Genomic DNA, 144,179 nt, shown 5'->3' with positions numbered 1-144,179 from the left:
TGTGTGTGAGTCTTGTTAGATAATAACAGCAAACATACAATAGAATAAAGGAAGTCATATTAACCAATCAGATAACTGCTCTTCCCTGTGTATGTGTGTGTTAACCCAGTGTGTAAAGGTTAATTCACGGGTTGGAGCAGCTATCATTACATGTTAACGAGCATCTTCAGTTGATAATAAATCTCTTTGTGGTCTGGTTAAGGCCCTTGTGGTTTGTGCTAGCAGCGCCTCTCTCTCTGTCATGTTCACACCCTTCTCTCTCTTTCTCTCTCTCTTTCTCTCCACCCTCTCTTTTTATCTCTTTCTCTCTTTCCACCCTTTCTCTTTCTTCCTCTCTCTCTCTCCATCCTTTTTCTCTTTCTCTCTCTCCACCCTTTCTCTTTCTCTCTCTCTCCATCCTTTTTCTCTCTCTCTCTCTCCATCCCTTTTCTCTCTCTCGCTCTCTCCACCCTTTCTTTCTCTATCTTTCTCTCCACCCTTTCTCGCTCTCTCTCTTTCTCTCCACCCTTCTCTCTTTCTCTTGCTCTCGCTCACTCTCCCTCTCTCTACCCTTTCTCACTCGTACTCTCTCACTTTCTCTCTCCACGCTTTCTCTCGCTCTCGTTCTCGCTCTCGTTCTCGCTCTCACTCCCCCCCCTCTCTCTCTCTCTCTCTCTCTCTCTCTCTCTCTCTCTCTCGCTCTCTCTCTCTGTCTCTCTCTCTCTCTTTCTCTGTCTGTCTCTCTCTCTCTCTCTCTCTCTCTCTCTCTGTCTCTCTCTCTCTCTCTCTCTCTCTCTCTCTCTCTCTCTCTCTCTCTCTCTCTCTGTCTCTGTCTCTCTCTCTCTGCTTAATATTTTCTCTCTCTCTGTCTGTTTCTAGCAGGGTGTGTTAATAGAAAAATAACTAATGTCAAGCTGTTACCACAGCCTCCTTGTGATAGAAGTAGATATACCAGCTTGTACACAAAGACACAGACGTACACACACCATCTTGTGCACACATAAAGAAGCCGACATACACATACAAGCGTTTATGCGCACACACCCACACAAAGACATATGCACGCAACACGAAGACGCACACGCCTCGGCAAACACACACACACACACACACACACACACACACACACACACACACACACACACACACACACACACACATAGACATATGCACGCAACACGAAGACGCACACGCCTCGGCAAACACACACACACACACACACACGCACACACACACACACACACACACACACACACACACAAAGACATATGCACGCAACACGAAGACGCACACGCCTCGGCAAACACACACACACACACACACACACACACACACACACACACACACACACACACACACACACACACACACACACACACACACACACACACACACACACACACACACACACATATAAAACAAAAGAAACACCGTTGCTGCATAAATCTGATTGATTTATTGGTGGGACTAACAAACAATAGGCTTACGTTTCTGATGAAGTTGATTCATGCCAAAACTAGTTTTGTTTGTCCCTCAATAAATCTAGTTTTCCTTCATTATCCTGGATAGTCACCAGTTGAATTATCCTGGATAGTCACCAGTTGAATTATCCTGGATAGTCACCAGTTGAATTATCCTGGATAGTCACCAGTTGAATTATCCTGGATAGTCACCAGTTGAATTATCCTGGGGTAAGGAATGATTTGGGAATTTTCAAGTCCCTCAGTCGAGCACTGGATCCCTCTTTTTTTCATATTAAGCTAAATATGTGTGTCAGTGTGTGTCTATTAGGCCCTTGGTTCAGGAGGAACTGGAGGGACGGAGGGAGAGGGAGAGGGAGAGGGAGAGGGAGAGGGAGGGAGAGGGAGGGAGAAGGAGAGAGGAAGAGACAGACAGAGAGAGACCTTGGAGGCTATTGTGTTGTTGCTAGAGGCAACTCAGACGATCGGTCCCAATGGCACCCTATTCCCCACATACAGTAGTGCACTACTTTTGACCAGGGCCAGGGCTGTACTATGTAGGGAATAGGGTGCATTGTGGGAATCACCTTCAAAGCTATCTGTTGTTCATATCTGTTGGCTGATAGCTGGCTCCTTGACAGGAAGTGTTAATGTAATGTAATGTATGCACTTGTGCAGGCTGGGATGATCCTAGACAACGGTGTAAAGACGACACAGGCCAACGACAAGGACAAGAGACCCTTCCTTTCTCTAGTGGGAGCAAGGTCAGTGTCTCACCACACACACACACACACACACACACACACAGGTTGGTAGTGGATGCAGAGAGACTGGGTGAGGGGGAGTAGTTTAGATTTTTTTTATTTAACCTTAATTTAACTAGGCAAATCAGTTAAGAACAAATTCTTATTTACAATGACAGCCTACCCTGGCCAAACCCTAACCCACACCACGCTGGGCCAATTGTGCGCTGCCCTGTGGGACTCCTAATCACGGCTGGTTGTGATACAGCCTTGAATCAAACCAGGGTCTGTAGTGACGCCTCTAGCACTGAGATGCAGTGCCTTAGACCACTGCGTCACTCGGGAGCTAGTTAGCAGACCTCTTTCAGATACATATGTCAAAGACTTTCAAATACATTGTTTGCCTATAACAATGCAATCAATTGAATCGTCCTAAAAGTCCAAGTGCACCTCAAGCAGAGTATTTGACCCCAGTCTGCAGACCCAGTCCCCCAGGCTTCATACAGCACGTTGGTTAACATCTGAACAGTGAATAATGCATAGCAGAGATGTCTGCATGAATGACCGGGAGGTTTGAAATACTTCAAAACTAGTTTATTTGTTGATACACTGTGTGTTCTGTTTACCCCACATTACTAATCACATTATATGACTTTATTACGCTTCATTTTTTTGTTATAGTTTAGTTATTTGATTTAGTTCTGAATTAGAGCGGCGACTGCCTGGGATTCTAAGCTGTTTAAAGGAACAATGGGTAGTTATGGGCAGGGCAGACCAGTGGAGCTGATTTTTCGCTCTCTCTCTTCTCTCTCTCTCTCTCTCTCGCTCTCAATCTCTCTCGCTCTCACTCTCTTTCTCACTCTCTTTCTCTCTCTTTCTCACTCTCTTTCTCTCTCTCTCTCAATCTCTCTCTTCTCTCTTCTCTCTTCTCTCTGCTCTCTGCTCTCTGCTCTCGCTCTCGCTCTCGCTCTCTCCCTCTCTCTCTCTCCCTCTCTCTCTCTCTCTCTCTCTCTCTCTCTCTCTCCCCCTCTCTCTCTCTCACTCTCTCTCTCTCTCTCTCTCTCTCTCTCTCTCTCTTCTCTCTCTCTCTAGATATGGACCCCACCAGGATGCGGATCCCTTCAAGCCCCGTGTCCCAGCTCTCATCCACCATTTTGTGGCCTACAAGAACCAGGACCACGGAGCCTGGCTGAGGGGAGGAGATGTCTGGCTGGATGACTGCCAGTGAGTAGACGGAGGGAAGGAGCGAGCGGTAGAGGTGGGAGGGAGGGATTGAGTGATAGGTGGATTGTAACAAATACATATTTAGCTGTAACCTACCTTAACAAATATACACAATCACGCCTCTGAAAAATGGCTACATTTTGACTAGCTTGTATTTCTCTAACCTCCCTCTCAGTCCTATGGTGCTGCCACCCCAATTATCATGCTTACCTCTAGGCTTCTACTGCCAGGTCTAGCACTCAACACAGCAGTAACTGTCAGAAACATCCCCTAGCATTTACACTGAATCCTCTATTGTTTTTCTCACCTTCAGTCTGTTGCTGCTTTGCATCCTTGCCAACATTTCCAATGTCAACCCTTATCCTTGGAGTTTTAGACAAACAGTGTGTGAATAGCCACACACACACACATACACACACACACTGTTGACATGCGGAAACAGATAATGTCTGTGTAATATTCTCATTCTAATATTCCGTCTACTATGTGATTGGCTCCAACAACTGTTTCTCTCTCTCCCTCAGATTTGCTGATAATGGAATTGGCCTAACACTGGCTAGGTAAGACATTAATGTTAATAACATTGTGTGTGTGTGTGTGTGTGTGTGTGTGTGTGTGTGTGTGTGTGTGTGCGTACCTTCGTGCGGCGTGCATGTGTGGTTCATGTTTGTATTTACGGGTGACTGCAGAAGACCCCGTTGCAGTAATTGGAAAACACCTTATATGGTCGTCTGCTTATGATGCAGTGGGAAAGAAAGACTTTGGGAGTGTGAAAGTGGCATCTCTAGGTATATGGGCCTGGGCATGGTTTGTAGCTGGTTTCAGAAACCAGGTCACACTCTCAGAGAGAGACACAGTGGCACAGACTCACACTCTTTTACACTCTCTCTTGGCCACACAAACTCTCTGACAGTCACTCACATACTTACACACACACACACACACACACACACACACACACACACACACACACACACACACACACGCACACACACATTTGTTTTACTGTCCTTGTGGAGACCAAACAATTGATTCCCATTCAAAATCCTATTTCGCTAACCCCTAACCCTTAACCTAACCTTAACCCTAAACTTAACCCTAATTCTAACCCTACCCCTAATTTTAACCCTAAACCTAACCCCTAAGCCTAAAACAGACATTTTCCTTGTGGGGCATTTTCCTTGTTTTAATTTAGTAAAACCAAAAACACACACAAAAGTGTTAACTTTGGCATCTATTTTAGATTTGGTTTTATGTTTAATCTTAAAATACCTTTTAGTCACATTTTAGTCAGTTCATCCTTCGTTAGTTTTAGTTATTATCAGTCGACTAAAACTCTGGACAGTTTTAGTTATTATCAGTCGACTAAAACTCTGGACAGTTTTAGTCACAGCCATTTTAGTCACATAATAGAAAAAATTATCTATTAAATAATGAATATTTAAGCTACTTCTAACTTCCATCATGTACTCATTCAGATAGCCTTGTCCAACTAGACCTACGATCCCCTCGTATACCTTAGCTGGCAACATTTATATTGTGACAGATTGTAACCAATGCCTGACATAATTAATCATATAGGATATAAAGCCTTGGCTAGATGTTCAATCATTTACGGCTCTGATTTTCTCCACATCATAACCGTCAAGGGGGGTAAATAAAAACCTTTTATTTAAAAAGGGGAGAATTTGACCTCTCCAAAGACGTCAGAACTGTAACTGTACTCCTAACATTCATGAAATAGCATCTGTTTTCCCCATAGGAAAACAGCCACCCCAAGAACGGTACCAGAGCGGCAACACAGATTCATGACTAACAATATAGACTGATGTGATCAGAGTAAAAATAGCCTACATGAAAGTAAGAGAGAGTAAGCATTATTGTTTCTAGTTGAGTTTGGTTACAAGGCCAGTGTCCTGGCTTCGCATCAGATTGACGAGCAACTGATGTGACCACTGGGAGCTGTGTGAGAGAGCCGGGCAGATCAGCTCAATCCGTCCACACAACTGAAGAATATTCTGCATGCTTCTGATTAGAAAACACAGATGAACAGGAGCTTGATGTCAAATGAAATGTCCACTAGTCTCACGTGGAATTCTCGTCTCGTTACATTTTAGTCAACAAAAATGAAAAGGATTTTTCGATGAAATGAACACACACACACAAACTCTTTCTCTCTCTCACTTTCTCTCTGTCTTTCCCTATCTGTGTAGTGGTGGTACATTCCCTGATGACGATGGTTCTCGTCAGGAGGTGAAGAACAGTCTGTTTGTTGGGGAGAGTGAGAACAGGGGCATGCCCATTCCTGACAACCGTATCTGGGGTCCCGGGGGACCCGACCTCAATGGGAGGACCCTGCCTCGAGGAGTGTGAGTGTTGGCTCACACACACACGCACACGCACACGCACACACACACACACACACACACACACACACACACACACACACACACACACACACACACACACACACACTCCCTATTCTCTCCTCTTCTGTCTGTTAATTTCTTGTTCTCTTATCTCCCTTCCCCTCCTCCCCTCTTCTTGTCCTTCTCCTCCTCCTCCTCCTTGTCCTTCTCCTCCTCCTCCTTGTCCTTCTCCTTCTCCTTCTCCTTCTCCTTCTCCTTCTCCTTCTCCTTCTCCTCCTTCTCCCCCTTCTCCTCCTCCTTCTCCTTCTCCTTCTCCTTCTCCTCCTCTCCTTCTCCTTCTCCTTCTCCTTCTCCTTCTCCTTCTCCTTCTCCTTCTCCTCCTCCCCCTTCTCCTTCTCCTTCTCCTTCTCCTTCTCCTTCTCCTTCTCCTTCTCCTTCTCCTTCTCCTTCTCCTTCTCCTTCTCCCCCTTCTCCTTCTCCCCCTTCTCCTTCTCCTTCTCCTTCTCCTTCTCCTTCTCCTTCTCCTTCTCCTTCTCCTTCTCCTTCTCCTCCTCCTTCTCCTTCTCCTTCTCCTTCTCCCCCTTCTCCTTCTCCCCCTTCTCCTTCTCCTTCTCCTTCTCCTTCTCCTTCTCCTTCTCCTTCTCCTTCTCCTTCTCCTTCTCCTTCTCCTTCTCCTTCTCCTCCTCTCCTTTCCTCGTATCGCCTCTCCTCATTCACATTTTACCCTGAAATGAACCCCTTCAACTGTTCCCTTTTCAGCGTGTTGCGTGCATGGCCAGACAGAAAGTATGATTAAAAGTATGATGTCTCAACTTGTGCATATCTGACATTCTTTTATTGTCTGGGTGAAAGAAACCCGTCATCCATCATCTGTCTCAGTTCTACATGATATGCTGTATGGAGAAAAAAATTATCATTTGCAACCACATGTGAACTTTTGCATAGTGTTACAAAATGGTCCCAAGATGCAGTCGTTATCCAATATCCGATAGATAGCACAGAGCCTTGTCTGTGTGCTGAAAGAGATGACGATGTCCCCTCCGGCACACTTGGGAACATCGCAAAGCACCCATGATCTTGTCTACGTCCCAAATAGCATCCCTACCTGGTGCCCTACTTTTGACCAGGGTCTGTCTGTCCGTCAAGTTCTCTCTCATTCTCTCTAACTCGTCTCCCTCCCTCTGGTCTTTCTGACTCTCTGTATGTCTGTGCTGCAGTGACTTCCCTATCCGCGGCATGCAGATCTACGACGGGCCCATCAACGTGCAGAACTGCACCTTCAGAAAATACATTGCCCTGGACGGTCGACACACCAGCGCCTTCGGCTTCAGACTCAACAACTCCTGGCAGAGCTGCCCTAACAACAACGTCACCGACATCACCTTCGACGACGTGCCTGTGAGTGAGGGAGTGAGTGAGTGAGGGAGTGAGTGAGGGAGTGAGTGAGTGAGTGAGTGAGTGTGTGAGTGTGTGAGGGGGGGGGGGTGTATCACGCTGATTAGCATTTACCTGTACACATGATGGGAGTTGGGGTGTATTGTGTGTGTGTGTGTGTGTGTTTGCCCTAAAGCGTAGCTGCAGATTTTGGGCATGAGCTGTCAAGATGGATTATGGGTAATGCAGTGCCATAAGCACGGTCTTACAGGGGAGACATGCTGCTCTTTCTCACCTCCATGACACTCCTTCCGCTCTCCCCCTCTTCTCTCCACCCCCTCACCCTTCTCCCCCTTCCTCCCCATCTCCTCTCCTTCCCCTCTCCCCCTCTCTTCTCTCCACCCCCTCACCCCTTCCTCCCCATCTCCTCTCCTTCCCCTCTCCATCTCCTCTCCTTCCCCTCTCCCCCTCTCTTCTCTCCACCCCCTCACCCCTTCTCCCCCTTCCTTCCCATCTCCTCTCTTTCCCCTCTCCCCCTCTCTTCTCTCCACCCCCTCACCCCTTCTTCCCCATCGCCTCTCCTTCCCCTCTCCCCCTCTCTTCTCTCCACCCCCTCACCCCTTCCTCCCCATCTACCCCCTGCTCTTCTTATCAGATAACGTCCCGGGTGTTTTTCGGTGAGCCCGGCCCATGGTTTAACAAGATGCAAATGGACGGTGACAAGACCACGATATTCCACGACGTGGACGGCTCGGTCAGTGAGTACCCTGGAGCCTTCCTGGTCAAAGAGGACAACTGGTTACTGAGACACCCTGACTGTATTGACGTGCCTGACTGGAGGGCTGCCATCTGTAGTGGGCATTATGCACAGGTTGGTATGCATACACCATGCAGGCTGAAGGAAGCATGCATGTACACACACACACACACACACACCGTATCTTATACAAACACATACACACATGGGTACACAGTATGTACTCACACATTCTTTAAAATATAGTGTGGGTTAAGTTTCCTCTCAAAGCTAACACACTAGGTTTTTGTGCAGTGTGACCTCGTTTCCCCCTCATTTCACTCACTTTCTAATGTCTTCCAGATTAGTGAACATGTTCCTAGTCACACACACTTGTGTGTTTGTGTGTGTACTTGTGTCTGTATGCGTTTGTGAATTAATGTGTGTGTGTGTGTGTGGTCCCTCAGATCTACATACAGACACGTAACCCTGCCAGTCTGAACATGCAGATGGTAAAGGATGAGTACCCTGACAGACCCCTGACACTAGAGGGCGCTCTGGGCAAGAAGAAGCACTACCAGCAGTTCCAGCCCGTGGTCACCCTGGGTAAGGGCTACACTGTACACTGGGACCAGGCTGCTCCTGCAGAGATCACTGTGTGGCTCATCAACTTCAACAGGTTGGTAGTGGACTCAGAGACACACACACACACACACACACACACACACACACACACACACACACAGAAACAGAGAGAGAGACTACACAGGTTGGTAGTGGACTCAGAGACACACACACACACACACACACACACACACACACACACACACACACACACACACACACACACACACACACACAGAAACAGAAACAGAGAGAGAGACTACGCAGGTTGGTAGTGGACTCAGAGAGATATAGACACACACCTGCAGACACACACACACACACACACACAGACAGACAGAGAGAGAGACTACACAGGTTGGTAGTGGAAGCAGAGAGACACACACAGACACACACACACACATGCACCCTTCACCACACACACTATTCACTTCCTTCTCCCAGCATTGTTTCAGCATCTGATCCAAAAAACTGTCCACATCATGGCACCACATCTTATGAGTCAACAATAACCCCAGTAACCCAAAGCCCCATCTCCTGACCATGTGGTCATATTAATAAAACCCATATCATCAAGTCACACCCTTGCCTTCCACGAACCCTATAACCCAAGGGACAGTGTGATACAGTAGTTTATGGTGGCTGTTTGTCTTAGCATATGACATCACCCCTGCCCAGCAAATATTCTTAATATCATTGGCAGTCATTTGAATAGCAGAGGCATTGTAGTCATTTCAAGCGTGCTAGCTACTCCCTGGCCTGAGATTACCCCGAAAGGACTCGGAGGGAGGAACATATACTGTATTGTGGGATATGGGCATTCCCATTGGTTACATGCTGCTCTGGCGCCATCTATTGTTTGTGGAATGGAACTTCAAGTTCAACCATAAACTCTGCATGACATTTCACATTTGAAATCAAATCAAATTTGATTTGTCACATGCACCAAATACAACAGGTGTTGTTACCTTACTGTAACCTTACAGTGAAATGCTTACAAGCCCTTAACCAACAATGTACTTATAAGAAAAACAAGTGTTAAGAAATATTTACTAAAATAAACTTTAGTAAAAAATAAGAAAATAGAAAGATAACAAATCATTTAATTAAGAGCAACTATAACATAACAGTAGTGTGGCTATGTACAGGGGGGTACTGGTACAGAGTCAATGTGCGGGGGGGGGGGGGGCACAGGTTAGTCGAGGTAATTGAGGTAATATGTAGTAAAAGTATAGTGCAAATAGTCTGGTTAAGCATTTGATTAGCTGTTCAGGAGTCTTATGGCTTGGGGGTAGAAGCTGATAAGAATCCTTTTGGACCTAGACTTGATGCTCTGGTACCGCTTGCCGTGCGGTAGCAGAGAGAGCAGTCTATGACTGGGGTGGCTGGAGTCTTTGAGGGCCTTCCTCTGACATCGCCTGGTATAGATGTCCTGGATGGCAAGAAGCTTGTCCTCAGTGATGTACTGGGCCGTACGGACTATCATCTGTGGTGCCTTGAGCGTCATTTAGCAGACGCTCTTATCCAATACTTTTTTCGTACTGGTCCCCCTTGGGAATCGAACCCAGTTGCTGAAAATGCCATGCTCTACCAACTGAGCTACACAGAACTGCAGAGTCGTATTCACTAGTTTCTAGTTTCACTATCACCAAACGGAAGAAAGCTGACAAACAGAGAGAGACTAACCTGAACTTGTCCAATAAAGAACGGTGTGTTTACTAATTAATATGACCGGTGAGTGGGAGTAGTTGTTTAGCCCATCTCAGTGCTGGGCTGCCTCCTGTAACATGTCCTTTTTGATATCGTTGATTAACTGTGTGTCTGTCTGTGTGTCTGTCTGTGTGTCTGTCTGTGTGTGTCTGTCTGTGTGTCTGTCTGTGTGTGTCTGTCTGTGTGTCTGTCTGTGTGTCTGTCTGTGTGTCTGTCTGTGTGTATGTCTGTCTGTGTGTCTGTCTGTGTGTCTGTCTGTGTGTCTGTCTGTCTGTGTGTCTGTCTGTCTGTGTGTCTGTCTGTGTGTGTGTCTGTGTGTCTGTCTGTGTGTCTGTCTGTGTGTGTCTGTCTGTGTGTCTGTCTGTGTGTCTGTCTGTGTGTCTGTCTGTGTGTCTGTCTGTGTGTCTGTCTGTGTGTCTGTCTGTCTGTGTGTCTGTCTGTGTGTGTGTTCCAGGAACGACTGGATCAACGTAGGCTTATGCTACCCGCCAGGCACCACCTTCACGATCATCTCGGACATCCACAACCGGCTGACCAAGCAGACAAGGAAGACCGGTGTGTTCATGAGGACCACACAGAGAGACAAGATCAACCAGTCTCACCTGTCCCGAGGCTATTACTACTGGGAGGAAGATACCGGGTGAGGAGGGTGGGAGGCAGGGAGGGAGGGGGGAGAGAAGAGAGAGGGTAAAGAGGGAGGGAGAGACGGGAGAGAGAGGGTGAGGAGGGAGAGATCAGGGGGAGAGAGGAGAATGTGTAGTAGATGAGTACAGTAGGTAGTCTCCCCTGTCTCCCTACCAGCCTGCTGTTTCTCCCAGTGAATCCTTATTAACTCTTAGTCTCCTCTGTCTCCCTCTCAGCCTGCTGTTTCTCCCAGTGAATCCTTATTAACTCTTAGTCTCCTCCCCTGTCTCCCTCTCAGCCTGCTGTTCCTCCGAGTGAAGGCCCACAATGAGAAGGAGGACTTTGCCTTCTGTTCAGTGAAGGGTTGTGAGAGGGTTAAAATCACAGCCGTTATCCCTAAGGGCAGCGGCCCCAGTGACTGCATGACACAGGCCTACCCCCTGCACGCAGAGATGCCCATCGTAGATGTGCCCATGCCAAGGAAACTGCCCAGCGCCAAGCTGGTGAGGACAGCGCTCAGTCTGTTGGTCACAAGTGGCACTGTGCATCGTTTTCTAAAATATTTAATCAAACACTTATTTAAACTGTTTATTACTGATTCATAGTATTCATAGTACTAGTACATAGTATTCTAATAACACTAGTTCCTATTATTCATAGTATATTCACTGTGTTTGAAACCCTTTACAACCTCTCTATATAGTGTTACAGATACAGTCATTCAAAGAAAGAGAAGAAAGAGTCTTGGCATCTCATCAATAAATCTCTGCAGCAGTGTTGTGGACAGGATTGACATTTCTATACCAGTATCGGTCACTTCAGATCTCTCTCTCACTCTCGCTCTCTCTCTTTCCTCTCCTCTCTCTCTCTCTCTCTCTCTCTCTCGCTCTCTCTCTCTCTCTCTCTCTCTCTCCTCTACAGCGCACCACAGACCACTTCCTGGAGGTCAAGCTGGAGTCCTACAACACACGCTTCTTCCACATCAAGGAGGACTTTGCCTACACAGAGGTGTGTTTGTGTGTGTGTTTGCTTTCTCTGTGTGTAAAAAGTTATTCAATAATGTCATGATTGGTTGATTGGATGTTGTGGTTGCCGGGCAGGTTAATGGCAGGAAGTTGTACCAGCCAGATGATGGGGTGCAGCTGACGGTGATGGACGGCCATGACGGGACACTGGTGGAGAGCAAAGGCTTCAGAAACTCCATACTGCAGGGTGTACCTGCCCAGATAGAGAGCTATGTTAACAACCTGACAGACCAGTAAGAACACACACATACTAACTTTTCATGTTAGAATGGGAAGACACTGAGTTGAACAAAGTTAACTCTCTCTTCTCCCTGCCTCCTCTTCTCCATCCCTCATCTCTCTTTCACTTCTGTCTCTTTCTCCCTCACTCTCTCTTTCTCTCTCTAGCTCTATCGTCATAATAACGTCTAAGGGTCGCCTGGTAACCCGAGGCCCCTGGACCAGAATACTGGAACTCCTCGGGGCTGACAAGACCCTCAAGTTAAGAGGTAACTAACTAACTACTGTAGCTCCTTAGAGGTGACCAAACCCTCATGTTGAGAGGTAACTAACTAACTAACTACTGTAGCTCCTTAGAGGTGACCAAACCCTCATGTTGAGAGGTAACTAACTAACTACTGTAGCTCCTTAGAGGTGACCAAACCCTCATGTTGAGAGGTAACTAACTAACTAACTACTGTAGCTCCTTAGTGCTGACCAAACCCTCATGTTCAGAGGTAACTAACTAACTACTGTAGCTCCTTAGAGGTGACCAAACCCTCATGTTGAGAGGTAACTAACTAACTAACCAACTAACTACTGTAGCTCCTTAGAGGTGACCAAACCCTCATGTTGAGATGTAACTAACTAACTACTGTAGCTCCTTAGAGGTGACCAAACCCTCAAGTTGAGAGGTAACTAACTAACTAACTACTGTAGCTCCTTAGAGGTGACCAAACCCTCAAGTTGAGAGGTAACTAACTAACTAACTACTGTAGCTCCTTAGAGGTGACCAAACCCTCATGTTGAGGAGTAACTAACTAACTAACTACTGTAGCTCCTTAGAGGTGACCAAACTCTCATGTTGAGAGGTAACTAACTAACTAACTACTGTAGCTCCTTAGAGGTGACCAAACTCTCATGTTGAGAGGTAACTAACTAACTAACTACTGTAGCTCCTTAGAGGTGACCAAACCCTCATGTTGAGAGGTAACTAACTAACTACTGTAGCTCCTTAGAGGTGACCAAACCCTCATGTTGAGAGGTAACTAACTAACTACTGTAGCTCCTTAGAGGTGACCAAACCCTCATGTTGAGAGGTAACTAACTAACTACTGTAGCTCCTTAGAGGTGACCAAACCCTCATGTTGAGGAGTAACTAACTACTGTAGCTCCTTAGAGCTGACCAAACCCTCATGTTGAGGAGTAACAGGTCTGGCCTGGCTCAACAATGATTTATTTATTGGAATTAAAAGTCTCTATCTGAAAAAAAGGATTCTGAGATGATTCGTTTTATAGTTCCCGAACCCTCATTGGTTTGAGTTTTGTGAGCAATTTTGAACTTGCTTTTTAACTTAACAATGTGAATCAGGGTGTTTAGGAGAGGGCTGTGTTAATAACTCAGTTTTGAGAAAAATGCAGATAGAACCATTATAATCCCAAATTCTCGATTTCTAGGAATAGTTCCTATCGGAGATTTCAACCAACACACAGTAGAGGGTGCTATTGGTATACTGTTGTGATTCAGAAACTAATGTTTTGTAAACCGTGTTGAATGTTAAACTGGTGCTGTTTGCTTATCAAATACAGTCAGCCAACTTTTATTAAAGGTGTACTCATTGATTCAAAATGATCTGGCTTGTAATGATGGTCAGTGTTTAGTGTTCAGGGCTGACAGTGTTTCACATACAATCTCTCATAAATGCTGATTCATAGTAAGTAGCCTATGTAATAAAGTATGGTCTTCCTGATTCATAATGATGACTCAGCTATTTCTCTGTCTCTCTCTCTCTCTGTGTGTGTGTGTGTGTGTGTGTGTGTGTGTGTGTGTGTGTGTGTGTGTGTGTGTGTGTGTGTGTGTGTGTGTGTGTGTGCATGCCAGAGCAGCAGGGTCCTTCCTCTCCTCCCTCCATACTTAACCCCTCTCCCCTTCAAGTCACTTGACACAACCCACGTTTTGGAATTCAGAAATCCTTCTCCAAATTCTGATTCTAATTTTAGATCACACAGTACATTGTACTAAATAGATTCTACACCCCTAGACATCCCGGAGCAGGCTGCGGGACACATTTTTCTCACTGTGGGGTGTAATTCCAGAGACGACAAATGGTCTATTTGTGTAGAAATCATTCCTGGATGGGGTGAGACGCCTCAGTGGTATGCACAGTGTTGGAGAATGGAGGAGGAGGACTGCCAGCTAGCTCGCTATGTCTTTCTTTCTCCCTCCTCTTTCCCCTGTTTCTTCCCCCTCTCCCTTTTCCCGCTCTGTCCTTCTAGGAATGTTTTGGGGGTGATTTTTGTGTTATTTGTTGTTTGTTTCTTGTATTTATTATGGAGAGAGAAATAGTTGTGTATACTCAGAATGTGAGCAGCTGACATTGAGCCAGCCTTTCTTGATTTCTCTGTGTTTCAGACAAGCTAACGTTTGTAGGCTTCAAGGGCACTTTTCGACCTGACTGGGTCCGTATGGAGGTGAATGAGGAGAGAGCTAAGATCCATCAAGTCCTCCCTATCCCTGTGGTCAAGAAGATTAAGCTATGAAGGAGAGAGGAGAGGAGGAACCAGGTGTAGTGGGGGGCACACACAAGACTACACCTCCCACACAACACACACACACTGCCCCTAGGGCTGGAGTAGGTGAAAGTTGTTCCTATAACTACTGGTCCAAGATCAGATGTTTTTCACCACTAAAGATTAATTAAGGTAATCTGATCCTAGATCTGTGGTTAGGGACGGTTTCAGCCCGGTGCTACAGAGTGTGGGCCGGCCAATCAAACGCATGCGTTTTTCTGTCACCTATCAACTTTCCCGCCATGCAGGTCTCTGTTTATGTGACAATGTTGACTATGTGAGTGATTCGACTGTATTGTTCGTTTGACTATACTTGACTTTTAAAACGCGAGAAGAGAGAAAAAATTACCAACAAATATTCCTTGTTTTTCATTCTACTCAGATTTCCTAAATGTTTGCACCTGTGTTTTCCAGTGGGAAGTTAACGTTGCTTAACACAATAGAACAAAAATGTAGACCAATGAAGTAGAAGTGAGAGAGAGATTATGTGACTTTTAAAGTAGAACCAAAAGGTCAATTACAGGTTAAAGGCCCAGTGTGGTCAAAAACGTGATTTTACAGTATTTTATATATATTTCCACACTGAGGTTGGAATAATACTGTGAAATGATGATAATGCCCTTTTAGTGTGAGAGCTGTTTGAAAAGACCACCTGAAATGTCAGCCTGTTTTGGTGGGATGGAGTTTTGGCCTGCCTGGTGACATCACCATTAGTTAATAGACCAGTAACGAAGAGAGTTACAAACCAGTTACAAACCTCTCTGCCAATTACAGCTAGACCACCCCCAGCCAGTCCTAGCTAAATCCTTGCTTCAGAAATTGCTCTTTGTTAAGAAGCTATTTGTATTACTTTTTGACCATTTTAATTCAAAACAATCACTTAAGGTAGTTAATTGTTACCCAGAAATGATTTGATATTGAGGTAAAAACAACTGCATTGGGCCTTTTTAAGATGAACATAAAAAACTTTTAGGTACATTATGAGATATATATATTTACCCTTCTGCTGGATAAAAAGCAGGTGCAGACATTTAGTCCATCTGTCCGGAAGATTCCATTCCAGAGAAGCTGTTTCCCTGTGTTTTATGTGAGGGCTCTAGATCGCTTACTTGATATTGTGTAATGTTTGGTTTCATATAACTGTTCATGTCAACGTTTGTGGTCCATCGGTCTGTTTTATTAAACATACCAGTATGTAAAGAAACCCCAAAATGATCCTGAATATATCCAAGGACATTTTTTGGTCACTTCTAAAGTGCTATCTGGTCTTAGACAATACTCCCAAATCAAAACTTTAAATGTTATTTAAGCAATTTATATATTGATTATAAATTGGCGATTTTTCTTCAAATCTGGCAAGAATCAGATAAACGTTTCCCTTTGCCCGAAATAGCTGGTCTTTTTTCGGACGTGATAGTTGTTAGTGTTTTGTATGTTTAAATGTGTTTTTAAAAATTCCACAGATTGATAACAGAGATATATTTTATACTTATTTATTGTACAGACATAATTGAACAAAATCTACAAGGGACATATTTTGAGTTGTATTGTATTCGTGTCCTGAATTGTATGTAAGAATAATAATACTATAACATTTAAAACAATCCTACTAAACACTGCTATGGCATAATATCATCCTAGTTACCGCGCTGTTTTGTTTTAACCCTACACTAAATGGATGTGATGTATTATACATGACTTGGGCTTGTAAAGTAATTCAATCTCATGACTTAAAATCTTTGAATGACTTTTGTACATAAATAAATGAATAAGTGAATTTATAAGCCTGTGTGTGTGAACCCCAATAAAGACTTTCTGCACAGAAACACCAGTTAACATTGCAGTAATACATTTCTCATGCTCTACTACCTGTTATCCAATTATTGTTTGAACCAAGAAACACATCAGTTCCACATTTCAACCATTAGCCTACACATTCAAACAGACACTTTGGTTTGGGGTTGTCCCAAATGGCACCCTATTCCCAATGAGCCCTGGTCAAAAGTAGCGCACTAGGTAACAGGGTGCTATTTGGGATGCTATCCTAGCAGCATTATTGGAGAAGTTAATGGGGTCTGCAGGTTGAAATTACTATCAGCAAGGGGCAATGCTTGGCTCCAGCCCCGTTGGTTCTCATGTGCTGGTTCCTTTGTGTGTGTGTGAGCACAGCGTAAAGGGTGTGGCTCCCAGGCCCATTATAAATCATTGTGGAATGCTGAGCTATGCTCACATGCTGAGAGAGAGAGAGAGAGAGCGCTAGAGAGGACTAGTTAAGTGGAGGCCTCCAGCTCTGGACCTCAGTAACCCTCTAAAACTGTAAAACACAAGGCTGGTGCTCTGTTGGCTTACATAAAGGAAACAACCAGACGCTCTATTCAATCCGTTGCGCTGAAGATCTGCTTTATAGTGCGATTGACAATTATAAGGCCATTTTCCCGCGGTGGCGGAGACTGCATTAAAGGTAAATGCTGCTTATGTCCACTCAATGGGAACCAACCTTTACATTTTAACGTGGATCTTCTTTAACGAGCTATATTCCATGATAGGGACTGAATCCAGCCCAAGTATTATATCAGAACAAAACAAACAAAGTTTTGGTTATAGCAGGTTAATGCTGAACTGATTGAATCCAGCCTAAGTATTATATCAGAACAATACAAACAGAACATTTCTTGGTTATAGCAGGTTAATGCTGAACTGATTGAATCTAGGCTTAACACCATTATTTCCAGTCCACCTGCGTTTAGACATGCCAGACGGGATATACAGAACATGACAATACAAATCCCAACACAGTTGAAGTCTGTAGGGACAGGCAGATAGTCATGTAGAGTCCACCACGTTATGGGGCTGAGTCTGTAGGGACAGGCAGATAGTCATGTAGAGTCCACCACGTTATGGGGCTATGAGTCTGTAGGGACAGGCAGAATCATGTTGAGTCCACCACGTTATGGGGCTATGAGTCTGTAGGGACAGGCAGTCATGTAGTCCACCACGTTATGGCGCTATCTGCCTGTCCCTACAGACTGATAGCCCAATAACACAGTGGACTCAACTTGAGTCTGTAGGGACAGGCAGATAGCCCCATAACGCAGTGGACTCAACATTTGTTGCTCCTTCCAAGACTAATTTGTTCACCCCCCCCTTCAGGGATTTGTCAGACAGCCACGCCAGAATAAGAAGTGTGAGAAATGGAAAGATGGGGAGGAAAATAGGTAAATAGTAAAAGAGAATGAGCAGAGGGAATGTCTCCGTTCACACATATTACTCCCCCAAAAAGCAACCCATTAACTTAACAGGACAAAGAAAATCATTTGATTCTGTCATTTATTGAAAATCCATGTACAACGTGACCACTGCAATTGTATGCTACAAGTCAATACTGAACTCAACTGTATTATTGAAGGTGAATACAAGAAATCAACAATCAAAAATAATCACGTGTGTGCGTCCCAAATAGAACTCATTACCTGTGTAGTGCAGTACTAAATCAGTGGTTTTGGCACAGGTAGGAAGGTAGGAGTTTGTGCTCAAATCATTTCCTGTATTACTTATGTTTTATTGGAATAACGAAATACAATGCCTCTAAATGTACTGGAAAACAATGACAAAAAGTAATATTGAAGCACTGGTTGGATTCATAAATTGTTTCAAAATAAAAAATGTCACATTGTAAAAGAGACAAGTCATCGACAAGCCATATAAACATGTTGACCTTCACTCAGTGACAGGTGTGTAAAATAAACCAGAAACCTCAAAGCTACACTTTAACATCTGCTCTGAGGTCAGTCATTGACCCTGACTTTAATAGGTTTGAAAGAGTACACAGTGCCACAAAACTGTCTTGTGCTGAGTCACCGTTGAACCTCTCTCCAAGTCCCTTCCCCTAGCCTCTTACCACTTCAGTGTCTGCAGATCTGTAGCAGCTCCATAAAGCCTGATTGAAAGGCTAGGTAGTAGTCAGACACATTTTTCTTCTGCCCATTGGCCTCAGATCTGCAAATACTAAAGTAAAAGAAGCTAGGTGGTGCTGCTGGTCTAGGTGATTGTTCTGCCAATCCCATCTCTCTCTCCATCATCAGCCAATCACAGTTCAACCTTGTCTTTACTCGCTCTGTTGCCGTCCAGGTCGGGTTTCTTGCCCTCCGACTTCTTCTTGCCCTTCTTTTTGGTGTTCACTTCATTCTGCTGCTTGGCGCTGTCATCTTTCTTGGCGGCCTTCCCGGGGAACACCTGGCCTTCCACGGTGACCTCGGCGCAGCGCTCCTGGGCCACCAGGAAGTCCTTGACCTCCCACGCGAAGCTGCCATCTCGCAGCATGAAGATGACCCGGTTGGAGCCCACCACGAACCTACAGTACAAGGGGAGAGGAGGGACAACATGGGACATTAGTCAAAGTCTAAAGTCTGGGAATAAAGAAACCTGCAAAAACAACATTTATTTTTTACAATAATGAACTAATCTACTGTCAACATTTTGTTTGGTTACATAGAGTATTAGTGTACTATGTTCAGGGTTGCAAAGGGTTGGAAACTTTACTGGGAATATCCATGGGAAGTTTGCTTAAATTCATCACAAAAGTTAGCTTATAACAGTGAACCTTTTTTGTGGGATACATAAGGCAATTCTAGGTTTTGTAGCATATTTTGGTTAAACTATCCTCAATTCAATGGAATTACAACCCTCTGCATACACAGTGCATTCTCCCATCACATGTACAGCTGATTCTCAAGATCTTGCAAACTAATGACATGCTATTATGCCCACACTACTAGACTGTCTGACCCAAGGACTACAGTTGAAATCTGATGTTTACATTCACCTTAGTTTAATGTACACTGCTCAAAAAAATAATGGGAGCACTAAAATAACACATCCTAGATCTGAATGAATGAAATATTCTTAATAAATACTTTTTTTTTTACATAGTTGAATGTGCTGACAACAAAATCACACAAAAATGATCAATGGAAATCAAATTTATCAACCCATGGAGGTCTGGATTTGGAATCACACTCAAAATTAAAGTGGAAAACCACACTACAGGCTGATCCAACATTGATGTAATGTCCTTAAAACAAGTCAAAATGAGGCTCAGTAGTGTGTGTGGCCTCCCACGTGCCTGTATGAACTCCCTACAATGCCTGGGCATGCTCCTGATGAGGTGGCGGATGGTCTCCTTAGGGATCTCCTCCCAGACCTGGACTAAAGCATCCGCCAACTCCTGGACAGTCTGTGGTGCAACGTGGCGTTGGTGGATGGAGCGAGACATGATGTCTCAGATGTGCTCAATTGGATTCAGGTCTGGGGACCGGGCGGGCCAGTCCATAGCATCAATGCCTTCCTCTTGCAGGAACTGCTGACACACTCCAGCCACATGAGGTCTAGCATTGTCTTGCATTAGGAGGAACCCAGGGCCAACCGCACCAGCATATGGTCTCACAAGGGGTCTGAGGATCTCATCTCGGTACCTAATGGCAGTCAGGCTACCTCTGGTGAGCAAAGTGAGCAAAGAAATGCCACCCCACACCATGACTGACCCACCGCCAAACCGGTCATGCTGGAGGATGTTGCAGGCAGCAGAACGTTCTCCACGGCGTCTCCAGACTGTCACGTGCTCAGTGTGAACCTGTTTTCATCTGTGAAGAGCACAGGGCGCCAGTGGCGAATTTGCCAATCTTGGTGTTCTCTGGCAAATGAAAAACGTCCTGCACGGTGTTGGGCTGTAAGCACAACCCCCACCTGTAGACGTCGGGCCCTCATTACCACCTTCATGGAGTCTGTTTCTGACCGTTTGAGCAGACACATGCACATTTGTGGCCTGCTGGAGGTCATTTTGAAGGGCTCTGGATGTGCTCCTCCTGCTCCTCCTTGCACAAAGGTGGAGGTAGCAGTCCTGCTGCTGGGTTGTTGCCCTCCTACGGCCTCCTCCACGTCTCCTGATGTACTGGCCTGTCTCCTGGTAGCGCCTCCATGCTCTGGACACTACGCTGACAGACACAGCAAACCTTCTTGCCACAGCTCGCAGTGACGTGCCATCCTGGATGAGCTGCACTACCTGAGCCACTTGTGTGGGTTGTAGACTCCGTCTCATGCTACCACTAGAGTGAAAGCACCACCAGCATTCAAAAAAGTGACCAAAACATCAGCCAGGAAGCATAGGAACTGAGAAGTGGTCTGTGGTCCCCACCTGCAGAACCACTCCTTTATTGGGGGTGTCTTGCTAATTGCCTATAATTTCCACCTGTTGTCTATTCCATTTGCACAACAGCATGTGACATTTATTGTCAATCAGTGTTGCTTCCTAAGTGGACAGTTTGATTTCACAGAAGTGTGATTGACTTGGAGTTACATTGTGCTGTTTAAGTGTTCCCTTTATTTTGAGCAGTGTATTTGGCTCAGTTTTTCACAATTCCTGACATTTAATCCAAGTAAGAATTCCCTGTCTTAAGTCAGTTAGGATCACCACTTTATTTTAAGAATATGAAATGTCTGAATAATAGTAGCGAATTATTTAGTTCAGCTTTTATTTCTTTCATCACATTCCCAGTGGGTCAGAAGTTTACATACACTCAATTAGTATTTGGTAGCATTGCCTTTAAATAGTTTAACTTGGGTCAAACGTTTTGGGTAGCCTTCCACAATAATTTGGGTGAATTTTGGCCCATTCCTCCTGATAGAGCTGGTGTAACTGAGTCAGGTTTGTAGGCCTCCTTGCTCGCACACGCTTTTTCTATAGGATTGAGGTCAGGGCTTTGTGATGGCCACTCCAATACCTTGACTTTGATGTCCTTAAGCCATTTTGTAACAACTTTGGAAGTATGCTTGGGGTCATAGTCCATTTGGAAGACCCATTTGCGACCAAGCTTTAACTTCCTGACTGACGTCTTGAGATGTTGCTTCAATATATCCACATTATATTCCGTGATGCCATCTATTTTGTGAAGTGCAATAGTCACTCCTGCAGCAAAGCACCCCCACAACATGATGCTGCCACCCCTGTGCTTCACGTTTGGGATGGTGTTCTTTGGCTTGCAAGCCTCCCCTCTTTTTCTCCAAACATAAATGGCCAAACAGTTCTATTTTTGTTTCATCAGACAAGAGGACATTTCTCCAAAAAGTACGATCTTTGTCCCCATGTGAAGTTGCAAACCGTAGTCTGGCTTTTTTAAGATGGTTTTGGAGCAGTGGCTTCTTCCTCGCTGTGTGGCCTTTCAGGTTATGCCGATATAGGACTCATTTTTACTGTGGATATAGATACGTTTGTACCTGTTTCGTCCAACATCTTCACAAGGTCCTTTGCGGTTGTTCTGGGATTGATTTGCACTTTTCGCACCAAAGTACGTTCATCTCTAGAAGACAGACATCTCTGAGCGGTATGATGGCTGCGTAGTCCCATGGTGTTTATACTTGTTTATCTGTACAAACAATAGTACGCGTGGTACCTTCAGGCATTTGGAAATTGCTCCCAAGGATGAACCAGACTTGTGGAGGTCTACAATTTTTTTCTGAGGTCTTGGCTGATTTCTATTGATTTCCCCATGATGTCAAGCAAAGAGGCACCGAGTTTGAAGGTAGGCCTTGAAACACATCCACAGGTACACCTCCAGTCAAATTATGTCAATTAGCCTATCAGAAACTTCTAAAGCCATGACATTATGGAATTTTCCAAGCTGTTTTAAGGCACAGTCAACTTAGTGTATGTAAACTTCTGACCCACTGGAATTGTGATACAGTGAATTATAAATTATCTGTCTGTAAACAATTGTTGGAAAAATTACTTGTGTCATGCACAAAGCAGATTGCCAAAACTATAGTTTGTTAACAAGAAATGTGTGGAGTGGTTCATAAATTAGTTTTAATGACTCCAACCTAAGTGTATGGAAACTTCTGACTTCAACTGTACATGCTTTCTGGTAAGTTGATTACATTGCTGGGTGTGGTGAATATATTTTATATGACATACATTAGTTTTTGTTAACTTGTAAATAGTAGCCTACAGAAAAGTGTTTAAATCATTTCCAACTTGTTAACAATTTCTGCTAGTTCATTTTTGCCACCATGTGGGTTTTAGCTTGCTTGAGCCTGCTAACTGAGGAGTGTTAATTCACCAGTTTCCATACATTTCATTTTAAAACATTTATCTTACAAAAGGAGTTGTTTAATCTAACTGCTTAACTATTTATCTGTACATGGAATTGTATTTGTTTATTTTTTTCCTCTTTTTTTCCTAATATTTACAGGAAAATGCCACGGGCACTATCTGATGTGTGGAGACATTTCACTGCAGCTCCTGATTAAACTAATCAATTGATTAGTTTAAATCAGGTGTGATGGCACTAAAATGGGACGAAACTAGCAGTCAATGATGGCAGTCTCTCCAGGAGCAGAACTAAGGCTCACTGCTTTTTAACATTAGAGCCTACCTCTGGATGTCAAAGTGGACTATTTGGTTGTAAACTAGCACACCTGATTTAATTAGTCGTCACTGGCTTGGTGATTAGTTGACCATTAGAATCAGGTGTGCTAGCTCTAGAATATACCAAATACATGCCAGGGGCCTAGAGGTGGAAAGGAGGGCACCAGGCATATCAGTATGGCCTCTCCCACTGTGGAAGGGAGAAGAAGAAGCAGCAGCTTCATGAACTGCTATGAAGCACAGCCAGGTGAGAGGATTAGCCTTCCACACATGGTGACTTGATGGAACCAACCGGAGCGACGCGCAGTGATGGCAGCGAGTGTTGAGGATGCAGCGATGAAGGAAATGGAGAGAAGGTTGGAGAAGCTACAGATGCACTAGAATGTGATCAATATGGGTGATCATTCTGATGATATGGAGCGGGAGGATGAGGTTCAAGGACCTGAATGGTCTGTAGTGGAAAGTAATAGGAAAAAGAGACCATGCTACTGCAGTGCAGAGAGCATGAAGAGGGTGAAGGTAGGGAACAAGAGTAATGATGTGTCGAAGTGGAAAGTTGTGGTGGTGTTTGATGTGACACCCTATCCCATTAACCAATGCCGTAAAGAAAGAGGTGAAGTCAAACTAGTCCGATTCATTGGAAATGATAGACTGCTAACATTCTATGCAAGCCATGCTTAGCAGGGGAACACTCTGATAATGGAAACTCTACATTGGAAGTTTCCATGGCTGAGCAGCCACACACAATTCCAAGCGTTAGCTGGAGTGGTGTAAAGCTTGTTGTCATTGGACTCTGGAGCAGTGGACACGTGTTCTCTGGAGTGATGAATCACGCTTCACCATCTGGCAGTCCGACAGACGAATCTGGGTTTGGCGGATGCCAGGAGAACGCTACCTGACCGAATGCATAGTGCCAACTGTAAAGTTTGGTGGATAAAGAATGGTCTGGGGCTGTTTTTCATGGTTCAGACTAGGCCCCTTAGTTCCAGGGAACTCTTAACGCTATAGCATACAATGACATTCTAGACAATTCTGTGCTTCCAACTTTGTGGCAACAGTTTGGGGAAGGCCCTTTGCTGTTTCAGCATGACAATACCCCCATGCATAAAGCGAGGTCCATATAGAAATGGTTTGTCGAAATCAGTGTGGATCATATATATATATATATATATATATTGTAAAAATAAATAGAGATAGGGCTGGACAATATGGCCTAAAAATCCTACTGTGCTGTGTCAAAGGACACTGATAGTAAATCAAGCTGACTTCATAGCATTCATTGGAAAAGTTGTCAACCCCAACTCAGATTGTGGAAAGCAGAAATGCCAGGTTGAAGATTATTGTGGATATGACAACAGAGCTAACGTGGGTAACAGACGTTAGTCAACATGATTTTTGAAATGCTAAATAATCTTAAAGATGGATTATCTCAGCATGACAGAGAAAGTTTGAAGAGCTTGGGAGGGTTTGTTATAAGTTAGTAGGGATTTATTTGTTTATATATAAAAATGTTCTTAGTAGTACAGACTTAGGCCAACTGTGAAATAGCGCCCACTCCAGCACAGCAGGTTTGCAGGCCATTATACAATAGGAAAGGTTTGAGAAATGCTGCATTAGACTAAAGTATAGGCCTACCTCTGAATGTCAAAATTGGCATTGAAGAGGCTGCTCTGCCACAGACTGGTCACCTCCTCAGTTTCCTTCTCCGTAGGCTCTCCCTCCACCGTGGCAAACACCATCAGAGTTTTTCCCTTCTTCGACATCTTCAGCAGCTCCTCAGGCTTGGAAGCATCCACCTTGGAAAAGTCGATAGGCGGGGGGGACCGTCTGTGCTCAGGGAGGTCGCCCTCCTCGATGTCATCGTCTTTCTGAAAGAAGTGGGGAGAAAGAGATATGACTGAGTTCTAGCTATTACACAATGAATGATATCATTGACTACAAGTACTTCAGTAATGCAACAGCAAAGCTATTCATTCAAATAGGAACAGAATAGTAAATTGGCTATCCTAATTAGCTAGTTAGCTAGATAGACAAAGAAAGTTTGGTGTGGAGAGCATTGCTTGCTGTTTGGGGTTTTAGGCTGGGTTTCTGTATAGCACTGTGACATCTGCTGATACATTTGATGGATAAATACCCAGCTGCAAATAATATATCACGTGAAACAGGATGAGTTCCTGGTTAGCTAGCTAGTTCACTCATTAGCTAACTTAGCAGGTCAAGGTTAGCTAGTTACGTTATATAATACAATGGACTATAGCTATGATGCTGCATGACAGCTATACCTTATCAGGAAGGAGCAATAGTTTGGGGCTAGTAGCTATCTAGCAAGCTACGAAGATCATTGTGATCATACGGGGATTATGTTGGGCACGTTAGTTAGCTAGCTTTCTGATTAGCCATTTAGTTAGCCGAGTTGCTAGCCAGCTGTCTGAGTAACTGAAAAGCAGCTATTAACCGAATTAAAAACGTGTTGTTTACCTCCCATTCTTCCAAAAGCCGTGCCATATCAGCATCATTGTAATCCCGGATATCTTTCTTCTTCTTGGGCTTGTTATTTTGACCGTCCGTTGCTAAAATACATATCAAATACGTACAGAGCAAAAGCACAGCACATCCCCACCTGAAGTCCGCCGCCATGCTTACAGATGGTGAACGGTGATTGGCTGAGAGTCTTTCTTCGGAGGACGTGACGAAGGAAAGGGGAATTGGTTACAATAAAATCACGTAAATAAACCCTGGATTGCTACTGCTATAGAGGGGTTGGTTGTTTAGCAACAAAACCGACGTGTGCTCAGCTATGGGGCAAAATAGACGGGATTGGCTTAGATTGTTGAAACATGTAATCTATATTTAGTCAATGTTTATTGAAAACATAAATGCATTTGCACAATGATCACTTGTTGTCTCAGTAGCTATGCGTGGGTAAAATCACTGGGAAAGCCAAGCCAGATATAAAAAAAAAAAACGTATTACAACCTATGTTGTGATAATTGTGTTGTTTACTCTATAAATCCTGTTAGTTCATATGCCTTGCCGCTGTGATATATAAGCCTAAGGCCGAGACAATAACAACGGACAACGGCAGAATAAATTCAACTACACCTTTGTTTCGTCACACAACCGGAGAGCAACCTCTGTCCTGTGAAGTCCACAAACATATTGCATCTAACAAACTAACATGATTTACAGCATGGTCAAGCAAGTTACAGTTTCCAACATTTTCGGACTACTAAACAACTACTGATTTAGAACCACAGAGAGTTATTGCAAGTCGCAAAGAAAAAAGGAGCTGCCTCCACTATTCCAGCAACATTTCAACTTCAACATTTCAACATCATCAAATCACCTCTGTAATCTAATACAGTGACAACTAAAAGATACCAAAAACAATGTAGTCCAATCAACGTAATCTGAATATGATGTGGCTGTCCATGGTTCTGGTGTTTGTGTGTGTGTGTGTGTGTGTGTGTTCGTGCAAGTAGAAAAAACATGTTGATTTACCCTACTTGTAGAGAAACGGCAATACCATCCTCCTCTCTTTTATGTTGATGAAACGGTCTATGACTGTCATATACACACTTGTAGTTTTTGTTGTCCTAGGCTTCCTGGCTGAAATGCTTTCTCACCTAACTTGCTTCAATGGACAATGATGAGCCAGCTAGTTAACATTAGCCTACTACATCTAGCTACATATTGAACTTCCATCCTCTCAGGCCAGGGGCACAATGTATGCATTTATGGTTGGATCAGAATCGGCATTATAATCATTGGCCAGTATGGAGAATTAAGTAAAACCACAAGTCCAAATCGATATCTCCATCCATTGCTAATTTAGGAAAGGGACAATTTTAGCTAGATAGCTAGCCACCAGAGGACAACAACACAATGAGATTCAACAATTCAAATGATTTCAGTCAAGGATGTTTTGCTCTTGATGTGTTGTGATTGGTGTGAAGCCAAATCCAAACTGTCTTCCCTTTTTTTGGTGCGCCAGGACCATTCACAGTTGAGCTCACTCAGTTTATCTCAATGCTGATTGGCTATTATTTAATAATTTTTTTATCAAGGGAGGCCAAATGCTCGCTGGCTTCTCTTGCATTCAATTCTACGGGCAGCAACAATGTCATACTCTTTTTGACTAGACAGCCTCAGATAGATGGGCTACACATACAGAGACGGAGAGGCGCTGTTTCGCTCACTCAGATGCTTTCTCTGGTGAGATAAATTGTGCCTCTTGCAAATTGAAGGAGAATTATATATTTTTTATTGGTAATTTTTGGGGGGAAGCCTGGCTTCCCTTGTAATCCATTAATATATGCCACTGTTGTCTATCAAATACATCGGTTCAGTTGTTGATTAGCTAGCCTGCACATTTTTGCCATATTAGCATTGGCATGAAATTAGTCAATGCTAATATGGCAACACCTCACAAGACATGATATAAAGAACAAGATCAAACTAGCTTAAACAAGTCACTTCCGATTCCCAACATGGCAGTTTCTTGTCATTGTTGGTAGCTATCTGGACATGCAGAATCACAACAAATCATGGACTTCTGCCCAATTGAAGCATGAGCATGGTTTTTGTGACGTTGTCAGCTAATCCATCTATACATTGGCCATTGAGAGGCTTCGAAGCCGCTGGTCGGCCATATTGGCACTCCTCAGTAAAAGCAGTCCTCCATAGGAATGAATGGAATGCCACAGTATTTCAATGAAATGTTTCAAGAACAAAATTACATGTATTTATGTATTTTTTTTGGGGGGGGGGGGCTTAATTTACTTATTTAAATTAAATATTTACATTTAAAAAGTATATATTTACAGTGACAACAGTGCCCTGTGCTGTTTTCTCAGTCCAACTTGCACACAAAATATCAAGACACAGCCATAAGTATTGAAAATATCAACAAAAGTCAAACCAAATATAATTCAATTTCTATGGGTCCAACCCACTATTGTTAATGCTTGGGCACCCCATGATTGTGTCATTGTATGATTCGAACCCTTCAGCTTACAACTTCACTCTTCACTGGATGGATGCCTGTTCTTTTAAATGTTCCTGTAGTGTGCAGGCTATAAAGGAAAGGAAAGGGGGAGACCTAGTCAGTTGTACAACTGAATGCATTCAACTGAAATGTCTTCCGCATTTAACCACACCCCTCTATAGCACAGTACATGGGGTCAGTAGTGCTTCAGCAGAGATCTGGCCAGTCCACATAAACTGAAACATTTCCTCTCCGGCCTACTCCACCCAATGGCACCGTGCCCTGTGCAGCTGTGTGTGAGAGAGACTGACAATGCACAACCTGTGGCCTTAGCAGCAGAAGCTAGGTTGTCTGCTTCCAAGACACACAATACACACACACAGTCACACACACGTACACAGACACAGTGTCACACACGTGCATAAACACACGCACACAGGCACACACACACACGTACATGGACAGTCTCACACGCACGCACAAACACACACACACACAGCTCTGCTCAGATGGGCTGGGGGTTGAGTGGGATACCGTTAGTGACTTGAATACTGTATTTCCTTATTTAGCCTCCCTGTAGTAAAGTAAACTACCTCCTCAGTCAAAAAGGGCCACACTTATTGTCTGATAGTGAGACCATAGTGTAGCATAGAATTAAATATTGATATATGCGTTTAAAGATTTCATGTTGAATTATGATTAGTATACACAGAAAACTATAGGACTCTGGGGAAGAGTGAATCACACACATGTATTGTATTCCTTGTTTGTTATCTGACTCTAGGACTCTGGAAAGTATGCTGTGAATAGAATAGAATACGACTTGCTGAGTCATACCGTACTCCATGGTTTTGGTTCTTTTGAATCATTCACAATCATACTAGAGCTAATATATCCAACACTATGTTTACAAACAGTACAGATATTCTACTTCTCTGTGACTCACAGCTCTTGTAACTGCAGTGAACAGACAGTACACAACCATTCAAGTCTACTGGTTAGAGTTCGTTAGGTATTAGTCCCTCTCTCCATTCTCCTATTGGTTCCCTCACATCCCAGCTTTCCCCTCTATGTCTTCTGTGAGTGGACAATGTCAGTGATGTCACTACCATTAACAGAGAGAAGAGTCAGATTTCACTGACCATAGTAAATACTGTGGCTCTTGGACTATTCAGAGCACAGCATAAGGCAGCAGTAGGGTTTATATATTTTTTAAATCCATTAGCACAATGTGCATAGTAAATAACATTAAACCTATATATGTACTATCATGTATTTCTACAATGCACGAAACCAGCGTGATGAGATATCAGCTATATCAAGAATGACAACAACAAGAAAACATTCAATTCATATTGTTTTTACATCAAAAAAATATAGAATAGTCATAGCCTTCAGCGTGATAAACATATTATATTAATTCCCAAATGTAGGTCTGTAAATAATAAGATTGACGTGACAAAAATATCTAACTTTCCTTCAGTTAATTTCAGTTAATTGTCTCATTGAAGTATATAGAAATATATTTCTCAGGAGATGCTGCGATGCCAACCCTGCTCAAACTGTACTGGATACTATTTCATAGTTTTCAAGGAATAAAGAACTTTGTCAAGTATTCAAAGGCCCAAAATGTTCTGGAGATATGATGACGAGATTTGTAAGAGTGGTGCCATTTGGGTTGTATCACAAATGGTACCTTATTCTGGATATAGTGCGCTATAGGCCCTGGTCAAAAGTAGATCAATATATAGGGAATAGTGTGTCATTTGGGACACCTGGGCCATTTGGCCCTAAGAAAGGTGGTCGGTAAAACAATTTTTTAAACTCAAATTAAATAGGCCAACAAACTCTTCAAAAAGTGCAATAATCCATGGCTATGATATGCTTCTGTTATGGTACAGAACATGAGTTCTGCATTCTCTTTCTCTTATTTCCAGATAGTCTCAATACAATTTAATACATTTTTATAGTACATTCTCTCAGAATTGTCAAAGACTCCAGCCACCCTAGTCATAGACTGTTCTCCCTACTACCGCACGGCAAGCGGTACCGGAGCGCCAAGTCTAGAACCAAAAGGCTCCTCAACAGCTTCTACCCCCAAGCCATAAGGGGCGGCAGGTAGCCTAGTGGTTAGAGCATTGGGCCAATAACCGAAAGGTTGCTAGATTGCTAGATTGAATCCCTGAGGTGACAAGGTAAAAATCAGTCGTTCTTCCCCTGAACAAGTCAGTTAACCCACTGTTCTTAGGCATTCATTGTAAATAAGAATGTGTTCTTAACTGACTTGCCTAGTTAAATAAAGGTTAAATAAAAAAATACAAATAAGACTCCTGAACAGCTAATCAAAGGGCTACCCAGACCTCTCTTTTATGCTGCTGCTACTCTGTTTATAATCAATGCATAGTCACTTTAGTCACTCTACCTACATGTACATATTACCTCAATTACCTCAACCAACCGGTGCCCACACACATTGACTCTGTACCGATACCCCCTGTATATAGCCTCCACATTGACTCTGTACCGGTACCCCCTGCATATAGCCTCCACATTGACTCTGTACTGATACCCCCTGTATATAGCATCCACATTGACTCTGTACCGATACCCCCTGTATATAGCCTCCACATTGACTCTGTACCGATACCCCCTGTATATAGCCTCCACATTGACTCTGTACCGATACCCCCTGTATATAGCCTCCACATTGACTCTGTACCGATACCCCCTGTATATAGCCTCCACATTGACTCTGTACCGATACCCCCTGTATATAGCCTCCACATTGACTCTGTACCGATACCCCCTGTATATAGCCTCCACATTGACTCTGTACCGATACCCCCTGTATATAGCCTCCACATTGACTCTGTACCGATACCCCCTGTATATAGCCTCCCTTGTTATTTTACTGCTGCTGTTTAATTATTTGTTACTTTCCTTTTCTATTTTTGACTTAACACTTATTTTTATTTAGTTTTCTTAACTTCTTAAAGCATTGTTAGAAGTAAGCATTTCACTCTAAGTTCTACACCTGTTGTATTCGGCACATGTGACAAATAAAAATTGATTTGATACATTGTTGCCCTTAGCCTAATGTCATTGGTTGTGAGTTAAATAAGACTGGCTGATTCTTTGTAATAAATTGGCTATTGCCAATTGTTTATAGATGCACTACATGAGCTGTGTTGAAGCCACCATGCTTCAAAATCTTGGCACACCCCTACCATTGTAAAAAATACATAGAAAGTTATAGAAGGCATTTATTAATGTCTGCATTCATTTTTTTGCCACATTTCTTAAATTACACACACCTTAATGCATACTTTTCAATTATATTATGTGAGCTAAACATACATAGATGTATTTTTATTTTTTTAATCCTTCAAGTGTAATTTTTTGAGATTGCTAATGTTACGGTCCCCACTACAACATCAACAATACTTAAATACACGTAATTTCTACTTGAAATACTGTAGAATTCCATTCTTTCCTATGGAGGACCGTACTGGGAAGTGCCAATATGGCCGAACAGAGCCTTCAAAGCCTCTCAATGGCCAATACATAGCATCAGCAATCCAGGGTTTATATACATCATGGTTATTATTAATAGCTCAATCTCACCATGTGGAAACGTATCCTATGCTTCGTGAAGAGCGGAAACACGAAACAAATAATTAAAGTCCAAATGAGCGCACTGTAAAGACGCGACTCATTCTAATAGAATCCAACAGCTGTGTTATAGCAGTCAATATGAGCAGTGTAAAATAAGTTTGGATTTGTATAAGTAAGAACGGCGCGGTCTCGGAGTATCACACGTTTTGATTGATTTTGAGAAGGGAAATTAAGGTAACCAAATAAATGAAATACGGGGCGGACTGTCGGTCATTTTGGAGAACTGCGTTTTGGGTGTAACTTTGCCCTTATACCGGTAGTCGAATGCACCCACGTCGGGGCCTTGGGAAGGGCTGGCTCATGGCAGAGGGAGCAGTCTGCCCTAAAATCCGGACCATAAAACTCACGAGGAAAGCCAACAACTATCCTGGACAACTGTGGAATCGTATTGGACCATTTGATGAACGCGCGCCGGGATTTTTTGCTCTATATTGACGAGCCAGATAGACCGTAAACACAGTTTTAAAGTTACATATTATTTCAGCGGAAGGCTATCATTTTTGCCTCGCTGCCTGCGTTGCTACTTCGCTACAATCAAGCCGTTTTAGTGCGACCACACCCTCTCTGCTTCCTGATACTAGGCAATACAGAATATGTAGCGGGAGAGAGCACAACTGACTTTCAGTTTGGAATCCCCAACACTCATTTTTCAGTGATGTCTTGTTGTCGACCGACATGTTAGTTGTGAAAGATTGTTTCAGATGTGTTCAGGAGGTTAGGTCATCATTTCAACAGGGACACGACTGCTATGGATATCAAAACCGAAACCCGACACAGGATACTCCGGACAAGACATTCACGCCCTGCGTTTTGCTAAGAAGTGCTTATGGACAATAGATATGCCTATGGAATCGAACCTGCCGGACGAACAAGTGTCTATCACGGGACTGTGTATGAAAAAGAAGAGGTTGAAAGTCGCGGGAGGGCCAGTGCAATTGGCCTGTTGCGTTTTTGGAGCCTTCTGTTTGGAAAGACTCATGTAATGATGATGCAGGAAAGGCAGAGGGAGCGAGGAGTGGTCGAACGGAACTGTCTGGGTGGTACTCTCCTTGTAACTGTAATGAGCCAGCCTCCCGGTCAAACTAGGGTGGTCAAATTTAGTGGGAACTCTTCAACGGACAATACGGTTCACATACACCCTGCCTTCAAGCAAGCAGGTATTTTAAAATCCTATCGTGTTCTCGAGTAAATTTAATCAGAAAAAAGGACACGTCTTAAAATTGTAGTTAAAATATTATCAGATCGATAATATTTTTGGATTTTATTAAATTCATAACTTTTAATATTATCTTTGTACAGTCAGCACTTAGCCTGAAGTATAGGCACCTTGGTGGCACTGCAGTTTTGTGTGTGATTTTATTACAATAACCTGTGAATTTTTCGTTTAGCGAAAACCTGGGACGACAATTGATATTAGCAGGTGGTTGAAGTTTTTTTCCAGGGCATTTTATTTAATATGTAAACATGACAACGAATAAGTTATAAACACTGAGTAAATGAAAAGTTATAATTTGAAGGGATTCTCGTCACAAAAAAATGTAAAGGAAGGAACTCTCATTGAAGAGTAAGTGTTTAGAATAGTTCATTTTATAGATCATAGCTCAAAACCAAGTTACTAATTTAACCCCAACAGAATTCCTATCCGTACTTTGTATGAGAATAATGAGCTGGAGTACCATGACTTAGAACTTCTATTTTGATCTCAGCAAATGTTTACTTTGAGAATACAATGCCCTGTGCTTTTTTGCAATCTCACATTGCCACATACAGTGGACTACATGTACTCTGAAGGACTATAAGGAATATTCTCTGGCCAGTTCAAACTCACAGTTTTACACTTATAGGGGTGTGGGTCATCGTTAATAACAATGTCTTAAACTACGCTTTCTGACCATGGAGTGTGTGACGACGTAAAACACGTTTCTCATTGAAATCCCCCCACAAATCGAGCAGCTTGACCCCCCTACTATGGCTAGTAGTGGCTCAGGGAGGTCAGCTAGCGAGGGTTCCAGCAGCACACAGAGCAGCAGCTTGCAGCAGAGGAAGAAGCTCTCGTCCATCTGTGACACGTGTAAGGGCAAGATGCAGCTGGTTGCCGACCTCCTCCTGCTCTGCAGCGAGACACGGCCCGTGGTCACCGCGGATGGCGTGGCGGTGGCCGAGACCTTCGAGCAGTGCCGCGACACGGTCATCGCCCGCACGAAGGAACTCTCCATCCTCACCCACGACATCCAGTCGCAGCTCAACATGGGCCGCTTCGTCGAGGTGGGAGACCGCTTACTAGAGATGGGGGACCTGGTGGTGTCGTTGACCGAGTGTTCGGCGCACGCTGCATACCTAGCAGTGGTGGAGACCTCGGGTTCTCAGCCGTGTCTGCCAGGGCTGGTGGACCGCTACAAAGTGACACGGTGCCGCCACGAGGTGGAGCAGAGCTGTGGCATCCTCCGGGTCACGCCGCTGCCAGACCTCACGCCCCAGCTTCTACTGGAGCTATCTCAGAACATCTCCTGCAACCTCAAGACCCTGACAGATGCCTCGGGCCTGGCCAGCGAGAGGTCCAAGGACCGCTTCGCCAAAGAACAGTTCAAGCTCAGCGTCAAGAGCATTAGCACGAGCGGCACGGCCCTCTTGGCCTGTGTCCGGGAAGTCAAGACGCAGCCCAGCGAGCTGACACGCAACCGCTGCGTCCTGTTCAGCGCGGCGCTGGTCCAAGCGGTAAATGCATTGGTCGGGTTTGCTACGGAACCACAGTTTTTAGGCCGGGCGGCGAGCGTGTCACCCGAGGGGAAGGGTGTGCAGACGGCAGTTCTGGGCGGCGCCATGAGCGTGGTGTCAGCGTGCGTCCTTCTCACTCAGGGCCTCCGGGACGTCTCCCAGCATCCAGAGAGCAGCACCAAGATGGCGGACTACAGGGAGCGCTTGCGCAACTCGGCCTGCGCGGTGTCGGACGGCTGCACGCTGCTCTCACAGGCGCTAAGGGAGAGGTCTTCACCCAGGACTCTACCGCCAGTCAATTCCCATTCTGTGAATTAGTTTAATAAAGAAATGTAAATAAACCCATTCTAAAAGTGATCGTGGATGAGAAAATCCCATCTCTATCTCCTTGTTTTGGCATACCAAAGAGACGCTCGGATTGGCCCTGTTCGTTTAGGGTCGGGAGGTTGAGTGAGTGCAGAGAGAGAACACAAAGGAAGGAGTCTGGATCTGGTTCTACGATTGAGATAGGTGTGCTGTGTTTGGACTTTTACTGAGCTTAAAGTAACAACATCGGAAAACAAGGTTTTGGTTGCGCTGGATGTGACCAGAACTTCACCATAAGAAACTGACAACTTAAACTCAGTCTCCAATCTACATACACCTGTTGACCTTCTCTTTGCCAAAAACAAACATACAATGATCTTAAAACCTGATCAAGTTTACCTCAGTTTTCAGCTATTGGTGAAAACGCCAGATATGAAATGATGGATGTAGCCTGCCGTGTGTGTGTGTGACCTATCACCTATGACCTATGGACCCCCAGGTGACCTCTAGTAGAAGTACATGTGCTCTAGTGAGAGTAGGAAGTAAGAAGAAGACTGTTCTTCATCGCTTGTGTTTTTCAATGTGTGAAATTCTTAAAATGGGTAAAAGCTGCTGTGAGTGTGTACCATAGGTTTTACACTATCTACCAGACTTACCATAGTATTGTTAATGTGGTTGTTTTTTTTGGATCATGCATGTATAAATTAGTATTTATTTCAACTATTAAAAAAGGTTGTTTCTCATAAGCGCTGCTCTCAGATCAGTCTTTGTGTCAGCATACCGTTAATATAAATGATTCTGTGTTATAACAACCAATACTTCACTATGTGATGTAGACAGTCACATTTAACCCTAAATGCTCCACAAATCACTTATAATCTATGTTTATATTGTATAAAGGCTGTCTTAAGGGTTTGCCACATTTGGCAGAGCACTAGATGTGAGGCCCTGTAGTATCACCCTGGTATTGTATGACATTTGCTTGTACATTATTTATGAGCTCTCCATGTAGACCTCTTAATGGTTTATGAGGGCTTCATTTACCCTCACAAGATGGACCTTGTTTAAAACGTGACCATAAAGACAGTGTGTAGCTACCATGATTTAACAAGGTGAAACACAGTAGTAGGAAGACTGACTCTCTCTCTCTCTCTCTCTCTCTCTGTGTCGATCTCTCTCATGTGTTTGAAATATTGTGATGATTGATTGATTGATAGCTAGATTTTATCATCATTATTTGTTCTGAAATCTGATTTGATATGATGAAAGAATATGGGCCCATTAACATGATGTATATGTTGTCTGTAGTAACATGAAGGAACAGGTGCTAGTGGGGACTATTACAGATGATGATTAATAACAGCCTTTATTGCCTGAAAGAAAACACACGCTCTACTCTGACGGAAATTAGCCATGTAAATTAATTCAGGTTGCCATGTCAGCCAGATATTGTAATTATATCACATAGCCTTTAACACAGGGTTTCAAAGTACAATACAGCAGTTTGTTGTGGTTTGTTTAATTCACTATAAGGTGGTGTAACCCCGGGCCTGTATTCACAAAGCCTCTCAGGGTATGAGTGCTGATCTAGAATCAGTTTAGTTTCATTCACTATGAGGTGGTGTAACCCCGGGCCTGTATTCATAAAGCCTTTCAGGGTAGGAGTGCTGATCTAGAATCAGTTTAGTTTCATTCACTATGATGTGGTGCAGGCCCGGGCCTGTATTCATAAAGCCTCTCAGGGTAGGCGTGCTGATCTAGAATCAGTTTAGTTTAATTCACTATGAGGTGGTGCAGGCCCAGGCCTGTATTCATAAAGCCTCTCAGGGTAGGCGTGCTGATCTAGAATCAGTTTAGTTTCATTCACTATGAGGTGGTGCAGGCCCAGGCCTGTATCCATAAAGCCTCTCAGGGTAGGAGTGCTGATCTAGAATCAGTTTAGTTTCATTTACTATGAGGTGGTGCAGGCCCAGGCCTGTATTCCTAAAGCCTCTCAGGGTAGGAGTGCTGATCTAGAATCAGTTTAGTTTCATTCACTATGAGGTGGTGCAGGCCCAGGCCTGTATTCATAAAGCCTCTCAGGGTAGGAGTGCTGATCTAGAATCAGTTTATTTTCATTCACTATGAGGTGGTTCAGGCCCGGGCCTGTATTCATAAAGCCTTTTAGGGTAGGAGTGCTGATCTAGAATCAGTTTAGTCAGTTTAAACCTCTCTCATCATCACCCAGTGCCTGGGCTTACCTCCGCTGTACCCGCACCCCACCATACCCCTGTCTGCGCATTATGCCCTGAATATATTCTACCATGCCCAGAAATCTGCTCCTTTTATTCTCTGTCCCCAACGCTCTAGGCGACCAGTTTTGATAGCCTTTAGCCGCACCCTCATACTACTCCTCCTCTGTTCCGCGGGTGATGTGGAGGTAAACCCAGGCCCTGCATGTCCCCAGGCACCCTCATTTGTTGACTTCTGTGATCGAAAAAGCCTTGGTTTCATGCATGTCAACATCAGAAGCCTCCTCCCTAAGTTTGTTTTACTCACTGCTTTAGCACACTCTGCTAACCCTGATGTCCTTGCCGTGTCTGAATCCTGGCTCAGGAAGGCCACCAAAAATTCTGAGATTTCCATACCCAACTATAACATTTTCCGTCAAGATAGAACTGCCAAAGGGGGAGGAGTTGCAGTCTACTGCAGAGATAGCCTGCAAAGTAATGTCATACTTTCCAGGTCCATACCCAAACAGTTGGAACTACTAATTTTAAAAGTTACTCTCTCCAGAAATAAGTCTCTCACTGTTGCCGCCTGCTACCGACCCCCCTCAGCTCCCAGCTGTGCCCTGGACACCATTTGTGAATTGATCGCCCCCCATCTAGCTTCAGAGTTTGTTCTGTTAGGTGACCTAAACTGGGATATGCTTAACACCCCGGCAGTCCTACAATCTAAGCTAGATGCCCTCAATCTCACACAAATCATCAAGGAACCCACCAGGTACAACCCTAAATCTGTAAACATAGACGTCATCCTGACCAACTGGCCCTCCAAATACACCTCCGCTGTCTTCAACCAGGATCTCAGCGATCACTGCCTCATTGCCTGTATCCGCTACGGAGCCGCAGTCAAACGACCACTCTCATCACTGTCAAACGCTCCCTAAAACACTTCTGTGAGCAGGCCTTTCTAATCGACCTGGCCCGGGTATCCTGGAAGGACATTGACCTCATCCCGTCAGTTGAGGATGCCTGGTCATTCTTTAAAAGTAACTTCCTCACCATTTTAGATAAGCATGCTCCGTTAAAAAAATGCAGAACTAAGAACAGATATAGCCCTTGGTTCACTCCAGACCTGACTGCCCTCGACCAGCACAAAAACATCCTGTGGCGGACTGCAATAGCATCGAATAGTCCCCGCGATATGCAACTGTTCAGGGAAGTCAGGAACCAATACATGCAGTCAGTCAGGAAAGCTAAGGCCAGCTTCTTCAGGCAGAAATTTGCATCCTGTAGCTCCAACTCCAAAAAATTCTGGGACACTGTGAAGTCCATGGAGAACAAGAGCACCTCCTCCCAGCTGCCCACTGCACTGAGGCTAGGTAACACGGTCACCACCGATAAATCCATGATTATCGAAAACTTCAACAAGCATTTCTCAACGGCTGGCCATGCCTTCCGCCTGGCTACTCCAACCTCGGCCAACAGCTCCGCCCCCCCCGCAGCTACTCGCCCAAGCCTCTCCAGGTTCTCCTTTACCCAAATCCAGATAGCAGATGTTCTGAAAGAGCTGCAAAACCTGGACCCGTACAAATCAGCTGGGCTTGACAATCTGGACCCTCTATTTCTGAAACTATCCGCCGCCATTGTCGCAACCCCTATTACCAGCCTGTTCAACCTCTCTTTCATATCGTCTGAGATCCCCAAGGATTGGAAAACTGCCGCAGTCATCCCCCTCTTCAAAGGGGGAGACACCCTGGACCCAAACTGTTACAGACCTATATCCATCCTGCCCTGCCTATCTAAGGTCTTCGAAAGCCAAGTCAACAAACAGGTCACTGACCATCTCGAATCCCACCGTACCTTCTCCGCTGTGCAATCTGGTTTCCGAGCTGATCACGGGTGCACCTCAGCCACGCTCAAGGTACTAAACGATATCATAACCGCCATCGATAAAAGACAGTACTGTGCAGCCGTCTTCATCGACCTTGCCAAGGCTTTCGACTCTGTCAATCACCATATTCTTATCGGCAGACTCAGTAGCCTCGGTTTTTCTGATGACTGCCTTGCCTGGTTCACCAACTACTTTGCAGACAGAGTTCAGTGTGAAAATCGGAGGGCATGCTGTCCGGTCCTCTGGCAGTCTCTATGGGGGTGCCACAGGGTTCAATTCTCGGGCCGACTCTTTTCTCTGTATATATCAATGATGTTGCTCTTGCTGCGGGCGATTCCCTGATCCACCTCTACGCAGACGACACCATTCTATATACTTCCGGGCCGTCCTTGGACACTGTGCTATCTAACCTCCAAACGAGCTTCAATGCCATACAACACTCCTTCCGTGGCCTCCAACTGCTCTTAAACGCTAGTAAAACCAAATGCATGCTTTTCAACCGTTCGCTGCCTACACCAGCACGCCTGACTAGCATCACCACCCTGGATGGTTCCGACCTTGAATATGTGGACATCTATAAGTACCTAGGTGTCTGGCTAGACTGTAAACTCTCCTTCCAGACTCATATCAAACATCTCCAATCGAAAATCAAATCTAGAGTCGGCTTTCTATTCCGCAACAAAGCCTCCTTCACTCACGCCGCCAAACTTACCCTAGTAAAACTGACTATCCTACTGATCCTCGACTTCGGCGATGTCATCTACAAAATTGCTTCCAACACTCTACTCAGCAAACTGGATGCAGTTTATCACAGTGCCATCCGTTTTGTCACTAAAGCACCTTATACCACCCACCACTGCGACCTGTATGCTCTAGTCGGCTGGCCCTCGCTACATATTCGTCGCCAGACCCACTGGCTCCAGGTCATCTACAAGTCCATGCTAGGTAAAGCTCCGCCTTATCTCAGTTCACTGGTCACGATGGCAACACCCACCCGTAACACGCGCTCCAGCAGGTGTATCTCACTGATCATCCCTAAAGCCAACACCTCATTTGGCCGCCTTTCGTTACAGTTCTCTGCTGCCTGTGACTAGAACGAATTGCAAAAATCGCTGAAGTTGGAGACTTTTATCTCCCTCACCAACTTCAAACATCTGCTATCTGAGCAGCTAACCAATCACTGCAGCTGTACATAGTCTATCGGTAAATAGCCCACCCATTTTTACCTACCTCATCCCCATACTGTTTTTATTTATTTACTTTTCTGCTCTTTTGCACACCAGTATCTCTACCTGTACATGACCATCTGATCATTTATCACTCCAGTGTTAATCTGCAAAATTGTAATTATTCGCCTACCTCCTCATGCCTTTTGCACACAATGTATATAGACTCTCCTTTTTTTCTACTGTGTTATTGACTTGTTAATTGTTTACTCCATGTGTAACTCTGTGTTGTCTGTTCACACTGCTATGCTTTATCTTGGCCAGGTCGCAGTTGCAAATGAGAACTTGTTCTCAACTAGCCTACCTGGTTAAATAAAAGTGAAATATTTTTTTTATTTTTTAGTTTCATTCACTATGAGGTGGTGCAGGCTCAGGCCTGTATTCATAAAGCCTCTCAGGGTTGGAGTGCTGATCTAGAATCAGTTTAGTTTCATTCACTATGAGGTGGTGCAGGCTCAGGCCTGTATTCATAAAGCCTCTCAGGGTAGGAGTGCTGATCTAGAATCAGTTTAGTTTCATTCACTATGAGGTGGTGCAGGCCCAGGCCTGTATTCATAAAGCCATTCAGGGTCGGAGTGCTGATCTAGAATCAGTTTTACATCATAATGAGTAAGATTTAATGGAAAGAGGGGACCTGATCCTAGATCAACACTCTACCCTGCTGCTTTATGAATACAGGTCCTGATACTGAACATTAATAACTGACCAGTCATAGACTGAACAACTTTGCAAGACAGAGTGACGGCCCTGCTAGTATCACTTGGATGAAAGACAACAGGTATAATATAGGATTTATTCTTATTCTTAGTGTGTTTTAGCATTAACACATAATATGATAACATTTATAATACACTTTTTATGTGGCAATTGGTCTACTGAGATAAACCAATGCATAATCGGGTTATAACATGCTAATGTCTCACAACACATCAACGTGTTAGTACGTCATACTGTTGGCGTCACACTGTTGGCTTCGAGTGTTAACTACCGTTCAGTGTGTTTTAGTTTTCATCTAACTCAAGGTTGTGTCAGCTTCCTTTGAAAATGTCCTCAAGAGGCCCCGTCCAGTCTTCCTACGCACGCAAGTACGAATACACACACTGAGCAGGCTAGACCCTGATCTGTTCCGTTTGTTATCGTAGCGCTTCACCATAAGCACATCCCTCTCGCTAGAGGGACTCCCAATCATGGCCAGTTGTGATACAGCCTGGAATCGAACCAGGGTCTGTAGTGACGGCTCTAGCACTGAGATGCAGTGCCTTAGAGCGCTGCGCCACTCGGGAGCCCATGTCCATGTGTGTGTTTGATGTCTGTGTGTCCCTATCTCACCTTCGCCACCACACATATGGAAAAAGCATCCTCTTTGACCCAGCCTAAACTTTGTCCCCTCACACGCATGCACACACGCACGCACGCACGCACACACACACACACACACACACACATACACACACACACACACACACACACACACACACACACACACACACACACACACAATCCACAGGCCCACCACACTCACTCCTCTCTCTGAGACAAAGCCCCCATAAACTGGTGCTATTGACCGACGTTTAGCTCTCAAATCCCGCTTTAATGAAAAGGTTATGATGTAGGGACGAGCAGCGTTCGGCATCTGAGGATGGGTCTTAACTGAATCCCCGTCCTAACTCACACCAGCCCGACTGACTGCAGGTCAATCTGTCATTCAGTGGTTTTATCCAGTGGTATTGATCATAGTGTTCAGTGGTATTCTGTGTTGTTTCTAATCTGAGAGATGTTTTGACTACTATTTCTCACACAGTTGTATGAGAGTAGGATTGCTGATTTAGGATCGGTTTTGCCATTTAGATAACAGATGGACATTAGGTGCCTGATCCTAGATCAGCACTCCTAATCTGAGTCATTCCTAATTTGTATATGGCCCATGATCTCTATATTTTGAAAGAACAGAAGTAGATCACGTTTGTGTTGAGGTTGACACAATGGTCGTTGTCAAATTCCTGTACATTTCTGACTTCTGTTTCAAATCTGGGTGTAACGAAGTATTTTCGACCAGTTAACAACAGGTTATAATCTGGGTGTAACAACGTAATCTTGACCAGTTTACAACAGGTTATAATCTGGGTGTAACAACGTAATCTTGACCAGTTTACAACAGGTTATAATCTGGGTGTAACAACGTAATCTTGACCAGTTTACAACAGGTTATAATCTGGGTGTAACAAAGTATTTTCGACCAGTTTACAACAGGTTATAATCTGGGTGTAACAACGTAATTTCGACCAGTTTACAACAGGTTATAATCTGGGTGTAACGACGTAATCTTGACCAGTTAACAACAGGTTATAATCTGGGTGTAACAACGTAATATTGACCAGTTTACAACAGGTTAATCTGGGTGTAACAACGTAATCTTGACCAGTTTACAACAGGTTATAATCTGGGTGTAACAACGTAATCTTGACCAGTTTACAACAGGTTAATCTGGGTGTAACAACGTAATCTTGACCAGTTTACAACAGGTTATAATCTGGGTGTAACAAAGTCTTTTCGACCATTTTACAACAGGTTATAATCTGGGTGTAACAACGTAATTTGACCAGTTTACAACAGGTTATAATCTGGGTGTAACGAAGTAATTTTGACCAGTTTACAACAGGTTATAATCTGGGTGTAACAAAGTAATCTTGACCAGTTTACAACAGGTTAATCTGGGTGTAACAAAATCATCTTGACCAATTTACAACAGGTTATAATCTGGGTGTAACGATGTAATCTTGACCAGTTTACAACAGGTTAATCTGGGTGTAACAAAGTAATTTCGACCAGTTTTTCCAGTTGGGAGTGTACATGGCTGAAATGACTAACTGTCATTCACACTACCAGCTCTCACAGTCTCACATCAGATTTAGACGTTCATCCATGTTTCTCAAATGTCAAATTTCAAAGTAGTTCCAAACGTCAAATATCTAAAACTTTTAGGTTACATTTCGGCATTAACTCCAAATTCTTAAATTTAGGCATTAACTCCAAATGGTTAAGATCGGGGTTAAGGTTTGGGATTGGCTTAAAAATAAAAAAAATGGAAAAAAAACAACACATTGCTGGATTGCAACCATTGTAATCAGTGGCAGTTGTTTACACCAATTCCCCATCCCTGTCCATAATGCCCTAGCAAAACCCAAATCTACTTTAAGGTAAAAGCCCTCACTGTTGCCCCTAGTGGCCGTTTTCCTCGTCATCTCCCGACGTCCTCAGACATGGATGGACATCAAATAATGACTTTTGTCACAGGTGACCTGGCTACATTCACAACAGTGCCCAATTATTTCAAACACTGCAGCACTGTATCACTGTCACGGCGTGAGCACTGTTCATTTCCTAAGTGACCTAGTATTCTACAGCCTTCCTGTCTGTGTCCTGGCAGGAAGGGGGAGAAAGGTATTTGTGTGTGTGTGCGTGTGTGTGTGTGTGTGTGCGTGCGTGTCTGTGTGTGCGTGCGTGTGTGTGTGTGCGTGCGTGCGTGCGTGTGTGCGTGCGTGTGTGCGTGCGTGTGTGTGTGTGTGCGTGTGTGTCTGTGTGTGTGTGCGTGCGTGCGTGTCTGTGTGTGCGTGCGTGTGTACGTGCGTGCGCGCGCGCGCGTGTGTGTGTGTTTGTGTGTGTGTGTGTGTGTGTTTGTGTGTGTGTGCGTGTGTGTGTGTGTATGTGGAGATTCCCTAGAAACACACTACTTCAATACAGGTACGACCGGAAGTGACTTTTTCGTAGCAGGTTAGGAGAACTTGAAATCATATCAAATGTTATTAGTCACATGCGCCGAATACAACAACCTAACAGTGAAATGCTTACTTACGAGCCACTAACCACAAATGCAGTTTAAAAAAAAATACGGATAAGAATAAGAAATAAAAGTAACAAGTAATTTAAGAGCAGCAGTAAAATAACAATAGCGAGACTTTATACAGTGGTGTACCGTTACAGAGTCAATGTGCAGGGAAACCGGTTAAGTTGAGTTGGGCATGTAAAACGTCTGCCATCTTAAACTTACACAGCAGGTTAGGAGAATTAGGTTATGGTTAGGAAAAGGGTTGGGGTTAGCATCTAGCGAAAAAATGCTCCCCTTACCTGCTACGAAAAGTCAGTTCTGGTCTAGGGTTAAAATTAGGATAAGAGGTTAGATTTAGGGTTAGGGAAAATAGGATTTTGAATTGGAATCAATTGTTGGTCCCAAAAATGTTATGGTTATGTTTAGGGTTAGGGGTTAAGGTTAAGGTTAGGTTCAGGGGTTAGAGAAAATAGGATTTTGAATGGGAATCAATTGTTGGTCCTCACAAGTATAGCAAGACATAGCTGTGTGTGTGTTGGTGAAGCCCCCAAAACTGTTAGTCCACAACAGGAAATCAATAGCCCCGGCTATCAGGAGACGCTTCCTTTCCTTCACAGCACTAAATGTCAGAGGCATAATTTTCGAGCAAGGGTTTCGCCCCATTTCCTGCCTGGGGAGGGTAGGCTTTGCCTATCCCAGTCCCCAGCCAGTCCCCAAGAGCCGACAGCAAGCAGCTCCCATCCCGGCCTTACCCAGTGCTGACATCATCAGAGTTTGTCTGTAAATGACTGGGAGATAGACCGCTGCTTTCCCTGAGAGAAGGCAAGGCTGTTGCTGTTGTGTTGTGGCTGTTCAGAGTTCAACCACAGAGCAGACTCACTCACACATAGACATTCACTTGCACTGTTAGGAGAGACACAATCAGATGTAAAGGTTATTAGTATTTTATGTCATGGTTTTGACCTTGGATGGATGAATGAATGAATAAATTAATGAATGAATGAATGAACAATCACATTAATGAATGAGCAAATGAATAAATGGATGTATAGATGAATGAATGACTGAGAGAACCAACAACTGAATGAATGAATTGTGGTGAGCCGTGAAGACTTCTTCCCACTACGTAGCTGCAGGACATTGTGCCATTCAGGCCTGGCACACCTGCAGCTGTTGAAACGTTTGTGCCAGTTTGCCAGTGCAAAAATAATCTGAGGAGCAGAGAAGACGCATTGCTGTGTTGCTGAGCCTCCCCAGAAATGATTTATTCAAGCCTTTGTTGAATTAGAGTCGAGAGTTTGATAACCTTTATTTTGATAATCTTTATGTTACATAGTTTACCTCTTGAAGAGGAATCTTTGTTGTGGTGAGTTGTCACCTTTTGAAGATTATCATCATGGTACAAGATGAATAAAGTGAGCGTCTGTTGGACCCTAAACCCTTTCTACGGTCCAGTGAGCACCACCAACACCACCGACTTACCTGATCAGGTGGCAGTATTACCATGGGGCTAACACCACTTGTCTAACTGTTCACAACAGATCCCATTACATGTGGAGGTGACAGAGAGCTAGCGGATTCATTTACAGTATTAGCCATGTTGTATCCAAGATGGCCGAAAAATACAATGTAAACTGCCAACAGTTTTGTTCTGTGTTCTCAAAGACTCAGATCTAGGATCAGCTTCCCCTCCCCAATCCTAGCCTTAACCATTGGTGGAGAAGTGTCTTAGAACTAAGAGGGGTGAATGTGTTATGAAGCTGAGTGGTGAGGATTTCATTGTGCTAACCTGTTAACCTCTTTCAGTACAGGGACTACTGAATATATGTAGGGGGTTATATTGAGGGAAGTATGGGTGGTGATCAGAAGAGAGGAAATTTATTTTTAAAGAGTGAAACCTGGAGGTACTACCAGAACATGTCAAATAAGAACATATATCTTTGTTTTCTGTTGCAAAAAGTGTTGCTACCATGTGCACTACTGAACATGACCCTGGTGACCTGTCACATCTCCATTCCATTATTATGGTCAGGCATGATGAAACATCTCCTTCAAGCCTTATTTAGACAGGAGGGGGATTCTGCCTCTGTAGATTCTGTCCCTGTGGTTGCTCATTACCTAGAGAGTGTATGATCAGCGGGCCAAAGCAGCAGCTGGTTCTTGGGTGCACACACACACACACACACACACACACACACACACACACACACACACACACACACACACACACACACACACACACACACACACACACACACACACACACACACACACACACACACACACACACACACACACACAGCTAGGGTGAGTGAAAGCCTACCCCCTGGGACACATGATACCCCACCCAAAATGTCTAAATACTTCCCCCATTCAGCCCACATACCCACTCAACTCAACCTTCAAGTCATATGCTTTTGTTCTGTGGACCCCTCCTCTCTATCTCTCTTTTCTGGTGTCTCTCTATCTCTATTTTCTGTTTCTCTCTGGTCTCCCTCTTTCACTGACTTCTATCTTTCTTTCTAGTCTCTCTCTCCCCCCCATCTCTCCTTATTTGTGATGATGTCTTCATCCTCCTACACGGCTAGTTACACATCAAAGGCCTGGGAGTGTTTAAGGCAGAAGTCTAAGTGATGCCAACTGTGATCATGTGAAACAGTTGTCTGATCGTTAAAGGTTGTCAGTATACAGAGAACCGTCATTTTATGGTCAGGAGGATCAAGCCTGTAGAAACCAACTACAATCCATAATCAAATGGTTCTAATCTACAGTGCCTTGCGAAAGTATTCGGCCCCCTTGAACTTTGCGACCTTTTGCCACATTTCAGGCTTCAAACATAAAGATATAAAACTGTATTTTTTGTGAAGAATCAACAACAAGTGGGACACAATCATGAAGTGGAATGACATTTATTGGATATTTCAAACTTTTTTAACAAATCAAAAACTGAAAAATTGGGCGTGCAAAATTATTCAGCCCCTTTACTTTCAGTGAGGCAAACTCTCTCCAGAAGTTCAATTAGGATCTCTGAATGATCCAATGTTGACCTAAATGACTAATGATGATAAATACAATCCACCTGTGTGTAATCAAGTCTCCGTATAAATGCACCTGCGCTGTGATTGTCTCAGAGGTCCGTCAAAAGCGCAGAGAGCATCATGAAGAACAAGGAACACACCAGGCAGGTCCGAGATACTGTTGTGAAGAAGTTTAAAGCCGGATTTGGATACAAAAATATTTCCCAAGCTTTAAACATCCCAAGGAGCACTGTGCAAGCGATAATATTGAAATGGAAGGAGTATCAGACCACTGCAAATCTACCAAGACCTGGCCGTCCCTCTAAACTTTCAGCTCATACAAGGAGAAGACTGATCAGAGATGCAGCCAAGAGGCCCATGATCACTCTGGATGAACTGCAGAGATCTACAGCTGAGGTGGGAGACTCTGTCCATAGGACAACAATCAGTCGAATATTGCACAAATCTGGCCTTTATGGAAGAGTGGCAAGAAGAAAGCCATTTCTTAAAGATATCCATAAAAAGTGTTGTTTAAAGTTTGCCACAAGCCACCTGGGAGACACACCAAACATGTGGAAGAAGGTGCTCTGCTCAGGTGAAACCAAAATTGAACTTTTTGGCAACAATGCAAGACGTTATGTTTGTCGTAAAAGCAACACAGCTGAACACACCATCCCCACTGTCAAACATGGTGGTGGCAGCATCATGGTTTGGGCCTGCTTTTTTTCAGCAGGGACAGGGAAGATGGTTAAAATTGATGGGAAGATGGATGGAGCCAAATACAGGACCATTCTGGAAGAAAACCTGATGGAGTCTGCAAAAGACCTGAGACTGGGACGGAGATTTGTCTTCCAACAAGACAATGATCCAAAACATAAAGCAAAATCTACAATGGAATGGTTCAAAAATAAACATATCCAGGTGTTAGAATGGCCAAGTCAAAGTCCAGACCTGAATCCAATCAAGAATCTGTGGAAAGAACTGAAAACTGCTGTTCACAAATGCTCTCCATCCAACCTCACTGAGCTCGAGCTGTTTTGCAAGGAGGAATGGGAAAGAATTTCAGTCTCTCGATGTGCAAAACTGATAGAGACATACCCCAAGCGACTTACAGCTGTAATCGCAGCAAAAGGTGGCGCTACAAAGTATTAACTTAAGGGGGCTGAATAATTTTGCACGCCCAATTTTTCAGTTTTTGATTTGTTAAAAAAGTTTGAAATATCCAATAAATGTCGTTCCACTTCATGATTGTGTCCCACTTGTTGTTGATTCTTCACAAAAAAATACAGTTTTATATCTTTATGTTTGAAGCCTGAAATGTGGCAAAAGGTCGCAAAGTTCAAGGGGGCCGAATACTTTCGCAAGGCACTGTATATTGAACTAAATACTTTCACTGAAAAGCTAACATTACATATATGTATACTGTACATGTATTTGTATACATACTATATAAATAACTTGATAAAAGATACATTAGCCATATTGATTTCCCTACACATAGAGATGTTAGGCATGATACAATAACAAATGCCTCCGTTTTGATTATGCACTGAAACAATAATACCTACAATGCAGCCAGAGGCTTTTATCCAAAGCATCTTACAGTACTACTTGCATACAGTTTGGTATGGGTGGCCACAGCAGGATACACATCCACAACCCTAGTGATGCAGGTGCTCTACCATGCCCTACCAGCTGAGCCATTCAGGACCACAGATAATAACTGAACTGAGTAGATTTCATGTGAAGACATTAATCGACCCCTAATGTTCTTCTCCTGCCCTGACCTCTGACTTTGAGGTGTTATTACAGGTGATGTTAAGTGACCATCCCATCGTTGTTCTCTGAACTCTGACCCTGACAGCTGCTCTCTGCACTTTAAGGGAGAACACCCTTGGAAACTTGGCTGTCTCTCAAGTCCATTTTTAATTCCTGTCCTGCCCCTCCCTTCCTCTGCCGTTGTCTCGTTATGAGGGGGAGAGTTTGACCTCTGAACTCTTCTGAACAAGGTCTAGCCCTACCGAGGTATGGTTGTGTTGCTGTTGAGAAATGGGACAGTGGTGTCTTTGTGTGGCTCTGAATACATCATTAACTCACACACCCCTGTTAGGTGACTGGACACTGGATGGCTCTGTTTGAGCCACAATGGTTGATGTTTCAACAGTGTACTCAGAGGGGTTGCACATACACACACACACACACACACACACACACACACACACACACACACACACACACACACACACACACACACACACACACACACACACACACACACACACACACACACACATGGCCGTTTCCCACCCTTCCCGTGTCCTGTCCCCAGCCGGGGCGACCCCACCCTGCTCACTATTGTCTGACTGAGGACCCACAGGACACACACACACACACACACACACACACACACACACACACACACACACACACACACACACACACACACACACACACACACACACACACACACACACACACACACACACACACACACACACACACACACAAACACACACAGCAGGATAGCTTGATGCTTGACCTCCCTGATTCCATTGTTTTAAGTAAACTTATTAAAAGCCACCTGTGAGTCTGTCTGTATGGAGTTTCCCACAGATCATGTCCCCTACCACCTGTCAAATCCCCTGCTACCAAGCCAGGGCTCACCAGTAGTTTGTCTGGTAAATTCCTCTTGTGTAGAGATCAGTCCTATAGCCAGGGCCCACCAGTAGTTTGTCTGGTAAATTCCTCTTGTGTAGAGATCAGTCCTCTAGCCAGGGCCCACCAGTAGTTTGTCTGGTAAATTCCTCTTGTGTAGAGACCAGTCCTCTAGCCAGGGCTTACCAGTAGTTTGTCTGGTAAATTCCTCTTGTCTAGAGACCAGTCCTCTAGCCAGGGCCCACCAGTAGTTTGTCTGGTAAATTCTTCTTGTCTAGAGACCAGTCCTCTAACTCAAGGGTGGGTGATCCCCAGTCATCAGAGGGTGAGATTATAGGCTATAGGCTAGCTCATCAAAGGTTCAGTAAAAACATTGGTTGAGTAAAAGGTTGTCAGTTTCAAAGAAACTAAGGTTAGGGGAAAGTTGACCTGAAGGCAGAATATTAAAGACATTTCAGTGGTGAGTTTCAGAAAGCCTCTTAGCTAACATGTTACTTTATTTTATTGACGAAACAGACTAAGAAACGGACTAGCAATAGGGCAGTTCAGGCAAATGCCCAGTTGCGGCGGGCCAGTGTGTAAAAATACAGGATTTCTGGTTCCAGTCCACCCCTGCCCAGACCCACACAAATGTGGATCCTTAGATGTACAATGTACTGTTATTAATTCTGTTCCTATCTGAAACATGAAGGGTGGGTGATGATATAGTCATCAGAGCATGACTTAGAGAATGGCTTGTGTACCAAATAGTATCCTATTCTCTAAATAGTGCACTTGTTTTGACCAGAGCTCTGTGGGCTAAGTAGTGCACTATGAAGGGAATAGGGAGCCATTTGGAACACAGTGGAGTGTAGCTCAGGAAATGTATGGTAAATTGTATTTCTTAACCGTGAACAGTCTTACTGTATTATTCAATGGAGTTTCACTTGAACCAGTGACTTTGCTTGTAGGGAAGCAGAGTTCTGCCTGTTCCATAAAGTTTCACACCTCTCAGCAGAGAGAATTCAGAGATCATTATTTTGACATATCCAAGTAACGCCCTGTCAAAGACATTCAATTCCTGTCTGGCTATGGGCATGTTTTGCAAACTGTACGACATTGAAAGTTTGTAATAAATGTCCACAAAGATATGACTTTGAGACGAGTGTGCTAAATATGAGCTGTGTGTGTGTGTGTGTGTGTGTGTGTGTGTGTGTGTGTGTGTGTGTGTGTGTGTGTGTGTGTGTGTGTGTGTGTGTGTGTGTGTGTGTGTGTGTGTGTGTGTGTGTGTGTGAAGGAGGCTAATGTGAACCAGCAGTAACCCTCTCCTCTGGGAACATTCTCAGAGTGTGATGTAATCTCTTCCCATGCCGAGTCTCAACCCTCCTCTCTGTCTCAGACACAAACTAAATATTGTCACCTATAACTCAGTAATATGACTCGGTAATCTAACTCAGTAATCTAACTCAGTAATATAACTCAGTAATATAACTCAGTAATATGACTCAGTAGTATGACTCAGTAATATGACTCAGTAATATGACTCAGTAATATGACTCAGTAATATAACTCAGTAATATAACTCAGTAATATGACTCAGTAGTATGACTCAGTAATATAACTCAGTAATATAACTCAGTAATATAACTCAGTCATATAACTCAGTAATATAAATCAGTAGCTCAGTAATATAACTCTGTAATATAACTCAGTAATATAACTCAGTAATATAACTCAGTAATATAACCTCTATGTTGACAGTATCTGAATAACTTTACCTATGTTCACATAACTGAACATTATTATCATTATCATACCATTGATATGAGAACGGAGTAACGATATCTATACAATCCCATAATAACTGAATTTCATTACTTGTGTGTTTGTGTATTTGGGTTTATATTTCAGGCCTGCAATGTCAACAGATTCTCAGCAGTTGTTTTGGAGGAAGGGAGACCCTACACCTGCATGTTCAGTAGACAGCTTTAGACATTTACAGAAGATATACTAGACAACCAAAATAAATCAGACTCACAGCAAATCAACAGTCAACAAGCATCTCTTCACAGGCAATTATCACTTCAGGGATACACCCACCAAGTACAGAGCTACATAAGCTGAGAGGACAAAACATTAGGAACACCGTCCTAATATTGAGTTCAAATCAAATCAAACTTTATTAGTCACATGATCCGAATACAACAAGTGTAGACCTTACCGTGAAATGCTTACTGACAAGAACTTAACCAACAATGCAGTCCAAAAGAGTTAAGAAAATATTTACCAAATAAACTAAAGTAAAAAATAATAAAAAGTAACACAATAAAATAACAACAACGAGGCTATATACAGGGGTACCGGCACCGAGTCAATGTGCGGGGGTACAGGTTAGTAGAGGTAATATGTACATACATGTAGGTAGGGGTAAAGGGACTATGCATAGATAATAAACAGCGAGTAGCAGCAGTGTAACAATGAATAGGGGGGGTCAATGTAAATAGTCCTGGTGGCCATTTGATTAATTGTTCAGCAGTCTTATGGCTTGGGGGTAGAAGCTGTTGAGGAGCCTTTTGGTCCTAGACTTGGTGCTCTGGTACCACTTGCCGTGCGGTAGCAGAGAGAACAGTCTATGACTTGGGTGACTGGAGTCTTTGACAATTTTGGGGGTTTTCCTCTGACACCACCTAGTATATAGGTCCTGGATGGCAGGAAGCTTGGCCCCAGTGATGTACTGGGAATGTACGCACTACCCTCTGTAGCGCCTTACGGTCAGATGCCAAGCAGTTGCCATACCAGACGGTGATGCGATTGGTCAGGATGATCTCTATGGCACAGCTGTAGAACTTTTTAAGGATCTGGGGACCCATGCCGAATCTTTTCAGTCTCCTGAGAGGGAATAGGCTTTGCCGTGCCCTTTTCAGGACTGCATTGGTGTGTTTAGACCATGATAGTTCATTGGTGATGTGGACACTAAGGAACTTGAAACTCTCAACCCGCTCCACTACAGCCCCATCAATGTTAATGGGGGCCTGTTCGGCCCGTCTTTTCCTGTAGTCCACAATCAGCTCCTTTGTTGTCCTGGCACCACACTGCCAGGTCTCTGACCTCCCCCCTACAGGCTGTCTCATCATTGTCGGTAATCAGGCCTACCACCGTTGTGTCGTCAGCAAACTTAATGATGGTGTTGGAGTCGTGTTTGGCCACGAAGCTGTGGGTGAACAGGGAGTACAGGAGGGGACTAAGAACGCACCCCTGAGGGGCCCCTGTGTTGAGGATCAGTGTAGCAGACGTGCTGTTGCCTAACCTTACCACCTTGGGGCGGCACATCACTAAGTCCAGGATACAGTTGCAGAGGGAGGTGTTTAGTCCCAGGGTCCTTAACTTAGTGATGAGCTTTGTGGAAACTTTGATGTTGAACGCTGAGCTGTAGTTGTTCCTTTTGTCCAGGTGGGAAAGAGCATTGTGGAGTGCGATTGAGATTGCGTCATCTGTTGGGGCGGTATGCGAATTGGATTAGGTCTAGGGTATCCGGGATGATGCTGTTGATGTGAGCCATGACCATCCTTTCAAAGAACTTCTTGGTTACCGACTTGAGTGCTACATGTCGGTAATAATTTAGGCAGACTACCTGCTCTTCCTTGGGCACAGGGACTATGGTGGTCTGCTTGAAAAATGTAGGTATTACAGACTCGGTCAGGGAGAGGTTGAAAATGTCAGTGAAAACACTTGCCAGTTGGCATGCTTTGAGTACACATCCTGGTTATCCGTCTGGCCCCGCCGACTTTGTGAATGTTGCCCTGTTTCAAGGTCTTGCTCACATCAACTACCGAGAGTGTTATCACACAGTCGTCCGGAACAGCTGGTACTCTCATGAATGCTTCAGTGTTGCTTGCCTCGAAGCGAGCATAAAATACATTTTGCTCGTCTGGTAGGCTCGCGTCACTGGGCAGCTCGCGGCTGGGTTTCTCTTTGTAGTCCATAATAATTTTCAAGCCCTGCCACATCCAACGTGCCTCAGAGCCGGTGTAGTAGGATTCAATCATATTCCTGTATTGACGCATTGCATGTTTGATGGTTCGTCTGAGGGCATAGCGGGATTTCTTATAAGCGTCCGGATTAGTGTCTTGCTCCTTGAAAGCGGCAGCTCTTTAGCTCGATGCGAATGTTGCCTGTAATCCATGGCTTCTGGTTGGGATATGTACGTACGGTCACTGTGGGGACGACGTCGTCGATGCACTTATCAATGAAGACGATGACTGAGGTTGTATACTCCTCAATGCCATTGGATGAATCCTGGAACATATTCCAGTCTGTTCTAGCAAAACAGTCCTGTAGCGTAGCATCTGCATCATCTGACCACTTTCGTATTGCAAATAACTGGTAATTCCTGATTTAGTTTTTGCTTGTAAGCAGGAATCAGGAGGATAGAATTATGGTCAGATTAGTCAAATGGAGGGCGAGGAGAGCTTTGTATGCACATCTGTGGAGAATGTGGAGAAAGGTGGTCTAGAGAATCTTCTCCTCTGGTTGCACATGTGACATTCTGGTAGAAATGAGGTAAAACAGATTTAAGTTTGCCTGTATTAAAGTCACCGGGCCACTAGGAACGCCGCTTCTGGATGAGCATTTTCTTGTTTGCTTATGGCCTTAAACAGTTGGTTGAGAGTGGTCTTAGTGCCAACATCGGTTCGTGGTGGTAAATAGACGGCTAAGAATAATATAGATGAGAACTCTCTTGGTAGATAGTGTGGTCTATAGCTTATCATAAGGTACTCTACCTCAGGAAATACCTCGAAACTTCTTTAATATTAGACATCGCGCACCAGTTGTTATTGACAAATAGATACACACCCCCGCCCCTCATCTTACCAGATGTAGCTTCTCTGTCCTGCCGATGCATGGAAAATCCTACCAGCTCTACATTATCCGTGTCGTCGTTCAGCCACAACTCGGTGAAACATAAGACATTACAGTTTTTAATGACCCATTGGTAGGATAGTCTGGATCAGATATCATCCATTTTGTTTTTCAATGATTGCACATTGGCCAATAGAACAGATGGTAGTGGACGTTTACTCACTCGCCTACGAACACTCAGAAGGCATCCCGACCTCCATTCCCCTTTGTATCTGTCTTTTCTTCACGCAAATTACGGGTATTTGGTCCTGTTCCCTAGAAAGCAGTATACCCTTCACGTCGGACTCGTTAAAGAAAAAATCTTTGTCCAGTTCGCGGTGAGTAATTGCTGTTCTGGTGTCCAGAAGTGATTTTCGGTCATAAGAGACGGTAGCAGCAACATTATGTACAAAATAAGTAAAAAAATAACTTATAAACAACGCAAAAAAAGTAACAAAATAGCACAGTGGTTCGGAGCCTGTAAAACGGCAGCCACCCCCTCCGGCGCCATTCTCTTCACACAGGTCAACAATCATTATTAAGCCTTGACACAATTGAGACATGGATTGTGTGCCATGGGCAAGACAAAAGATCTTCACCCCCTTTTGCCCTCAAAACAGCCTCAACTCTACAAGGTGCCGGAAACATTCCACAGGGATGCTGGCCCATGTTGGCCCTAGTGCTGACTGTGTGTCAAGTTGGCTGGATGTTCTTGATACACACGGGAAACTGTTGAGTGTGAAAAACCCAGCAGTGTTGCTGTTCTTGACACACTCAAATCAGTGCACCTAGCACCTACTACCATACCCTGTTCAAAGGCACTTAGATATTTTGTCTTGCCCATGGCACACATACACAATCCATGTCTCAATTGTCTCAAGGCTTAAAAACCCTTCTTTGACCTGTCTCCTCCCCTTCAACTACACTGATTGAAGTGGATTTATCAAGTGACATAAATAAGGATCATAGCTTTCACCTGGATTCACCCAGTCAGTCTACGTCACGGAAGGAGCAATTCCTAATGTTTTGTACACTCAGTATCTAATGTGACTGAGAGTTGAAAGACCAGAGAGAAAATGTCATTATTGTAATCTAATTGACTGTGGTATTAGCTGCGTTGGCAACACTGTACCTTTAACAAGCATGTTGAGAGAGAGAGAGAGAGAGAGAGAGAGAGAGAGAGAGAGAGAGAGAGAGAGAGAGGCTGATCGTGTTATTGTTTAAAAATGTGTTTAAATGCTAGTTAAACTAAATGCATGCTCTTCAACCGATCGCTGTCCGTCCGGCTTTCATCACTACTCTGGACGGTTCTGATTTAGAATATGTGGACAACTACAAATACCTAGGTGTCTGGACAGACTGTAAACTCTCCTTCCAGGCTCACATTAAGCATCTCCAATCCAAAATTACATCTAGAATCAGCTTCCTATTTCACAACAAAGCCTCCTTCACTCATGCTGCCAAACATACCATCGTAAAACTGACTATCCTACCAATCCTCGACTTCGGGTGATTTACCAAATAGCCTCCAACACTCTACTCAGCAAACTGGATGCAGTCTATCACAGTGCCATCTGTTTTGTCACCAAAGCCCCATATACCACCCACCACTGCGACCTGTATGCTCTCGTCGGCTGGCCCTCACTACATGTTCGATGCCAGGCCCACTAGCTCCAGGTCATCTATAAGTCTTTGCTAGGTAAAGCTTCACCTTATCTCAACTCACTGGTTACCATAACAACACCCACCCGTAGCGCGGTCAAGCAGTTTTATCTCACTGGTCATCCCCAAAGCCAACACCTCTTTGGCCGCCTTTCCTTCCAGTTCTCTGCTGCCAATGACCGGAATGAATTGCAAAAACCGCTGAAGTTAGAGACATTTCTCCCCCACTAACTTTAAGCATCAGCTATCTGAGCAGCTTACCGATCACTGCTGTACACAGCCCATCTGTAAATAGCCCATCCAACTACCTACAGTGCCTTGCGAAAGTATTCAGCCCCCTTGAACTTTGCGACCTTTTGCCACATTTCAGGCTTCAAACATAAAGATATAAAACTGTATTTGTTTGTGAAGAATCAACAACAAGTGGGACACAATCATGAAGTGGAACGACATTTATTGGATATTTCAAACTTTTTTAACAAATCAAAAACTGAAAAATTGGGCGTGCAAAATTATTCAGCCCCCTTAAGTTAATACTTTGTAGCGCCACCTTTTGCTGTGATTACAGCTGTAAGTCGCTTGGGGTATGTCTCTATCAGTTTTGCACATCGAGAGACTGAATTTTTTTCCCATTCCTCCTTGCAAAACAGCTCGAGCTCAGTGAGGTTGGATGGAGAGCATTTGTGAACAGCAGTTTTCAGTTCTTTCCGCAGATTCTCGATTGGATTCAGGTCTGGACTTTGACTTGGCCATTCTAACACCTGGATATGTTTATTTTTGAACCATTCCATTGTAGATTTTGCGTTATGTTTTGGATCATTGTCTTGTTGGAAGACAAATCTCCGTCCCAGTCTCAGGTCTTTTGCAGACTCCATCAGGTTTTCTTCCAGAATGGTCCTGTATTTGGCTCCATCCATCTTCCCATCAATTTCAACCATCTTCCCTGTCCCTGCTGAAGAAAAGCAGGCCCAAACCATGATGCTGCCACCACCATGTTTGACAGTGGGGATGGTGTGTTCAGCTGTGTTGCTTTTACGCCAAACATAACGTTTTGCATTGTTGCCAAAAAGTTCAATTTTGGTTTCATCTGACCAGAGCACCTTCTTCCACATGTTTGGTGTGTCTCCCAGGTGGCTTGTGGCAAACTTTAAACAACACTTTTTATGGATATCTTTAAGAAATGGCTTTCTTCTTGCCACTCTTCCATAAAGGCCAGATTTGTGCAATATACGACTGATTGTTGTCCTATGGAGTCTCCCACCTCAGCTGTAGATCTCTGCAGTTCACCCAGAGTGATCATGGGCCTCTTGGCTGCATCTCTGATCAGTCTTCTCCTTGTATGAGCTGAAAGTTTAGAGGGACAGCCAGGTCTTGGTAGATTTGCAGTGGTCTGATACTCCTTCCATTTCAATATTATCGCTTGCACAGTGCTCCTTGGGATGTTTAAAGCTTGGGAAATCGTTTTGTATCCAAATCCGGCTTTAAACTTCTTCACAACAGTATCTCGGACCTGCCTGGTGTGTTCCTTGTTCTTCATGATGCTCTCTGCGCTTTTAACGGACCTCTGAGACTATCACAGTGCAGCTGCATTTATACGGAGACTTGATTACACACAGGTGGATTGTATTTATCATCATTAGTCATTTAGGTCAACATTGGATCATTCAGAGATCCTCACTGAACTTCTTGAGAGAGTTTGCTGCACTGAAAGTAAAGGGGCTGAATAATTTTGCACGCCCAATTTTTCAGTTTTTGATTTGTTAAAAAAGTTTGAAATATCCAATAAATGTCGTTCCACTTCATGATTTTGTCCCACTTGTTGTTGATTCTTCACAAAAAAATACAGTTTTATATATTTATGTTTGAAGCCTGAAATGTGGCAAAAGGTCGCAAAGTTCAAGGGGGCCGAATACTTTCGCAAGGCACTGTACCTCATCCCCATATTGTTTTTATTTACTTTTTTCTTCTTCTCTTTTTCACACCAGTATTTCTACTTCCACATCATCTACCAGTGTTAATTTGCTCAATTGTAATTATTTCGCTACTATGGCCTATTTATTGCCTTATCTCCCTTTTCCTACCTCATTTGTACACACTGTATATAGACTTTTTCTATTGTGTTATTGACTGTATGTTTGTTTATTTCATGTGTAACTCTGTGTTGTTGTTTGTGTCGCACTGCTTTACTTTATCTTGGCCAGGTCGCAGTTGTAAATGAGAACTTGTTCTTATCTGGCATACCTGGTTAAAGGTGAAATAAAATAAAATAAAAAAAATCTTTGATAATTTGAATCAGCTGTGTAGTGTTACGGCAAAACTCAGGACCGAGTTTGGGAAATGCTGCTATAGTGTGTGTGTTCTGTTAGTGGTGGTTTGGAGCAACCTCAGATCAGGCCGGATACAGCAGGAACTGTGGCTTTGTGTGTGTGTGTGTGTGTGTGTGTGTGTGTGTGTGTGTGTTTGTAGGAAACGGCCACACCTCAGAGGGAGAAAGACAAAACATCCTCTGTAAACAGCCTGCATGGTAGCAGGAAGGCTAGTATATTCAATGTACAGCAACTCAACGGAAGGATTTTGAAAGCTTTCTATTCATAAAACGAACTCAAGATCAATAAAACATCAATGATTCAGCCACCGGAAAAGTTACTGTCTTCTCGAATTGTCACATTAAAATCAGGTGAAACGTGTGTGTGTGTTTGTGTGCGTGTCTCTCTGTGTGAAACTGTACCTACAAATACAACTGTTTGCAGATGATTTCACAGAGTGGAATGACTAGAGTAGACTATACGCAGTGTTTCCCAACTCCAGTCCTCCAGTACCCCCAACAGTACATTTCTTTGATTCATCAAGCCCTTGACAAGTTGAATCTGGTGTTTTTGTCCTGGGCAAAACCAAAAATGGGTGCTGTTGGGGATACTCCAGGACCAGAGTTGGGAAACACTGGACTATACTAATAATAATACATTACATTTGTATAGCACTTTTCATTACAGTGTTATCGCAAAGCTCAATTATATATACAATTAAAATAACATACATTTAGAATTAAGGCAGGTCAAATAGCAATAGTGGGCTTGGTGCCAAATCCATTTTAGATTGGGACTAGGACTATGAAAAAAAACAGTCTGTAGAAGTTGGTTTTAAGGCCTGTTTTAAAGGTTCTTAGGTATGGAGGGGCTCTCAGATGCTCAGGGAGAAGAACCACAGAACAGAAGGCTCGGTCTCCCATAGTTCGGAGACATGTCTTGGGGACTTGAAGCAGTAAGGGAGTGGTTTGAGTGGAGAGTGCGAGGTGGCTTGCTGATTGAGATGAGGTCGCTGATGTAGGTGGGGCTCAATCCATTCAAGGCTTTAAATACAAGAAAGATAATTTTGAAGTCAATGCTGTAGTTAGACAGTAGCCAGTGGAGTTGGGCCAGGATCGAGGTGATGTGGTCTGACTTCTTCTGACCCTGGCAGCACTGTTCTGGATTAGTTGGAGCCTCTGTAGAGATTTGCCTGTCAGACCCACAAACAGCTCATTACTGTAGTCGATCCGAGAGAAGATGAAGGCATGGATGGGTTTCTCTGCATCTGGCTGCAGGAATGATGGTATGACTCGGGCAATGTTTTTAAGATGAAAAAAATATGACGTTTTATGTGGGCATCGAAGGACAGAGAAGGATCAAACTTGATTCCTAGGTTGGAGATGACAGAGGACAGGTTGATGACCTGGTCATTGATAGTAGGGCAGATGTTTCCAGCACTGGTGACCTGCTTAGGTGTCTCAATGAGCATAGCTCCCGTCTTGCTACTGTTCAACTGGAAGAAGTTCTCTATCATTCATGCCCTGATGTGCTCTAGGTAGCTGATGATTTGTCCTGGGGCAGAGATGGTGTCTGGTTTTGTGTTAATATACACTGCATGGCCAAACATATGTGGACACCTGCTTGTCGAACATCTCATTCCAAAATAATGAGAATTAATATGGAGTTGGTCCCCACTTTGCTGCTGGTCCCCACTTTGCAGCCTCCACTCTTCTGGGAAGGCTTTCCACTAGATGTTGGAACATTGCTGTGGGGACTTGGTTGCATTCAACCACAAGAGCATTAGTGAGGTCAGGCATTGATGTTGGGCGATTAGGCCTGGCTCGCAGTCAGCGTTCCAATTCATCCCAAAAGTGTTCGATGGGGTTGAGGTCAGGGCTCTGTGCAAGCCAGTCAAGTTCTTCCACACCAATCTCGACAACCCATTTCTTTATGGACCTCGCATTGTGCAAGTGGGCATTGTAATGCTGAAATAGACAAGGGCCTTCCCCAAACTGTTGCCACAAAGTTGGAAGCACAGAATCATCTAGAATGTCATTGTATGCTGTAGCGTTAAGATTTCCCTTCACTTGAACTAAGGGGCCTAGCCTGAACCATGAAAAATCCAGACCATTATTCATGATCCACCAAACTTTACAGTTGGCATTATGCATTGGGGCAGAAGCATTCTCCTGGCATATGTAAAACTCAGATTAGTCCGTTGGACTGTCAGATGGTGAAACCTGATTCATCACTCCAGAGAACGCATTTCACTGCTCCAGAGTCCAATGGCGGCGAGCTTTACACCAGTCCAGCTTGGCATTGCGCATGTTGATCTGTTTTGTGTGCCGCTGCTAGGCCATGGAAATCCATTTCATGAAGCTCCCGACAAACAGTTGTTGTGCTGACATTGCTTCCAGAGGCAGTTTGGAACTCGATAGTGAGTGTTTCAACTGAGGACAGACGATTTTTACGCGCTATGCACTTCCGCACTCGGCAGGCCCGTTCTGTGAGCTTGTCATGAGCTTATCGGAACTAGAAACACAAGCATTTCGCTACCCTCGCATTAACATCTGCTAACCATGTGTATGTGACAAATATAATTTGATTTGATTTGTGTGGCCTACCACTTCGCGGCTGAGCCGTTGTTGCTTCTAGATGTTCACAATAACAGCACTTACAGTTGACTGGGGCAGCTCTAGCAGGGCAGAAATTTGACGAACTGACTTGTTGGAAAGATGACATCCTATGACGGTGCCATGTTGAAAGTCACTGAGCTCATCGGTATGGGCCATTCTACTGACAATGTTTGACTATGGAGATTGCATGGTGGTGTGCTCGATTTTATACACCTGTCAGCAACAGGTGTGACTGAAATAGCCACATCCACACATTTTAGGGTATCGTCAATGTAGCAGTAGAAGTTGATGTTATAATCACTGAGGATTTGGCCGAGAGGGAGCACATAAATTAAAAACAGGATAGGCCCCAGCACTGACCCCTGTGGGATGCCACATGTGACTGCAGATTCCTCTGACCTGGACTCTCCAACAGTGATATATTGCTTCCTATTGGAGAGGTAGGAGCTGTTTCAGAGCTGTTCAAGCGACAGCAGTGTGTTCTCTGAGACGTTGCTGGAGGATGATGTGTTCTATGGAGTCTAAAGCAGAACTGAGATCTAAGAGGAGGAGGATGAAGGGAGATCCAGAACCAGCAGCTATCAGTATGTCGGTGGTAACATTAACCAGAGTTGTTTCGGTGCTGTGCAAGGACCAGAAGCCAGACTGGAAAACCTTATTAGATGACAGATGCGAATTAAACTGGTTTGAAAATACTTTCTCCAGTACTTTAACAGGAAGGGGATGTTGAACTACAACCTCACCCTTGTAGGGTGGTGTACTACAGACACAACAGCACCATCTGCTGGAGAGGATAGAAAAGGTAATGTTCCTTATAGGGCAGATAACCTTTCTAGTACCCTTTTCGCATTAAAGGACCGACCAGACCAGAATCGTACTGTGCTGACGCTGATATTTTCTTTTCACATTGTTCTTTCCAGCACAGTTCCTGCATCTGTAGTGGATGCTTAACCAGGAGAGTGCAGTTCAGCTTGGTTCGGCTCTGCTCAGCTCAATAGAGTGGAAAAGGTATAGAACACCAGGCAACACGAGAGCATTGGCCAACTAGAAAAGGGAAATAGATTTGTCTCAAGCAACTCCAGTCAATATTTGACATCCATTCATGTGCTTACATCTATTACATTCTTTGTTCCCCTGTTTTGTTCACCTGCCTGAGGACATTTTAAATAACTCTAGCACAATGTATCACGTTTCTTATGAGATGTATGTTGTCCCTGTCAAATAAACCTTACGAAGAAATAAATCATGAACGAAGTGGTAGTAGGGGGTTGATTTTACAGTGAAATGGTCTTAGAGAGGAAGTCAGGGATTAGATTTGAACTAGGCTCATATGTACAGTACCAGTCAAAAGTTTGGACACACCTACTCATTTAAGGGTTTTCTTTATTTGCACTATTTTCTATATTGTAGAATAATAGTAAAGACTTCAAAACTATGAAATAACAAATATGGAATCATGTATTTACCGAAAAAGTGTTAAACAAATCAAAATATATTCTATACTTGAGATTTTTCAAAGTAACCACCTTTTTCCTTGATGACAGCTTTGCACACACTTGGCATTCTCTCAACCAGCTTCATGAGGTAGTTACCTGAAATGAAATTTCAATTAACACGTGTGCCTTGTTAAAAGTTAATTTGTGGAATTTCTTTCCTTCTTAATGCGTTTGAGCCAATCAGTTGTGTTGTGACAAGGTAGGGTTGGTACACAAAAGATATTTGGTAAAATACCAATTCCATATTATTTCAAGAACAGCTCAAATAAACAAAGAGAAACGACTTTAAGACATGAAGGTCGGTCAACCCTTGAATGAGTAGGTATGATGAAACTGGCTCTCATGAGGACGGCCACAGAAAAGGAAGACCCAGAGTTCCCTCTGCTGCAGAGGATAAGTTCAAGTTACCAGCTTCAGCAATTGCAGCCCAAATAAATGCTTCACGGAGTTCAAGTAACAGACACATCTCAAAGCCTTGCTTTGGCCAAGAAACATGAGCAATGGACATTAGACCGGTGGAAATACGTCCTTTGTTCTGATGAGTCCAAATTTGAGATTTTTGGTTCCAACCGCCGTGTCTTTGTGAGACTCATATGTGAACGGATGATCTCCGCATCTGTGGTTTCCACTGTGAAGCATGGAGGAGGAGGTGTGATGGTGCGGGGGTGCTTTGCTGGTGACACTGTCAGTGATTTATTTAGAATTCAAGGCACACGTAACCAGCATGGCTACCACAGCATTCCGCAGCGATACTCCATCCCATCTGGTTTGCGGGTAGTGGGACTATAATTTGTTTTTAAACAGGACAATGACCCAACACACCTCCAGGCTGTGTAAGGGCTATTTGACTAAGATGGAGAGTGATGAAGTGTTGCATCAGATGACCTGGCCTCCACAATCACCCGACCTCAATCCAAATGAGATGGATTGGGATGAGTTGGACCGCAGAGTGAAGGAATAGCAGCCAACAAGTGCTCAGCTAATGTTGGAACTCATTCAAGACTGTTGGAGAAAATAGTAAAAATAACAAAAAACCCTTGAATGAGTGGGTGTGTCCAAACTTTTCACTTGTACTGAAATTGTATTGGGCTGCCCAATTGTATAGGCAACCCAATTCTAACATATTTTCCATTATATGGTATTTTGACCAATAACATCAGATCTTTTCACCGCAGATATTTTTCAGAGCTGATCTGATTGGTCAAAAGACCAACTAGTGGATTTTTTGTTGTTGTCTAAACGTAGCCTTTGCTCCCGAGTGGCGCAGCGGTCTAAGGCACTGCATCTCAGTGCTATAGGCGTCACTACAGACCTTGGTTTGACACCGGGCTGTTTCACACCCGGCTGTGATCGGGAGTCCCATAGGACGGCTAACAATTGGCCCAGCGTCATCCGAGTTAAGGGAGGGTTTGGCCGGGGTAGGCCGTCATTGTAAAATAAGAATTTGTTCTTAACTGACTTGACTAGTTAAATAAAGGTAAAAAAAATCAAATATAAAATCTAATACGCCTTGGTGTGGAAAAGCAAGTTGGATGTAGTGAGGGGTCACTTCTAACACTAGAGGGCAATAAAAGCTTACATTTCATTTCGGCAATCTGTTATCAATATCAAGCCCACTGACATATAGAATAAGAACAAAATGATATGTTTGTTTAGAAACTACAAATAGTTGTGCCAAAGAACTCCTATTGAAGTAACTGAAATGTTAATGTGGTGCGTTGTTTTTGTGATTCCTACCTCCTTATTGCATGTTATTTCATTTCTGTAAGGACCACAGCATCCCTGAATGTTGGAATAGTGAGACAACTGAAATGAATGTTCATTTTACATCTGCTCAGTGTATCTATAAACATGTGACTGAAATACTTCCTTAACTAACTCAGTCAATAACCTTGGCTCAGGCTCCCTACTTTTCTGAATGCTCTCCACCTCTCTCTCTCTCTCTCTCTCTCTCTCTCTCTCTCAATTCAATTTAATTCAATTCAAGGGCTTTATTGGCATGGGAAACATGTGTTAACATTGCCAAAGCAAGTGAGGTAGATAATATATGAAGTGAATATATAAAGTGAAATAAACAATAAAAATTAACAGTAAAAATCACACATACAGAAGTTTCAAAACTCTCTCTCTCTCTCTCTCTCTCTCTCTCTCTCTCTCTCTCTGGAACCATTAGCCATCACCAAGGGAGGAGGGTTAGGTTTAACCGTCCTTTAGGGTTAGGGTTAACAGTCCTTTAGGGTTAACAGTCCTTTAGGGTTAACAGTCCTTTAGGGTTATGTTTAACAGTCCTTTAGGGTTAGGGTTAACAGTCGTTTAGGGTTAGGTTTAACAGTCCTTTAGGGTTAGGGTTAACAGTCCTTTAGGGTTAGGGTTAACAGTCCTTTAGGGCTAGGGTTAACAGTCCTTTAGGGTTAACAGTCATTTAGGGTTAGGGTTAACAGTCCTTTAGGGTTAGGTTTAACAGTCCTTTAGGGTTATGTTTAACAGTCCTTTAGGGTTAGGTTTAACCGTCCTTTAGGGTTAGGGTTAACAGTCCTTTAGGGTTAACAGTCCTTTAGGGTTAACAGTCCTTTAGGGTTATGTTTAACAGTCCTTTAGGGTTAGGGTTAACAGTCATTTAGGGTTAGGTTTAACAGTCCTTTAGGGTTAGGGTTAACAGTCCTTTAGGGTTAACAGTCCTTTAGGGTTAACAGTCCTTTAGGGTTATGTTTAACAGTCCTTTAGGGTTAGGGTTAACAGTCCTTTAGGGTTAGGGTTAACCGTCCTTTAGGGCTAGGGTTAACAGTCCTTTAGGGTTAACAGCCATTTAGGGTTAGGGTTAACAGTCCATTAGGGTTAGGTTTAAGAGTCCTTTAGGGTTATGTTTAACAGTCCTTTAGGTTTAACAGTCCTTTAGGGTTAGGGTTAACAGTCCTTTAGGGTTAGGTTTAACAGTCCTTTAGGGTTAGGGGTAACAGTCCTTTAGGGTTAGGTTTAACAGTCCTTTAGGGTTAGGGTTAACAGTCCTTTAGGGTTAGGTTTAACAGTCCTTTAGGGTTAGGGTTAACAGTCCTTTAGGGTTATGTTTAACAGTCCTTTAGGGTTAGGTTTAACAGTCCTTTAGGGCTAGGGTTAACAGTCCTTTAGGGTTAGGTTTAACAGTCCTTTAGGGTTAGGGTTAACAGTCCTTTAGGGTTAACAGTCCTTTATGGTTAGGTTTAACAGTCCTTTAGGGTTAACAGTCCTTTAGGGTTAGGTTTAACAGTCCTTTAGGGTTAGGGTTAACAGTCATTTAGGGTTAGGTTTAACAGTCCTTTAGGGTTATGTTTAACAGTCCTTTAGGGTTAGGGTTAACAGTCCTTTAGGGTTAACAGTCGTTTAGGGTTAGGTTTAACAGTCCTTTAGGGTTAACAGTCCTTTAGGGTTAGGTTTAACAGTCCTTTATGGTTAGGGTTAACAGTCCTTTAAGGTTAGGTTTAACAGTCCTTTAGGGTTAGGTTTAACAGTCCTTTAGGGTTAGGGTTAACAGTCCTTTAGGGTTAGGTTTAACAGTCCTTTAGGGTTAGGTTTAACAGTCCTTTAGGGTTAGGTTTAACAGTCCTTTAGGGTTAGGTTTAACAGTCCTTTAGGGTTAGGGTTAACAGTCCATTAGGGTTAGGTTTAACAGTCCTTTAGGGCTAGGGTTAACAGTCCTTTAGGGTTAACAGTCATTTAGGGTTAGGGTTAACAGTCCTTTAGGGTTAGGGTTAGCAGTCATTTAGGGCTAGGGTTAACAGTCCTTTAGGGTTAGGGTTAACAGTCCTTTAGGGTTAGGGTTAACAGTCCTTTAGGGTTAGGGTTAACAGTCCTTTAGGGTTAGGTTTAACAGTCCTTTAGGGTTAAGGTTAACAGTCCTTTAGGGTTAGGGTTAACAGTCCTTTAGGGTTAGTGTTAACAGTCCTTTAGGGTTAGGTTTAACAGTCCTTTAGGGTTAGGGTTAACAGTCCTTTAGGGTTAGTGTTAACAGTCCTTTAGGGTTAGGTTTAACAGTCCTTTAGGGTTAGGGTTAACAGTCCTTTAGGGTTAACAGTCCTTTAGGGTTAGGTTTAACAGTCCTTTAGGGTTAGGGTTAGCAGTCATTTAGGGCTAGGGTTAACAGTCCTTTAGGGTTAGGGTTAACAGTCCTTTAGGGTTAACAGTCGTTTAGGGTTAGGTTTAACAGTCCTTTAGGGTTAACAGTCCTTTAGGGTTAGGTTTAACAGTCCTTTATGGTTAGGGTTAACAGTCCTTTAAGGTTAGGTTTAACAGTCCTTTAGGGTTAGGTTTAACAGTCCTTTAGGGTTAGGGTTAACAGTCCTTTAGGGTTAGGTTTAACAGTCCTTTAGGGTTAGGTTTAACAGTCCTTTAGGGTTAGGTTTAACAGTCCTTTAGGGTTAGGTTTAACAGTCCTTTAGGGTTAGGGTTAACAGTCCATTAGGGTTAGGTTTAACAGTCCTTTAGGGCTAGGGTTAACAGTCCTTTAGGGTTAACAGTCATTTAGGGTTAGGGTTAACAGTCCTTTAGGGTTAGGGTTAGCAGTCATTTAGGGCTAGGGTTAACAGTCCTTTAGGGTTAGGGTTAACAGTCCTTTAGGGTTAGGGTTAACAGTCCTTTAGGGTTAGGGTTAACAGTCCTTTAGGGTTAGGGTTAACAGTCCTTTAGGGTTAGTGTTAACAGTCCTTTAGGGTTAGGTTTAACAGTCCTTTAGGGTTAGGGTTAACAGTCCTTTAGGGTTAGTGTTAACAGTCCTTTAGGGTTAGGTTTAACAGTCCTTTAGGGTTAGGGTTAACAGTCCTTTAGGGTTAACAGTCCTTTAGGGTTAGGTTTAACAGTCCTTTAGGGTTAGGGTTAGCAGTCATTTAGGGCTAGGGTTAACAGTCCTTTAGGGTTAGGGTTAACAGTCCTTTAGGGTTAACAGTCCTTTAGGGTTAGGTTTAACAGTCCTTTAGGGTTAGGGTTAACAGTCCTTTAGGGTTAACAGTCCATTAGGATTAGGTTTAACAGTCCTTTAGGGTTAGGGTTTACAGTCCTTTAGGGTTAGGGTTAACAGTCCTTTAGGGTTAGGGTTAACAGTCCTTTAGGGTTAACAGTCCTTTAGGGTTAGGGTTAACAGTCCTTTAGGGTGAGGGTTAACAGTCCTTTAGGGTTAGGGTTAACAGTATTTTAGGGTTAGGGTTAACAGTCCTTTAGGATTAAGGTTAACAGTATTTTAGGGTTAGGGTTAACAGTCCTTTAGGGTTAGGGTTAACAGTCCTTTAGGGTTAGGGTTAACAGTTCTTCAGGTTTAGGGTTAACTGTATTTTAGGGTTAGGATTAACAGTATTTTAGAGTCAACAGTCCTTTAGGATTAAGGTTAACAGTATTGTAGGGTTAGGGTCAACAGTCCTTTAGGGTTAACAGTCCTTTAGGGTTAACAGTCCTATAGGGTTAGGATTAACAGTCTTTTAGGGTTAGGTTTAACAGTCCTTTAGGGTTAACAGTCCTTTAGGGTCAGGGTTAACAGTACTTTAGGGTTAGGGTTAGCAGTCCTTTAGGATTAGGGTTAACAGTCCTTTAGGGTTAACAGTCCTTAGGATTAGGGTTAACAGTCCTTTAGGGTTAGGTTTAACAGTATTTTAGGGTTAACAGACCTTTAGTGACCCTTCACTTCTACTTGATACAACCAGTAGCAGGGAGAGAGGCTTCACAACCTGACCTGTGTGTTGGTTTTGGGATCCTTGTGCCCAATGATTCATACACACCGTTCCCTCAATTGGTTGCTTTTAGAACCTGCATATTCCTCGTCACAGAGAAACCCTCTGTGTCTGTGTGTGTGCATGTGTGTGTATGAGTGTGTGTGCACGTGTGAGAGTGTGTGAGACTGCGGACTGCGAGTTAGACTTTATTCATTCATTCTAGCAGACTGCCTGTCTGTTCATGAGCTCATTGGGGTCAGGTTTATTCATGCAGAGATGCTTGTGAAGGTCTGGTCTACACTGACCCTGAGTAAAATATACAGTAGCCTACAGTATTTAGCAATCTGTGGGTCCCCTGCCCTAAAACATATGAAACAACAGTCCATTCATAGGTCACAAATATATTTGTGTACAATTATAAAAATATATTTACCTGTTAGTTAGAGAAACTACTTCTTATATCATCATTACTGACTGTTTTAGAACAGCATATCTTTAACTGTTTTGATCAGTACTATTAGAACTGTATGTCTTTAACTGTTTTGATCAGTACTATTAGAACTGCATGTCTTTAACTGTTTTGATCAGTACTATTAGAACTGTATGTCTTTAACTGTTTTGATCAGTACTATTAGAACTGTATGTCTTTAACGGTTTTGATCAGTACTATTAGAACTGTATGTCTTTAACGGTTTTGATCAGTACTATTAGAACTGCATGTCTTTAACTGTTTTGATCAGTACTATTAGAACTGCATGTCTTTAACGGTTTTGATCAGTACTATTAGAACTGTATGTCTTTAACTGTTTTGATCAGTACTATTAGAACTGCATGTCTTTAACTGTTTTGATCAGTACTATTAGAACTGCATGTCTTTAACGGTTTTGATCAGTACTATTAGAACTGTATGTCTTTAACGGTTTTGATCAGTACTATTAGAACTGTATGTCTTTAACGGTTTTGATCAGTACTATTAGAACTGCATGTCTTTAACTGTTTTGATCAGTACTATTAGAACTGCATGTCTTTAACTGTTTTGATCAGTACTATTAGAACTGTATGTCTTTAACTGTTTTGATCAGTACTGTTAGAACTGCATGTCTTTAACTGTTTTGATCAGTACTATTAGAACTGCATGTCTTTAACTGTTTTGATCAGTACTATTAGAACTGCATGTCTTTAACTGTTTTGATCAGTACTATTAGAACTGTATGTCTTTAACTGTTTTGATCAGTACTATTAGAACTACATGTCTTTAACTGTTTTGATCAGTACTATTAGAACTGCATGTCTTTAACTGTTTTGATCAGTACTATTAGAACTGTATGTCTTTAACTGTTTTGATCAGTACTATTAGAACTGCATGTCTTTAACTGTTTGGATCAGTACTATTAGAACTGTATGTCTTTAACTGTTTTGATCAGTACTATTAGAACTGCATGTCTTTAACTGTTTTGATCAGTATTGAAATCCTGACTAGAACCCAAAAAATTGATCATATTACTCCTGTGCTTGCCTCCCTACACTGGCTTCCTGTTAAGGCAAGGGCTGATTTCAAGATTTTACTGCTAACCTACAAAGCATTACATGGGCTTGCTCCTACCTATCTTTCTGATTTGGTCCTGCCGTACATACCTACACGTACGCTTCGCTCACAAGACGCAGTTTTAGAACTGTATGTCTTTAACTGTTTTGATCAGTACTGTTAGAACTGTATGTCTTTAACTGTTTTGATCAGTACTATTAGAACTGTATGTCTTTAACTGTTTTGATGTCTTGAAACTGTTTTGATTTCTGCCTGTGATTATTATTATTTGACCATGCCGGTCATTTATGAACATTTGAACATCTTGGCTATGTTATGTTATAATCTCCAACCGGCACAGCCAGAAGAGGACTGGCCACCCCCCATAGCCTGGTTCCTCTCTAGGTTTCTTCCTAGGTTTTGGCCTTTCTAGGGAGTTTTTCCTAGCCACCGTGCTTCTACATCTGCATTGCTTGCTGTTTGGGGTTTTAGGCTGGGTTTCTGTACAGCACTTTGAGATATCAGCTGATGTACGAAGGGCTATATAAATAAATTTGATTTGATTTGATCAGTACTATTAGAACTGTATGTCTTTAACTGTTTTGATCAGTACTATTAGAACTGCATGTCTTTAACTGTTTTGATCAGTACTGTTAGAACTGTATGTCTTTAACTGTTTTGATCAGTACTATTAGAACTGCATGTCTTTAACTGTTTTGATCAGTACTGTTAGAACTGTATGTCTTTAACTGTTTTGATCAGTACTATTAGAACTGTATGTCTTTAACTGTTTTGATCAGTACTATTAGAACTACATGTCTTTAACTGTTTTGATCAGTACTATTAGAACTGTATGTCTTTAACTGTTTTGATCAGTACTATTAGAACTGCATGTCTTTAACTGTTTTGATCAGTATTGAAATCCTGACTAGAACCCAAAAAATTGATCATATTACTCCTGTGCTTGCCTCCCTACACTGGCTTCCTGTTAAGGCAAGGGCTGATTTCAAGATTTTACTGCTAACCTACAAAGCATTACATGGGCTTGCTCCTACCTATCTTTCTGATTTGGTCCTGCCGTACATACCTACACGTACGCTTCGCTCACAAGACGCAGTTTTAGAACTGTATGTCTTTAACTGTTTTGATCAGTACTGTTAGAACTGTATGTCTTTAACTGTTTTGATCAGTACTATTAGAACTGTATGTCTTTAACTGTTTTGATGTCTTGAAACTGTTTTGATTTCTGCCTGTGATTATTATTATTTGACCATGCCGGTCATTTATGAACATTTGAACATCTTGGCTATGTTATGTTATAATCTCCAACCGGCACAGCCAGAAGAGGACTGGCCACCCCCCATAGCCTGGTTCCTCTCTAGGTTTCTTCCTAGGTTTTGGCCTTTCTAGGGAGTTTTTCCTAGCCACCGTGCTTCTACATCTGCATTGCTTGCTGTTTGGGGTTTTAGGCTGGGTTTCTGTACAGCACTTTGAGATATCAGCTGATGTACGAAGGGCTATATAAATAAATTTGATTTGATTTGATCAGTACTATTAGAACTGTATGTCTTTAACTGTTTTGATCAGTACTATTAGAACTGCATGTCTTTAACTGTTTTGATCAGTACTGTTAGAACTGTATGTCTATAACTGTTTTGATCAGTACTATTAGAACTGCATGTCTTTAACTGTTTTGATCAGTACTATTAGAACTGTATGTCTTTAACTGTTTTGATCAGTACTATTAGAACTGCATGTCTTTAACTGTTTGGATCAGTACTATTAGAACTGTATGTCTTTAACTGTTTTGATCAGTACTATTAGAACTGCATGTCTTTAACTGTTTTGATCAGTACTATTAGAACTGCATGTCTTTAACTGTTTGGATCAGTACTATTAGAACTGTATGTCTTTAACTGTTTTGATCAGTACTATTAGAACTGCATGTCTTTAACTGTTTTGATCAGTACTATTAGAACTGTATGTCTTTAACTGTTTTGATCAGTACTATTAGAACTGTATGTCTTTAACTGTTTTGATCAGTACTATTAGAACTACATGTCTTTAACTGTTTTGATCAGTACTATTAGAACTGTATGTCTTTAACTGTTTTGATCAGTACTATTAGAACTGTATGTCTTTAACTGTTTTGATCAGTACTATTAGAACTGTATGTCTTTAACTGTTTTGATCAGTACTATTAGAACTACATGTCTTTAACTGTTTTGATCAGTACTATTAGAACTGCATGTCTTTAACTGTTTTGATCAGTACTATTAGAACTGTATGTCTTTAACTGTTTTGATCAGTACTATTAGAACTGCATGTCTTTAACTGTTTGGATCAGTACTATTAGAACTGCATGTCTTTAACTGTTTTGATCAGTACTATTAGAACTGCATGTCTTTAACTGTTTTGATCAGTATTAGAATCCTGACTAGAACCCCAAAAATGTATCATATTACTCCTGTGCTTGCCTCCCTACACTGGCTTCCTGTTAAGGCAAGGGCTGATTTCAAGGTTTTACTGCTAACCTACAAAGCATTACATGGGCTTGCTCCTACCTATCTTTCTGATTTGGTCCTGCCGTACATACCTACACGTACGCTTCGCTCACAAGACGCAGTTTTAGAACTGCATGTCTTTAACTGTTTTGATCAGTACTGTTAGAACTGTATGTCTTTAACTGTTTTGATCAGTACTGTTAGAACTGTATGTCTTTAACTGTTTTGATGTCTTGAAACTGTTTTGATTTCTGCCTGTGATTATTATTATTTGACCATGCCGGTCATTTATGAACATTTGAACATCTTGGCTATGTTATGTTATAATCTCCAACCGGCACAGCCAGAAGAGGACTGGCCACCCCCCATAGCCTGGTTCCTCTCTAGGTTTCTTCCTAGGTTTTGGCCTTTCTAGGGAGTTTTTCCTAGCCACCGTGCTTCTACATCTGCATTGCTTGCTGTTTGGGGTTTTAGGCTGGGTTTCTGTACAGCACTTTGAGATATCAGCTGATGTACGAAGGGCTATATAAATAAATTTGATTTGATTTGATCAGTACTATTAGAACTGTATGTCTTTAACTGTTTTGATCAGTACTATTAGAACTGCATGTCTTTAACTGTTTTGATCAGTACTGTTAGAACTGTATGTCTTTAACTGTTTTGATCAGTACTATTAGAACTGCATGTCTTTAACTGTTTTGATCAGTACTATTAGAACTGTATGTCTTTAACTGTTTTGATCAGTACTATTAGAACTGCATGTCTTTAACTGTTTGGATCAGTACTATTAGAACTGTATGTCTTTAACTGTTTTGATCAGTACTATTAGAACTGCATGTCTTTAACTGTTTTGATCAGTACTATTAGAACTGCATGTCTTTAACTGTTTGGATCAGTACTATTAGAACTGTATGTCTTTAACTGTTTTGATCAGTACTATTAGAACTGCATGTCTTTAACTGTTTTGATCAGTACTATTAGAACTGTATGTCTTTAACTGTTTTGATCAGTACTATTAGAACTACATGTCTTTAACTGTTTTGATCAGTACTATTAGAACTGTATGTCTTTAACTGTTTTGATCAGTACTATTAGAACTGTATGTCTTTAACTGTTTTGATCAGTACTATTAGAACTGTATGTCTTTAACTGTTTTGATCAGTACTATTAGAACTACATGTCTTTAACTGTTTTGATCAGTACTATTAGAACTGCATGTCTTTAACTGTTTTGATCAGTACTATTAGAACTGTATGTCTTTAACTGTTTTGATCAGTACTATTAGAACTGCATGTCTTTAACTGTTTGGATCAGTACTATTAGAACTGCATGTCTTTAACTGTTTTGATCAGTACTATTAGAACTGCATGTCTTTAACTGTTTTGATCAGTATTAGAATCCTGACTAGAACCCCAAAAATGTATCATATTACTCCTGTGCTTGCCTCCCTACACTGGCTTCCTGTTAAGGCAAGGGCTGATTTCAAGGTTTTACTGCTAACCTACAAAGCATTACATGGGCTTGCTCCTACCTATCTTTCTGATTTGGTCCTGCCGTACATACCTACACGTACGCTTCGCTCACAAGACGCAGTTTTAGAACTGCATGTCTTTAACTGTTTTGATTTCTGCCTGTGATTATTATTATTTGACCATGCTGGTCATTTATGAACATTTGAACATCTTGGCTATGTTCTGTTATAATCTCCAACCGGCACAGCCAGAAGAGCCTGGTTTCTCCAACCGGCCACCCCCCATAGCTTGGTTCCTCTCTAGGTTTCTTCTTAAGTTTTGGCCTTTCTAGGGAGTTTTTCCTAGCCACCGTGCTTCTACACCTGCATTGCTTTGCTGTTTGGGGTTTTAGGCTGGGTTTCTGTACAGCACTTTGAGATATCAGCTGATGTACGAAGGGCTATATAAATACATTTGATTTGATTTGATTTGATCAGTACTGTTAGAACTGTATGTCTTTAACTGTTTTGATCAGTATTATTAGAACAGTGTACATCTTTCCCTCACCAGGATGACTCTATAACTTTCCCTCTGTAGGACTTTTCTGAGCATACGTTTCTCTAACCAGATCTACTCTATGCATATCTTTCCCTAACTAGAACTATACTTTATAAAGTGGTTCCTGAAAGGAACATGTTGGCTATAGAGCGTCTATTCATCCTTAGAGACATATAAAGTATACCCAAACAGACACTGGCTGACCCAACTACACACACACACAACCACACACACAATCCCCTCCCCAAACACACCCACACACAGTCGGTGAAGACTGCAGCATTGTGCGACACAGAGTAGGTGTGAGGTCAGACAGTACTAAGTGCTCCCTCTCTGGATTTGGCTCACAGGAAAAGACCAATGATTTGGAGGACTGGAGCTCTGAGACAAGCTCTTGTGTCCTCTAGTCAGCTGGGAAAAGGAGGGAGGGCAGACGAGGAGGGAGAGAAGGGAGGGAGGCTAGGAGGGAGGGCGGTAGTTACAAATGCCCAATCTAACTCACTAAACCTCTGACCATGCTTTTAGAGAAATGTCAGATCTGCTCTGTGGAGGAGAGAAGTATTAAACAGAGGTAAACAGCAGCTTAAGGTAAAACTCCTTAGGCACAGATCTAGGATCAACTCTGATATCTAACAAAAACTGACCTCAGATCAGTGTCTAGAAGCAATGTCTTCCTACTTTGAGATCTCATCTGTCTCAGCATCTTTCTCTGGATTACTGGACAACTATAACTAACCCTGGGTTTGCCGGTGTTAACCCTTAGACAACTATTACTAACCTTGGGTTCGTTGGTGTTAACCCCTGGACAACTCTAACTAACCCTGGGTTCGCTGGTGTTAACCCCTGGACAGCATGGCTGCTGTGGGAAAGAGATGATGATTGACTATGGTGAGTTTTTACCTCTCACGTTGTATACAAGGGTTGAATTGGAATATATTGATACTCTTCCCAAAATGTGTCTTTTTCCATAATGATTTTTATGAATCAATTTCTATGAAATTCTTTGTTATTTACCGTACTAAGGTGGTGTAAACGTTTTCCCATTACCCAAAAGACAGATGTTGTCTGTTTTACAAAGAATATTAACAGAGAATACTGTCCATATCATATCGTAATTCACACAGCAATATCATATTGGTAATGTGTGATTCTTTAAGTTATGACTTAAGTCTATGTAATGAAGATACACAGGAAGAGCCTTGAATCTATTCCCCCGGGAGAGTTTGAATCTATTCCTCAGGAAGAGTTTGGAATATATTACTCAGGAAGAGTTTGAATCTATTCCTCAGGAAGAGTTTGGAATATATTACTCAGGAAGAGTTTGGAATCTATTACTCAGGAAGAGTTTGGAATCTTTTCCTGGGATCCATAAAATACTTTGGATGATATTTTGCAACTATCAAAATTGGTTGCAGAGCAGTTCAATGGTGCACTTGTTGGCCTTGAGAGATGGATGTGTGTATACAATCATGCACACGCACACACGCACACACACAGAAGCACGCACACAGGCACACACACAGTCTTGTACCGCTAACCTTGTTGGGACACATAATTCAGTCCCATTCAAAATCCTATTTTCCCTAACGCCTAACCCTAAACCTAACCCTTACCCGTACTCTTAACCCAACCCCAACCCCAAAACTTAACCTTAACCCTAACCCTAAACCTAGCTCCTAACCCAGTTCGTCAGATTTATGTTTGTTTACTATTCTTGTGGACACACACACACACACACACACACACACACACACACACACACACACACACACACACACACACACACACACACACACACACACACACACACACACACTGAGTAGACCAATTATGTAACACTGTGTGTACAGCAGCTCGAAGACATATTTAAAAACACAAATAGCCAAGTGAATACAGGGGTGGATGGGCAAGGTTTCCTCTTGGCTAACACACAGGGACACATGACATTTTTGGCCGAAGAATGCTAGCCCATGCTAGCCACAGACTGGACACTGGTTATACACTGCATACTTAGCATTCCACATAAACACACAACACAACTTAAATTGACAGTTATCCAGACTGCATTTTAAGGAAAACTCCACCCAAAACTATATTTTGGTATTTGTTTCATTAGTCCATTGTTGATATTGTCCCAAAATGTCAGCAATAATGTTTTCAAGATATATAACTTTCAAAATCTTATCTTGAAAACTGTATTTCTGACATGCAAAACACTTTGGGACTATATTAACAATGGACTAATGAAAGAAATACCAAAATATAGTTTTTGGGTGGAATTGTGCTTTAAGTAAACATCCAGAAATGATGACATTAAAGGGCTATCTAGGATTCCTACAACATCACAGTTTTAATAGTTGATCTGAGCTCATGGCATGTACTGGTTATATTCTTCAACAATCAATGGCTATTTATCATTCATTTAAAAGTCAAAAAATGGATGTGACAATCCTAGATTGGCCCTTTAAATGTGGAGTTCATTCTAATCCAACCAAATCCAGCGACAGGATCGGAATACATTCATTATCCATGATTGAGTGACTTGACAGAAGACACTGTAAAGTTATGAAAATGAAACAATGTTATGTCCTTTAACCAAAGCTGCCCTCAGAAGGAAAAAAGACCTCATGTAAATACGGAACAACACACACTTTGTTTGCCTCCCTCGTCTGCAGAGGTCCCCCCCTCCCCCCCTTCTCTCTGAATCAGGTCCTATTGCACTCAGTAATGACAGCTCACCGCTGCAGCTTATGGACAGAATATGTGTTTTCTGTGAGAGCACTGGCATTCACGCATTCACGACTAGTGAGCGCGCACGCACACACACACACACACACACACACACACACACACACACACACACACACACACACACACACACACACACACACACACACACACACACACACACAGCTTCATATACAGCCCTCTCTTTCTCGCTCTCTCTCTTCCCCATCCAAAGTTCTGAAAACAGTGTTACTGCTGTGTCCCATTACATCAATAGACTTTATTTGTGTCAGAGGAAATTCCGAGTCACTCTGTAGTGCTGCTGTTCCATTGCTGGAAGAAGTGAACGTTTCTCCCTTAAGTCCTTTAAACAAGTGACCTTATACCAGAGGATTATACAAAACAGACCTATAAATACACATAGTCACCAACTCTGTGCCTGGCAAGGGCCTAGAAATATAATGACTGGCATGGGTTCACTCAATATGGCCACCGGTCCACCCATCATGGTACATTGACTTTAATGAGAAAGGCTCTTCTAGTTATTCTATTTCTATGGGCCTAATAGCACCAAGTACTGGAGTATAGAACCGACTGAAAACCTGGCCAGTAGATGCTGAGTACCTAGATACTATGATTAGATGTGTATATAGCTTTTTCCTAAATGCATTTCTGTCAATGTGCTTAACAATAACCTGGGCCTGACCCCTAAAAATATGATAGCAGTAGCAGCAGCAGTACAGGGGCTGCTATGGACAACCTCCCTTAGACTAACTACCTTGAGAGGAAACCAAGATCTAAAGAAGGAGCCCATCCTCCTCTTGTTTGGCAGGTAAACGTTAAGATAAAATTCTTACCAATTATGCTCATTATTATTATTTTTTTTTGTGTTTACACTTCACATACTAGTTTGTTATTAAGGCACATGAAAGATCACAATAAATAATTTCTGTAAAACATTTTTTTTTTATGAAAACCCTTTTTTTTTTTTACTTTCAAATGACTGTCCTGTAAAGTAGTAATGTCAGGCATGCCAACCTAGACCAGAGTCAATGTCGGCCCAGGCATGTCACTGCTGACACATCTACCCTGTAGACCTATTCTTTCACTTTGGTAAAGCCAATTGTCTGAAATCAAATAATGGAAAAGCCATTCATATCTACCTAGTGCACTAACTAATACCCTACCCTGAGTAGAAGTAAAGTCAACAGTCTAGAAGAGGAAAGTTGACCTTGAGCTTAAGCTGTGTCAGCATCAGTGTGTGTGTGTGTGTGTGTGTGTGTGTGTGTGTGTGTGTTAGTTTGTTGCGTGTGCGCGTGCGTGTACATGTGGGGTTTACTGTGCTCACAAACCAACATGGGGAGAGAGAGAGAGAGAGAGACAGAGAGACAGAGATAGAGAGGGGGGAAGAGAGAGACAGAGATAGAGAAGGGGGGAAGAGAGAGACAGAGATAGAGAAGGGGAGGTGAGACAGAGGAGGGAGAGAGACAGAGAGAGACAGAGACAGAGAAGGGGGGAAGAGAGAGAGAAGGGGGAGGAGAGAGAGAGAGACAGAGAGACAGAGATAGAGAAGGGGGGAAGAGAGAGACAGAGATAGAGAGAGACAGAGAGACAGAGATAAAGAAGGGGGGAAGAGAGAGACAGAGATAGAGAGAGACAGAGAAACAGAGATAGAGAAGGGGGGAAGAGAGAGACAGAGATAGAGAAGGGGGGAAGAGAGAGAGAAGGGGGAGGAGAAAGAGAGAGAGACAGCGAGACAGAGATAGAGAAGGGGGAAGAGAGAGACAGAGAGACAGAGATAGAGAAGGGGGAAGAGAGAGACAGAGATAGAGAAGGGGGGAAGAGAGAGACAGAGATAGAGAAGGGGAGAGAGAGAGAAGGGGGAGGAGAGAGAGAGAGAGAGACAGAGATAGAGAAGGGGAGGTGAGACAGAGGAGGGAGAGATATAAAAGGGGAGGAGAGACAGAGGAGGGAGAGAGACAGAGAGAGACAGAGGAGGGGAGGGGAGAGAGAGAGAGAAGGGGGAGGAGAGAGAGAGAGAAAGGGAGGAGAGACAGAGGAGGGAGAAGAGAGAGAGAGTGTGAGATATAGAGAAAGGGAGGAGAGACAGAGAAGAGAGAGAGAAAGATACGTGGGGATGAGAGGTAGAGGGGTCTCGGGCAGCAGTGAACAGTAAACAGAGAAAGATAGAGAGGGAGACCTTCAACAAACCTTCAACATGATGCAGATCTGTGTCTCCAGTCTATCTACTGTATCTGATCTGAGGGATTATTAGCCAGCCTGAAGCATTTACAGCAAACACACTAAATGGGACTGTGTACATGCAAGTGTGTGTGTGTGTGTGTGTGTGTGTGTGTGTGTGTGTGTGTGTGTGTGTGTGTGTGTGTGTGTGTGTGTGTGTGTGTGTGTGTGTGTGTGTGTGTGTGTGTGTGTGTGTGTGCTGCTTGCCTCATTATTACAATAATGACAAACATCCTTCCATTATCAGAGCTCCCAATTCTCTTTAAAAAAACAACAACTTGTGTGGCACATGGGGTTTCCACTTAACCTCCCGTCTGTTATTGGAAGACCTTTCTGTTACATCACAACATAGTGTTGTATCAACCACCATACAGAGAGGTGTTTGTCAGCATGTGGAGTCACAGCTCCTGTGGAAGTCAGCTCTTGTGGACCTTGGCCAGGGATCACAGAGAGCAGGGAAGCAACCTAAGACATGTGGCTGGGACATGGTTGTGTGTGTGTGTGTGTGTGTGTGTGTGTGTGTGTGTGTGTGTGTGTGTGTGTGTGTGTGTGTGTGTGTGTGTGTGTGTGTGTGTGTGTGTGTGTGTGTGTGTGTGTGTGTGTGTGTGTGTGGAGGGGGAAACGAAGACCCAGACTCAGCATGAGAGAGACCTGTCAGTCAGTCAGGATTTCTTATAACATGTTATGTCATTGATATGACAGTCTTAAGTAACCCTTATGACACAGGGTTCATAAAGTCTTACCTTTCCATCTGTTTGTTAATACATTTTTTTACTTGTCATATTTTATTTATATTCTTGGGCATTATTTACAGGCATTATTGACAGACATTATTGACAGACATTATTTACAGGCATTATTGACAGACATTATTTACAGGCATTATTGACAGGCATTATTGACAGGCATTATTGACATACATTATTTACAGGCATTATTGACAGACATTATTTACAGGCATTATTTACAGGCATTATTGACAGACATTATTTACAGGCATTATTGACAGACATTATTTACAGGCATTATTGACAGGCATTATTGACAGGCATTATTGACAGACATTATTTACAGGCGTTATTTACAGGCATTATTGACAGGCATTATTTACAGGCATTATTGACAGACATTATTTACAGGCATTATTGACAGGCATTATTGACAGACATTATTTACAGGCATTATGTACAGGCATTATTGACAGACATTATTTACAGGCATTATTGACAGACATTATTTACAGGCATTATTTACAGGCATTATTGACAGACATTATTTACAGGCGTTATTTACAGGCATTATTGACCGGCATTGTTAACAGACATTATTTACAGGCATTATTGCAGAGAATTGCTCTCTCTCCAGATGACTCCATGGAATGATTTTACATTCCAAGCTGTCTGGTTTCTTTCATTATTGCAGTTGGTCCATGAATGAAGTGTTTTGTAAATGATCTAGTTGACTGGGCTGGGAACATCGAGTACCCAATGTTATTTTGAGGCGGCACTGATAGCCGTTTACTGGGCTGGGAACATCGAGTACCCAATGTTATTTTGAAGTGACACTGATAGCCGTTTACTGGGCTGGGAACATCGAGTACCCAATGTTATTTTGAAGTGACACTGATAGCCGTTTACTGGGCTGGGAACATCGAGTACCCAATGTTATTTTGAGGCGGCACTGATAGCCGTTTACTGGGCTGGGAACATTGAGTACCCAATGTTATTTTGAAGTGACACTGATAGCCGTTTACTGGGCTGGGAACATCGAGTACCCAATGTTATTTTGAAGTGACACTGATAGCCGTTTACTGGGCTGGGAACATCGAGTACCCAATGTTATTTTGAAGTGACACTGATAGCCGTTTACTGGGCTGGGAACATCGAGTACCCAATGCTATTTTGAAGTGACACTGATAGCTGTTTACTGGGCTGGGAACATCGAGTACCCAATGTTATTTTGAAGTGACACTGATAGCCGTTTACTGGGCTGGGAACATCGAGTACCCAATGTTATTTTGAGGCGGCACTGATAGCCATTTTTATTGGTTGTGTGACACCATCAGAACAACAACCAACCAATCATGCGTACTTTCATGTCTCCCGACGAATGAGGGGATTCTACTTATGCCCTGGGCCTGCCCTGGGGTGAACCGGGTTAGCGTTGATTACATTCGTTCTGGAACCAGGATCACTCCTGGACATGAGCCAGGTGCCCCGTTTTGGCCGACCGCAAAGTTGTCTCGAAACAAAAGTGGCGAAGGTTAAGCAGGTGGAGTGATGAGTAGAGTTTTTACATGCAGACAGACGGGTTTGCTTTTGATAAAAAGGCTTTATCTGCTTCCCAATGAAAACTAGTTACAAAAAATCTAACATAGATTTGATGGAAAAAATATGTTTCTGAACGATGCATCATGCTGCCTTGTTGACAACATGACCGAGCAGCGCAGATTACGGTTGGATTTAAGAAGGGAGCTCCTTCCTCATCGCTTTTCCCCATTCACGTCACAGGCCATAGCCCGGCGGACTTAATCGAACTCCCTCAAAGAATGCTGAATAATGTTGATTGATTTTTGAAGAGGCAATGCTTTCAAAAGAGTCACACATGCTCAACAACCTTTCTCACCCCCCTCAAACATATACAACTACAATCATTTGTCATGGGATGCCCTTCTCTGGCTGTAAACCGGTGGTAGAGACGTGAGATTACAGTTTATGTCAGGATTTCACATGACAGTCAACAGCAAACAACACAATGAAGAGAAAGGGTCTGTTTATGACAGTCAACAGCAAACAACACAATGAAGAGAAAGGGTCTGTTTATGACAGTCAACAGCAAACAACACAATGAAGAGAAAGGGTCTGTTTATGACAGTCAACAGCAAACAACACAATGAAGAGAAAGGGTCTGTTTATGACAGTCAAAAGCAAACAACATAATATAGAGAAAGTGTCTGTACATGACAGTCAACAGCAGAGAAAGAGTCTGTACATAACAGTCAACAGCAAACAACACAATACAGAGAAAGGGTCTGTTTATGGCAGTCAACAGCAAACAACACAATACAGAGCAAAGCATGACAGTGGGGTTGTATTACTGTTGGTAAAGTAAATAAGTAAGTAAGCAGCCCATAGGGCAGGAGCATAGATATCCCTTAACCTAAAATATATGTTCATAAATACAGTTGATACAGGTTTTACATTTTCTGTAGAAATAGCCTCTAAAATATATAAAAACAGACCACAACTGTCTCAGAGGGGTTGGGTTAAATGAGGAAGTCAGATTTCAGTTGAATACATTCTGACTAGGTATCCACCAATCCCTTTCAATGTTTGTTTTCTTGGAAAGCTGTTGTAATACACTTTGTTATAATATGATAAAGTGTCAGTACTTGTTGCATTTACAACTTCAACTATCATCAACTGATTTCAGCCAGGGTATGGCTGAGGACTGACAGCATTTACAACTTGTCTCAGTACTACCGTCAACTGATTTCAGCCAGGGTATGGCTGAGGACTGACAGCATTTACAACTTGTCTCAGTACTATCATCAACTGATTTCAGCCAGGGTGTGGCTGAGGACTGACAGCATTTACAACTTGTCTCAGTACTACCATCACCTGATTTCAGCCAGGGTATGGCTGAGGACTGACAGCATTTACAACTTGTCTCAGTACTACCATCAACTGATTTCAGCCAGGGTATGGCTGAGGACTGACAGCATTTACAACTTGTCTCAGTACTATCATCAACTGATTTCAGCCAGGGTGTGGCTGAGGACTGACAGCATTTACAACTTGTCTCAGTACTATCATCAACTGATTTCAGCCAGGGTGTGGCTGAGGACTGACAGCATTTACAACTTGTCTCAGTACTACCATCAACTGATTTCAGTCAGGGTATGGCTGAGGACTGACAGCATTTACAACTTGTCTCAGTACTATCATCAACTGATTTCAGCCAGGGTATGGCTGAGGACTGACAGCATTTACAACTTGTCTCAGTACTACCATCAACTGATTTCAGCCAGGGTATGGCTGAGGACTGACAGCATTTACAACTTGTCTCAGTACTATCATCAACTGATTTCAGCCAGGGTGTGGCTGAGGACTGACAGCATTTACAACTTGTCTCAGTACTACCATCACCTGATTTCAGCCAGGGTATGGCTGAGGACTGACAGCATTTACAACTTGTCTCAGTACTATCATCAACTGATTTCAGCCAGGGTATGGCTGAGGACTGACAGCATTTACAACTTGTCTCAGTACTACCATCAACTGATTTCAGCCAGGGTATGGCTGAGGACTGACAGCATTTACAACTTGTCTCAGTACTATCATCAACTGATTTCAGCCAGGGTTTGGCTGAGGACTGACAGCATTTACAACTTGTCTCAGTACTACCATCAACTGATTTCAGCCAGGGTATTGCTGAGGACTGACAGCATTTACAACTTGTCTCAGTACAACCATCAACTGATTTCAGCCAGGGTGTGGCTGAGGACTGACAGCATTTACAACTTGTCTCAGTACTACCATCAACTGATTTCAGCCAGGGTGTGGCTGAGGACTGACAGCATTTACAACTTGTCTCAGTACTATCATCAACTGATTTCAGCCAGGGTGTGGCTGAGGACTGACAGCATTTACAACTTGTCTCAGTACTACCATCAACTGATTTCAGCCAGGGTATGGCTGAGGACTGACAGCATTGTCTGTATGGAATGTTGGCATATTGGTAGTTACATTGAACAATTATTGGAATCATTCCACTTAAACTGACTGGCTAGCTAATAAACATACTGTGCAGAAAATCTTAAAATATTTGTTTTACACAATGTCATATCTCAGTACACAATGTATGTAGTCTGCTGTATGTAGCCTGCTGTATGTAGCCTGCTGTATGTAGCCTTCTGTATGTAGCCTGCTGTATGTAGCCTGCTGTATGTAGCCTTCTGTATGTTGCCTGCTCTATGTAGCCTGCTGTATGTAACCTGCTGTATGTAGCCTGCTGTATGTAGCCTTCTGTATGTTGCCTGCTGTATGTAGCCTGCTGTATGAGGCCTTCTGTATGTAGCCTGCTGTATGTAGCCTGCTGTATGTAGCCTGCTGTATGTAGCCTTCTGTATGTTGTCTGCTGTATGTAGCCTGCTGTATGCAGTCTTCTGTATGTAGCCTTCTGTATGTTGCCTGCTGTATGTAGCCTGCTGTATGTAGCCTTCTGTATGTTGCCTGCTGTATGTAGCCTGCTGTATGTAGCCTGCTGTATGTAACCTGCTGTATGTAGCCTGCTGTAAGTAGCCTTCTGTATGTTGCCTGCTGTATGTAGCCTGCTGTATGTAACCTGCTGTATGTAGCCTGCTGTATGTAGCCTTCTGTATGTTGCCTGCTGAATGTAGCCTGCTGTATGAGGCCTTCTGTATGTTGCCTGCTGTATGTAGCCTGCTGTATGTAGCCTGCTGTATTTAGCCCGCTGTATGTAGACTGCTGTATACTTAGATAAGTGTTTCTGACTTGAGTGAAACAAAGATCCATTTAAAGCAACATCTATAATGCATATGCAGGGTCATCATATAGCTCTGTTATAGTGAGAGAGAAGCAGTTAGTCAGGAGACCTTCACTTCTACTATTAGTGTGACAGACACACCAACTTCCAACTACTACTACTGGACTATACTTCTAATACTAATAATATGCTCTACTATTATACTACTGGACTATAATTCTAAAACTAATAATACTCTCTACTATTATACTATGGGACTATACTTCTAATACTAATAATACGCTCTACTATTATTACTACTGGACTATAATTCTAACACTAAAAGTACTCTCTACTATTATACTATGGGACTATACTTCTAATACTAATAATACTCTCCACTAGTATTACTACCGGACTATAATTCTATAAAAACATAAAACAGCCCTATTTGGTAAAAGACCAAGTCCATATTATGGCAAGAACAGCTCGAATAAACAAAGAGAAACGACAGGTCATCATTACGACGGTTCATTAGAAAATAGAAAAAATTAAGAAAAACCCTTGATGAGTAGCTGTGTCCAAACTTTTGACTGATACTGTACATGTAACTACACTCTTAGAAAGAGGTGCTATCTAGAACCTTAAAGGGTTCTTCGACTGTCCCCAGAGGACAACCCTTTGAAGAACTATTTTTGGTTCCAGAGGGTTCTACCTGAAACCCAAAAGGGTTCTACCTGGAACAAAAAAGGGTACTCCTATGGGGACAGCCGAAGAACCCTTTTGGAACAATTTTTTTCTAAGAGTGTGTAAGGGCGTTCGTCTGTAGGAGGAAGAGAAGCGGACCAAAGCGCAGCGTGGTGGTTATTCATGTTTTAATAAATCACTACACATGAACAAACTAACAAAAACAAGAAATGTGAAAACGCAAAACAGTCCTATCCTGTGACAACAAACACAGTGACAGGAACAAATCACCCACAAACACACAGTGAAACCCAGGCTACCTAAGTATGATTCTCAATCAGAGACAACTAATGACACCTGCCTCTGATTGAGAACCATACTAGGCCGAAAACATAGAAATGCCCCAAAACATAGAAAAACAAACATAGACTGCCCACCCAACTCACGCCCTGACCATACTAAATAAATACAAAACAACAGAAATAGAGGTCAGAACGTGACAGTACCCCCCCCCAAAGGTGCGGACTCCGGCCGCAAAACCTTGACCTATAGGGGAGGGTCTGGGTGGGCGTCTGTCCGCGGTGGCGGCTCTGGCGCGGGACGCGGACCCCACTTCACCATTGTCTTAGTCCGCCTTATTGTCCGCCTCCCTGGCTTACTCACCATGGCCACCCCTCTCAATGACCCCACTGGACAGAGGGGCTGCTCGGGGCAGAGGGGCAGCTCGGGACAGAGGTGAAGCAGCTGCTCGGGACAGAGGGACAACTGCTCGGGACAGAGGGGCAGTAGCAGCTCGGGACAGAGGGGCGATAGCAGCTCGGGACAGAGGGGCGGCAGCTGCTCGGGACAGAGGGGCAGCTGCTCGGGACAGAGGGGCAGCTGCTCGGGACAGAGGGACAGCTGCTCGGGACAGAGGGACAGCTGCTCGGGACAGAGGGGCGGCAGCAGCTTGGGACAGAGGGGCGACAGCTGCTCTGGACAGAGGGGCGACAGCTGCTCTGGACAGAGGGGCAGCTGCTCGGGCGGCCCCTGGCTGACTGACGGCACTGGCGGCCCCTGGCTTACTGGCGGCCCCTGGCTGACTGGCGGCACTGGCGGCCCCTGGCTGACTGGCGGCACTGGCGGCCCCTGGCTGACTGGCGGCACTGGCGGCCCCTGGCTGACTGGCGGCACTGGCGGCCCCTGGCTGACTGGCGGCACTGGCGGCCCCTGGTTGACTGGCGGCGCTGGGCTGACTGGCGGCCCCTGGTTGACTGGCGGCACTGGCGGCCCCTGGCTGACTGGCGGCACTGGCGGCCCCTGGCTGACGGGCGGCACTGGCGGCCCCTGGCTGACGGGCGGCACTGGCGGCCCCTGGCTGACGGGCGGCACTGGCGGCTCCTGGCTGACGGGCGGCACTGGCGGCTCCTGGCAGACGGGCGGCACTGGCGGCGCTGGGCAGACGGGCGGCACTGGCGGCGCTGGGCAGACGGGCGGCACTGGCGGCGCTGGGCACTGGCGGCGCTGGGCAGACGGGCGGCACTGGCGGCGCTGGGCAGACGGGCGGCACTGGCGGCGCTGGGCAGACGGGCGGCACTGGCGGCGCTGGGCAGACGGGCGGCGCTGGCGGCGCTGGGCAGACGGGCGGCGCTGGCGGCGCTGGGCAGACGGGCGGCGCTGGCGGCGTTGGGCAGACGGGCGGCGCTGGGCAGACGGGCGGCGCTGGCGGCGCTGGGCAGACGGGCGGCGCTGGCGGCGCTGGGCAGACGGGCGGCGCTGGCGGCGTTGGGCAGACGGGCGGCGCTGGCGGCGCTGGGCTGAGTAGCTCTCCTAGCGCCGAACAAGCGGGAGACTCCGGCAGCGCTGGAGAGGAGGAAGGCTCTGGTAGCGCCGGAGAGGCGGGAGACTCCGGCAGCGCTGGAGAGGAGAGAGCCCCTGCAAGGATGGGCCGGAGAGACAGCCTGGTACGGGGAGCTGCCACCGGAGGGCTGGTGCGTGGAGGTGGTGACGGATAGACCGGGCCGTGCAGGCGCACTGGAGCTCTTGAGCACCGAGCCTGCCCAACCTTACCCGGTTGAATGGTCCCGGTCGCCCTGCCAGTGCGGCGAGGTGGAATAGCCCGCACTGGGCTATGCAGGCGAACCGGGGACACCGTGCGCAAGGCTGGTGCCATGTAAGCCGGCCCAAGGAGACGCACTGGAGACCAGATGCGTAGAGCCGGCTTCATGGCACTTGGCTCGATACGCGGAGCTGGAATGTACCGCACCGGGCTGTGCACCCGCACTGGGGACACCGTGCGCTCCACAGCATAACACGGTGCCTGCCCGGTCTCTCTAGCCCCCCGGTAACCACAGGAAGTTGGCTCAGGTCTCCTACCTGGCGTAGCCATACTCCCTGTTAGCCCCCCCCAAGAAATTTTTGGGGCTGACTCCCGGGCTTCCTTGCCAACCGTGTTCCCTCATATTGCCGGCTCCTCTCTCCGGCTGCCTCTGCTCTCCTCGCTGCCTCCACCTGTTCCCATGGAAGGCGATCCTTTCCCGCCAGGATCTCCTCCCATGTGTAGCAACCCTTGCCGTCCAACACATCATCCCAAGTCCATTCCTCCTTGTGCCGCTGTTGCCCGTTACCACGCCGCTTGGTCCTGTTGCGGTGGGTGATTCTGTAAGGGCGTTCGTCTGTAGGAGGAAGAGAAGCGGACCAAAGCGCAGCGTGGTGGTTATTCATGTTTTAATAAATCACTACACATGAACAAACTAACAAAAACAAGAAATGTGAAAACGCAAAACAGTCCTATCCTGTGACAACAAACACAGTGACAGGAACAAATCACCCACAAACACACAGTGAAACCCAGGCTACCTAAGTATGATTCTCAATCAGAGACAACTAATGACACCTGCCTCTGATTGAGAACCATACTAGGCCGAAAACATAGAAATGCCCCAAAACATAGAAAAACAAACATAGACTGCCCACCCAACTCACGCCCTGACCATACTAAATAAATACAAAACAACAGAAATAGAGGTCAGAAGGTGACAGAGTGTAGGAATAAGGTGACTAGACAACAGGGTAGACAATAAACAGTAGCAGCTGCATCAGTTGAAATGTGTATTGGTTTGTTTACTTTATTATGTAGGGGTTTTCCCATTCTAAGGTATGCACTCCAAATGGCACCCTATTCCCTATTTATAAGGCTAATTGGGAGGCACTTTGTGAGCCCAGATCAATCTCAGTGCAGATCTCCGTTAGTGTAGTTACTGTAAGTTCATGGTATCCGTGACCTCAAATCCCGTGGGAAGGATCTTTGGTGTGTGTGTCCATGTGTGCATGTGTGTGCACGTGTGTATATTAATGCGTGTCTGTGTTTGCACGTGCATGTGTGTGCAGTGTGAGGAGTCATATTCAGGAGGCTCTAGCTGCAACATGCTGCTGTTTTCAGGGAAGAAAAGATCTCTTATCTCTAACACCACTATTGCTTCAGCAGATTCTCAGAACACTTATGACACACACAAGCACACAGACGCACGGACACACACATACACACGTACACATACACACACACAGACAGGCTTCCTAATTGAATTTTCGAATTTCCCTGCAGAGTGTCCCTCTCCATTAGCCTGTGTGCCGGCTGGGAGGAGTGTGTGTGAGAGTGTGTTAGCACCACACACACACACGCAGCACACACACACACTCTAACGGCCATGCCCCAGAGATACTCCTACCAGAAGAGGAAAGCCAGCACGGCAGCAGCTCGGAGGATGGAGAGGCGAGGCAGGGACACTGGGAAGACCAACAACACCAACACTAGCCACAGCCACCGCTCCAAGAAGCTAGCCATGCTCTCCAGGTATGGAATCTGTTTGTAGCACACAGCTCGTCAGGCTGCTTGATTTGGTTAAAGCCAACGTGAATTACAGGACAGCCTCGCTGGGTGCCTAATGCCTTTTTGGTTGGAATACTAGGTACAGTAGCAACGGTTTACCTTCTCCTTTCCCCTTTACTTCTTCTTCTTCTTCTTCCCTCCAGGTCCCTGATCCTCTGTCACTCCAGAGCCAGTGATGACTGCCCCAGCCCCGAAGAGAGACTGCCAGGGGAGGCCTGGAAGGGAGACGGGGGCTTGGGGAGAGATGGGAAGGGGAACAGGGAGGTGGAGAGGTCCCAGAAGAAGATCCAGGAAGGACCCCAGGAGAGTGGAGGAACTATGCAGGCATCTACACAGCCACCCGTAGGGGCCACCAACACACTCAGGGCTACAGGAGAACACAAGAGGAATATGAGGAGGTCCTTCAGTATCAAGGTATGAATGGGGGTAATTTATCACATTACGGCGTTTTGTTTGGACATTTCAATTATATATTACATCATAATGTTGCGCTAAGCCAACAGGGTTGCTGTTTGCAAAGTGGCATTAACAATGTATGTCTCCTGGTCCTGAATTATGACTGTTATGCACTAAGTGCTATCTTTGCATTGGCTGTTTTTATCAATGCATTTGTAGAAATAATATGAAAATATTTTTTATGCACATAATAATTGTTAATGCACATCAAACACAGTATTACTTAACTAGGAGAACTATGATAAGAAGTCTTAATGAATCTGGAAAAACAATACATGTATGTCAGTCCCCCAGGCAGTGTAGTGGTCAGACATGTAGATCCTTTCTCATCTGACAGCTAGGCATCAAGATGGATTAGCATACCGTGTTCATACCGTACATGTTGAGAGTTCAGGCTGTTACTGCTACTCCAAGAGGAAACAAGCTAAACACTCCGGCCTTCAAAAGCATATGACTTCCTTCTTGTTATGTGTGGTGGGTAGAGAGTGTTAGTTGCTCAAAAGGGGTCTGATACTCACTTGAAACACGGACATTCTCAAAAATCATGCATTGAAGGCAATGGGAGATTTGTGAGGGGGAAATTAATAATGCATGTTGATCTCAAGTTAGGTTTCGTCTCAATATGAAAAGCATTTAGGAGAAAAAATATACAACACAGTATTGTATCTGAAGATTGAGTCCAGAGTATGAAGAACTCTGGTCCTGCCCATAATGTAGTCTGGAATGTGTTCCTCTAGTCATCTCTGTCTGGACTGTGTTTCTTGTGCAAATGCATAACAACAATCACATGGCCTGTGTGTCAGAGGGCTGAGTGCTGCTGTTGGGCCTGTTTAACTCACACACAAAGACAGTGGTTGTTGTGGACCAGGGGAGGGAGAGAGGCATTAGGCCATAGTGGAAGTAGAGACATGTTAACTTGCTAACACAAGGCTATGAGGACATTGCACTGATGTCATAGAGCCTCGGGACAATGTGGCCATGTTCAAATAATGAATAAATGCACCCTTCGTTCCTTCATCCCTCCCCTATTTGAGGTTATGACTGGTCTGTTAGTCTTCCTCCTAGCTATGTGTTATAAGATAAAAGCCTCACGTCTGTCAGTAGCTGTGAACTCACCTGGCTGATTCTATTCAGGCCAATCTTCAGCCAGATTGATGTCAGGAAGTACTGTTCTGTAGCAGACTGATTCTGTTCAGGCCAACCTTCAGTCAGATTGATGTCTGGAAGTAGTGTTCTGTCGCAGACTGATTCTGTTCAGGCCAACCTTCAGCCAGATTGATGTCAGGAAGTAGTGTTCTGTAGCAGACTGATTCTGTTCAGGCCAACCTTCAGTCAGATTGATGTCTGGAAGTAGTGTTCTGTAGCAGACTGATTCTGTTCAGGCTAACCTTCAGCCAGATTTATGTCAGGAAGTAGTGTTCCATAGCAGACTGATTCTGTTTAGGCCAACCTTCAGCCAGATTGATGTCAGGAAGTACTGTTCTGTAGCACACTGATTCTGTTCAGGCCAACCTTCAGCCAGATTGATGTCAGGAAATAGTGTTCCATAGCAGACTGATTCTGTTCAGGCCAACCTTCAGTCAGATTGATGTCAGGAAGTACTGTTCTGTAGCAGACTAATTCTGTTCAGGCCAACCTTCAGCCAGATTGATGTCAGGAAATAGTGTTCCATAGCAGACTGATTCTGTTCAGGCCAACCTTCAGTCAGATTGATGTCAGGAAGTACTGTTCTGTAGCAGACTAATTCTGTTCAGGCCAACCTTCAGCCAGATTGATGTCAGGAAGTAGTGTTCCATAGCAGACTGATTCTATTCAGGCCAACCTTCAGCCAGATTGATGTCAGGAAGTAGTGTTCTGTAGCAGACTGATTCTATTCAGGCCAACCTTCAGCCAGATTGATGTCAGGAAGTACTGTTCTGTATCAGACTGATTCTGTTCAGGCCAACCTTCAGCCAGATTGATGTCAGGAAGTAGTGTTCCATAGCAGACTGATTCTATTCAGGCCAACCTTCAGCCAGATTGATGTCTGGAAGTAGTGTTCTGTAGCAGACTGATTCTGTTCAGGCCAACCTTCAGTCAGATTGATGTCAGGAAGTAGTGTTCTGTAGCAGACTGATTCTATTCAGGCCAACCTTCAGTCAGATTGATGTCAGGAAGTAGTGTTCTGTAGCAGACTGATTCTGTTCAGGCCAACCTTCAGCCAGATTGATGTCAGGAAGTAGTGTTCTGTAGCAGACTGATTCTATTCTGGCCAACCTTCAGCCAGATTGATGTCAGGAAGTAGTGTTCTGTAGCAGACTGATTCTATTCAGGCCAACCTTCAGCCAGATTGATGTCAGGAAGTAGTGTTCTGTAGCAGACTGATTCTGTTCAGGCCAACCTTCAGTCAGATTGATGTCAGGAAGTAGTGTTCTGTAGCAGACTGATTCTGTTCAGGCCAACCTTCAGCCAGATTGATGTCAGGAAGTAGTGTTCTGTAGCAGACTGATTCTATTCTGGCCAACCTTCAGGCAGATTGATGTCAGGAATTACTGTTCCATAGCAGACTGATTCTATTCAGGCCAACCTTCAGCCAGATTGATGTCTGGAAGTAGTGTTCTGTAGCAGACTGATTCTGTTCAGGCCAACCTTCAGTCAGATTGATGTCTGGAAGTAGTGTTCCATAGCAGACTGATTCTATTCAGGCCAACCTTCAGCCAGATTGATGTCTGGAAGTAGTGTTCTGTAGCAGACTGATTCTGTTCAGGCCAACCTTCAGTCAGATTGATGTCTGGAAGTAGTGTTCCATAGCAGACTGATTCTATTCAGGCCAACCTTCAGCCAGATTGATGTCAGGAAGTAGTGTTCTGTAGCAGACTGATTCTGTTCAGGCCAACCTTCAGTCAGATTGATGTCAGGAAGTACTGTTCTGTAGCAGACTGATTCTATTCAGGCCAACCTTCAGCCAGATTGATGTCTGGAAGTAGTGTTCTGTAGCAGACTGATTCTGTTCAGGCCAACCTTCAGTCAGATTGATGTCTGGAAGTAGTGTTCTGTAGCAGACTGATTCTGTTCAGGCCAACCTTCAGTCAGATTGATGTCTGGAAGTAGTGTTCTGTAGCAGACTGATTCTATTCAGGCCAACCTTCAGCCAGATTGATGTCTGGAAGTAGTGTTCTGTAGCAGACTGATTCTGTTCAGGCCAACCTTCAGTCAGATTGATGTCTGGAAGTAGTGTTCCATAGCAGACTGATTCTATTCAGGCCAACCTTCAGCCAGATTGATGTCTGGAAGTAGTGTTCTGTAGCAGACTGATTCTGTTCAGGCCAACCTTCAGTCAGATTGATGTCTGGAAGTAGTGTTCTGTAGCAGACTGATTCTGTTCAGGCCAACCTTCAGTCAGATTGATGTCTGGAAGTAGTGTTCCGTAGCAGACTGATTCTATTCAGGCCAACCTTCAGTCAGATTGATGTCTGGAAGTAGTGTTCTGTAGCAGACTGATTCTGTTCAGGCCAACCTTCAGTCAGATTGATGTCTGGAAGTAGTGTTCTGTAGCAGACTGATTCTGTTCAGGCCAACCTTCAGTCAGATTGATGTCTGGAAGTAGTGTTCTGTAGCAGACTGATTCTATTCAGGCCAACCTTCAGTCAGATTGATGTCTGGAAGTACTGTTCAGTAGCAGACTGATTCTGTTCAGGCCAACCTTCAGTCAGATTGATGTCAGGAAGTAGTGTTCTGTAGCAGACTGATTCTGTTCAGGCCAACCTTCAGCCAGATTGATGTCTGGAAGTAGTGTTCTGTAGCAGACTGATTCTGTTCAGGCCAACCTTCAGTCAGATTGATGTCTGGAAGTACTGTTCAGTAGCAGACTGATTCTATTCAGGCTAACCTTCAGTCAGATTGATGTCTGGAAGTACTGTTCAGTAGCAGAACATAAATCAGACTTCATGAATGAATGAACGCTACTTACTTCGTCATTAGGATAACATGAGGACTATGTCACAAGACAATGTGATCCTATGTACATTCAGAGAGAACCCCAAGGTTACTCTAAAGTTCATGAATGAACTCTACTCATCAAGGTGGATTCGGTGGATTCCATGTTAGGTGGATTCCATGTCAACTCATTAATAATTCATTTGTTGATACTGAAGTGGAAGGCTGTCATATAAAAACTGTCATACAAAAATCCTACTGTTGATTATGACAAGACACACCTGGTGGGTGAGACAGAGGAGAGAGCTTGTTAGTGTCCAACCGGTCACAAATTAATTGAGAAGTTCACATAGAAAAAAAGTATTGATTCCTTTTCAAATCAACCCCTGAACTGGCCTAGGAGAAATGGAATTGAGCCCAATCCTGCTACTCTGAGCTGAGAGAAGGCTATGTCACAGGACAGTTGATAACAGACATTCAGATATATGGAAAAAGATCACAATTGAAACAAACATTGAGCAGACATTCACTGTGTTTTTACATTGTTTTTTATTTATATCCTGTGCCACATTAGAATGTGTGTTTAATACCTCTGGGTTGTTCTTTATATTCAGATAGAGATATATAATGGAAGAAGGAGAAACATTGAAGGAGATATAAAGAGGGGGTCCTTGTGCTGCAGGTTACTGTTTCACCCACCAGACCAGACTCAGCCACTGCACCCCACAGTCAGACTACAGCATTTTACCTCAAACAATGTGAAGCCATAGTGGGTGTGGGGCAATACCTTTACTATGGTTCCAAACATGGCTCCTGCATTTCATAAGGACAATGTCTTGTTAGATTTAAGTTAATCATATGGTTCTCTTTAAAAAGGAGCCTAAACACACTAGTGGTTGTCTCATAAAGTTAACTTACACACACTGTGGTACAGTTCATAGACCTATAAACGCTCTACCACTCTGCTATTTGTTCTGAAGCTGTCAACCCGTTAACTCAAGGTCTTGATTTGGTCATAAAGCTGGCTTTTATAACCCTGCATAGAGGTGCCCTTGTGTTGGCTCTGCTGGACTGGACTGTGTTGGTGTAAGAAAAGGCCAGGGGTGCCATATGTATCTAACGTCTCAGAGTAGGAGAGCTGATTTAGGATCAGCTTTGCCTTTTAGATCACGATGAATAAGATAATACAGATAGGGGTGACCTGATCCTAGATCAGCACTCCTACTCTTAGCTGCTCGATACACACGCAGTATGTACAGTGGCCCTAAAGTTATACGGTGGCCCTAATGGTCAAATTAGCTTTGTTCCAGGCAATGTGTTGCCTTAACCCCTCTGAAGATCCATCCCCAACTTCCCTGATTTTACTCTCTGAACAAACATATTTTATGCTATCGTGATATGTTGAAACCATCCATATGAACCATTCAAATCAGCATAATGCAGCTTCATCAACTGAGTGCTAGCCTTTTCACATACTTGTATCGCTCCTTGACTTATAACACCCTTGTCTAATGAATGGCGCCAGAGAAGTAGGCTGACGTTTTACGTGTTCCTATCCAATTGTGTTTCTTTGTGTTGTTTGTAACTTATTTTGTACCTTAATTTGTACATAATGTTGCTGCTATCGTCTCTTATGACCAAAAATAACTTCTGGACATCAGAACAGCGATTACTCACAACGATCTGGCAGAATCCAATTTTTCGTTTAACGAGTCTGACAAGCCCAACGCGAATGATATACAGCTTTCCCGGGAACAGGCCCAGATCCCCGTCATTTGCGCCAGAGGGCGGGCTGCCTTCTGAGAATTTGTAGGCGATCGGAAAAACCCCACTGCCATCCATTCTGCTAGCAAACGTGCAATCTTTGGAAAATAAAATAGATGACCTACGTGGAAGATTAAACTAGCAATGGGACATTCAAAACTGTAATATCTTATGCTTCACGGAGTTGTGGCTGAACGACAACATTATCAACATACAGCTGGCTTGTTATATGCTGTATCGGCAGGATAGAACAGCGACGTCTGGTAAGACAAGGGGCGGCGGACTATGTATTCTTGTAAATAACAGCTGGTGCAGGATATCTAAGGAAATCTCGAGGTTTTTCTCATCTGAGGTAGAGTATCTCATGATAAGCTGTAGACCACACCATCTTCCTAGAGAGTTTTTATCTGTGTTTTTCGTAGCTGTCTACATACCACCACAGACTGAGGCTGACACTATGACCGCACTCAATTAGTTGTATTCCGTCACAAGCAAACAGGAAAACGCTCACCCAGAGGCGGTGCTCATAGTGGCCGGGAACTTTAATGCAGGGAAACTTAAATTGGTCTTACCAAATTCCTATCAGCATGTTAAATGTGCAATCAGAGGGGAAACAACTCTGGACCACCTTTACTCCACACACAGAGACACATAGACAACTCTCCCTCACCCTCCATTTGGCAAATCTGACCATAATTATATCCTCCTGATTACAGGCAAAAATTTAAGCAGGAAGCACCAGTGACTCGATCAATAAAAAGTGGTCAGATGAAGCAGATGCTAAACTACAGGACTGTTTTGCCAGCACAGACTGGAATATGTTCCGGGATTGCTCCGATGGCATTGAGCAGTACACCATATCAGTCATTGGCTTCATCAATAAGTGCATCGATGACGTCGTCCCCACAGTCACCATATGTACATACCCCAACCAGAAGCCATGGATGACAGGCAACATCAGCAGTGAGCTAAAGGCTAGAGCTGCCGCTTTCAAGGAGCTAGACCCGGAAGCTTATAAGAAATCCTGCTATGCCCTCCGACGAACTGTTAAACAGGCAAAAGCATCAATTCAGGACTAATATCGAATTGTACTACACCGGCTCTGATGCTCATCGGATGTGGCAGGACTTGCAAACCATACAGACTACAAAGGAAAGCACAGCCGAGAGCTGCCCAGTGACACGAGCCTATCAGACGAGCTAAACGTCTTCTATGCTCGCTTCGAGGCAAATAACACTGAAACATGCATGAGAGCACCAGCTGTTCCAGAAGACTGTGTGCTGATGCTCTCCACAGCCGATGTGAGTAAGACCTTTAAACAGGTCAACATTCACAAGGCCGCAGGGCCAGACGGATTACCAGGACATGTACTGCGAGCATGCGCTGACCACCTGGCAAGTGTCTTCACTGACATTTTCAACCTCTCCCTGTCCGAGTCTGTAATACCAGCATGTTTTAAGCAGACCACCATAGTCCCTGTGCCCAAGAAAACTAAGGTAGCCTGCCTAAATGACTACCAGCCCGTAGCACTCACGTCTGTAGCCATGAAATGCTTTGAAAGGTTGGTCATGGCTCACATCAACACCATTATCCCAGAAGCCCTAGACCCACTCCAATTTGAATACCACCCCAGCAGATCCACAGATGATGCAATGTCTATTGCACTCCACACTGCTCTTTCCCACCTGGACAAAAGGAGCACCTATGTGAGAATGCTATTAATTGACTACAGCTCAGCGTTCAACACCATAGTGCCCTCAAAGCTCATCAATAAGCTAAGGACCCTGGTACTAAACACCTCCCTCTGCAACTGAATCCTGGACTTCCTGACGGTCCGCCCCCAGGTGGTAAGGGTAGGTAACAACACATCCGCCACAGTGATCCTCAACACGGGCCCATCAGGGGTGTGTATTTAGTCCCCTCCTGTACTCCCTGTTCACTCATGACAGCATGACCAGGCACAACTCCAACACCATCATTAAGTTTGCCGATGACACAACAGTGGTAGGCCTGATCAACAACAACGACGAGACAGCCTATAAGGAGGAGGTCAGAGACCTGGCTGTGTGGTGCCAGGACAACAACCTCTCCCTCAACGTGATCAAGACAAAGGAGATGATATTGGACTACAGGAAAAAGAGGGCCGAGCACGCCCCCATTCTCATCGATGGGGCTGTAGTGGAGCAGGTTGAGAGCTTCAAGTTCCTTGGTATCCACATCACCAACAAACTAACATGGTCCAAGCACACCAAGACAGTCGTGAAAAGGGCACGACAAAACCTATTCCCCCTCAGGAGACTGAAAAGATTTGGCATGGGTCCTCAGATCCTCAGAAAATTCTACATCTGCACCATCGAGAGTATCCTGGTTGCATCACTGCCTGGTATGGTAACTGTTCGGCCTCCGACCGCACGGCACTACAGAGGGTAGTGCATACGGCCAAGTACATCACTTGGGCCAAGCTTCCTGCCTCCAGGAACCTCTATACCAGGCGGTGTCAGAGGAAGGCCCTAGTTATAGACGGTTCTTTCTGCTACCGCACTGCAAGCAGTACCGGAATGCCAAGTCTAGGTCCAAGAGGTTTCTAAACAGCTTCTACCAACAAGCCATAAGACTCCTGAACATCTAATCAAATGGCTACCCAGACTATTTGCATTGCCCCCACCCACCCTTTTACACACCTGCTACTCTCTGTTGTTATAATCTATGTATAGTCACTTTAATAACTCTACCTACATGTACCTAAATTATCTCGACTAACCGGTGCCCCCGCACATTGACTCTGTACCGGTACCCCCCTGTATATAGTCTCCACATTGACTCTGTACCGGTACCCCCCTGTATATAGTCTCCAAATTGACTCTGTACCGGTACCCCCCTGTATATAGTCTCCACATTGACTCTGTACCGGTACCCCCCTGTATATAGTCTCCACATTGACTCTGTACCGGTACCCCCCTGTATATAGTCTCCACATTGACTCTGTACCGGTACCCCCCTGTATATAGTCTCCACATTGACTCTGTACCGGTACCCCCCTGTATATAGTCTCCACATTGACTCTGTACCGGTACCCCCCTGTATATAGTCTCCACATTGACTCTGTACCGGTACCCCCCTGTATATAGCCTCCACATTGACTCTGTACCGGTACCCCCCTGTATATAGTCTCCACATTGACTCTGTACCGGTACCCCCCTGTATATAGCCTCCACATTGACTCTGTACCGGTACCCCCCTGTATATAGTCTCCACATTGACTCTGTACCGGTACCCCCCTGTATATATTCTCCACATTGACTCTGTACCGGTACCCCCCTGTATATAGCCTCCACATTGACTCTGTACCGGTACCCCCCTGTATATAGTCTCCACATTGACTCTGTACCGGTACCCCCCTGTATATAGCCTCCACATTGACTCTGTACCGGTACCCCCCTGTATATAGTCTCCACATTGACTCTGTACCGGTACCCCCTGTATATAGTCTCGCTATTGTTATTTTACTGCCGCTCTCTAATTGCTTATTACTTTTCTTTCTTATTCTTATTTGTACTGTATTGTTGGTTAGTGGCTCGTAAGTAAGCATTTCAATGTAATGTTGTTTTCGGCGCATGTGACTAATGACATCTGATTTGATTTGAAGAAAACAAAGTTGAGCATGTTGGAACCTCATCTCTCTTGCGACTGTATTGGAGCAGGAGAGTACTGTCCCTGCATAGATAGCCCCCTTGTCCTAACGCTCTGTCCTATTGGCACAGGAGAATTCTACCCCTGCCTAGATATCCCCTTGTGCTAATTATCTGTCCTATTGGTGCAGGAGAGCAGTATCTGGAGGATGTGTGTAACGACGGGGGCGGGTGAGGAGGGTCTGGGCCGACAGACTGGCGATAGCAGCCCCCAGACGGAGGACAAAGAACCCAGTGTGGAGCGAGGGAGGAAGGGAGGAGGGGATGGACACAGGTAACAAGCCATACAGATATAAGCAGACTGCTATAATGCTTTATAACTTGTTGTAAGCAGGTCTGTGCCTTTATAATGTTTTCTTAAAGGGACACGTCGGGATTATATCAATGAGGTTCTTTATATACACTATATGTACAAAAGTATGTGGACACCCCTTCAAATGAGTGGATTTGGCTATTTCAGCCACACCCGTTGCTGACAGGTGAGTAAAATCGAGCACACAGCCATGCAATCTCCATAGACACTGGCAGTAGAATGGCCTTACTGAAGAGCTCAGAGACTTTCAACTTGGCACCATCATAGGATGCCATCTTTCCAACAAGTCAGTTCGTCAAATTTCTGCCCTGCTAGAGCTGCCCGGTCAACTGTAAGTGCTGTTATTGTGAAGTGGAAACGTTTAGGAGCAACAACGGCTCAGCCGCAAAGCGGTAGGCCACACAAGCTCACATAACGGGACCGCCATGTGCTCAAGCACGTAAAAATCACCTGTCCTCGGTTGCAACACTCACTACCGGGTTCCAAACTGCCTCGGGAAGCAACGTCAGCACAATAACTGTTCGTCAGGAGCTTCATGGAATGAGTTTCCATAGCCAAGCAGCCACACACAAGTCTAAGATCACTGTGCGCAATGCCAAGCATCGGCTGGAATGGTGTAAAGCTTGCTGACATTTGACTCTGGAGCAGTGGAAACGCATTCTCTGGAGTGATGAATCACGCTTCACCATCTGGTAGTCCAACTAATCTGGATTTGGTGGATGCCAAAAGAATGCTTCCTGCCCCAATGCATAGTGCCAACTGTAAAGTTTGGTGTAGGATGAATAATGGTCTGGGGCTGTTTTTCATGGTTTGGACTAGGCTCCTTAGTTCCAGTGAAGGGAAATCGTATTGCTTCAGCATACAATGACATTCTAGGCCAGTGGTTCCCAACTGTTTTGCTTACTGTACCACCAACTGAATTTTGCTCTGCCCGGAGGGCCCCTGAAATACCCCCTCATGTGCATTTTATCAGTAGACCTATGGTCTCATGAGTCTTCTCATGTAACCCCTGAGGATAGGCCAAACCTAGTACCCCTGGTTGGGAACCACTGTTCTAGATGATTCTGTGCTTCCAAGGTTGTGGCAACAATTTAGGGAAGGACCTTTCCTGTTTCAGCATGACAATGCCCCCTTGCACAAAGCTTGGTCCATTCAGAAATTGTTTGTCCGTGTGGAAGAACTTGACTGGTCTGCACAGAGCCCTTACCTCAACCCCATCGAACACCTTTGGGATGAATTGGAACGCCGACTGCGAGCCTGGCCTTATCGCCCAACATCAGTGTTCGGACTCACTGATACTGTTGTGGCTGAATGGAAGCAAGTCCCAACAATGCAATGTTCCAACATCTAATAGAAAACCTTCCCAGAGTCAGATAAACTCATGGATAATATTTGTATGTCTCTGTGTCCAGCATGAAGGATCTTAGAGGTACTTTTGCGAGCCAATGCTAACTAGCATTAGTGCAGTTACTGGAAGTCTATGGGTATCTACTAGCATGCTTCATACTGGACACAGAGACATACAGATGGTATCCATGAGTTCATCTGATTCTGGGGAGGTGGATAAGGGGCCTCATGGCCAAAATCCAGAAGTATCCCTTTCAGGTTTATTATTATTATGTTATGGCTTTCTATGTAGTACATTTTGAACTGATTCAACACGGCTGATAGCATAGTGCATTATACCTGTCAATTCATGGTTTTTCTAAGATGGCCGTACCAAGTCTTGTGTACATCAGTTTGGGGGAATGCAGATTGCCAAAGTGTACTGGCTAATGCACCAACACTGCCAAACAACAGTGGTTATTTTGTTATGTTTAGTTCTCAGAGAAAAGCTTCTGTCTAACTGTGTCTTTCTTCCTGCCTCTCCTGGAGCAGTTACCTTCAGAGTACAGACAAGCCTGCACCTTTTAACGGACAGTGTCTGAACGGCCATGGCAGGACAGAGGGGGAGAGGCAGGCTAAGAACGGCCATACTGCAAGGACAGAGGGGGAGGGAGGGAGGCAGGCCGCCTCCAGGAACAGCCACATAACAGCCTACAGTGAGGTAGTACCACTCACATCCCACTTGTTCTGTTGCTGAAATGAAGAAAAAATAAAAATGTTGGCACTTCATACCAGACCTGGGTTCAAATAGTATTTGTTTTACTTCAAATACTTTGAGCCTGCTTGGAGTTCCATGCAGTGGGAGAGGTTTGCACTTGTGGACTATTCAATTTTTTCCATAGACAACTGCTATGCTGGCCATTCTAAATGAATACATCCCACAATATGTTCCTGTGAGTCCCAAATGGCACCCTATTCCCTGTATAGTTCACAATTTTTGACCAAAGTATTGACAATATAGAGAATAGGGTACCATTTTGGACCCTCACTATAATACAGATTTGACACTCCACCTGTGTTACAGTAGTTTATTCTCCGCCATCCCTCTAGCCACTAAGTCTGTGTGGGTCTGGCATTTCTTCACATAGTGTAGCCACATTCCCATCCTACACCCACCAGACACTGGTCCCAGACAACACTTGGCCCAGATGGAATCTGTGGGGCAGAATATCTGCATTGCTTCAGAAATGGAATGAGTTGAAATGAAACCAAACAGTGCAGTAAAGCCTTCCTAGCCACAGTCACTGCACCGACCCTATGCAGTGTAGTTGTACGGGATAAAGAGCTGCGTAGTAACATTGGCAGAGACAGTTCCAAAGGATCAATCAATCAAATTGATGAGGGCCCATCCTCATTTGGCTGAACCGTGTAGAAAAGAGTCTCAAAACAGAAATTGAATAGGAAGAGATGACTTACTCTGCAGTTGGCTATTTGGTGAAAAGGGAGAGAGAGATTAAATTTCCCAGTAGGGTCATATCTCATGAATGGATATAGAGTGTGAGTTCTGGCTTAAGAGTTCATTCTACTTCCCCCACTGCTGTTGAAGCAGCTTTCACACTACGTGGAAGGAAGGCCCTCTCACATCTTCCTCCCTCATCCAATGTGTAATCATTTTACAGAGATCGGACTGAGGACATGTTGAAGCTCTCTCATGCTAGGTCACACTACATCTGACCAAGCCAAGTCCCCATCTGTTTGAGATGATACAGAAGTCTATACTGCAGAGACTCAGAGGGAGAGAGAGACAAAGGATGTGACAGAGAGAGAGAGAGACAGAGAGAGAGAGAAAAACAGAACGAGACAATAATTTGTGCCAGGTGTGATATCCCTCCTAAATAGCTCGGGATAATGTTCCTATCGACCCAGTAAGGCCAGCAGGCTAGTCTCTTTTTATTAGTATGTAACTGTTATGAAAGTTGTATTTTTTAAACGCCACTTTAAACGTGTACATGACACTGCAACAAAATTTCCCCATGGGATACAATAAAGTCAGTAAAGTAAAGAGAGAGAGAGAGAGGGAGAGAGGGAGAGAGAGAGAGAGAGAGAGAGAGAGAGAGAGAGCAAGTGAGAGAGCAAGTGAGAAAGAGAGATACAGACAGAGAAGAAGAGAAGGAAGGGACAGACAGCAGGACAGAATGTCTAGAACATGTGACAACTTTGGACTCTGCTGATTGTGTTTTGAACCCTGTTTCAGTCTCTCCTTCAAATGTTTCCTATAAGACTCCGTCCTGCCTCTAGCAGAGAAATAGCAGTGGTGGAAAAACTACCCAATTTCCAATCTTGAGTAAAAGTAAAGATACCTTAACAGAAAATGACTCAAGTAAGTGTAAGTAATCTAGTAAATATACTTAAGTATCAAAAGTAAAAAATAAATGAATAAATTGTTTTAAGCAAACCAGACGGCATCATTTCCCCCCCACAGATAGCCAGGGACACACTCCAACACTCAGACATAATTTACAAATGAAGCATGTATGTTCAGTGGGTCCGCTAGATCAGAGGCAGTATGGATGACCAGGTATGTTCTCTTGATAAGTGTGTGAATTTGACCATTTTCCTGTCCTGCTAAGCATTCAAAATGTAACGAGTACTTTTTGGTGTCAGTGAAAATGTCTGGAGTAAAAATTACATTATTTTCTTTAGGAATGTAGTGAAGTAAAAGTAAAAGTAGTCAAAAATATGAATAGTAAAGTACAGATACACAAAAAACGACTTAAGTAGTACTTTCAAGTATTTTTACTTAAGTACTTTACACCACTGAGAAATAGTATGTGTTGTTATGGAGAACAAATTGAAAACAGGAAATTCAATAATCAAATCAGACTTCTCTAACTGAAGTGAGAAGGTGTTTAAATATATTAACTAATATATTCCAGAAATTATCCAAAAAGGCAGTCAATGGCCAAATGCAGTTTTAGATATTTTAGTAGCTTATTAGTTCATTTTAATTCCACCAATTTCTTCCAAACATTTAAATATTATATTCACACGTTTTATTTGGAATAATTCTGTGTCTTACCCAATCAGTATAAGTCCAAATAATTCTCTCCAATCATAGAAAGATTGGCACTTGTACAACATTAAATTCTATAACGATTCAACTTTGAGTCCTTTCTGTGTGTTTTTGTAGGAAAGCTCAACATGTGAGCAGCAGCCCCAGTCCCCTGGAGGTCTAACCCTGGCCCCCCTGCACTCGGCCCCCCTGTGCCTGGCAGACCCCCTGGCAGTGACCAACTACACAGAGACAGAACAAACTGGGAACAACAACCACCTCAAGGTATCAATTAGGACTCTTCTGAGTCCTCTTGATAAACATTCACAGCCTGTTTGGTTCTGTGTATCGTCATTATCTTTAGGCTTTAACTTTTTAAATTGTTGTTTGAACGTCCATTTCCCTCCAAGAGTGGATGAATACCTTGGTTGAGTTCAGTAGGGCACATCATTGTAAAACATTTTGAAACAGAAAACAAAACGTCCAGGTAGTCCTTCCTTATTCTGGGTACCAGTCTGTTAAGCTAACATTCTACTCCTCCAGGGTAGCACAGGATATGGAGTACAAGGAGTGGAATGTAAGCGAAACAGACTGGCAACCAGCCTGGTCTGCCTCTGTTTCAGTGTGTTTTCCTCCGTTTGGTGCCTAATGAACATCACCCTGGTGTGCTGTGTGCTGTAGTTGGCAATCCCAGAGGTGAATGAGGACAGAGGTTGGGACACAGAGAGGAGAGGACATGGTCTTCAGGGACAGACAGTCTGCAAGAGGACCCGCTCCAACTCTACCAGTAACACACACACACACACACGCGCACGCACGCACGCACACACACACACGCACGCACACACACACACGCACGCACACACGCACGCACACACACACACACACACACACACACACACACACACACACACACACACACACACACACACACACACACACACACACACACACACACACACACACACCAATATGGGGCCTGTAAGGCAGTTGTCATGAGTTTCCTGTGGTACATCATTAGATACTATTAAGTGATTTCCTTCCTTTCCTACAAGAACATGAGGACATCATCATCTCTAACTGGATGTTGAGTTTGTCACATCCTGCACAGATGTTTTATAAACTCTGGAAATGACTGAATATAATGATGCTTTAAATTGACCTGGGTATGTTTTGTAAGTCACTTGTTTTAACAAATGTCATTCCTTGCTGTGTGAGCAACTAGCCTTTCCCTGTTTTGACCTGCTTTTGTGATGAGTAACCAAGCCTCTTGTTAGCTCCCAGAGAAAATGTCGTAGGCTTTAGCTCACTGGGCTAATGTGGTATTGAGGGAAGCAGATAACCCAGGTTCCATACAGTTGGTGTCGGGGGTTTTTGCTTGGTCTCTGGATGGTATTGAATCACATGGCATTGTATTGCATTGTGCTCAGGTGTCCATCCATACTGGATTGGAGACCTGGACACCATTATCCTGAAGACGCCTGAGCTTTGCGGGAGCAACACCCACGGAACCGTCGGTTTCTTTGGCAGCAGGAAGTCCCAGTCCCAGCAGCTGGAGTTTCCTCACAACCCCAACCAGGTGTGTGTGTGCGCCTGTCTGCCTACCTGCCTTGAGAGTTTCTGTACCTGCAAATGCTCTGATTACAATGAATCCAGATTGGTACTGACTCATTACATTCCTGAGGTTTCTACGGTAGCTGTTGCTCCCATTGCCCTGTTTGTTCAATTTGAGTTCTCATGCAGACAGCAGGTTTTTCAAAAAATAATAAACGTTTTGATTCAATTAAGTTCTTGGAAGGGGACTAAACTATTTCCTCTTTTTTCATTATAATCACGACATAATTCAATTATTCGCTCATACAGTGAGAGACCGTCAGAGTGAGACAGAGAGAGGAGAAAAATATGTATCTGTTCAGAACGTCAGAACAATACGAAAAGAAGAGAGATTAAAAACAGGTGTAGAAATCACTTCCAAAAAGCATCTGGAACTAGTCAACTCAATTTGTCAGCCTTCTTCCTGCTTTGCAGAACTTGGCTAGTGAGCGAGGAAAAGTGTGTGTGTGTGAAACCAGTGTGTGTGTGTGTGTGTGAAACCAATGTATGTGTGTGTGTGCGTGAGGCCTCGCCTCACGTGTGTGTGGAACCTGACTAAGGGTGTTGTCTCCCATCTGTCCCCCTCCTCCCCCTTCTCCTCCCCCCTCCCCAGCCCGTTCCCCGTCCCTCTCGCTCTCTTAGCTCCGCCCATCTGGTCCACTCCTGCAGTAACGTCCAAGCCTTCATCATCTGTAACATTGTGCTGATGAAGGGCCATGGCAAGGTAATTATGCAGCCATGGCAAGGTAATTATGCAGCACGTTTGAACATCTGCTCCAGGAGCTTGAACGCAGCCCGTGGCCCTGAGGCTAATCCATAATAAAGCATCATTGTTTGCTCTACCATGGAGTACTATGGAGTAGCATCCAATCTTTAAACATACTAATGATGAGTTGTTGCTTTGGCCCTGGCTTCTCCCTGACCATATAACCTAATGGGAAAACTCCTAGTTACATTTAAGCCCACCCCCTCAGTGCTATTGGCCGGGTTAATCTTTTTTGTTACCAGAAATGAAACTACAAATGACCTCTTTAAAGGGGGTGAATACTCCTCCTTAAAGGTGCAATCTGTAGTTTCAAGTCTCTCCTAACTGTTGTATTGTCCCATGCAGGGTCTGGGGTTCAGCATTGTGGGGGGCAGGGACAGCATGTACGGACCCATGGGTATCTACGTCAAGACCATCTTCGCTGGAGGGGCCGCGGCTGCCGATGGCAGACTACAGGAGGGTAAGAGGAGAAGGAGAGACTCATTGCTTTTGTTAAAATGGTACTACAACAACAGAGTTGATCTCAGTCCAACACTAACATACACAAAAGTCTACACACATCCAGTAGCCTTCCTGGACTGCTGGACCAGTGTTGGTGACCACTGTCTTACACTATGGCATATGGCTAGAATAGCCGCCCCGTAGCACTCACTTCCGTCATCATGAAGTGCTTTGAGAGACTAGTCAAGGACCATATCACCTCCACCCTACCTGACACCCTAGACCCACTCCAATTTGCTTACCGCCCAAATAGGTCCACAGACGACACAATCGCAATCACACTGCACACTGCCCTAACCCATCTGGACAAGAGGAATAACTATGTAAGAATGCTGTTCATCGACTACAGCTCAGCATTTAACACCATAGTACCCTTCAAACCCATCATTAAGCTCGAGACCCTGGGTCTCGAATCCGCCCTGTGAAACTGGGTCCTGGACTTCCTGATGGGCCGCCCCCAGGTGGTAAGGGTAGGTAACAACATCTCCACCCCGCTGATCCTCAACACTGGGGCCCCACAAGGGTGCGTTCTCAGCCGTCTCCTGTACTCCTTGTTCACCCACGACTGCGTGGCCATGCACGCCTCCAACTCAATCATCAAGTTTACAGACAACACTACAGTGGTAGGCTTGATTACCAACAACGATGAGACGGCCTACAGGGAGGAGGTGAGGGACCTTGGAGTGTGGTGTCAGGAAAATAACCTCTCACTCAACGTCAACAAAACAAATGTCTCTCTCTCTCTCTCTCTATCTGTGTCTCTCTGTCTCTCTGTCTCTCTGTCTCTCTGTCTCTCTCTCTCTGTCTCTTAGGGGATGAGATCCTGGAGTTGAATGGAGAGTCTTTACATGGACTAACTCATGAGGATGCACTACAGAGATTCAAAGTAAGACTGCAACACCACAACAAATCATCATATTACAACGTTATTACAGCCATATTACAACATTATTACAGCCATAATACAACATTATTACAGCCATAATACAACATTATTACAGCCATATTACATTATTACAGCCATAATACAACATTATTACAACCATATTACAACATTATTACAGCCATAATACAACATTATTACAGCCATAATACAACATTATTACAGCCATAATACAACATTATTACAGCCATATTACATTATTACAGCCATAATACAACATTATTACAGCCATATTACAACATTATTACAGCCATATTACAACATTATTACAGCCATAATATAACATTATTACAGCCATATTACAACATTATTACAGCCATATTACAACATTATTACAGCCATAATACAACATTATTACAGCCATAATATAACATTATTACAGCCATATTACAACATTGTTGCAGCCATATTACAACATTGTTACAGACATAATACAACATTATTACAGCCATAATATAACATTATTACAGCCATATTACAACATTATTAAAGCCATTTTACAACATTGTTACAGCCAAAATACAACATTATTACAGCCATATTACAGCCATATTACAACATTATAATTGGGGCGGCAGGGTAGCCTAGTGGTTAGAGTTGGACTAGTAACCGGAAGGTTGCAAGTTCAAACCCCCGAGCTGACAAGGTACAAATCTGTCGTTCTGCCCCTGAACAGGCAATTAACCCACTGTTCCTAGGCCGTCATTGAAAATAAGAATTTGTTCTTAACTGACTTGCCTAGTTAAATAAGGTAAAATAAAATAAAATAAATCATTACAGCCATATTACAACATTATTACAGCCATAAAACAACATTATTACAGCCATAATACAACATTATTACAGCCATTATACAACATTATTACAGCCATAAAACAACATTATTACAGCCATAATACAACATTATTCCAGCCATAATACAACATTATTACAGCCATTATACAACATTATTACAGCCACAATACATGATTACAGCCATATTACATTATTACAGCCATAATACAGCAATATTACAGCCATATTACAATATTATTACAGCCATATTACATTATTACAGCCATAATACAGCAATATTACAGCCATATTACAATATTATTACAGCCATATTACATTATTACAGCCATAATACAACATTATTACAGCCATATTACAATATTATTACAGCCATATTACAACATTATTACAGCCATTATACAACATTATTACAGCCATATTACAACATTATTACAGCCATATTACAACATTATTACAGCCATTATACAACATTATTACAGCCATAATACAACATTATTACAGCCGTATTACAACATGATGGAGTTAAAAGGATCCCTTTTGATTAGTGAAGACATTTTAGAACAGGGGTAGACAACCCTGTTCCTGGAGTGCCGCAGGTACTGCAGGATTTTGTACCAACTAGGCAACACACTTGATTGACTAAATTCAGAATGATCCTCTCTCTCCCTCTCACTCTACTTCTCCCTCTCTCCTTCTCCTCGCCTTCTCCTCCCTCTCTCCCTCTCCTTCCCGCTCTACTCCCTTTCCCTCGCCTTCTCCTCCCTCTCTCCCTCTCCTTCCCGCTCTATTCCCTTTCCCTCGCCTTCTCCTCCCTCTCTCCCTCTCCTTCCCGCTTTACTCCCTTCTTCTCGCCTTCTCCTCCCTCTCTCCAACTCCTTCCCGCTCTACTTCTCCCTTTCCCTCGCCTTCTCCTTCTACCTCTCTCCCTCTCCTTCCCGCTCTACTTCTCCCTTTCCCTCGCCATCTCCTTCTACCTCGCCTTCTCCCTCTCTCCCTCTCCTTCTCACTCTACTCCCTTTCCCTCGCCTTCTCCTTCTACCTCTCTCCCTCTCCTTCCCGCTCTACTTCTCCCTTTCCCTCGCCTTCTCCTCCCTCTCTCCCTCTCCTTCCCGCTCTACTCCCTTCTTCTCGCCTTCTCCTCCCTCTCTCCCTCTCCTTCCCGCTCTACTTCTCCCTTTCCCTCGCCTTCTCCTTCTACCTCTCTCCCTCTCCATCCTGCTCTACTTCTCATTCTCTCCTTCTCCTCTCTCTCTCCCTCTCCTTCCCACTCTACTTCTCCCTTTCCCTTGCCTTCTCCTTCTCCTTCTCTCTCTCTCCCTCTCCTTCCCACTCTACTTCTCCCTCTCCCCTCCACAGCAGATAAAGAAGGGTCTGTTGACTCTGGTGGTGAGGACCAGCCTTCGTGTCGGCGCCCTCTGTGGCCAGGCAGCGGTAGCACAGCTGTGTCGGTCTCGCTCTCTCAGCTCCAGTACTGGCATGTCCAGGGTCAGCACTGAAATGGGGGACTACAATTACCTCAGTGGTGTCACCACAGCCAACACACACACCAACACCGTACCTCAGCCACCTTTGGCCAAACCCCGAGATCGTGTCATGATGGAGATCACCTTGCATAAAGGTCAGGGGTCAAAGATAAGAAGTTCTACATTGCCTTATGATTTGGACCTAGAGAATCTAACATACACAATGTCCTATCTGTCTTCCTGTGTGTGTGTGTGTGTGTGTGTGTGTGTGTGTGTGTGTGTGTGTGCCTGCGTGCGTGCGTGCATGTGTGTTTGTGTAGAGGCTGGTGTGGGGCTGGGCATTGGGCTGTGTTGTGTGCCGTCTGGAGATGGTTGCCGTGGCGTCTATATCCACACCCTGTCCCCTGGGTCGGTGGCACACATGGACAGTAGACTCAGGTAAGGATTAAACAAACATTCTGTAAATGCTGAATACACATAGCCTGGGTACCAGTCTGTTTCTTACCTCAGTACACTTCCCAACTTCCTTACTCCCTGGCTGTGGTCCCATTCTTTACCTTCCCACCAAGTGTGCACTTGTACCCTCACTATCATGGATTTTGAAAGGAATCGATGTCGTGGAAACTCCCTCCAGCCATGCTTGCACTAATCCAATGCATTTCAATGCATGAGAGAGGGAGTGAACGAGGAGACTCTGGAGAGGACATTACATAACCGCTCTTCATTAGTCATTTAGCAGACTGACTCATCCAGAGCAGTTTATTGTTGACACATAGTCTGTGCATATGCTCAACTTGAATCAGTTAATGTACTTTAATCACCACACTCACTCTCCATCTCCCCCTCCCCTCTCCCCCTCCCCTCTCTCCCCCTATTTCCTCTCCTAGATGTGGAGATGAGATTATGGAGATCAACAACACAGTGGTGTACAACATGGTACTGAATGATGTGTACACGGTTCTGAGTCAGTGCTCCCCCGGGCCAGTCCAGATCATCATCAGTCGACACCCTGACCCCAAAGTAAATACCCCATTTAACCTGATATACACACCCTGTCTGACCTTATATACACACCCTGTCTGACCTTACATACACACCCTGCCTGACCTTATATACACACTGACCTTATATACACACCCTGTCTGACCTTCTATGCACACCCTGTCTGGCCTTAATTATTGGTCTCCCGAGTGGTGCAGTGGTCTAACACACTGCATCTCAGTGCTAGAGGCGACACTACCGACCATGGTTCAATCCCAGTCTGTATCACAGCTGGCCATTATCGGGAGTCTCATAACGCGGTGCACAATTGGCCTAGTATCGACCGGGCTGGGGGAGGGTTTGGCTGGGGGAGGCTGTCAAGAATAAGAATTGGTTCTTAACTGACTTGCCTAGTTCAAAAAAGGTTCAATAAAAAAATGTCAAATATACTGTACACACACTGTCTGGCCTTAAAAATACTAGTTTACTGTGGTACAGAAGCATATGTGTGTAGTGTTGATTTTTGTAGTGTGTGTGTGTTAAATGCAATGTGCCTGTGTGTATCTTTAGGTGTCAGAGCAGCAGCTGAACGATGCCATAGCCCAGGCTGTAGAGACCAGCCAACTAAAGCAGGACGCCAGTGAGTGGAGTATAGACGGTAACAACCTTTATCAACACAGTGGAGTATAGTCAGTAACAACCTTTATCAACTCAGTGGAGTATAGTCAGTAACAACCTTTACCAACTCAGTGGAGTATAGACAGTAACAACCTTCATCAACTCAGTGGAGTATAGTCAGTAACAACCTTTATCAACTCAGTGGAGTATAGACGGTAACAACCTTTATCAACACAGTGGAGTATAGTCAGTAACAACCTTTACCAACTCAGTGGAGTATAGACAGTAACAACCTTTATCAACTCAGTGGAGTATAGACAGTAACAACCTTTATCAACTCAGTGGAGTATAGTCAGTAACAACCTTTACCAACTCAGTGGAGTATAGACAGTAACAACCTTCATCAACTCAGTGGAGTATAGACAGTAACAACCTTTATCAACTCAGTGGAGTATAGTCAGTAACAACCTTTACCAACTCAGTGGAGTATAGACAGTAACAACCTTCATCAACTCAGTGGAGTATAGTCAGTAACAACCTTTATCAACTCAGTGGAGTATAGACGGTAACAACCTTTATCAACACAGTGGAGTATAGTCAGTAACAACCTTTACCAACTCAGTGGAGTATAGACAGTAACAACCTTTATCAACTCAGTGGAGTATAGACAGTAACAACCTTTATCAACTAAGTGGAGTATAGACAGTAACAACCTTTATCAACACAGTGGAGTATAGACAGTAACAACCTTTACCAACTCAGTGGAGTATAGACAGTAACAACCTTTATCAACTCAGTGGAGTATAGACAGTAACAACCTTTATCAACTCAGTGGAGTATAGTCAGTAACAACCTTTATCAACTCAGTGGAGTATAGACAGTAACAACCTTTATCAACTCAGTGGAGTATAGTCAGTAACAACCTTTACCAACTCAGTGGAGTATAGTCAGTAACAACCTTTATCAACTCAGTGGAGTATAGACAGTAACAACCTTTATCAACTCAGTGGAGTATAGACAGTAACAACCTTTATCAACACAGTGGAGTATAGACAGTAACAACCTTTATCAACTCAGTGGAGTATAGACAGTAACAACCTTTACCAACTCAGTGGAGTATAGACAGTAACAACCTTTATCAACTCAGTGGAGTATAGTCAGTAACAACCTTTATCAACTCAGTGGAGTATAGACAGTAACAACCTTTACCAACTCAGTGGAGTATAGACAGTAACAACCTTTATCAACTCAGTGGAGTATAGACAGTAACAACCTTTATCAACACAGTGGAGTATAGTCAGTAACAACCTTTACCAACTCAGTGGAGTATAGACGGTAACAACCTTTATCAACTCAGTGGAGTATAGACAGTAACAACCTTTATCAACACAGTGGAGTATAGTCAGTAACAACCTTTACCAACTCAGTGGAGTATAGACAGTAACAACCTTTATCAACTCAGTGGAGTATAGACAGTAACAACCTTTACCAACTCAGTGGAGTATAGACAGTAACAACCTTTACCAACTCAGTGGAGTATAGACAGTAACAACCTTTATTAACTCAGTGGAGTATAGACAGTAACAACCTTTATCAACTCAGTGGAGTATAGACAGTAACAACCTTTACCAACTCAGTGGAATATAGACAGTAACAACCTTTATCAACTCAGTGGAGTATAGACAGTAACAACCTTTACCAACTCAGTGGAATATAGACAGTAACAACCTTTATCAACTCAGTGGAGTATAGACAGTAACAACCTTTATCAACACAGTGGAGTATAGACAGTAACAACCTTTATCAACTCAGTGGAGTATAGTCAGTAACAACCTTTATCAACACAGTGGAGTATAGTCGGTAACAACCTTTATCAACTCAGTGGAGTATAGACAGTAACAACCTTTACCAACTCAGTGGAGTATAGTCAGTAACAACCTTTATCAACTCAGTGGAGTATAGACGGTAACAACCTTTATTAACTCAGTGGAGTATAGACAGTAACAACCTTTATCAACTCAGTGGAGTATAGACAGTAACAACCTTTATCAACTCAGTGGAGTATAGACGGTAACAACCTTTATCAACTCAGTGGAGTATAGTCAGTAACAACCTTTATCAACTCAGTGGAGTATAGACGGTAACAACCTTTATTAACTCAGTGGAGTATAGACAGTAACAACCTTTATCAACTCAGTGGAGTATAGACAGTAACAACCTTTACCAACTCAGTGGAGTATAGACAGTAACAACCTTTATCAACTCAGTGGAGTATAGACGGTAACAACCTTTATCAACTCAGTGGAGTATAGTCAGTAACAACCTTTATCAACTCAGTGGAGTATAGTTGGTAACAACCTTTATCAACTCAGTGGAGTATAGTCGGTAACAACCTTTATCAACTCAGTGGAGTATAGACGGTAACAACCTTTATCAACTCAGTGGAGTATAGACAGTAACAACCTTTATCAACTCAGTGGAGTATAGACAGTAACAACCTTTATCAACTCAGTGGAGTATAGACGGTAACAACCTTTATCAACTCAGTGGAGTATAGACGGTAACAACCTTTATCAACTCAGTGGAGTATAGACGGTAACAACCTTTACCAACTCAGTGGAGTATAGACAGTAACAACCTTTATCAACTCAGTGGAGTATAGACAGTAACAACCTTTATCAACTCAGTGGAGTATAGACGGTAACAACCTTTACCAACTCAGTGGAGTATAGACAGTAACAACCTTTACCAACTCAGTGGAGTATAGACAGTAACAACCTTTATCAACTCAGTGGAGTATAGACAGTAACAACCTTTATCAACTCAGTGGAGTATAGACGGTAACAACCTTTATCAACTCAGTGGAGTATAGACAGTAACAACCTTTATCAACTCAGTGGAGTATAGACGGTAACAACCTTTATCAACTCAGTGGAGTATAGACAGTAACAACCTTTATCAACTCAGTGGAGTATAGTCAGTAACAACCTTTATCAACTCAGTGGAGTATAGACAGTAACAACCTTTATCAACTCAGTGGAGTATAGACAGTAACAACCTTTATCAACTCACTGGAGTATAGTCAGTAACAACCTTTATCAAATCAGTGGAGTATAGACAGTAACAACCTTTATCAACTCAGTGGAGTATAGACAGTAACAACCTTTATCAACTCAGTGGAGTATAGACAGTAACAACCTTTATCAACTCAGTGGAGTATAGACAGTAACAACCTTTATCAACTCAGTGGAGTATAGTCGGTAACAACCTTTATCAACTCAGTGGAGTATAGACAGTAACAACCTTTATCAACTCAGTGGAGTATAGACAGTAACAACCTTTATCAACTCAGTGGAGTATAGACAGTAACAACCTTTATCAACTCAGTGGAGTATAGACAGTAACAACCTTTACCAACTCAGTGGAGTATAGACAGTAACAACCTTTATCAACTCAGTGGAGTATAGACGGTAACAACCTTTATCAACTCAGTGGAGTATAGACAGTAACAACCTTTATCAACACAGTGGAGTATAGACAGTAACAACCTTTATCAACTCAGTGGAGTATAGACAGTAACAACCTTTATCAACTCAGTGGAGTATAGACAGTAACAACCTTTATCAACTCAGTGGAGTATAGTCGGTAACAACCTTTATCAACTCAGTGGAGTATAGACAGTAACAACCTTCATCAACTCAGTGTAGTATAGTCAGTAACAACTTTTACCAACTCAGTGGAGTATAGACAGTAACAACCTTTACCAACTCAGTGGAGTATAGTCAGTAACAACCTTTATCAACTCAGTGGAGTATAGACAGTAACAACCTTTACCTACCTACCTACCTACCTACCTACCTACCTACCTACCTACCTACCTACCTACCTACCTACCTACCTACCTACCTACCTACCTACCTACCTACCTACCTACCTACCTACCTACCTACCTACCTGCCTACCTTTCTTTCTTTCTTTCTTTCTTTCTTTCTTTCTTTCTTTCTTTCTTTCTTTCTATCTGGTCTCTCTCTGTGACCTCTTAACCCCAGGCCTGCGTAGGTCTGACCCCTGCTCCCACTCCAGAGGGAAGTGTGAGCGCTGTGTGGCGAGGAGCTTCAGCCAACTGACTGCCCGGCGAGCCCAGAAGAACATGACCCGCTCCTGTAGTGACAGCAACACATACAACCAGAACCACCATCATAACCATCAGCACAACCGCTGCCCCGGATCAGGAACCAACCTGGTTAATGGTCAAACCCTGACTATACCCAACCACAACCACAATATGCACCATAATCTGATGGAAAGGGTCCACAGCCTCGACATCCCCATGGTAACTCAACACAACCAAGCATCCCAGAATAATCTGTCATGGTTCTAGAGGTTCAAATACCTCTTTGTCTCATTGGTGTTGGAGACCTAGGGGTCATGGTTCTAGGGTCCTTATCCGTCTTGATCTCATGGTTCTAGGGGTCCACGCCTGAGCCCTGGTGTGATAACAGACTGTCTGCATTGGTCTACCCTATCCCTGATGACGACTATAACGTCCCCTACAACTCCCCAGCAGCAAACCTCTCCTGCCAGCGCACGTTAGACCTGGCCACAAGGGGAAATAAGGTAGCTTAACTCCAGACGTTTCCATACAAGCTTTTGGAAGGCCACACTTTAGGCACTAAATGGAAGAATAATACACTGAAACAGGATGGGACTACCTGGACTTGTCCAATAAGAAACGTTTATATGACACATATTTTCCTAATCTGACCCTAGAACAGGCCCAAAGCCCTGGCACCTCCAAGGAGGTACTGCCGACACCAGGACGTCACTAGTGAGGAGGGGGCCCCTGGGGGCCTGCCAGACTCCAATGTTTCCAGTAGAGGCTCCCCTGTTAGAGAGGACGGATGGAGTCCCACACATACCAACTGTCAGGTAGGGAGACAACATTATTTACACCTATTTACAATGATAGTCTGGTTTCTCACATTTGGTGCCTAATGAACACAACCCACTAGTGCAGAAAAGGACAGCATCTGACATAATTTCACTGTTTTTCTATTTTTTTGTTCCCAAGTAATATGCTTAAAGATGCTGAATTTACTGAGTATACACTTATCTAACCAGGCATATTGACTTAAACATGTATTACTGTGGATGGATGGATGAATAGGTATATTGTAAGCAGGTTTGAGCTTTTTTTAAATAATGAATTTGAATCGATGGATCAAAATAATGTAAATATCGATGTATCTCAACAGGACTTTAGCAGCATGATATGACTGGCTGTCATTCATACTGCCGTACATCTGAGGAAGAGCTAGACTGCATGCTTCTATTGCCCATAAATGGTAGCTACTGTAGGGAAGAAGGGGGTGTGATCAAAATCTCTGTAAAACAGAGTTGCGTAGTCTCCATGCATCAGGCATCAGCTGTGGTTGAGACACGTCACTCTGTTTTGCATTGGTTCTTCAGCTTGCATATTCTCTGAAACCACAATTGTCTGTGAAGCTGATCTGCAGAGCTGAGTCGACTTCATTAAGGCATGCAACGGAAACGTCTTAATACGAAAATGAACGTTTCTTATTGGACAAGTCCAGGTAGTCCCTCCCTGTTTCTTCCATTTGGTGCCTAATGAACACAACAGGACAATGTGATGGACATTTTTATGTTTGTGCTTTTCTATAAACCAATTTCTATGTTCTCTGTTTGTGCTTTTCTATAAACCAATTTCTGTGTTCAATCAAATTACTGATTGAATGAATCCTCACTATCAATATCTGCAATTTGGCAGTACACCCAGAACCTTGTTTAGAGAAATTATATCTCAGTTTCAAGGTCTCAGCTTAGAGAAGAAGCCTCGTGAGGTATTGGTCTGTCAGATGCATGAAACAAACAATAAGCTAAACCATGCAAATATAACTTGTCAGTACATAAGGGAACTAATCAAATCAAATCAAATCAAATGTATTTATATAGCCCTTCGTACATCAGCTGATATCTCAAAGTGCTGTACAGAAACCCAGCCTAAAACCCCAAACAGCAAGCAATGCAGGTGTAGAAGCACGGTGGCTAGGAAAAACTCCCTAGAAAGGCCAAAACCTAGGAAGAAACCTAGAGAGGAACCAGGCTATGTGGGACTGCCCTGTTAGAGCTCACTTCAGATTGCTACTATATGTATCTAAGTCTGACTGGGACCTGTCCAACCTGCTGACAATAAAGAGTGATTCACTTCAGATTGACTTCGAGTGTCCCTGTGTAAGAATTTCCACAATTACAACATTAGACATTAGTGCAGAGAAGGATAACATTAGACATGAGCGCAGAGAAGGATAACATTAGACATTAGTGCAGAGAAGGATAACATTAGACATTAGTGTAGAGAAGGATAACATTAGACATTAGTGCAGAGAAGGATAACATTAGACATTAGTGCAGAGAAGGATAACATTAGACATGAGCGCAGAGAAGGATAACATTAGACATTAGTGTAGAGAAGGATAACATTAGACATTAGTGCAGAGAAGGATAACATTAGACATTAGTGCAGAGAAGGATAACATTAGACATTAGTGCAGGGAAGGATAACATTAGACATTAGTGTAAAGAAGGATAACATTAGACATTAGTGCAGAGAAGGATAACATTAGACATTAGTGTAGAGAAGGATAACATTAGACATTAGTGCAGAGAAGGATAACATTAGACATGAGTGCAGAGAAGGATAACATTAGACATTAGTGCAGAAAAGGATAACATTAGACATTAGTGTAGAGAAGGATAACATTAGACATTAGTGCAGAGAAGGATAACATTAGACATTAGTGCAGAGAAGGATAACATTAGACATTAGTGCAGAGAAGGATAACATTAGACATTAGTGTAGAGAAGGATAACATTAGACATTAGTGCAGAGAAGGATAACATTAGACATTAGTGCAGAGAAGGATAACATTAGACATTAGTGCAGAGAAGGATAACATTAGACATTAGTGTAGAGAAGGATAACATTAGACATTAGTGTAGAGAAGGATAACATTAGACATGAGTGCAGAGAAGGATAACATTAGACATTAGTGCAGAGAAGGATAACATTAGACATTAGTGTAGAGAAGGATAACATTAGACATGAGTGCAGAGAAGGATAACATTAGACATAGACACTGTTTTTCTTTTTCTCTGTCTGTAAGCAATATGCTAAAACATGCTGAATTGACTAAATACAGTATACTAATATAATTTGCCTCTAACTAATGTGTATTGTCCCATGTGTTGTTTCTGCATCCACACCTACATGCTTCCAGCTTGTTAGCAGTGTGCACAAGGCTTTGAGAAAGATCATAAGGCTACTGTGTAGAAATGTACGTGGAACCGTTTCATACTCCTGAATGTGTGTTGGTGAATGTTTTGCATGGAGATGACTTTGGACTGAGAATGGTGCTTTTTCAAATAGAAAACATGAACATACCAGTCATACCTTTACATTTCTGTTTACAGAATGTCGTACATTCATGCCTTTGAACGGGCATGGATGGACAAATATGACACCTCTTTCCTATGTATCCTGTCCCTGAAACATCCAACCTTAAACCTGTCTCACAATGCAAGCTTTTATAGTAAGGATGGCTTCTCTCCGTTCTGGAAGTATTTGCTTGTGTGTTTGTAAGTGACTCACCTGTAATTCTGGAAGATGCTTGTGTTATACCCACATCAGGCATGAAGCTATTGGATATCATAGAATGGCCTTGCCTTGGCACTGTGTGTGATTCAATTAGGTTCTGCATCTGGTCGTTGTGAGTGTGATGGATGGATGCATGTCCATGTGAAGTGGTGGAGGGTAACGGGCGCTAGTAAATGCAGGGTGAATTACTACACCTTTCTGCGGTCAGAGGCTGAGTGGTGCGCTCAACGTTTTAACTTCCTGTTTATCTGTGTTCCAGGAAGTAGAGAGTGAGAGAGAAAGAGAGAGAGAAAGAGAGCGAGAACACTCACGGGGAAGTGGAGAGACTCTCACCCACTCAGAGGCTCGCTCTGCTGCCATCACCGACTGCCCTCGATACTCATCCTGCACAGAAGACAGACTACACACAGGTATTGTATGGGAACCTCAATACTTTCTTTTGTCGTTCTCATTTAATTTCCAAAAATGTATGAGTACACCATTTGTAAATACAGAGCTAACAGTCAAATATACAGTTATTTGAGACACCTATAGGGGCCATTGGCAGTTAATTTTCAGTTTGCTTTCTGAAAGACAACATGTTATATAGTTGTGAACGCCATCTTTAGGATCATTTGTTACATTGTGACGTTTAATGGCACCACAACTTACTATATAACATTACTAGTAAAGCAGAAAGCTGTGCAGGTATGAATTATTTATTTTAATGAGGGCAGTGTGAGTTTAGCTCCTTATGAAGTACTTGTATCTCTCCTCCTCTTAGACTGTGTTTCCTGTGTTGTCTGTGTTCAGGTGCTGAATCTGCCTTCCACCTCTGCTCCCAGAGTAAGAGGCCGGGCCTGAGGAGGCAGGGCCGCGTGGAGCAGCTCCCCCCAGAAAAGCTTCACGACCCCTGGGTTAGGATCTCCGACAGCGCCCCTGATCTTGGAGGTCCTGAAGACCCCCATCAGAACCAGAGTCTGACTCATCCGAGCACACACCGTCACAACACACACTCCCACAGTAGCACACACCAACAACAAGCACACCATCTCAGCTCACACCACGACGCCACACACACTCCATCCCAAACCGACAGACACCCCAACGACACACACTCCCCAGTCGCCATGAGCCAACCGAGTGAGTTTCCCGAGCTTCCTGAATTCAACTGTACTTCCACCCACCACACCGCCCCAGACCCCACCACCCCCTCCACCCCTGCCTCCCTAATCTCCACCCCCAGCCCAAGGACTGAGGACCCCCCAGGGGTGAGGAAGGGCCCCCCAGTTGCCCCCAAGCCTGTGTGGAACCGTCAGAGCCTCAGGAGTATTAGGAATGGGAGGCCCCAGGCTGAGCTGGCCAAACCCCTGGACATCAGAGGCGGTGGAACGTACGTAGTGTTTCTCCACAACATTTCTCCTTTATCTTGTGTTTTATGCAAATGTAGCGGAGGCGGTTCAGTCTTGCCTGAGATCTGAAGACTTGTGTTAGCGCCTAAAGTGTAGGCTTTTATTTCAGGCGGTTGAGGTGGTGTTGAAGGGTATAGGTAACCTGGGTTTGATTCCCAGTCTGTCCATCAAGTATTGTGTGTTCATGAGTTATAAGCCAACAAGAATTTCTCATTTAAAAGATCCAGGTGGAGGGACAATAACATTTAAAAATGTGTATTTCAACAGCACCTTCGGGGTACGTCTGCGGCCCACCTTCTCTACAGCCCAGCTGTCAATCAAGCAGAAGATCCATTCATTTGAGACCTTCTCTAGTCCTGAGGGTAAAGGTCAGGAGATGGAGGGCAACAACAGGAGGCCCCTAGCCCCCTCCACTTCCCTCCCTCTGAAGGACAAGGCACTCGCCAGGAGTGACCCCCCTCTCTTAGAGGAGAATGGCACAATCCAACATGACATGGGCAAAGGAGCCAAAGTGACCTCTCCAATCCCTGACGAGGACAAGGACAGGAGGATGTCCTCTTTTCCCCCTGGAGCCTCTCCTCACTCCATCCTTCCGCCCTCTCCTGCCTCCCACCCTTCTCCTCCTACCTGTTTTTCTCTTCTTCCGACCCCCCACCCTACCTCGGAGCTCCAGACCCCAGTGGAAGAGACAACAGACCCCAATGCAGAGATCTCTGACTCGCCATCCCCCGATGACACCACCACCTCCCCATCCACCCTAGAGGCACCTCTCCCCGAGGCCGAACCAGAAACAGAGCCCCTGGATGGGGCTGTAGAGGCCTCCATCTCCCCCTCGGGCCCGGTGCCCAGGAGGTCCAGCAGCTCCAAGGGAGAGAGCTTTGGTCCACTACAACCACCAGAGGAGGAGGAGGGAGACCAGAACCATGCCCAGGCTCAGGGCAAGCAGGCCAGCCTGCGGACGCGTAGCCTGCCCCTGCCTACCTCTCCCTCCCCGGATGGGTCAACAACTCTACAAGGACTGGAGGGAGAGAGCCTGGGGAAGATACTTTCCTTCAGTAACCAGGTGCGTCTTTGGTCCACACTTTACATTACATCACATCGTCCAAGTGTAAAATGTAAAATGTCCAATTTAACTGAAGAAATGTATGAAATGTCACATAAACGTCATACCAGTTGAATAACCCATGTAATTACTCTGTGACAGGTGCATGCAACACGTCTGTAACTGTCATTTAGTGTGTGGATTGTGTGCACCTGCGACACTTGGCAATAGTTTGCTTGGGAAACAATATAATTTCTATAATATTCTCTTATATTTCATTATATTCTTACTATAAAATATATGTGTTTTGACTGTGGTAAGAGCACAGGAATATAAGTATCTTGTCTGCTAAATTAACAAATTAACTACAGGCCATCCCACTGGCACAGACGTCAATTTAACGTCAATTCACCATCTGTAACGTGGGAATGACATTGATTAAAACAGTGTGTGCCCAGTGGGATGCCAGTCTAAGCACCGTAACATAGTCAACTCAGCTGTTCTGTTCTTTTTCATTTGTTTTTCCCTCCATTTTCTTAGATAAAAGGCCTATTATTATCATATAATGTTGTGAACAGATAATGATTTAAGTGGTTCATTATGTTGATTAATGTCCTTGAGACAATAATAATGAATAATTACTACAGTGTAGGCTGCTGATGGGAATGAGTGTCAGCAGACATTTCATTTGAAGTCAATTGACAGTTGTTTCACCCATGGTGTAAGAAGGTGCTATAATGGCCTCTTGAGGTGGGATGAAGGGTAGAAAATAACAGCAGAGCCCTAACCATAACATGTGTTATACTCTGCTCTGCTCTGCTCTACTCTTATCTGCTCTACTCTACTCTACTCTACTCTACTCTACTCTACTCTACTCTACTCTACTCTACTCGTATCTGCTCTGCTCTACTCTACTCTACTCTACTCTACTCTACTCTACTCTACTCTACTCTTATCTGCTCTACTCTACTCTACTCTACTCTACTCTACTCTACTCTACTCTACTCTACTCTACTCTGCTCTACTCTACTCTACTCTACTCTACTCTACTCTACTCTTATCGGCTCTGCTCTACTCTGCTCTGCTCTGCTCTACTTTTTTCTGCTCTACTCTACTCTTATCTGCTCTGCTCCACTTTTATCTGCTCTGCTCTCTTCTCCTCTGCTCTCCTCTACTCTTATCTGCTCTACTCTGCTCTGTTCTACTCTTATCTGCTCTGTTCTACTCTTATCTTCCCTGTTCTACTCTTATCTGCTCTACTCTGCTCTGTTCTACTCTTATCTGCTCTACTCTGCTCTGTTCTACTCTTATCTGCTCTGTTCTACTCTTATCTTCTCTGCTCTACTCTGCTCTGCTCTACTATTAACTGCTCTGCTCTGCTCTCTACTCTATTCCAGGTTTCCCATGCCCTGATGCGTTCCATGCACTCCCTGCTCCCCTCCCTCTATCCTACTAGGCCGGGTAACCCCGGGTCAGACCCACCCCCTGTATCCCCTCTAGTCTGCAGCCCGGAGGAGCCTGACCCGGTCCAGAACACTCCCCTCTCCCCTGGCCCCGACAGCAATGAGAATAGCTTCTCTGTCAGGTAAAAACTCTCTCAAAACATCAACATACAGCATAGACCAGGGTTGGGGTCAATTCCATTACAATTCAATCAATTCAGGAATTAAAAGGAAGTTCATATTCCAGTTTTTCTCAATGCTTCTTTATGAGAATAATTTCAAATTGGAATTTCAGTTTACTTCCTGAATTGATGTAATTGAAATGTAATTGACCCTTACCCTGGTATATACAGCATATTCTCTGTTTCAATGACTGATACCAGACAGGCATACACATACTACCTCTCAGGTGATTGGATGAAAAGGTATAAATATACACTGATTTCACAAGAGCTGATAGAAGTCTAGCTATGAAAAACGTAAGATAGCACTGCTCCCTGGAAGTCAGATTCTGTAAAGTAGAGATGGCATTATATATTATCAGATGGAACAGGCATATTTTAGATCAAATCTTTTCTGTATTTTGTCCCTGCTTCACAGGGCTTAATGCAATCATGGCAGTATCATCTTTAGTAAGAGGAAGTATGAACACAGGAAGTGAACAAACAGGAAGTCACACGTGTTAGAGATGTGTCATTATGACGAAAGTGTTAATCTGACTGAAATCCTCTCAAAGTTTAGTCTGTAACAGATTGACCAGACTAAAACACAACTCTCTATTTAGTTTTCATACAGTGAAATGCATGATTATGAGAGTAGCTACGATGAACCTGTAATACAGAAGGCGTGTCTGTGTGTGTGTTCTGTATGTGACCAGTGTCAGTGAGTGAGTTGAACTCTGTTTGCTTCCTTATTCCTCTCAGCCTATCTGATCTGAGGCAGTGTACCATTGAGCGGGGGGAGGAGGGAGGGGACCTGGTCTCACGCCCATCTCCGTCAGCATGTGCCCACTCTGTTATCTCAGCCATCCCTCCACAGGAAATACAGACCATGATCCAGGAAGTGAAAGCTCTGGATGAGGAAACACTGAAGGTGAAACTTTGTCGGTCTTTCTGTCCGTGTGTCCGGCCTGTCTGTTTCATTGTTTTAATTTATTTGGAGGTCCGTCCACCTCTTCCTCACAAGAAGGGCCTCGCTGACTGTATTAGGATGTCAAATAATGATGTTCCCCACATCAACACCACATCGGCACCACATCAACACCACGGTAACACCACATCAACACCACATCAACACCACGGTAACACCACATCAACACCACATCAGCACCACATCAGGACCACATCAACACCACATCAACACCACGGTAACACCACATCAACACCACGGTAACACCACATCAACACCACATTAACACCACATCAACACCACATCAACACCACGGTAACACCACATCAACACCACATCAACACCACGGTAACACCACATCAACACCACGGTAACACCACATCAACACCACGGTAACACCACATCAACACCACGGTAACCCCACATCAACACCACGGTAACACCACATGAACACCACATCAACACCACATGAACACCACGATAACACCACATCAACACCACGATAACACCACATCAACACCACATCAGCACCACATCAGGACCACATCAACACCACATCAGCACCCCATCAGGACCACAACAACACCACATCAACACCACATGAACACCACGATAACACCACATCAGGACCACATCAACACCACATCAACACCACATGAACACCACGATAACACCACATCAACACCACGTCAGCACCACATCAGGACCACACCAACACCACATCAGCACCCCATCAGGACCACATCAACACCACATCAACACCACATGAACACCACGATAACACCACATCAGGACCACATCAAAACCACATCAACACCACATGAACACCACGATAACACCACATCAGGACCACATCAACACCACATCAGCACCACATCAGGACCACATCAGCACCACATCAGGACCACATCAACACCACATGAACATCCAGTCATGACAGACTGTCAACTCTTACTGTTGAGAATCTCTCATCTCTGGTCTACTCTCTACGTGGTTGAGGTAATCTATACCCCTGAGTCCAAGGCATGCCAAATGACATGCTATTCCCTCTAAAGTGCACTACTTTTGACCAGGGCCCATAAGGCTCTGGATAATAGGGTGCTGTGTGGGAAGCCTGGTAAGAGCTGCTCTCTCATGCAATACTCACCACTGGCTTCTGCAAAACAACATACCTGTAGGAATGAGCTCCACTACAGAACTGGAGGGACCATTAAGGACTACGTTAGAGTGCTCAGCTGCAGGTGTGTGTGTGTGTGTGTGTGTGTGTGTGTGTGTGTGTGTGTGTGTGTGTGTGTGTGTGTGTGTGTGTGTGTGTGTGTGTGTGTGTGTATGAGAGAGTCTGTCTGTGTGTGTGTGTGTATTAAGAGGCTTTCAGGGAGGACAGAGTATCACAGTGTGTATTGTGTTTCTGTTTACCATTTCCATTCTGAGGCAATCAAAGCTTTTGTATATGCATACGCACGCACACACACACACACACACACACACACACACACACACACACACACACACACACACACACACACACACACACACACACACACCTCTCTCGAAAGACCACTTGGCTCTGTGCTCAGGAGAACATCTGTATGCATTTCCTTTCTCGATATGTCATTACCGCACTCTTACTGCAATGTGTGTGTGTGCCTGTGTGTCTGTGTGTGTGTCTGGTGTCTGTTTGTGCGTGTGTATGTGTCTGGTGTCTGTTTGTGTGTGTGTGTGTCTGGTGTATGTTTGTGTGTGTCTGGTGTGCGTTTGTGTGTGTCTGGTGTGTGTTTGTGGGTGTCTGGTTGTGTGTGTGTGTGTGTCTGGTGTGCGTTTGTGTGTGTCTGGTGTCTGTTTGTGTGTGTGTGTGTCTGGTGTGTGTCTGGTGTGTGTTTGTGTGTGTCTGGTGTGTGTGTGTCTGGTGTATGTTTGTGTGTGTCTGGTGTGTGTTTGTGGGTGTCTGGTGTGCGTTTGTGTGTGTCTGGTGTGCGTTTGTGTGTGTCTGGTGTGTGTGTGTGTGTCTGGTGTATGTTTGTGTGTGTCTGGTGTGCGTTTGTGTGTGTGTGTGTGTGTGTGTGTGTGTGTGTGTGTGTGTGTGTGTGTGTGTGTGTGTGCCTGTGTGTCTGTTTGTGTGTGTGTCTGGTGTAGGTTTGTGTGTGTGTGTGTGTGTGTGTGTGTCCTGTGTCTGTTTGTGTGTGTGTGTGTGTCTGGTGTCTGTGTGTATGTGTGTGTGTGTGTCTAGTGTGTGTTTGTGTGTGTCTGGTGTGCGTTTGTGTGTGTCTGGTGTGTTTTTGTGGGTGTCTGGTGTGTGTGTGTGTGTGTGTGTGTATGTGTGTGTGTCTGGGACACTTGGTCCCCTCTCTCACAGACATACACTCATCTGGACACTGTCAACAACAGCTGGGGTTTATTAGTCAAACTGAGATATGTGAATGGCCATGAATCGTCTGACTCACCTCATAAAAGTATTCATCGTCTCAGAGTAACAGGGCTACTGATCTAGGATCAAGTTTGTCTTTTAGATCACATTGTTTAAGATTACATGGACGGGTGACCTGATCCTAGATCAGCAAACCTACTTAATAGATAAGAACAAGAACCAGCAGTAACATTGCAAAGTGAACGAAAAACATGAAAATATTATTTTGAATGTTAGAATGAAACAGATGACATCTTTCCTTCCCTCTTTCTAGCAATTTGAGCACATCCAAGTGGTGATTCTGCACAAGGAGGAAGGAGCAGGTCTGGGTTTCAGCATTGCAGGTGGGATAGACCTGGAGAGCAAGGCTACCACAGTGAGTATACTGAAAGGTCATGCTAGAGCAGATGAAAAGTGATGATCCTCAGAATTTATGTTAAAGATTGTATTTCTGTGTGATGTGTGCTATCTGAGGGAGTTGAGAATTCTGCAGAAGACACATTTCTGTTGTTCACTGTAACATTGTATGGACAATAAAGTTGCATTGTACAAAATACAGTGTCTGTATTAGTTAGGAGCGTAATTTTGGACTTAAATATTAAAGATAGGATCCCATGGCTATAAAGCCCTGGTACTGTCCTTTCTAGCATGGCCATATAGTGGCAACTCTACAAAATGTCTGCCAGCTGCTCCACCAATCAAGGCAAATTGCTTAGAATGGGAACGTCAGTTGTAAATGTTCTGACATTTCTCCCTCCCTCCCCCCAGGTGCATCGTGTTTTCCCCCACGGCCTGGCGGCTCAAGAGGGGACCGTGGAGAAGGGTGACGAGGTGCTGTCCATCAACGGCCAGACACTAAGGGGTGCGACACACGCGGACGCCACCGCCACGCTGCGCCAGGCCCGCACCATGAGACTGGCCGTGGTGGTGGTAAGCAAGGGGAGAGAGGGAGGAGGAGGGAACAAGACTGATGATTCCTCTGTCAGCAGTAGCAGTACAGACCTCAACCCCACAGGTGAGTAGAAGGTGGTCAGACAAGTTCACCTAGTAAGACAGCACACACAACACTGTGCAGGTGTGTGTGTGTGTGTGTGTGTGTGTGTGTGTGTGTGAGCGTACATCAAATCAAATCAAATGTTGTTGCAGGTGTAGCGAAATGCTTGCATTTGTGGAGTATACATACAGTACAGCCTGTGTGTACTGTATGTATACGTTGGTTGTTCATCTCTCTCTCTCTCTCTCTCTCTCTCTCTCTCTCTCTCTCTCTCTCTCTCTCTCTCTCTCTCTCGATCTGTCTCTCTGTCTCTCGCTCTCTCGATCTGTCTCTCTCTCTCTCTCTCTCTCTCTCTCTCTCTCTCTCGGTCTGTCTGTCTGTCTGTAGTGGAGGATGGGGGAGACATGCTGACTGTGGAGCTGGAGACAGGAGGAGGGGGCGTGGGCTTCAGTTTGGATGGAGGGAAAGGCTCTATCCATGGAGACAGGCCTCTGGTCATCAACAGGATATTTAAAGGTAGTGTACTATCCATGGAGACAGGCCTCTGGTCATCAACAGGATCTTTAAAGGTACAGTACTATCCATGGAGACAGGCCTCTGGTCATCAACAGGATATTTAAAGGTACAGTACTATCCATGGAGACAGGCCTCTGGTCATCAACAGGATCTTTAAAGGTACAGTACTATCCATGGAGACAGGCCTCTGGTCATCAACAGGATATTTAAAGGTACAGTACTATCCATGGAGACAGGCCTCTGGTCATCAACAGGATCTTTAAAGGTACAGTACTATCCATGAAGACAGGCCTCTGGTCATCAACAGGATATTTAAAGGTACAGTACTATCCATGGAGACAGGCCTCTGGTCATCAACAGGATATTTAAAGGTACAGTACTATCCATGGAGACAGGCCTCTGGTCATCAACAGGATCTTTAAAGGTACAGTACTATCCATGGAGACAGGCCTCTGGTCATCAACAGGATGTTTAAAGGTACAGTACTATCCATGGAGACAGGCCTCTGGTCATCAACAGGATATTTAAAGGTACAGTACTATCCATGGAGAAAAAGAAAACCAAAGCACGGATTGCTGCCTTACTATGTCCCTAAACTCTAACAAGGTAAGGAAATCAATATATCATTTTGTAATTTGGGTGAACTTTAGGTGCCATTTAGCAGACACTGTTATCCAAGTGACTTACAGTAGTGTGTGCATACATTTCTAGTAAGGGTGACCCCAGCAGAAATCAAACCAACGATCTTGACGTTACAAGTGCCATACTCTACCAGCTGAGCCACACAGGACCTTTTCTTAACACTTTTAACAATGTATTTTATTGTTAGAAGAGGTGTGATGTCACGGAAAGTAGGAAACCATGCAAACAACGCAGAGAAGCACAGTTTTATAGGCTTGAACTTTTATACGTTGGGGGAGGCGAAAGCTGATACCAGATCTGCACCTAGGGGAAACATCACGACAGACCAATGTGTGACCGTGTGTTCTCCTGCTCCCCAAATAGGTGGTGCTGCGGAGCAGAGCGGGTTGCAGTCTGGTGATGAGCTGCTGCAGGTCCAGAGCACCTCCCTACAGGAGCTGAGCCGCTTCGAGGCCTGGAACATCGTCAAGGCTCTGCCTGAGGGTCACATCACTCTAGTCATCCGGAGGAGGAAGGAGGATGAGGCAGAGGGGTCTGCCTGAGGGACATCTCACTGTAGTTAACAGGAGGAGGAAGGAGGAGGATACTGAGGAGTTACCCCTAGACACTGATTTCAGGTCAGTTTACACTGTTTATACTTAACTGATGTCCAGATACAATAGGTCCCTGACTACCTACAGAGGTAGTCAGAAAGATCTGATCACAATTACACTTCTTTAAAAATGTGGGCACAATCAGAATGTGGACAAGATCAAGACAAAGGACTCATGTTAGCACCAGCTATAAACGGAGATATTGATTCTCAAGATTCGGCCACATATTGATTGTGGCCACATTTATTGACAGGTGTCCGCAATTAAAATATCTATTGTGATTGGATTGTGATCAGATCTTCCTGATCACCACTGGAGGTAGTCAGGCACACATGTTGTCTGGATATCTTCCAAGTGTAGACGGATGTGGACAGGGAAACCATTTAAATCATCATTATCCCTCTAAAATCATTGACAGGTGGCGCCATCGTCTTATGGCATCAATATGTGTCTTTAAATAAAGAAAATACATATTATTTTGAAAGAATATCTGTCGAATAATTTGCATACAGGGAGGAACCAGTAAATCTTGGTCACAATGCGGAAACAGTGGATGGATAAGAGACACATTTTAATACAATATGTAGATGCAACGGCAAAAATGTGGCCGCTATCAGAATGTAGACAACGGCCTCGATTCAATCCGTATCGCTGAAGTTTAGCGTTATAGGGTGATTGAAAATGAAAGGTAATTTCCGATTGAGCCTACACATGGATTTACCGTGAATGCAGTCTCCGCGAACACAGGAACATTGCTTTTATATTTCAATTACGCTGAAGTGCAGGTCTTCAGTGCTACGGATTGAATAGAGCCCGAGATCAGAGTTAGCACCAGGTATAAACAGGGCCAACTAGAACACAAATCAACCACAAGCCACCATACCATTTCATATGAGCACTGTTAACATACTGTAGTTATGAATATAACATCTATATTCTATATCAAATCATATTGCAATGACAATCAGGGACTGTTACTGTAGAAAGAGGTGAATTTACAGGTGCTTTGCTCTGACTGCCTTCCTACACCCAGAACTTCTAGACCAGGGACCACAGTGAGTTTGAGATTTGCACAGACATACAGTATTTACATGAAGGAAGGGAGAGACATTCCATTGTTTTTGACTGTTAGAAATAGTGTACAATACTGTAATGTAGTCCAAAAGAGTATTATACTGATACAAAATATTTAAAATGGGATTTGAATTTTTCATGGAATTGTAGTATTGTAGTATTGTAGTATTGTGCTTGATGTTGGAATCATTGTTTAGACCAAAGACTGTGAGTTGGATTCAATCCATATCGCGGAAGATCAACATCAAAAAGTCAAGTTAATTTCCGTTTACCATGAATGCAGTCTCCGCGACCGCGGGAACATTGCCTTTAATTGTCTATCGCACAATAAAGTGGATCTTCAGAGCTACGGATTTAATAGTCCTTAGTTTGTTTATTAGATGACAATGGGAGAATCTCAATTGCATAGTGCTCGCGTCCTCTTTCCTTCTCCACACCCATTGGATGAGAAAGCCAGAGGTCCCGCGCCGCTGACCTTCTCCAATTGGTTTTGAGGAGGCCAGGTGAGAGGACGTGAGGAATATCTAATTGAGATTCTCCCTATGGGTGAAACCAAAGATATAACTAAACCGGAGCAAATTTTCACCTTGTTTTCTCTCCTAGTTTGATATTAAGGAAAACACAGGGTGTGAACATTTTGTACCAAAATCTATTAGAATATCGATATTTAAAACTCTGTGTATCGGTACTAAAGATTTATCACAATATACATTATACTAATAAAATAATTTAACCCAATCTGTATGTTTCAAAAGTTTATTCACAAGACTGTTGTGCCAATAACCATTAATGTTTTAAAACCTACGTAGTTATTTGACTTCATATGGAACAAACAGATGCATTTACCACTCAGTTAATGAGACTATGCAAGTTGTAGGCAAAACTCCTTTTATTTTCCCAAAATTCCCAGAAATCCTGGTTGGAGGATTCTGCATTCCCTGCTTATTCCCTTCTGGTTTTGGGAACTTCTGGGATAGTTGAGTAACCATTATTCATCCATCATTGTAATCCTTCATTTCTCTTCTCCGGTGTTTGAAAAACAGCCGGTGAATTTGTGTAGTGGGTTTAGCCATTCCCACCTGTGGTGATGGTAATATAATACAACAAGAAAGGAGGACAACATTGGAACGTTCAGTAGTTTTTAATGCAGATGCTGGTGAAACACAAAACCTGCTGGGTGGAACATACAGTACAGTCCTACGGTACAGTAGAGTGCAGGTCAGGATTAGGGTCGCAAAATTGTGGTAGCTCTCCCCAATTTCCCAGAAATCCTATTTGGAGGATTTCCAGATTCCCTGCATATTCCCTACTGATTCCAGGAATCCTGTTTGGAGGATTTCCAGATTCCCTGCATATTCCCTACTGATTCCAGGAATCCTGTTTGGAGGGTTTCCAGATTCCCTGCGTATTCCCTACTGATTCCAGGAATCCTGTTTGGAGGGTTTCCTACTGATTCCAGGAATCTGCCAACTGGGATTTCAGGAAAATTTGGAACATTTTTGAAAAATTACCAGAATTCATAACCCTAATCCTGACCTAAAAAAACATGTTATTTTCCTGTGTTGCTTTTATTGACAACTGAACTCATAGTATATTTCAATAGCAGCTATTTTCCATAGCAGCTGTGCTTTCCAATCAGGAGCTGAGGACAACAAACGGCATTCAAAACATACACATCTGTCCCAAAACGCATGATGGAGTACATTTTAAAAACAAGCCACCAGTAGACAATGTGTTCTCTGACATTAAAACAGCAATACACTGTAGGTAGGTATGATCTTCAGGCTCCACTTACAGTACAATAACACACATCAAACAATGCCTTCATAGTATTACACCAACAAAAGGCAAACAATGATTTTAAAAAAGCAAGCATATAGGACTTGGTTGTGGATGAGGTGGAATGCAATGCACTTGTAAAGGTTCGTCAGTTAAGGTTATTATCCACTCGGGATAAGAAAAGGACGTTAAGTAGTGTGTTTTCATTTCAAAAGGAAACTTAACCACAAAGCTTCTAAAAAGATTGATCTAAAACATCATTAGTATGATGGCTTATCATCATACATGTAGAGGACTCAGCAGGCATGCAGATGGTTGACTGTACATCACTGTAAAGACACCTTCTAGGGCTATACTCTGAGAAGGCTTCCACTCCCCCTAATAGGGCTGTATCTCAAAACTCTGAAGAGGCTTCCTCAACCAACTAGGGATATATCTCACTACTATTCATGCTTGCTCTCATTGTTTCCCTTCACTGATGATTTTTTTAAAAGCTACGGAGACGCACCCTGGCCTAGACAGATGACCATGCCCTCTTGTGCCATAACAAAGACAGTGGTTTTCTCAATTCTATGCTGGTAATACATTTCTTTACAGTGTAAAATGACACACTAGTCACAACTGATGCCATATGGCAGTCCTATGCTGCTGCGCTTCAAAATATGTTGGAATCTATAGCTGTCCCATATGGCATCCTACTTCCTATATAGTGCACTAATTTGGACCAGTGACTTATGGGACACGTACCCCACTGAATAAAACCCTAAATCCTTCAGAAGCTCTCCTATTTGAGGGGATGTCCCTTTGTCCATTCTTCATTAGATGAAGCTGTTCATATTGCCATTTGCCCATACATACTGCAGATAACTTTGCTTAAGAATAATGCAGTGTTCTTAGTATTCACATCTACATAGAGAAAAGTAACTGAGGCAGGAATCCTTTCTTGGAGGTTAGGTGTCTATAAAGCGGGCAGATGTTAAGGTAAGGAACAGGATAGAGTTTAGAGGGGGGGGGGGGGGGGGGAACAACTGCCGGCTGTATATACACCCTCTAAAGGTTACTGGTTAAAGCTGGAATCCTCAACGGTAAAACAACCATGTTCATAATGCTTTCCAGTTACTGCAAACAACAAACACGTTGACATCATCGCACTGCACGATAGAAGAACACAATATGTACTGCATTTCATAACCATGCTGCACGACACTCCTCAGCTCAGCAACAACAATAACAATGCTGGTGGGGCAGCCAGTGGCACCATTTCCCCCTACTGCGGATTCCATCTTTAGGTATTGGTTAAAGGGCTGTGGAGACAGGTTAAACCAGAACATTTCAAGTACAGTACTACCGTATACAAAGGACAACCAAAAATGAGGTATGACTCATCCCAATGGAATCCGATTCCATTCTGGGGTTCCTGTAAGGTCCATGCAACATGCATGGTACTGTAGGTAGGATGCAGCCAGTGTAACAGAATGGACTGTATTCAACAGCAACAGTACAAAAGGGAAGGAGGACATATCCTCCGTGTGTTTAGGACACTAAATACAAAATATAGATTTCAAATCTATTCTCATTCTTTTGTGGTGGGAAAAAGGGGGGAAATGCATCACTAAATAGGAAATGTACAGGGAATATTTGTTTTGGAAGTAGAGTTTGGCAAAATTGACCTCTCTAGATCTAGTCTTAAAGGTGCGGCCCAGAGTGCTTAAAGGTGTGGTCTGTAAGTTGGATTTCCGGTTCGAGGACTAAGAGGCAGGGTGTTTGTTAGTGTACCCACATGAAGAAAAAAAACAAACCAAGAAGAACAGGAACTACATTATGTCCAATAATGTAACGTGTTTTTTGGGGGTGGGTTCATGATTATTGTTTTTGGTACTCTTTCTTCTTGTTCTTGTTCTTGAGGGAAAAATAACTTACAAATTGCAACTTTAACATCAGGGCTAAGGTCAATTCCATTTCAATCGCTTCAACTCAAGAAAATTGCACATCAACCTCTATGAGAAATTCATATTCAATCTTTTTCCAGGGTTGAATGAATGAAATTAGAACAGACACTCAACCTTTTTGTAAGACTACACTAGTGGCCACCATACCTGGTCCAAGAGAGCAACAGTACCAGGGATGCAGGCTTTTTGCTCCAGCACTAACACACCATTATTACACAAATGAACCAAGACCTCAACGACCTGAAATCAGCTGTGTTAGTGCTGGGACAAACAAGCTGCACACTTCCTTCCCTCATATCATCCAATATCATCTCCCTTTAAGCTCAGATACAGTTTGCTCCAAGCCAAGGCCAGGTGACCACTCTTTTAAAGAGGCTGTACAGAAATTGAGTTGCTAATTGTTTATCTACATTTTTGGCTTGAGTGTTGCCTGTATGGTTGATATAAAATATTTATTTACTCATGAAACAACACAATCCTTATTTTTAGTCTAGAAAGATATGGTCTGGGGAGGTGTGCCCCATGCTCTCAAATAAGGATTTTTCAAATCAATCTGTCCCTTTCAGTTAAAAAGCCCCCTGAGGTGAAAAGTTCCATATAGCCTCTTTAAAACTAAACCATTCACATAGCTAATCATTGTGTTTTTTGGTCCCGCTGAATGCTGGTCCCAGATCTGAGTATCACCTGGTGCCAGGAGTTGGTTATGCAGCACAAACAGATCTGGGACCAGGGCTAAGGGAAGGTATAGTATGAGTGTATCAGTGGTCCTTGAGGGACTTGATGGCCTTGGCCAGGTTGCTGTAGAACTCCACCATGCTGGATGGGAAGAAAGAGTCGACCACGGAGCGAGGCAGGAAGCCCCCCAGGTCCGTCTGGAAGAAACTGAACAGCTGGGTTTTGTTTGGCTCCCTGGGGGGAAAGGGAAAAAAGAAAGAAAGGTTGAATTTACACTATACTGTATGAACAATATTAGACAGTGCTTCTTCAGCTACATAGCTATCAAGACACGTGGTCATGTTAGATAATGTTATTGAGAGAACCAAACCGGTTGCTGTGCACATTATAGATACCTCAATTAGTCTACCTGAGTGCACTGAAGTTTAGCTCTCTACTGCCCTCCTGTGACGGACCATTGTCTCTACAAAAATGTCCTTGGTTCTGACAGACCTCAACACAATGTTCAGAATGTTGCAGATGGGTTTGTAAACTAAAGCATGTGTACTGTATGTAAAGTCGCTGTCTGATGAAAACCGGAACTCAATTTTTGCTCATTTATATTTTTGAATGAAATGTACTCTGAACATTGTACGGTTCTACGACCAATAAAATGTATTCAGAATAGCTTTAGAAGTTTAATAACTGTTTATTAACGGGAAAATATGGACATTCTTTCAATCTCCTGAAAAGTTTGTTTTGGAGATGAGGTTATCAGACAACGACAATATTATGAAACAGAAGTGTGTCTTAGCGTGTGACTCACCCAGAGATGGGGACACAGATGCAGCCACAGGGGTGGTTGAAGCCCCTCACATACCCTGACTGGGGAGGGCAGCTGGGGTGGTTCACGTGGGTGGCTAACGGACAGAACACAGGGAGAGAACATATGAGGATACAAATATGTGTAGATATAATTAAGTCTATTTTCATTCAATCAATCACATAAAGTTACTTAGTATACTGATAGTGAAGGTAAAATGCAAATCTCATCTTGGGCACACCATAGCAAAGCGTTTTGCAACGGTATACATAACCAAGCCTTTCTTATTGGACAAGAACATATAGGCTAGGCCTAATACATCACAGTTTGAGCGTTTTCTTCCTTTTCGTGCCTACTGAACACAACCCACATTTTGCCATGGATGATTAGGCCTCAGTCTGGGGCAGTGGATAAGACAGTTGTCTGTTCCAGAGATCCCCACCCAGCCAGCCTCTCTGAGGGGTAGGGCTGATGATTAGGCCTCAGTCTGGGGCAGTGGATAAGACAGTTGTCTGTTCCAGAGATCCCCACCCAGCCAGCCTCTCTGAGGGTTAGGGCTGATGATTAGGCCTCAGTCTGGGGCAGTGGATAAGACAGTTGTCTGTTCCAGAGATCCCCACCCAGCCAGCCTCTCTGAGGGTTAGGGCTGATGATTAGGCCTCAGTCTGGGGCAGTGGATAAGACAGTTGTCTGTTCCAGAGATCCCCACCCAGCCAGCCTCTCTGAGGGGTAGGGCTGATGATTAGGCTACATCATCCACACACTAGCACTGCATTAGTGACAAGTGACGATAGTTCCTCTTGTACTCCACTGATTTCAGCCTACTGCCGATGGCGTGGTATGTCTGTGCATCCCAGTGCTTGATTTGTATATCATTGATTATGTTTTTTGTTGTTGTTAGAATACCTATTTATTCCTTTATATTTCTTAATGTCTGTGCTCTTATGTCCTCTGTAAATGCCTCAACGTTGAATAAAAATAGCCTAACATTTACTAAAATAAATAATAATAAACAGGTCTGCGCGGTCTTCCAAGGAGAGTCCTAGGACAGATAAAGAACAAAAAGAGCTACACACCAATAGAAACGTGAATTGAGTCAGTAGAGGAATTTAGTTAAACAATATATTGATAGAGAAATGTTCCAAAATGTTATTTTATCATAAAGCTCTAGAACTACCGTCCGCTCTGGATCTACCGTCCGCTCTGGATCTACCGTCCGCTCTGGATCTACCGTTCTACAGCTACCGTCCGCTCTAGATCTACCGTTCTACAGCTACCGTCGGCTTTAGATCTACCGTTCTCTCTAGATCTACCGTCCGCCCTAGATCTACCGTCCGCCCTGGATCTACCGTCCGCCCTGGATCTACCGTCTGCTCTGGATCTACCGTCCGCTCTGGATCTACCGTCCGCTCTGGATCTACCGTTCTACAGCTACCATCCGCTCTAGATCTACCGTTCTACAGCTACCATCGGCTCTAGATCTACCGTTCTCTCTAGATCTACCGTCCGCCCTAGATCTACCGTCCGCCCTAGATCTACCGTCCTCTCTAGATCTACCGTCCTACCGTCCGCCCTAGATCTACCGTCCGCCCTAGATCTACCGTCCGCTCTAGATCTACCGTCCGCTCTAGATCTACCGTCCGCTCTAGATCTACCGTTCTACAGCTACCGTTCGCTCTATAACTACCGTTCGCTCTAGAACTACTGTTCTACTGCTACCGTTCGCTTTAAAACTACCGTTCGCTATAGAACTACTATTCTACTGATAGCGTTCGCTCTAGAACTACCATTCTACTGCTACCGTTCGCTCTAGAACTACCGTTCGCTCTAGATCTACTATTCTACTGCTACCCTTCGCTCTAGAACTACTGTTTGTTCTAGATCTACTGTTCTAGATCTATTGTTCACTAAAGATCTACTGTTTCTTGTTGTTAGAAGTCCTATTTATCATAAAGCGAAGAGAGAGAGAAAAGATGAAAGAAGGAAGAGAGATATATTGAGGCGTTACGCACCATTGGATGTAATGGTGCCATCTTCATATTGCTTCACTAGAATAACGTCGACAAAGTCTCTGGGAGCTATGATGCCCATGGCTGCTGATGGAGTGACTGTTCTGCAGACAGTGACGTTCTGTGTGAGGGGGGAGAGACTAGGCAGGTAAACACTGGGCCTCGCTCAGCAGGCGTTATGGAATGTTCATATAGAAATATACAAAGTAGAATGAAACAAACACCTTTGATAAGCAGAATAAGGCATCACGTCAGTTCTATCCCTGACATTTCTATCTGCAACGTTCCACAAGATAAACGCTGGGCCTCGTTCAACAGGACACAACAAAAGTACCCCTCTGATCTGCAGAATAAGGTATGGCATCAGTTCTATCCATAGCATTTATCTATGTTTTCCTACTGAGCATGTCCCTGTACTTGTGTTTGTCCCAAAGCAAATAAATATTTACATGACTAATGGAATAGAGAACAAAGGGTAGGAGTGCTGCATTGGTGTTGTGGGTGTGGCGATCGCTGGCAGGTGCCCTTTAGGAAACCTGTATCAAAACCATGAACAAACTGGATGACACACTTTGGTTGCTTGGATAACTTATTTAACCGTCACGTAACCAGGAAGTCCCATAGAGATCAGGTAAAACTCACTTCCATAAAATCCTAAGGCTTATCAACAAAGTTGGGGGAGTAGACAGAACTATACAGCAAGAATGGAGGACAGAGTATTTATTCAGCTGTGATTTGTTTGTGGGTGAGTGAGGAATGATAAAGAATCAATGGAATCAAATGATCAGTGACAACTCTCTAAAGAAAACTCAGAACATAGATGATGACGATGGGGACAAAACAACAGAATTGTGACTGACTGTGACTACAGTCTGGTCCATTGGTTTGAAACTCAGCCTACCTCAGTGACTTGCTCTACCAGCTCAAACTTCTTGACATTGTTGTCCCATTTCACCCGCAGTCCATTTGGCACAGGCTTCAGACACTCCCATACCTTCTCTGGGCTTCCCTTCACCACCGACTCCCCCTTATATCTGTCAGACACAACACATGTAGAGAGACAGAGCACCACTAACCCAGTATTCAGACCTAAAATTGATTAAATAAAAAAATGGTGTCACCAATCTACACACAATACCCCATAATGACAAAGCAAAAACAGGTTTAGAATTTTTTGCAAGTGTATAAAATAAATGAAAATACCTTATTTACATAACTATTCAGACCCTTTGCTATGAGACTCGAAATTGAGCTCAGGTGCATCCTGTTTCCACTGATCATCCTTGAGATGTTTCTACAACTTGATTGGAGTCCACCTGTGGTAAATTCAATTTTATTTATTTATTTAATTTTATTTCACCTTTTATTTAACCAGGTAGACAAGTTGAGAACAAGTTCTCATTTACAATTGCGACCTGGCCAAGATAAAGCAAAGCAGTTCGACTCATACAACAACACAGAGTTACACATGGAGTAAAACAAACATACAGTCAATAATACAGTAGAAAAATGATTGATTGGACATGACTTGGAAAGGCACACACCTGTACATATAATTTGACAGTTCATGTTTGAGCAAAAACCAAGCCATGAGGTGGAAGGAATTGTCCGTAGAGCTCTGAGACAGGATTGTGTAGAGGCACAGATCTGGGGAAGGTTAACAAAACATTTCTGCAGCATTGAAGGTCCCCAAGAACACAGTGACCCCCCCCCCCCATTCTTAAATGGATGAAGTTTGGAACCACCAAGACTCTTCCTAGAGCTGGCCACCCGGCCAAACTGAGCAATCGAGGGAGAAGGGCCTTGGTCAGGGAGGTGACCAAAAACCCGATGGTCACAAGATGGGATAACTTTCCAGAAGGACAACCATCTCTGCAGCACCACAAATCAGGCCTTCATGATAGAGTGGTCAGAATGAAGCCAGTCCTCAGAAAAAGGCACATGACAGCCCGCTTGGAGTTTGCCAAAAGGTACCTAAAGGACTCTCAGACCATGAGAAACAAGATTTTCTGGTCTGATGAAACCAAGATTGAACTCTTTGGACTGAATGCCAAGCGTTACATCTGGTGGAAACCAGGCAGAGCTCATCACCTGGCCAATACCATCCCTACGGTGAAGCAAGGTGGTGGCAGCATCATGCAGTGGTGATGTTTTTCAGCAGCAGGGACTGGGAGACTAGTCAGGATTGAGAGTAAAATTAACGGAATAAAGTACAGAGAACCCCAAAGTACAGAGATCATTGCTCTGGGCAGTTCTGACTTTTGGACAACTACAAATACCTAGGTGTCTGGTTAGACTGTAAACTCTCCTTCCAGACTCACATTAAGCATCTCCAATCCAAAATTAGATCGAGAATCGGCTTCCTATTTCACAACAAAGCATCCTTCACTCATGCTGCCAAACATACCCTCGTAAAACTGACCATCCTACCGATCCTCGACTTCGGTGATGTAATTTTCAAAATAGCCTCCAACACTCTACTCAGCAAATTGGATGCAGTCTATCACAGTGCCATCCGTTTTGTCACCAAAGCCCTATATACCACCCACCACTGCGACCTGTACGCTCTCGTTGGCTGGCCCTCGCTTCACACTCGTCGACCAAACCCACTGGCTCCAGGTCATCTACAAGTCTTTGCTAGGTAAAGCCCCGCCTTCTCTTAGCTCACTGGTCACCATAGCAGCACCCACCCGTAGCAAGCGCTCCAGCAGGTATATTTCACTGGTCAACCCCAAAGCCAATTCTTCCTTTGGCCGCCGTTCCTTCCAATTCTCTGCTGCCAATGACTGGAAGGAACTGCAAAAATCACTGAAGCTGGAGACTCATATCTCCCTCACTAGCTTTAAGCACCAGCTGTCAGAGCAGCTCACAGATCACTGCACCTGTACATAGCCCATCTGTAAATAGCCCATTCAACTAACTCATTCCCATACGGAATTTATTTATCTTGCTCCTTTGCACCCCAGTATCTCTACTTGCACATTCATCTACCATTCCAGTGTTACTTAATTACTTCATCACCATGGCCTATTTATTTGCTTACCTTCCTTATCCTACCTCATTTGCACATGCTGTATATAGACTTTTTCTACTGTATTATTGACTGTATGTTTGTTTATTCCATGTGTAACTCTGTGTTGTTGTATGTGTCGAACTGCTTTGCTTTATCTTGGCCAGGTCGCAGTTGCAAATGAGAACTTGTTCTCAACTAGCTTACCTGGTTAAATAAAGGTGAAATATTATATATATATATATATTTTAAATCCTTGATGAAAACCTGCCCCAGAGCACTCAGGACCTCAGACTGGGGCAAAGGTTCAGGTTCCAACAGGACATTGACCCTAAACACACAGCCAAGACAATGTAAGAGTGTATTCGAGACAAGTCTCTGAATGACCTTGAGTAGCTAAGCCAGAGCCCAGACTTGAACCCGATCTAAACATCTCTGGAGAGACCTGAAAATAGCTGTTCAGCAACGCTACCCATCCAACCCGACAGAGCTTGAGAGGATCTGTAGAGAAGAATGGGAGAAACTCCCCAAATACAGGTGTGCTAAGCTGGTAGCGTCATACCCAAGAAGACTCAAGACTGTAATCGCTGCCAAAGGTGCTTCAAAGTACTGAGTAAAGGGTCTGAATACTTATGTAAATGTGATATCATTTTTTTTATATTTTGAATACATTTGCAAGAATTTAAAATCCTGTTTTTGCTTTGTCATTATGGGGGATTGTGTGTTGACTGATGAGGAAAAAACTAAATGAAATCCATTTTTGAATAAGGCTAACGTAACAAAGTAGAACAAGTGAAGGGGTCTGAATACTTTCTGAATGCACTGTACCTGTCAGACACAACACATGTAGAGATATACAGAACACTAACCCTAATACACATCAAACATAACATGTAGCCCATGTGAAATGGCTAGCTAGTTAGCGGTGGTGCGCGCTAGTGGCGTTTCAATCGGTGACGTCACTTGCTCTGAGACCTTGAAGTAGTGGTTACCCTTGCTCTGCAAGTGCGGCGGCTTTTGTGGAGCGATGGGTAACGATGCTTCGAGGGTGACTGTTGACGTGTGCAGAGCGTCCCAGGTTCGCGCCCAGGTCGGGGCGAGGGGACGGACGTAAAGTCTATACTGTTACATAGAGATCGACAGAACACTAACCCTAATACACATCAAACATAACATGTAGAGATAGGTCTTCCTGGGGGACGGTTTCTGAGAGACCGATTAGCCCTAATCTAAAAAGTGTTGTCAATGGAGATTTTCCATTAAGAATGCTTTTTAATCCAGGACTATGCTTAATCTGGGTCTGGGAAGCCAGCCTGTTATTGGTGCTTTCTTAATTAATAGTCTAACGTGGCTTCATCTCCATGTTCTCTCCCTCCCTTCATCTGCACTGAACTGAAAACAGCAACAGTGAAAGCAAGATGGTGGATATTTCTTTCTCAGTTTTTTCATATCAATGCAGCTGAAGGAAACTGGTCGAGGAGGGGAAAGTAGCCCTCTTTAGACCGTTATGATAAACAGCTGAAGATGACCTCAGTAAAAACTTAAATCCAACAGTTTCAGTAACTGATGCTGTCAGTTCAGTTGGAGATAGCTAGTTCCTGTCAAGGTTACCGCTGTTAAAACAGTAACGTTAAATACTCTCCGGAGATAAGATAGTGAAAAGGACATTTAGCTTGTCTAACTTGCTTCTGTACAACATTTAGAAATGAATGTTTTGGCCTAGATAAGGAGAACAGCTCATACTTACACATTCCCAGGGAACTCAGTCGATGGCCGCCAGGACACGATGACGTCATTCTACAAATGGACCGACATCCATTTATCAGAAACAAAACATTGGTTGCTGTTGTCAACCCACTGACTGCATTTACCTAGCTACTGTCTACGTTATATACAATGACACAGCAAAATGGAGCTGTTAACACGGTGCACGGAAAGGCACGTCACCTGTAATTATAAAATATGAATATTGCTACCTAGAACATTACGCACCGATTTCTTGCAGACTTTCCACCCAGACTCGTCCTTGGTGTAGCTCAAAAGACAGTCCCCAACTGCATTTGCTGTGTTCTGGTAATCCATGCTGGTTGAGTCCGCCTGGCAGATGTGATGATGGAGGACTTGCAACCTGTTCAATAGCTAGCCAGCTGTCAGGCTAACTGACTAGTTAGATAGTTAACATTAGCCGTGATTCCAAATGGATGGATTTAGACTGACACACAAGATAACTAGCTGAAGTTATCGTAGAGTATGAAGCGTAAAATATGAACTATGAATATGAGTCCGTAAACCAATATGAGACAATTTACAACAGCTACCTAACGTTAGTTAGCTAGTGCAAATATTGAATGAAAGACTTGCATTTTCGTTAGCCGCGAGGTTCCTGAAGTCAGTAAGACTCAGACTTGCTTAAAATAAAATATTGATTGTCATAAACATCTAACACGAACTTGTAGTAAAAAGTAAGCTTATTTAGCCAGCAGGCTAGCTAGCCGTGTTCCCATCAACTGATGAAAAAAAAATAATGTGATAAAAGTACGCTTTCTGATTCGTTGGAAAAGCTTGGAACAGTGTTCAAGTGAATGCTGGGAAATGTAGTTTGAAAGGGATAGTTACGTGTCCACCAGATCATGCCCCAGATAGACATACGTTAATATGTCACGTTTTTTTTCTCCACCCACAGAGCAGACTCAGACCACTTTTAGTCTAGAAGTTATGACATGGCATTCCTTTTGTAAATTATAAACCCAGGGTCATTACAGTACTTTATACATATCCCAAGGTGTTATAAACTCAGCAAAAAAAAGAAACGTCCTCTCACTGTCAACTGTGTTTATTTTCAGAAAACTTAACAAGTGTAAATATTTGTACAGACATAACAAGATTCAACAACTGAGACATAAACTGAACAAGTTCCACAGACATGTGACGAACAGAAATTGAATAATGTGTCCCTGAACAAAGGAGGGGTCAAAATCAAAAGTAACTGGTGTGGCCACCACCTGCATTAAGTACTGCAGTACATCTCCTCCTCATGGACTGCACCAGATTTGCCCGTTCTTGCAATGGCCCTAGTCCTCACCCTCCGATCCAACAGGTCCCAGACGTGCTCAATGGGATTGAGATCCGGGCTCTTTGCACTGGCCATGGCAGAACACTGACATTCCTGTCTTGCAGGAAATCATGCACAGAACGAGCAGTATGGCTGGTGTCATTGTCATGCTGGAGGGTCATGTCAAGATAAACCTGCAGGAAGGGTACCACATGAGGGAGGAGGAAGTCTTCCCTGTACCGCACAGCTTTGAGATTGCTTGCAATGACAACAAGCTCAGTCTGATGATGCTGTGACACATCGCCCCAGACCATGATGGACCCTCCACCTCCAAATCGATCCCGCTCCAGAGTACAGGCCTTGGTGTAACGCTCATTCCTTTGACGATAAACGCAAATCTGAACATCACCCCTTGTGAGACAAAACCGTGACTCGTCAGTGAAGAGCACTTTTTGCCAGTCCTGTCTGGTCCAGCGACGGTGGGTTTGTGCCCAGAGGCGACATTGTTGCCGGTGATGTTTCGTGAGGACATGCCTTACAACAGGCCTACAAGCCCTCAGTCCAGCCTCTCTCAGCCTATTGTGGA

The 144,179-nt window shown here is 43.8% G+C and overlaps 5 protein-coding genes across 17 annotated transcripts in view; 3 read left to right on the top strand and 2 right to left on the bottom strand.

Moving 5' to 3' along the window:
* The window catches only part of LOC110526709 (cell migration inducing hyaluronidase 1), a 145,631-nt gene extending 129,168 nt beyond the window's left edge, over positions 1-16,463 (top strand). For all 7 annotated transcript variants that reach the window (XM_090222853.1, XM_090222851.1, XM_090222857.1 and 4 more), the window contains 13 exons: positions 2,118-2,203; positions 3,275-3,406; positions 3,931-3,966; positions 5,620-5,775; positions 6,993-7,173; positions 7,805-8,020; positions 8,353-8,564; positions 10,674-10,859; positions 11,142-11,346; positions 11,765-11,851; positions 11,944-12,101; positions 12,256-12,356; positions 14,480-16,463. In XM_090222853.1, the coding sequence (XP_090078979.1) occupies positions 2,118-2,203; positions 3,275-3,406; positions 3,931-3,966; positions 5,620-5,775; positions 6,993-7,173; positions 7,805-8,020; positions 8,353-8,564; positions 10,674-10,859; positions 11,142-11,346; positions 11,765-11,851; positions 11,944-12,101; positions 12,256-12,356; positions 14,480-14,607 (1,884 nt within the window). In that variant the 3' untranslated portion in view covers positions 14,608-16,463. The remainder of the gene's footprint in view (positions 1-2,117; positions 2,204-3,274; positions 3,407-3,930; positions 3,967-5,619; positions 5,776-6,992; positions 7,174-7,804; positions 8,021-8,352; positions 8,565-10,673; positions 10,860-11,141; positions 11,347-11,764; positions 11,852-11,943; positions 12,102-12,255; positions 12,357-14,479) is intronic.
* A 1,484-nt stretch (positions 16,464-17,947) lies between these two features.
* LOC110526713 (LRP chaperone MESD) lies at positions 17,948-25,855 on the bottom strand. The gene is made up of 3 exons (XM_021607870.3): positions 25,535-25,855; positions 24,692-24,924; positions 17,948-18,988 (listed from the first exon to the last, which is right to left on the bottom strand). The coding sequence occupies exons 1-3, from the start codon at positions 25,691-25,693 to the stop codon at positions 18,724-18,726; spliced, it is 657 nt and encodes a 218-aa protein (XP_021463545.3). The 5' UTR covers positions 25,694-25,855; the 3' UTR covers positions 17,948-18,723.
* A 5,820-nt stretch (positions 25,856-31,675) lies between these two features.
* LOC110526712 (talin rod domain-containing protein 1) lies at positions 31,676-35,485 on the top strand. The gene has a single exon (XM_021607869.3). It carries the CDS (start codon positions 33,687-33,689, stop codon positions 34,749-34,751), a length of 1,065 nt encoding a protein of 354 aa, XP_021463544.1. The 5' UTR covers positions 31,676-33,686; the 3' UTR covers positions 34,752-35,485.
* Positions 35,486-74,517: 39,032 nt separating this feature from the next.
* LOC110526988 (pro-interleukin-16) lies at positions 74,518-131,055 on the top strand. 5 transcript variants are annotated; one of them, XM_090222845.1, is made up of 27 exons: positions 74,518-75,119; positions 88,957-89,205; positions 89,385-89,655; positions 99,197-99,339; positions 101,257-101,425; positions 103,895-104,041; positions 104,438-104,543; positions 105,187-105,335; positions 105,963-106,073; positions 106,461-106,575; positions 107,429-107,502; positions 109,714-109,972; positions 110,138-110,255; positions 110,705-110,837; positions 111,369-111,456; positions 115,466-115,749; positions 115,887-116,033; positions 116,187-116,345; positions 119,351-119,501; positions 119,884-120,463; positions 120,750-121,545; positions 122,922-123,109; positions 123,890-124,058; positions 126,773-126,874; positions 127,267-127,513; positions 127,880-128,008; positions 129,014-131,055. In XM_090222845.1, exons 2-27 carry the CDS (start codon positions 89,060-89,062, stop codon positions 129,190-129,192), a joined length of 5,160 nt encoding a protein of 1,719 aa, XP_090078971.1. In that variant the 5' UTR covers positions 74,518-75,119; positions 88,957-89,059; the 3' UTR covers positions 129,193-131,055. The 5 variants fall into 5 exon arrangements, with proteins under 5 accessions (XP_090078971.1, XP_090078968.1, XP_090078972.1 ...); XM_090222842.1 differs by having other exon boundaries at positions 109,711-109,972; XM_090222844.1 differs by having other exon boundaries at positions 74,583-74,802; positions 109,711-109,972.
* A 387-nt stretch (positions 131,056-131,442) lies between these two features.
* On the bottom strand, positions 131,443-143,142 carry LOC110506886 (stAR-related lipid transfer protein 5). 3 transcript variants are annotated; one of them, XM_090222850.1, is made up of 7 exons: positions 142,534-143,080; positions 142,289-142,338; positions 138,735-138,847; positions 138,433-138,565; positions 137,535-137,652; positions 135,526-135,619; positions 131,443-134,954 (listed from the first exon to the last, which is right to left on the bottom strand). In XM_090222850.1, exons 5-7 carry the CDS (start codon positions 137,611-137,613, stop codon positions 134,804-134,806), a joined length of 324 nt encoding a protein of 107 aa, XP_090078976.1. In that variant the 5' UTR covers positions 137,614-137,652; positions 138,433-138,565; positions 138,735-138,847; positions 142,289-142,338; positions 142,534-143,080; the 3' UTR covers positions 131,443-134,803. The 3 variants fall into 3 exon arrangements, with proteins under 3 accessions (XP_090078976.1, XP_090078974.1, XP_090078973.1); XM_090222848.1 differs by lacking the exon at positions 138,735-138,847 and having other exon boundaries at positions 142,534-142,700; positions 142,899-143,069; XM_090222847.1 differs by lacking the exon at positions 138,735-138,847 and having other exon boundaries at positions 142,534-143,142.
* Positions 143,143-144,179: the final 1,037 nt, after the last annotated feature.

Source organism: Oncorhynchus mykiss, chromosome 26 (assembly GCF_057628025.1).
Source record: "Oncorhynchus mykiss isolate SJ-2025 chromosome 26, ASM5762802v1, whole genome shotgun sequence".
NCBI lineage: Eukaryota > Metazoa > Chordata > Actinopteri > Salmoniformes > Salmonidae > Oncorhynchus > Oncorhynchus mykiss.
Note: the sequence above shows the minus strand (reverse complement) of the source record. Positions and strands in the feature narration are given on the sequence as shown.

What these genes read in the sequence shown, in the direction of transcription:
- LOC110506886 (XM_090222847.1), bottom strand. Translation starts at nt 142,623, where the DNA reads ATGGATTACCAGAACACAGCAAATGCAGTTGGGGACTGTCTTTTGAGC. An exon ending in ACTGAGTTCCCTGGGAATGT is followed by an intron (nt 138,566 to 142,288) that starts GTAAGTATGAGC and finishes TGTGTCTGACAG; the next exon opens with ATATAAGGGGGAGTCGGTGG. An exon ending in TGGTAGAGCAAGTCACTGAG is followed by an intron (nt 137,653 to 138,432) that starts GTAGGCTGAGTT and finishes CCCCTCACACAG; the next exon opens with AACGTCACTGTCTGCAGAAC.
- LOC110526712 (XM_021607869.3), top strand. Translation starts at nt 33,687, where the DNA reads ATGGCTAGTAGTGGCTCAGGGAGGTCAGCTAGCGAGGGTTCCAGCAGC.
- LOC110526988 (XM_090222842.1), top strand. Translation starts at nt 89,060, where the DNA reads ATGCCCCAGAGATACTCCTACCAGAAGAGGAAAGCCAGCACGGCAGCA. An exon ending in ACATAACAGCCTACAGTGAG is followed by an intron (nt 101,426 to 103,894) that starts GTAGTACCACTC and finishes GTGTTTTTGTAG; the next exon opens with GAAAGCTCAACATGTGAGCA. An exon ending in CCACACATACCAACTGTCAG is followed by an intron (nt 116,346 to 119,350) that starts GTAGGGAGACAA and finishes TCTGTGTTCCAG; the next exon opens with GAAGTAGAGAGTGAGAGAGA.
- LOC110526713 (XM_021607870.3), bottom strand. Translation starts at nt 25,693, where the DNA reads ATGGCGGCGGACTTCAGGTGGGGATGTGCTGTGCTTTTGCTCTGTACG. An exon ending in GGCTTTTGGAAGAATGGGAG is followed by an intron (nt 24,925 to 25,534) that starts GTAAACAACACG and finishes CACTTCTTTCAG; the next exon opens with AAAGACGATGACATCGAGGA. An exon ending in GCCAATTTTGACATTCAGAG is followed by an intron (nt 18,989 to 24,691) that starts GTAGGCCTATAC and finishes CTTGTACTGTAG; the next exon opens with GTTCGTGGTGGGCTCCAACC.